The sequence below is a fragment of the Clinocottus analis genome, unplaced genomic scaffold (assembly GCF_023055335.1).
Source record: "Clinocottus analis isolate CAN_PGR_092001 unplaced genomic scaffold, fCliAna1.0.p SCAF_21, whole genome shotgun sequence".
Lineage (NCBI taxonomy): Eukaryota > Metazoa > Chordata > Actinopteri > Perciformes > Cottidae > Clinocottus > Clinocottus analis.
The window spans coordinates 11,482,439-11,583,777 of record NW_027175943.1 but is presented as its reverse complement, the minus strand read 5'-3'; the positions used below and the strand labels follow the sequence as shown (position 1 = coordinate 11,583,777).

Below are 101,339 nucleotides of genomic sequence, written 5' to 3'. Positions count from 1 at the left end.
ACAGTGCCTAATGTTTTTTTAAGCTCTAACTATAGAGGAAAAATAAGTGCAGTGAAGGAAAAAAGACACTACACTATTTCCCATTAAAGTATATACTATATATAAGTATAAAGTACCACAAAATAAAGGACATATATATTTATAAGGTGTGTGTGTGCACACACACACACACATATATATATATATATATATATATATATATATATATATATATATATATATATATATATATATATATATATGTGTGTGTGTGTGTGTGTGTGTGTTTGTTTGTGTGTGTGTGTGTGTGTGTGTGTGTGTGTGTGTGTGTGTGTAAATGGGTATATGTTTGTAAGTCAGAATCAGAACCGTTTAATTGCCAAGTTAGTACAAATGGGAAATTTGTCCTGGTGGAAGGTGCATCATAACAACAACAACAACAACAACAACAACAACAGCAGCAGCAGCAACAACAAAGAACATTTAAGTATACAAGTGAAAGTATAAAATTTTCGATAAAAACAAGTAATAAGTAAGGATGCAGTATATCCATATATGTGTGTACACAGTATGTACTGTTTATATACGTCCAGTATGTACCAGTATGTACTGTGTGTATATATATATATATATATATATATATATATATATATATATATATATATATATATATATATATATATATATATATATATATATATATATATTCAATTCAATTCAATTCAATTCAATTTCAATTCAATTCAATTCATTTTAAATAGCCCAAAAACACACATGACAAATGATCCTCAGAGGGCTTTACAATCTGTACACATACAACATTCTCTGTCCTGGGACCTCACATCGAATCAGAAAAAACTCCTTTCACAGGGAGAAAAAGGGAAGAACCCTTTGGGAGCAACGGAGGCGGATCCCTCTGGATGGATTGAAGTACAATAGATGTCATGTGACCAGAATGAACAACATAGCAGAGTTACAGCACACATAGCAGAGTTACAACACATTCAATGCATATGACAGAAATTATTCTTATAATGAGAGATGAAAAAGTTACAACAACCAAAAATAACAGCACCAGTGGATATAGTAGAATTGTGTGTCTGTATATATAGAGAGACACACACACACATATTTGATTAATACATAGATACATACAGATCAGAAATTTACATACATACATTATACATAATACATGTACACATTTTAACAACCCTTTGTCTATTAGAGAAAGTGAAATTTTCCTCTGTGACCTGAATGCTAGCAGGCGACATGAGACACACACACTTGGGGCTAATCCTACACCTGATATTATTTTATATGTCTTAACCATGTCTGAGTGAAAGGCATCTTTTTTTTAAATTATATATATATATATATATATATATATATATATATATATATATATATATATTCAGATTTTACAACTTTACAAGGCAGAACTTTCAGGATACAATACAAAAGAACAATGGAAATAGAAAACAACCACACAAAAGGAAAAAAATAATTTGCAAAATAAAATACAAAAACATAGACAACCAGAACAAATAATAAACACATTTGCACATCACCAGTCTGCGATAAGTACATCATGATACTAGACTTGGTCATTTCAAGTCAGCGTCGGTGCCAGTATTTTTAATCTGTCTGAGCAAAGTCATGTCCAGAAGGGTCCGACAAGACCGGTTTCCATGTCTTGACAAATCCCTTGATATTGTCATGGAGGGTGTGGGTCATTTTTTCCAGAGGAAGAACTTCCAAAATCCCCTTATACCAATCGTCCGTAGAAGGGGTATCTTTAGAAATACAGAATTTAAGAATAGTCAGTTTAGCGTTGCTGCTACTGATTGCACTGCTCACTTTAGCTGCCAAAACACATTAAGGAGGTGAAAGCTCCAGGTCATGTCCCATCAAAGAAAGCACTTCATCTTTTACTTCTCTCCAAAATGTTTGTATCTTTGTACAGTTCCAAAAACATGGGTAAGTATCAACTTCAGAGTTACATTTACTGCATGTAAGGGAACCTAAAGGCCAAGCTTTCCCCTCAGCAGTACTGTACATTGAAGTCGATGTAGTATTTTAAATTGTCTTTCTTTATCGGTGCTACAGCTCAGAATGTTAAGTGTGTTCTACACAATTGATGTCCATATATTTACCTCGATCTGACACTCCATGTCCATATGGCACTTTTTACAGATGTGGTCAGTGGAGTAATTAAGGTTGGGTTGTATAGACATGAGAAGTGAATATTTTTGGTATGGGTTGTGTAAGGATTTCTTACAAAAAGCATATGTTTGGAGCATGTATGATTTGGGGTAAATAGTGGCTTATTTGCAGATAGCGAAAAAAAAATGCTACTGTTGGAGAGAGTATTTGCTCTTTGGGCCCTCAAACGACTCCATTGTTTTTCCTTCATAGAGTTTCAACAGTTGGTCCAGACACTTCTCTGGAAGGCATCTTTAATAGGACATGATTGAAACCTCACATTCATCACGTGATATTAAAATAGTTTCGGCGTCATTTAGCTTGGCTGACATTCCTCGCTATATTCTTCTTTTGAGCCAAAGCAAAACCAGAGGATTTTATTTTGAAAGACGTGGCAGGAAGTGGCAGCGTGTGGGAGTGTCCCAGTGTGCCATAGTGAACGCCTTGTATGCGGCTTTCTCAGCGCTGAACCGCAGGCAACCGAGAAGAACTGAACGGTGACAGGCCCGCTGCTCTACCCGCTCTATTCTCACTTTATCCCGGCTGTTCGCGCGTGTGGAGACCGGAGCCATGGCTAGCCGCTCTGTGTGGTCGCTCTGCCTGCTGCTGGCGCTGCTGCTGCCGCTGGGAGGTAAGGCTTTGTCCCGCACACATGTTCCACCTTTTGTGCCGCACTTTGATTTCAGGCCGAGTAACGGTCCACCGGCCCGGAGGCAGACGTAAAAAGAGCCGCGTGCCCATTCAGATCATTACTCTTACTAGCTATACACGCGTTATAGCTTTTATTCAGCGAGCTGAAATCGGTTATTGTGTCTGCATTTGCTCCAGATATGAATTATGCTGATTAGCAGCGGTAATATATGCAGTAATTACACATGGTTGCATGACGTGGAATCATTCTATCGAATTTCTTCCAGTGGATCCAGTCGTTTTAGTAATCCATATACATAATTATGAGTTATTATAGATCAAAGCGATGTGGCACCACCCAGCATCCTTCCTGTCTGTCTGGGTTGCAGCGGCACGTGCCCCACTGACAATGATGTCACTCTCGGTGATGATGATGAATGTTAAAAAGTTGGTCACCTTAAAAGGTGAATGATTTGAAAGCAAATGGCTTTGTGCTGCATTACTGAGGCACATGTCCTCACACCCACTGATCAGCACCATGCAGACAGCAGCCAGGTGCAGACAGCAGCATGCAGCAAGCAGCATGCAGACAGCTAGGTGCAGAGAGCTAGGTGCAGACAGCAGCATGCAGACAGCACCTTGCAGGCAGCAGCGTGCAGGCAGCAGCATGCAGACAGGAGCGTCAGACAGCAGCATGCAGACAGGAGCGTCAGACAGTCAGGTGCAGACAGCAGCGTGCACACCAGGTGCATCGTGTTTGATTCTGCTATGTGAGGATTCTGGTTTTCAAAGGAATACGTGATGACCTATAGATGTTTATTACGAGGTTGGACTTAAAGTGGGTAAAATGATTTTCCCTCTTAGTTGTCGGCAAGTAACTGCAATGCTGTTATGCAAATGACATGCAAATTATGTGAATTCATTTTTGGCTCGCCAAGACTTAGGGGGTGTAGGTACACGATTAAAAATGCCTATCCCTGGCTAGCTAGCTTAGTGAGCGCTGCAACAAAATTGACATTGACAACTGTGATTAAAACAGTATACTTGTAACGCACCTATCCAAAAAAAAATGTACACCAGGCTCTTTATAGGGTCTTTTAGCGAGCTTAGCTAACACACCATGCAAGCTTAACTGAAGGATTTAGGGAGAGTGAACTCAAAGTGGCCACACCCTTAATTATGCATAACTCTAAGATTTCATATAATTTAAATGGTTGAGTTTTATAAAAGTAAAACACCCCTACAGTTGTAATGATGAGTGTATTAGCTATAGAGACACAAACCATGCTGCAAACATCTTTATTTTGGTTGTAAAGGTGGGTATTTTAACACTTTTATTTGGATTGGCGTTTCCCGTCCGTCCCTGCCTGCGACTAATGATCAAATATAGAGAAGCATAAAGCGGAGTAAACCAGGATTAGATGGAGAGTATTCATTTTATTGTTTCCCCTTTAATTTTCTTTTTGTTCATTAACACTGCAAAAGTCAATATAAATGTCAAACTCAAACAGTCCTTTGAAGAATGAAGCCATAATGTCCTCTCTTTCCAAAAAGTCCTGTCTTCAAAGGTGTAAATTGGTCCTCATGAAGATAGATATACAAGTACACACACACACACACACACACACACAAACACACACACACACACACACACACACACACACACACACACACACCATGTGTTTGTTTATGAGTGGCAGCCAATGAGGTTTGCTTCTGTTTGTTTGTCTCCGCTTTTGTGTCCAGTCTGGTAAATGATCTCCGTTCTGCAGTCAACAAATAGTGCGGATTAGTGCACCGAGGGCCCAGTGTGGCACCGGGGTCACGGTTTTGTATCTGTGTGTGACACAGTCGCACCAACAGGGACTTGAAAACTGATCCCTGACACGGTCCCACCAATACAACAAGTTGAAATCAAAGAGACCAGTGTGAATCATTTTTGCTAATAATGTATCAGATTTAGTGTAACGTGTCTGTTTCCTCTGTCTCTCTGGACTCAAGTCCTGTCTCAGGACTTCGAACTGTCCGACGCTCTGGATGATGGCAGTAAACCAAGTAAGGACAACATATCCCCATTCGTCTTGTACATTTCTCCAATGCCCGAAAACCCTTTTACATTGAAACCATGCGTGTGCGTGATGGAAAAGGAAGTGACGTTTTTAGGAAGCTTTAAACATTGAATTAAAACTGTCACCAACTTTAGAATGTGCCGTTGTTGCATGTTTGTTTGCCACAATCAGTGATTCCAACAGCAGACTTAGGTTTCTGCAGACTTCAGACCGAATCAGGAGAGTTTCCCAGCAACAGGTGTTTCGGTTCAACAAGGGACCGTGTTAACTTTTAGCCGATTGTGAATACACGCGTACGTAGGTCAGTTTACAGTAAAAGGGTCTATAGCCCCTTTCAGATAATGCAAGTCTGAATATCGAACGCAGTTACTTTATCATTGTGAGATATTCTCATGCTGAGACGATTGGAAACCAAAAGGTTGTCTGGAACAGAAAGAAAAATTCATACTGTGTGTAGCAAAAAGTACAGAAAAACATATACAGGATCTGTCTGTAATGACCACAAACGTACAATATCATATCCTCTATGAATAACACCTGGGAAAGTGAATTACTTTTGTATAACAATATAATTCTCTGTCAACAGCGACCCCAAAGCCAGCTGCACCGGCTGCACCGGCTGCACCGGCTGGAGGAACAGGAGGAGGTAGTACCCACACAGCAGCTACTGACACTGATCAGTTCATTCTATAGTCATTGTAGAAAATGATGTAATGCAACACCACCTTAACCAGGACAGGATTGTTTAGAAGTGTGGACCAATGGGAATCGTGGACCAACAGTTTTTTCTTAATGAGTAAAGCAAACGTATTGGAATTGAATTTCTGCATGGCCTCGTCTCGCAGCTGTCATCTCGCTGCCTGAAACATTTTACAGTGCACTTATCATCACTGAAGCCAGAGGTGCTACAGATTTGTGCTGTCCATGATCCTTGCAGACTTTGAACTGGATGACTTACTAGATGACATCACCACAACCACCACCAAAGCCCCGCCCAAGGTCGTGCCCAAAGTCCCCACAGGTACCAAGGCCCCAGTGAAGCCGAAACCCAAGCCAGGTGAGAGACTGTACCGCCCTCTGTGTATTGCCAGCTTTCCTCCTGAGGACACGCCTGCGCTACCGAGAGGATCGCCTCTTTATTAGAATGCATCTTAATTTTTCATTTCTGTTCTGTTTCTGCTTTAATTTGCTTTAAATCCAGATTTCTTTCCTTATTCCAGTACCGGTGTCACTCATTCAGTTCAGTCAGTTCCACATTATCAGGTGTTAAACTACAACGTCGTACAGACGTTTGAGAGAGCAGTGTGTGGGATTGAGCGGCTTCTAGTGGTGAGGTAGCAGATTGCGTCATGAGTTTGATTGGCTGTAGCTTAACAGTGACAAAGCAGAAGCAGTAGAAATGCACATTATCAAAATTATATTATATTAACAGCAAAATCATGTAGCTTAGCATGAATAGAGGGCGGAACTTACACTGTAAATGAGGTATCGGCTGAACACATGATATCATAATTTGGCTAGCTCGTTCACAGCTGGTTAGCTGCATATAAAGATGGACGACGCGGGCGAACGTCTCCCCGCTGTAGAAAAAAACCCAGACAGCTGTCAGTCATGATGTCACACTAATTCAAACAAACTTGTCAGGAAAATGAAACTTTGAACATACGTCAACGCGATGTATTTCACGTGTACTTTAGTTTGGCCCGTGTCCCATTCTCTGACAGGAAGGGGGCGGAGTTTGAGACCGAAATGGCCATCTTGGTATTTTGGCTCCACTCTTTGGAAGCCGTCATATCGTCCATCTTTATAAGGACTCTATAGGTCACACGTATATACAATAAATATATTACTTTCTCCTCCTTTACCTGAAGAGCCTCAAGGTCGTTTCATTTCTCTCCTCAGTTTATCTGTTGCAATGCGTTTCTTTAAGACTCCTGCTTTTGCCTTTGCTTTGCAAAAACATTGACCACCGACCTTTTGACCTCTACAGCTGCGGATGACTTTGACCTGAGTGATGCCTTGGACCCCAACAATGACATTGGTGGCAAGGATAAGAACAAGGGGCAGGGAGGTGGGTGGGAGTGTCTCCCAGCGGACTAGCATCATTTTAGAGGGATTGCGTGTGGATTAAAGCCACTATGTGTAGAATATGAACAACCTTTGACATCCGAATAAATTATTTGACGCTCCAATCACATAGAAGATGTACACATAGCGGCTTTAAGTAATACAAGTCATTCCCTGCAGTATATTTCGGGCATTTTCAATGAATTTGCTTGTGATCAGATTATAAATATACTGCAACATATCCACTCATTTGTTTCTTCATTCAAGATCACTGTGCTACCAGCATTGCAGTATTGGGAAAAAACTTTGGAAGAAGGATTTAAGCAGTAGATTCTCATCAGTTGTCCTGAAAAAAAACAAAAAACTTCCAACGCTCCAAACAGAATGTGAACTTCAGACAGTTTCCGAGGCTCTTTAGCACAATTGACCCCACAGTCTGCTTGAAGAGGCACTCTGTTGTTTAGAGCTGCAGAAGAACTACATAACACTCGACATGTCACGAGAGTGAGCTCATTGTTTTTCATCTGTTGTTTATCATCTCCCTCCTACTCTGCTGATGCCGCAACACTGTCGCTCACATATAAAACATTTTGTATATTTCATTCACCGTGCATTTGTTTCCTGTATTACTTTCATCAAATAATGTGTTTGTAGATTTGTGACGTGATCTTGATTCTATGAATGAAAGGCATCATTGTTATTCATGATGAAATGTACCATGATGTAAAATATGTCGTCATGTTTACATCTAATTAGACGGATAAATCCCTTTTTAAAAAGGTACAGGAAACATCATTTATAAGCGAACATGTAAATATATACAGCAACTTTCAATTTCACAATCCTTTGACGAGCTTAAAAGTAGCCGTCGACATCCTGAAGTTCTGCATCAGTGAAGCCTACTGCCGCCACTTCACAAAAATCCCCCACTGAAAACGTGGCACTCCTCCTTCCTCGTCCTGCTCGATCATCTGCTCTCGAATGTTTCTGCGAGCAGTTCACACTGGTCCTAAAATTGGCCACGTCTGACAGATAATATAAAAAGCCAAACAAACTAAATCAGATTTGAGAAACAAATCGAAGTCGAGCACAAAGGCTCGCAGGGCCTCAACGAGCAGGTTTCCTGTACCTTTACCTTCCGTCCATCACGTAGAGATGCTGTTCGTGTCCCTCGCTGATTGTCGGGTCTTTTTCAGGAGGATTTTCTGACGACGATCTGTTCGATGTCGGCAAGGACGAAACTTACAAACCTGACAAAGGCAAAGGTAATGTCTGCACCTCAATAGAAAGATCATGTTTAACCCAGCAGCTAAGGGAATGTAACCCTGCCGTCACTCTGTGGTTTCCACAGGTGGACGTCCCAGTGGTGAAAAAGATCATATAAACCAGTATGACGACAACACTGGTGGGTTTTCGCCGTCGCTAGAGTTGGTTCATAAATGCACGTCCGTCTCTTCGGTGGCTGGACTTCACTATATATCTTTATAATTATATGTGTGTGTGTTTGCAGAGACCACAGCGGAAGTGGGCACCATTGCAGGGATCGTTAGTGCAGTTGCTATGGCGCTAGTGGGCGCAATCAGCAGCTACATCTCCTACCAGAAGAAGAAGCTGTGCTTCGGTCTACAACGTAAGGCTTTGACACTACAGCTGTTTTGACCTGAGCACATTGACCTCACTAGAGTTTCACTACTGCTGCCAGTACGGCTAAACATGGCAATGAAGGGCTTCAATGAAGGCTAAGTGAAACATTTACTGAAACCCTCTCTGGAGATAAGAACTGTAACTATATAGCGCAATAATATGTCTATATAGTAAAAAATATGATGCTTATTCTAATGTAAGTGCTTACTAAAAGGAGTTGTACCCATCAAATTAAAGTTAAATATTCAGTCACAGTTTTTTAGCTAACTAAACCAAATGACAACACTAACGTTAGCATGCTAATATCTGACCTGTGAAGACTGAATAGACGTAATATGAAAAAATGTCTATATTGTATATCCGAACTGATTATTGCTGTTTAAAAATGATTTTTATCGTAAATATGTTTTCTTTATATATCTTTTGAACCCGTAATCTCTGGAAGTGATGCTAGCTTGTGACACTAGCTTGAAACTATCTTTTACGGTCAATTACTCTTGGTTGAACTGCCTAGCTTAAATGACAATGCTAACGTAATATGAAAACAAAATATTGTATATCTGCCCTGAAACATGATTGTTGCTGTTTGAAAGTTATGTTTGTCGTGAATATGTTTTCTTTATATATCTTTTGCGCCGCTAAGACTTTAATCTTTGGAAGTGATGCTAGCTTGTGACGCTAGCTTGAAACTACCTTCTATGATCGATTACTCTTGGTTGAACAGCCTAGCTTTTCCTAATTTATTAAGTCACTGGTGTGAAACTAGCTGGTTGTCACTAAGTACGTCAGAAGAACTAATCGACGTTTCCGACTTTTTATTTAATGAAAAGCTGCGGCTAGTAACCCGAGTAGCAGTATCTGTTGATGCTAACTACACATGTTGCTTTGTGACAGAGAGCCTGAACACTGACATGGTGAAAGCTGAGAACCCCGAGGCCGTGGTGGCTACAGAACCACAAAGTAAGCACTCCTCGACTGCACTCCTCTCACATCTCTGCATCACTATCACTTTAGAAGGCCCAAATATCAAACAATAGATCTGTGTTAATATAGCAAACATTTCCTTTCACCTGGTGCAGCCAGTCACTTAATAACTTCGTGGCCGGCAAAAAAAACTGTTTAAAATTTGCAGTTGAGTCAATAAATGTGTAACAACTTCCAATCGAGCCAAACACAAAACAAGATCAGGTAATTATTAAAAGGCACGAGGGAAACAGAAACATACTAGTGGTCCAGGTAGAGCAGAAGGGAGTGAAACAGGGAACATACAAGGAATCGAAGCAGACAAACCAACCCAGAGACAGGGGAACACAGGGTTAGAAAACACCGGGGAGGTGCAGGTGATTAGACACGGGAGGATTCAATCAGGGGCGGGGCAGGCAATTATAAAAAGGGGGAAAACATACAAAGGCAGGAAGTGAAGTGAACACAAGAGGCAGGGAAAACAAAAATAAAAACAAACTAACAAAATAAAAACCTAAGACCATGACAGGCAACACCGACTTTCTCTCGTTCTCCACGTCATTGGTTCTTAACTGTTCTAGCTTCGGCACCGTCCATCACCCCTAAAGACAAGCCGCGACCCAAATCCAGGAACATTCTCAACTTCTTAAATGTATTTAATGAAAAAATGGTGCAGTTTGAACCTGAGATAGTACACAATATGTATGCCAACACAGCAACACGTTTAATGATAAAAGAAAACGACCAGCTGCTAGCGATGCTAGAGAGGGAACTATTCCCTTTTACACTCAATGAGCTGCATTTTATTTAAAAACCAAAATCTGCATCTTCAGGACACGAGGTATTACAACATACACAACAATTCAGAACCTTCAGCCATTTTTAAACAGACTCAACAGCTTTCACAAACAAAAAAAGAGGAAGTAGTTTCAAAAAGACTCAAATGATCTAACTTGAACTGAGAATACACACTCACAATATCTATGAGAAACACTTTACTCTGGAAAAAGTCACTGTCTTAAGGAGCTTTGTCGAGAATTCTCGAAGCGACCCCTGAGTTTTTTCCTGTCATTAAAACCCAGAGTCTCCCCCATATGAGGATGGTTCAACCCAACCTGGCACACACTGCTGAAAACATGGACGGATAAGTGCAAAACAAGTTGAAACCAGAGCTGGCAAAAAAAAACGACACTCCGCTGCATAAAAAAAGCCCCTTCAAAATAAAACCACAGGATGAAAAAAAAGAAAAAGAAAAAGAAAAAAAATTCCCCAAGCAAAGGCCTCAAACCCACTGAAAACGGGTCCGCGACCCACTTTCATTCTCTACACCGGCGCTCTCTCGTCCTGCTGTCAATCAAACAGAAACAGGGACGCGCCACTCTGGCCGGTTTCAATAAAAAGCAGCATCTTTGATATTTTCGCTCGGACCATTTCTATTCATTTTAATTATAATAGACTATTAACAATACATTTAAAAAACACATCACACTGTATATTAAATAATAGAAATGATCTTTGTATAAACTACAGTCTTTTTTTTGTCTTTCCAGTCCAACAGACTCTCCTGGAGCCACCAAATGCTGAACCACCCACTGAAGAGAATGTCGTGTAACACACTTACACGCCACACAAGCCACACACACACACACACACACACACACACAAGCCACACACACACACACACACACACAGGTTACCCACTAACATTTTCTCTTTCCTAAACATTGCCCACCTAAGCCCCCCTGCACACACACACACACACATACACACAAACATGCTGCAGGATAGACTTTCTATTGTGTAGCATGTCCTGGTTGATTTTGCAGCTCTGTGCTGTAAACGTTGGGATTTGTAGTCCTTTTGCGCTGAATGTGAACATTGATTTTTTTTTAAAATTCTCAGCTGTAAATGGCCAACAGTGTATCGAACCTTGCCAAATGTACGTGTATATAGTTATTTATTGTCTACTGTTCGAACACAACTGACAATGTTGGTCTTCAGTAATCCAGCCTTCGGCATGTACTCAGATTTCTCTGCTGTGAGCAGAGTTGCTGCATTTCGGTGAGTTCCAGACATAGTGAAATTGAAATACTGGAAAAGAAAATGGTGATTAATCTTCTCAAAAGTTGGAGAAAGAAATTCTCGAGCTTCTCGGGTGCGTGTCGAGCTTCAGTCTGTGTTTAGTGAGCTGGATTTCGGGCGGTTAGTTTGTTGATTGATTGATTTGATTGAATTTTAAGACACTGATTTGTGACTTACAGCGAGACACCGCCCAGTCTTCTTTTCTTTTGGTTTCCAGAGTAATGAAAGTCGTGTTCCAGTTATCAGCAATATCTCATTTCCTGACTTTGAATGAAATTTAGCCGTTTCCCTCTTTTGACACGTAATAGATTTTTCGCGAGTCATAGATGTTACTTTCATTGATGCACAGTGACGGAAATCAATTCTGAACTGTGACAACACTGCACAGAATCACAGAAGAGTGAAATGAAGAACATTTGACAATATTCCCCAGATTTATATTCAAAGCCTTGTAGCAACGTTTTATGTAATAATTAATGAAATGTGGTGAGAAAATGTGTTAAATGGTCAGATTCGGTAGTCAACCTTTATCACAGTTTGTTCTTCATAGAGGGAAGTCACACGTTAAACTAATGGCAAAGCGTGGACTCATAGAACTCAGGTTACGTCGTGTAACTAAAAAAGGATTTGGAGAGACCTCTGCCTTGGCCGTTCCCATCAGAATTGCCTATTGAATATACAAAATTGCGTATATCGGCCCTGTGATTCAGATCCATAGTTTCTTCTCCAATGCGACACCCTTCCACCAAATTTCATGAAAATCAGGCCAGTAGTTTTTCTGTAATCCCGCTGACAAACTTGGCAGACTAATAATCTGAGTTTCTCTTATTCCTACATGTGACTTTATCATTTATTTTATTTTGTTTGACTATATATCATTATGAGGTCAAAATCTGTGATTAGGATGATAATGTTATCAATAATCATTATTAATTGAAGTTTTGCCAAGAGTTTTATTTAGATTTTGAACCGCTTGGAATATGTATACTGCCCTTAGGCGGGCTGCACTGTTAGCTGATGAAGTCCATTAGTGGGACATACCTCATGGAACTGGACTTACTGCAGGTAGCTACTGTTTACATCATTTACAGTTGCATCATTAGTTGCTATATGTACACCCTCCTCATGTTGTCTATCTTGATGTACAAAGTTGCCTTATTCAGATTTGGATCTTTTTGCAGTGGGGAAAAAAAAATAAGGCGTCTAAACATTTCTGTCTACTTACAACCTGTGACTTTTTATAGTGTAAATATCCTGTTTTTGTTTTTCCAAATGATAATGCCTAATAATGAAGAGAGCCTGGCTTGGTTTTCAAAAAGTGTTGATGTTGAAATAGTTGCAATTTGAGTAGTTAAGTCAACGAATAAAAAAACAAATTCAAAATCGAGAGAAAATGGGATTGAAGTTCAGGAAATTTGACGACACATCATACTTGTAGCATGTAGCATAGAAATAATGCTAGCAAAATCAGTTCCACTGCAGTTAGAGCTTAAAAATGCACAGCACGTCTTCTTGGTATCGGTTAATTTGAAAAGAGATTTTCGTCAGTGGGGAGCGATTTGAAAAAGAGAAAACCTAAACACTTTGCTTGGCAAAAGGTCGGCCGTGACGAAGCTCGTGGACAGGCAGATAAATGTGTGAAATGTGACTTTGTGTTAAAGATACAACTGCTACATTCAGAAGCTAATATTGTTTGTGCTATGTTTTATTGTGTTAGAACTGAAGTGCCAGTGTGTGTAGAAGAATTCTAAGTTGTGTTTTTATCCACGGTGGCCATTTTCCATATCCATAATTGTGATATAGGGAAGTAGCATTATGCTAAGATGTATAAAAGTAGCACAACACGTAACACAAAAGCGAAATAAGTTTTTCATTGTGGAGCCCAGACGGCTATTTGCCCGAGCATAAATTGCTAACAACAATTTAAAGGAATCCTGTGGAGTTTTCCAGTTAAGACATGTGTATGCTTGAGGTATAACATACATGATAAATGCATTTCCTTCCATGTAAAACATAAGCTAGCAAAGCTGGCACATTGCTACATTTCTTGACCACCAAACGTTGATTAATGGATTAGCACAAAGCCTTTAGCCGGAATGTGATACGCATATAAGATATACAAACAAAACGGGGACATGCTACTAAAAAGCATTGCTCCATAGCACAACAATAGTCAAAAACTCCACTGGATACCCTCTCTAGTTACTCTCTTAATGATAGGTAACTGTGTATCTCTTAAGACCTTTCACTAGGACAGTAACATTAGAAAAACTGGTTTGGAATCTGTAAAAATCATCACAAGTTTGCCCAATTTATTGAGATTATCAGTTCAGTATGCTTCAACCCAACTGGTTTGTAATGAGGTGTAAAGACAAAAGTGGTCATACCTGATGGCTGCATCCCATTGGCCAATCACTGCGTACAGTGGTAATGATCGACAATCACCCACTTCCTGATTACGCCGTCTGATAATAGGGGATAATAAAGGTTCAGACTCTCTTCAGGAGTGTTGAGACCGAATGCGGAGCAGATTTTCGTGTCATATTACTTGCGCGACTGCGGCCACTGTAGTGTTTTTTGGCGTATTTTGCAACTCACAAATAATTGTCCTGAACAGACAATTGGAGTTTTCCAAATTACCATTAAACTAGCATATTCATTCTTTGCATTGTCTTTGGAGGTAATCGTTCCGTGTGAGAAATCCACTTGACGTTCGGTCCGAACACACCTTTTGATGATCGGACAAACTCGTTTGTTTGAAGCATGCAGAAGCCTTTGGTGGACTTCAAAATGGCCACAATGGAACAATATTTGCAAGCGTGGTAAAGTGAGTCATTCGTGAAAAATGAAGTCAGAGAGGAATTTGAATCTGTTGGCACAAAAACGTAAAAAACTAGGAGTCTGCTTTAGCCGCGTAGATGAAGTTAGCAGCGGTAGTTAGCAGCAGTAGTTAGCTTTAGGATCTTTAATAGTGTCATGACGAGTGCTTTTGGAAAGTTGTTATGGTTGTACATATTACTGTGAGCATTTCTGTGTTTGTACTATTAGCAGTGTGTAAGAGAGCATATTTAAGCTCCATATTATACTCTTCAGTGTGTGTGTGTGTGTTTACACTCGCCTGCTCTTTTTACACTTTGTATCCGACTTTCCTAATATTGTAGCTTAACTTTTTGTAGATAGTTTTACTGCTTCCTTGTTCTGTACTGCCAACGCTTTGCTGTTTGCCTGAAGAGGTCTCGAGATCTGAAATCATTCACCGTTTTTCTATACTGTCTGATATTTAGTCTGTCGTTTTATAGCGCCGCTCAGAATATCTGGTGAGAATGATCAAACCCTAATTGGGTGCCATGAGGCATCCCACAATGCCTCATTAATCATTTCCACTGCGCGGTTGGGCTCGACTCTCTTTTTGTACCTCGTCCTCATATTTTGTCACGCCAGTGACGACTCTTCACAACCAATGAGTGGTCTGCAGTGCTTTAACTGGACCTCGACCGAGGTGGTCCCCAAAATAAGGTACCAGGGATCATTCCACAACTTGCCAATTGAAAACCAAAACAGAGCGAGTTGAGTAGAGACGTACCCTGCAGTGGAAATGCGACAATAGTGAAGAATGCTGCGTTCACGTCACAGGTGACGAAACTAGCTACGGGAAGGATTTACTAACTTGAGAACATTCACTGTTGGCAGCTGGTTGTTTGAGAGTCACAGCACTATCCAAGTCGTGTTTGTCTTGTTTTGACGGACTTTTGGCTGACGGAAGGCATCTTCCAAGTCGGATATTTCCAGACATCGGTTTCCCCGTCACAATTACGACTTGGGCGCTCTGCTTGGCTCTCCACAGTTGTGTAATTTCAGCATTGTGCTTGAACCCACCGCTCACGGTTCCTCGGGCTGTGATTGGCTGGTTGACGGCCGATGCGTTTCTGTAGACGTCCAAAACAAAGACGCCAGTAGGATCCCGTGTGTGACGTGAACTCGGCATTAGCAGTGATTGGCAATGATCTGAGTAGTGTCTGATAGAATAGTCTGTATCTACATGGAGGTGAATGCCTGATGGAATTTTTGCTGAGGCAGTATGTGTTGTATGAGCTGTGAACAGCGTTGGCGGTGTGTTCCGTGTCTGACAGGATGCAGCACAGTCCCGCATGAATACCACACCCCGGTCTCTTCCATGTTGCCTTGGAAAAGCAGCCGCTTTGCGTCACTCCTCTAAAAGTCCTTGCACACTGTTTGAAAAATAAATAACTAAAAAAATCCCACGCTGGGACTTGAAGTGGTCGGAGTACCAAACTGTGGTTTGGTCGTGCATGGATGCCCTGTCAACTGTAATTCAAATGGTGCTTCTCTCTCTGCCTTACACCCTGTACGGTCCCACAGGGACGCGCCACAGTGTTCATCCAACACCCCCCATCCTCCGTACCCGCACCCGAGCAACAGCGACGCCTGCCGTTCGGTCAAGCTCGGGCCCGCGGAGAGCCGACCTCCACGCGAAGCGCAACTCAATACAACAAACCTTTCCGTTTACTGAATGTATCGAGTGTCTGAATGTGACACGGAGAAAAAAAAACCCTTTCAGCTGTAGCAAAAACTGCAAATTCACCAAAGATGTTGCACGAATTGAGATTGGCTTTGCCTGAATGCATCGGGACTGAACGGGGGAAAAAAATAAGGTTTTGGAATAATCGTGAAGGAAAAGGATTGAATTGGTTTGTTGGGTAGACGAAGATTTGATAGATCAGAGTACGGCTGATGAATAATGTGTCCTGCTTCGTACACTGCTCACGTAGAAACACAACGTGTGAATGACTCAGTGACCATTGATACTGGATGTTGATGCTGCTTTAGGATTCAGTGTGGACATTGATGCCGTGGAACACGTCACCACGCTGCGGTTACCAGACTGTACAGGACACGACCAACATCTGTATGATCTATACAGATGTGCGTGGCGTCGTGCCCCCCCCCCCCCCCCCCTCCCTCCTGTAAATAGTCAGGTGTTTGGATAGCTGTGGACTGGTGAAGTGGGAAAACTAATAAGGTCTCGCGAAGCAGCGGCGTCACGAAATAACCGGTGGGTTTTTTACAAAGCGTGCTAAAAATGATCAAAGCTGAGATTTCAGCTCATTTCATCCCACAATTACCAATGGAGCCGCATGTTCAGGCAATCCATGGCAATTTCTGATAACGCATTATAATAATGTGAACATTGCATTATTGCGGCTGTCAAAAAAGAAATTCAAACTTTAGGAAATCCACACAAACAGATTGTATTTTCCTTCAGTGAAAAACAGGAAACGGACAAGCTGGCCACTGAAACGCAGCTATTCTCCAACTTATCGGAGTTAATGCCAACAATAAACGTTTCTCGCCATTGTCGGTCACTCTGTGGACACCGGCCTGGTTACATGCAATTTGTGAATGAATGAAACGTTTAACATCAACCCAACTGGTATTCCCGCCATGTTTCAACACAATGTGGTGTACCAACCGTCTCCTGAAATTGAGCCTGGGTTTTCACATTAGCTCGCTTTGTAAAGCGCCTGCGTGGCGTCACGTGACCGCCGTGTGTGTGTGCGTGCTCACGTGACGCTGACGTCTCCCAAAACGCCGCTGCTCCGCCCCGTCCTCCGTGTCCCGCGAAAACCGGGCCAACATCCTCGGGACCCTCACGCCACGACGAAGCCGTTTCTGCAGTGGCCCTCGGAGGGGCCCACCTGTCACATACAACACAGACGCACCTGCAGCACACTGCTCTCTCTTACACACACACAGACACACACACACTTTGATGCATGCTTTTCTCTACATACATTTTACTCTGTGCGTTTTCCTGACAACTGAATGTTGGACAGTCTTCATCGCTTGAAGTGTAACAGTAATCTGCTTTCTCTCTAATTCCGCTAGAAGTCTCTGGCAACGTCACAGGAACTTGTTACTAATATGAAGCGATTCAATAAAACATTTCAAAAGACAAGAAAGAGACTGGAGTTTGGAATTCTTCTTTTTCTTTATTTTATTTTTTTTTTCAAATGGAATGTCAGAAGTGATTATGGCTCATTCAGGAGGTTTAACTTCTCATATTTTTTAAACACATAACATACAAAACAAAAAGATTTGCATGATGCATGCCACAGGTAGACAGTGTGTTAATGTGTTAAATAGCATTAAAATCATTACGCTGCATTAAATAGACAAATACATAAGAGGTGTGCTTTTTTTCTAACTAGCGTGAGCCGCTCTGCACGTCTGGAGTTTGGCTCATTTGTGAGAAACACTGATTCGAAACAAATGATTGACAGTACAAGACAAAGTGGTTTGGAGGGACGGACCAGTGACACGTTGGCACATGGAAAGGCAACGTAAAGATTAAATTAAAAAAAAGAGGCTATTTTTAAATACAAATAAGGAAAACACGCAGCAGGTGAGGAAGGCGGTGCCAGGATCAATATTCTTTCTTCTGAGGTTTTTATATTTTCCTCCTTAAATGTTTCCGCCCGTGACAAAGCAAAGGGAGGAGGCGTGAGCGAGCCGGCAGGAGGCGGAGCTTCACTGGCAGCTTTCAGTCTGGTGAATACTGGTGAGCCCTGAGATGAAGAGGAGCACTTCTTCAAATACTCGGGAATCAACGGTGAGCGTCCCACTGCTGGTCTTTCAGAATTTTGGAGAATTGTTTTGCTTAAATATAAATAACGAGCAAAGGCTTCGTGTCAGGTTAGTTTCCATGAAGCCTCTAGTCTGTTTGAGTGACAGCTACAGTTGCTGGAACATAGAGATACAGGGCCCTGAATTTAATAAACTTAATGTTTATCAGACCACAAACAACCACAAAGCTAGCTAGCTAACGGTCGTCTCATGTGTGGTCTGATAAACGGATAAACACTACATCAGATTCAGTGCCTCATATTTAGAAGCTACTGCAGCTAGCATGGGGCAAAGTATGCTAACGGTTGACCCGTTTTACACACATTTATCTTTTTGGTTCCCCGTTGTCCTTTTTGGAATCCGTATGTTTTTAATACTTTCTTTAAAATACTTTTTTTCTTCCTTTTTTTGACTTTAACACAATCTCCAAGAGCTCTACTAAAAGTGTATTTAAGAATCTTATTATAAAATTTAAAAATCTTTGTAAAAGCCTCCTTCCCATTGTAAACATCAGGATTTGTAGAAACCGGGCTAAAACATGCATTCATGTGTGTGTGTGTACGAGTGTGTGTGTGTGTGTGTGTGTGTGTGTGTGTGTGTGTGTGTCAGACAGCAGAGTGCAGAGGAGTTCCCGCGGTGTGTGAGGGGGAGTGCTCGGAGAAGGAGGACGAGGACCGGGAGCTGGCCTCTCTCTGCAGGTCCTCCACCCTCCTCTGGAGGTCTGCTCGCAGGAACAGCAGCTCCTTTAGCGTCTGGTGCACCGGCACCTGGAACCGGAACAGACCGGTTAGAGGGGAACACCCATCCGGCACCAGATCCTTGTGTGTGTGTGTGTGTGTGTGTGTGTGTGTGTGTGTGTGTGTGTGTGTGTGTGTGTGTGTGTGTGTGTGTGTGTGTGTGAAGTTTTAATTGTATCAATTAATTGGCAACTATTTAGATTTTTGCTTTCAAATATTTTAATAAATAAAATTGAAATCACTGATTGCAGTAATTCAACTGAATACATGATGCGTCTTCTACGATAACAAGTTGAACATCTTTAAATTATAGACAAATCCTTTGAAGATTAAATATATATATATATATATATATATATATATATATATATATATATATATATATATATATATATATATATATTCTGACAGTTTATTATTGTTCAATGTATTACCAAAATAATCAACATATTAATAAATAATTGTTAAATTAAACAACTATTTCAAGAAATATAGTCTGATATTATGACTTAAGTTAGACTTTTACAAGAAATGGTTAATATCATGAATGAAATCAAACGCGGCAGCACCGCCCCCTAGTGGGCTCCAGGAGAGTAGCGTGCACTTTTCTTCATGGTCTGAGTGTAACATCCGTGCTCTGCGTACCTGCGGTCTCATGCGCGGGTTCCAGCGGGCGTAGTAGGCCGTCCACAGCTCCAGATGTCTGGAGGAAACCAGCGGACACAGGACGTGGTGCTCGTAGTCCACGTAGAAGGGGTTGGTGAAGTCCTCGGGCTGGCTGTAGTTATGGGGCGACATGGGAAAACAGTGAAGTCCGTGACTCCTCCCACTCTCACTGGTATAGAGGTGGCGAGTACGTTACCTGTTCACGTAGGACCACAGGGACACGGTGTCGCTCTGCACCTCCTTCGCCGCCCTCTCCTGCTCGCTGCTGTACAGGAAGGTGCCGAACAGACAGCTGTAGAGGTGGTCCAGCACCGTGATCAGGAACAGCTCGTTGAACTCAAAGGCTGCTGGGAACTGCAGTCGGAGGCACAGAAGCCATAATGAGCACGTTGGATATCGACATACAAGGGCGTGTTTTTCTTAACCTTTCACTTCCTTTCATAACTGCCTCGTCTCAGAGCAGACAGCATCTCACTTCCTTTCCCTAACTGCACCTCTGAGCGGATCTCTACCTTAACTTCCTGTGCCGTTTACCTGTCGGGTCATCTGCCAGACGCAGTCGATGAACTGGACGAAGAGAGGCGAGCGCTCAGAGTTGGCGTGGTTCTCGTCGCCGTGGCCCACGCGCTGCGGCAAAAAAAAGGACTCAACATAGACACGGCATCGGGGTTTCTGAAGCGTGGAACAAGAACTGCACATGGAGAACCGTGACGCGTGTCACACAATGTGGAACACAAGTTGTCTCTTTTCCGCCCCGTTGTAAATGCACACGTCTACGACGTTGACACCGGCTGTCAGCGTTGTTTTGATCCCTCTTTTTTTTTTTTGATTCAAGAGTCAATAACATTGGGATTTTGCGACATCATCTTGTGTACATTCTGGGCTTTTATCTGTAATTAATTATTAATAACTAATTAATTTATCTGTAAAGCAAGAAAACAACGTGTTTCCAGTTTGTCACGCCACAGGAAAATGTTGTTTTTTGATGAAAACACAATGTTCCTTACGGCGGCAAACCGGTGTCCAAAGCTGACCCACTCCTTCTCCACCAGGACCTGCAGACACACACACACACGCACACACACACACACACACAGAGGGTCATCACAATGCGGGGGAGGAAGACTCCTGGACTGATCACTGCGCGGCAGCGTCGGTGTTACCTGGAACCCTCGCAGCGTGCGGTAGTGGCTGTCCAGCATCAGCATGGCCAGAGAGGTGAGCTGAGTGGTTCGGTCCCAGCCGTCGCTGCAGTGCACCACCACCGACGTCTTCCCCGACTCCAGCTTGTCGGCTATCTTTGCTGCTCCTGCTAATAACAGCTAACACACACACACACACACACACACACACACACACACACACACACACGGTTGGTACATGCTCCCACAGCGATAAAGCAACACCTGCCTGTTGGCGACTTACCCGGATGTACTCCAGCCAGTGCGTCTGGTCGATGGCGGAGTGCCAGTGGGCTTCATCGATGGTGGGGTAAACCACGTCCTTCATCTTCCTCAGAGACTCCCTCATCACGTGGATGTTGGGGATCTCCAGGAAGTTGAGCTCCACGTTCGGGTAGAAGCTCTCGCTCTCGTAGCCGCCGTCTTTGGCCTTGTTGGTGACGGCCACGCTGCTCTGCCGGGCGTCGAAGATGGTGAGCTTGTGGGACTGGGCGTTGGCGTCCATGATGATCTGGAGGAAGCGCTCGTCCTCTTTGCAGCGGCGGTCCGACGGACCGACCAGTGGCTGGCTGCAGCGCACGATGGCGGCCTGGGTCTCCGGGTGGATCCAGGACAGGACCTGCAGGGGAGAGCAGGCGGGTCAGGACCGCGAGGACAACGCTGTTGCCACACAGACACACAAAAGCATCTCATGTGGATTCATCCGCCGCTGTAAATAGTCCCAAACTAATTCACCATTACCTCCTGTTTGAGTAACGCTTTCTAAAAACTGATCGGCAGGTTTTTTTTTAAAAGATAAAAGGTCAAAAGTAACTAAACAAAAAGTTAAATCTCCCTGATGTAGTGAAGTAGAAGAAAATGGAGCACTGTTTGTTGGGATTTCAATATCATTGTTATTATGCAGGTATTATAATTATGCATTCTATCTACCTCTTATTATTACACTTCATCTGTGCATTTGTTTTTATTATCTGATTCATCACTATTTTGATGTTCATTCTGGATCTATTGTTCTTCATGTTGAAGTCCTTTGTGCTGCATTTATTGTATGGAACGTGGTCTGCAAAAGAAGTGTAGTATTACTGTTATATAATAATAATAATAAAAATGATAATAATATTATGGGCTTTTCTGACGTACCGGTATGCGGTGCTTGGCTCTGAACACAGCCACCCGTCGGACGTCGTCCTCTGTGATGTGGGTGGGGATGACCAGGATGGAGGGATACGTGTCACACAGCTCGTAGCTGCTGTTCAGCTTACTGATGGTCCAGCTCTCGTTGGGGAGGCCCTGCCCGGCACACGGAGAACGCGGAGAACACGGAGGAACCCGTCAGACAGAGTACAGCGCTACCACGCAGGCTTTCCTGTGGAACGAGGCTTGGTGTGCGATACATTTATATCACTTGGAGCGACGGCGTAGCTTCATCGCTACACACAAACATTTCCTTCACAAAACATTCCCGCTTCCATTTTTGTAGTTTTTCCTTCAATGTCGGAGGATAGTTTGGATGTTTTAAAGCGAGGTTGAATGAGGTATATAGTATGTGTATTCAGAGAGTCACATAGTCTTTTGACGAGAAACTTATGTAGGATCTCAAAGCCACGAGACTCAAACAATTACACACAAACAAAATGTATGGCTACGTTTCACTTTAAGCTCAATCTCCTGTCGGAAAACCTAAACACAGCAGTACCCGGTACACTGGCACCCATCTGTTCGTCCAAACTCCACCTACTGTAGGAATACACGGGCTTGAAAAGTACTTCAGACCACCTGAACACTGCATTAAGCGATTGCCCATCAAACTCAACACTTTAAAAGTATTCCAGGTGGCTTAATCCCTGCCTCTTGTGGTAGGCTTAAATGTGAAAAGCTAGAAGGAAGTGTTGAGTTTCATTGAGCGTGACTAATTTGTCACGATAGATTGCTGATAGAAGCAAACTGTATAGAAAGTGAGGGATGTGACAGCCGGTGTGCAGTTACCAGGCGTCTGTACTCTGCCGTTGGGTCGTACACCTTCCAGCCGTCCACGGGGAACTGCTCCTCGTACAGGAAGGCGAACAGGCGCTGAAAGAGAGCGACGCCGGGCGTGGTTATTCATTATCAAGTCATTCAGGGATTATTCATTTCAAATGTAAACACTGCCAACTGTGTTTTGGTGAGACTGACCAGGCTGTGGGAGAGGGGGAAGGCGTGCTTGGCCAGCAGCTCCACCACGTCCGGGTGGCCCTCTTGGGCCTTGTAGGCGAACCTGGGACTCCTCATGTCCTTGCAGACCAGCTCCAGGCCTTTGGTGTTCTCGCCCTGGTTGGGCACACTGATGGTCTCCAGTCTGCTGATGACCCCCAGGTTCACGTCGAGGACAAACGGAGACTCCTGGGCGTGCACAGACTGACATTAACACACAGCCGCAAAGACACGCACACGCAAAAACACACACACACAGTACTGCGGAGACACACGAGTCCTGTGATAGTAAATTAAAAAGGTGTTGCATAATAAATGGGATGTGAAGTACCCGTTCCAAGCTGGTGAAGTAGAGCTTGTAGTCCGTGACGGTCAGCGTTCCATTAACCAGACCACTGAACGGGCAGATGTACATCACATCCTTGACTGCACGTCAGCACACAAGGAAACACACAAGGTATTTATGGGGAGGTAAGAAAAGAAATACAGATACATTGCACTACATGATGAATATGAACACACTACGGAAGCCCTGGGGAAAAAACATCTGGGGACTCATTTTCTTAGTCTGGAGTTTAATAGTTTTCCCGCCTGACTTACAAAGTGAAAAGACAAAAGTTCTTCTTGTTACGATAAACTTTGCATAAAATTAGGATTTGTTGCATCTGTGAAAAATATTGTCATGGAAAAACTTTTTTTTCCCCTCCACCTGTTCTCATTGGTGCTCAATGTAGAATTAAGAGCATTGACTCCACAAGGCTCTCAACATGGCGACGTCTTAGCCGGCAGCTAGCATTAATGCTCGGAATATAGAAATTAGCAGCTCTGAGTGCTTAAACAGAGAAAACTGTTGAGATCCGGCTTCACAAGCCTCTCGGCTTCTGTAACACCAGGATGATGGACGGGGGAGGAACTCACCTGTGGTCTGGACCGTCTCTCCTGGGAGCAGAGGAACCTGGTTCTGGAACATCGTGGCCTGCGACCCGTATCTCAAAGCTGGAAGGTTCTGCACAGAACACGGACCGGTCAGTCAGTGACACCACAACAGACTAGACCTGCACCACCGACACTGAACAGGCTCTTACTGAACGTGTAGCAAACGGCTAACAGGGCGGTTGTCTCGACGCGTCAAGACGCAAGCTAACCGAATGCTGAGATGTAGCAGGATGCTATTCACCGTTAGCGACTCGGACTCAGTGTATTTACTGATAAAAAAAATAAATCAAACTGCCTTCTTTAGGAAGAAGAAGGCAGTTTGCTGAAACGGTGATCTTAATTAGTGAAAATAAATACGTTAGAGTTATGAGCATGACCCTTTTTTTCACGAGATTAATGAAAACTAATATAAATGTGAATACAAATCACAAGACACAGACAACACTGATGACAGAGAAATGTGAATGAGATATTGCAAACATATTAAAAGGGATGTTAGAATTTATGCAACAGGGAAGGAAGTTCAAAATCAGTGAATAAACAAATTTGTTTTAACACTCAAAGAGATATCTTGACTTTTAGTTCCTCGTATGGGCCAAGCTCCAAAAGTCTTCAATCCTACATGTCCCACAATGCAAATCAACAGCTTCTTCCTCGAACTCTGCCGTCACTTCCTCAGGACAGCAGCGCTAAAGGGAGCTGAGACAGAAGGAGGCGACGAGGCATGCAGACGAGGACAGAGTGAGGATGGAAGAGGATGAGGGGCCGACAGAGAGACAGTGAGAGAAAGAGAGAGAGAGACTTGCCAGAGCATTGGAAGGATGCTCAGAATCACTATCTCCATGGTAACAAAGCCCATCATCATGTGAATCTTGCTGCCGGGGAGAGCCAGCATGGAGAAAGTGAGAGAGAGAGTGAGAAAGTGAGAGAGAGAGAGAGAGAGAGAGAGAGAGAGAGAGAGAGAGAGAGAGAGAGAGAGAGAGACATCACACAGTAAATAGACATAGTTCTACACGTCTGCATGTTATTACGTCCCTCCCCTCGCTCTGCTGAGCCGGCCGTGACCTCGTAGGGCGTGCCGAGCATAGAATCCACACACCAAAAATGTACAGAATTCTTCTGTATCCATGTAGTGATGTAATCCACATGAGCGGCCTGAAGTCCATCAGATGTGACTCGCTTCATGGTGCAGCACAGTGCACACTAGTCGGTCCTGTAGACGACGGGGCGAGACTCGGGTATCAGACGCGTTCTGAGAAATGTCAACCAATCACATTGGAGCGGGCCGAAAAGCAACCTGGGAACCTGCTGGATATCATCTGACTGATTTAGCTTTCAATTAGATCACTATATACACACACTCCCCAATTGAATATCAGTATATATTATATAGGTAAGAAAACATTGCAGTACAGAAATAGAGAAATACATCACAAGTGTTGGAAAAAGTCACTGAAACACTGATGAATAAACACCCTGAACTTGTGGTGTTATTGTGTACCCATAGAGGGATGGAGTGTGTAGGGGCGGAAGATGTATAAAAAGCATGAAGAAAGGTAAAGAGGAAGAGGAGGAGGCAGACTGAGCTGGATCTGGCCCAAGATGAAGTCTGAATCAGGAAGCGCCTCTGACCTCAGACCTCAAGACAACCTGACTGCAGCCACACGATCACTTCCTGTTTACGCTACATGAAACAGAACGTGCACACTCGGAAGATTATTCAACGCATCGTATGGTCTTCTCATCAGTAGAGAGAAGCGCATCGTTTATTTCCTCCCGTCTCTGTGTGAGTTTAACCCTCCGTTCAGCGAGAAGGAAACACCAGTTCAGCCTTAAACTACGCTCGGCTTTTGGGTGATTAGTGCGTCTGCGAAATGTACAGTATTCAAGAGAAGACGAGCTGATGGGACTACAACTCTTACCCTGGGAGTCAGCCTCTTGGACACCTGGAGACAGCAAGTACACACAAATGGAGTTCATGTGAAATGGTATCGACTGCATTCACTGTTCACAAACATTTACTGCGAGACAATGTGTTTCCTCTTTCTCTTTAAATCGTCAAACAGCAAAAGGAGGCCGTCCCGTGTCCGGTGCAAACGGCCAAAAGCAAACGCAACGAGCGGAAGCTGCTGCGAGGCAAGAGGCGAGGGGCGAGCTGCACAACGGCGGAACAAATGTATAACATGTTTAAAAATCCAACAAGCGACAGAAAAGCGCTGCATCTGACTTCATTCCATAGATGTGTCAACGCGAAAGGGCACTGATTTGTGAAACTTTGTTGTGTTTTTAAAAAAGAAGCATGAACAACACAAGCTATATTCTATTGACCTATATTGTATTGGGGTAGAGGCAGGAAGCTAAAGAGACTCCAAACCAGGCGGTTAACCTCAGATTCTGGAAGGTACAGCCATGAAGCTGCATTCTCTCTAATGGCCATTGGGGGGCGACTCCTCTGGTTACAAAAGTAACCATTTTAGGGGTTATTTAAGATAGATAACCAAAATATACCCAGGGTTTGTTAAACTAGCGGGCAGAGGACAAACTGCACAGCAGCTCAGCAGTCGCTGTGACGCAGTACATACATAGACACTTAAAGACAAAGCTGTGCACACACACACACTCACACGCACACACTTCAGCCAGCCTTACCATGAAATCTGGTCTTCTCCTAGCCTATCAAGTTACAAAACACACTGATGAGAAATACTGTCAGAAGAGTGAGAGAGTGAGTGTGCGCGTGTGTGTGTGTGTGTGTGTGTGTGTGTGTGTGTGTGTGTGTGCGCGTTTGAGTGTTTGTGTGTTAGCTACCTTGTTGTCCACTGGGACTGAAGATACCCCAATCTGACTGTTGATGGTGGCAGCTATCAGCTGTTTACACCACTCCACATGAGAACCTGTTGGACTGAAGCATTTGATTTATTGATGGCTGTAAAAGAGAATTACAACAAATTTAACAACCAAAAAAGATTACAATCCCTCGCTTTAATTCTACAGCACGGTCTCTTCTAGAAAATTAAATCATATTGAAATTCTTTGTTACTAAAATAAATATTAGCTCAGTCTCGGGTCTGTCTGTCCAGGGTAATACGTGCACTTTGGGGGTGCAGGCATGTCATGTATTACTATTAATATATGTTTATGATATTATGCTCACGAAAATATTATTCTGGGTCACAAAAATATGAGGGGACTGAACTAAACGGCTGGTCCAGACCTTTGTTTCCAAATCTCGCATTATTATTTTTTATAAAAATGACCACTTCATTAAAAAGCGATGGACACTTTCATAGTTTTTGGCCCAGTGGCTCCACTGTACACGGCATCTGCAGTGAGCGCGAGCGTCGCTTCGCCCGTTGGTGGTCTGCATTAGTGGCCCGCCGTGTTACTAGCTACGAGCTGTCTGCCTGCCTGCCTGTCTGCCTGCCTGCCTGCCTGTCTGTCTGTCTGCCGTATACTACAGTGTTGTTAAGCTGTCGCCCTTCTTCTCATGGGACTTTAGGGACACCTCTAGCCTGTAGCTACACTATCAAAGCTACTGTACTGTCAATTACCGTCACACCAAACTACGGTTAAAAATAGGCTAGTATTTTGTAGCTTTTGCTGATCAGAAAAAAACTGTTTTAAAAGTTAAAATAGTGAAATATTACGCATTGGAGCTCCGCCGAATCACAGACACGGTTATTTTGAAACGGAAATGTTTTGTTTAATATTTCACGGGGGATAACATATTGGAGAAAGGCACAAAAAAATAGATAAATGAAATAGACGACGCATGAAATATGCTTGTAATATCGAGCCACTCACCTGTCCAGGTTGTCACCGGCGGCTAGTCCGCCTGTCGGCGTGCTCCAGAGCTTTCTATTCGGCCCTGCTCCGTCCGCCGCCCCAGCAGCTCCGGCCTGCTTCTCCATCTGCCAGACAACTGTTTACTGTCAAGGCCACTACGTGAGGACGCGGGCGAGTCCCTCCGAGGCGAGGACGCGGAACAAATTACACCTCGGTTTAAATACAATGTCCGCCGTCAGCGCGCGCGCTTGTTTGGCTCAGTCAGGGCTCGAGACTCACCGTAGATGTGTCTGAGACTGCTTCCTGTCATTTGGTTGTTCGTGCTTCTTCCTGACAGCCTCTCATTGCATCTCTCTCTTCCTCGCGCCGAAGCTCCGCCTCTCACTGGCATCTCCTCTCTTCCTCGCGATGAAGCTCCGCCCCTTCACAACACTCGTCAAGCCAGAGATGCGCGGGTGAGCCGAGGCATTGTGGGAAAAATGTTCAACGGCAGGGCCAACAATTACATTTTAGCCAATGTGAAGGAAAATATATATGTATATTTTGTTTGCTGTAAAATATTACATTCATATTTAAAATTAAAAAATACATGTACACATGTGTTTCTATAGAAATAATATTCTTAGGATTATAGCAAGCCTCTTGCATTCAGACTGCCCCCATCAAGAAGACAATGAGCATCACTCTGTTGCATGCTGGGATGGGCCTTTAGTCATGGTGTAACATGTCGATGATGTAAGCAAGAAACACCTTGAAAAGCGAGAGGAATGAAAACAAAAAACACATGCAAGGAGAGTCAGAAATCCTTAAATTAATTTAATCAGTAATATTTACATAACAGGACCCATCCAACAAACTGTGGAGAGGATATAACATGATTAAAAGAAATACATTTGAAATGCATTCTGATTCTCGCCTTCCCTTATTGATGACAAAAAGATCCTGTGACACATTTCATGTGTATTTATTAAAAAAGCCGGCTATATTATGACACGAAACCCCTCAAACTACAACCCCCTACGTTAATGAAAGAGTACATTTGAAATGATCGGTGATAGAGTGCTTCTCGGGGTTCATCGCCGCAGAGACTCCGAAAGCTAGAGATCCACCAGAGAAGTGAGAGGGCGGCGTGGAGGTTTGTGACAAGCGACCAGCATCCAGAAGCTTCCGTCTTTCCATCCTGGGTTAGCGATTACAAACCAAAGAAATGCCCTCAAAATAAAACTAAACTAAAAGTTTGAACAAATGGAGCAGAAATCCACAATTTATACCAACAATTTCTGGACCAACATTACTTTCCTTTTTTTTTTAATAAAATTGTAAGATTTTACACTACATAAAATAATTGTATTTTTTACAACAATAGAACTTTAGACAGTAAAATAGGTTTTGATTGAGGTAATTACATCATGGTTCTTGTACAAAGTAAAAAATAATAAAAATAGATTTTTTTATCTTTTTCCCCCCCTAAAAACACAGCCACCCGAACACTTTTTATTTATGTTGCTGTCGCTTCTTATTTGTCTCCGTTGTTCAACCAACAAACCGTCACGAGATGAAACACTTTTCAAAAGCATCCATTTGGTAGAACCCGTTGAATCCCTTCTGTGAACATGGGAGAGTCCAGAGTCATGTTTGAGATGTGACATCTTGTGGTCCATTTTACTTTCAATGGGATCATAATTAACAAAATGAGTTCCACCCCATGGCTCCTGCGTAAGGAGGACGTGTTGGACCACATGGGTTTTGGGTGTGTAAAAGTGAGATGTTGATACTTCTGCTTGCAAGAGGTACAATGAATACAATTGTGAGTCTGAGTATGTTCTCCACACTATTTTGAGGTTCTGAAACTCAAGAGGGAACCCTGTGTGTCTTTGAATGGTTATGAAATGTACCCGGCCATTCTAGCTAGGCGTATGTGGCCCTTGTTGTTCTTGATACGGTGTGGTCTGCTCCAGGTACCGAGTCTGCACTCTGCAGCAAACGCATACTCTCTCTTTGCATCCGTCTTCCCAAACCACAGGACACAAGGCATTGCTCTTTTGGAACCCTGAACCACAGAGCGGTCCATCTCAAACATGAAGCTAGACAGCTAGAGTACGTTTCTCTGAAGAGGTGAAGGCGATTCTCACAAGAATCAAGGCACAAATCTGGACATGACCTCATGACTTATGACTTATTGCACCTCCTTCACAATTGAACCCTGTTAAACTGTACATAAAATGCATCATCTCAATGCATTGTTGCCTCCTTAACTTAGAGTTCTCTTTCACCAGGCAGGCTGCTTAACTCAAAATTCAAGGATGCTGTAGAGACGAAAAAATGGGAACATATTCAAATTCCTCTTTTAGTACATCGTACGAATTGGAGCCGACTACAACTCCAAAAAGAGCTTTGGTAAAAAAAATAATTTAAAAATCCAATTACCAGCATCTGACCTGTGTTCAAGAGGATCAACAGACGTGCCTTGAACCAGTCAGTCAGACAACCAATACACAAGAACCTCTCAGGGTATCGTAGCCAAATATTCATTTGTGAAGGAGGTTTTCATGAAATATTGAAAATAGAGTGTCAGGTGGACATGATCTACAGTGTTTTTATTGGATCACAATAATGGGAGAAGTTTCCCTTGGAGCCGGAGCCAGAGCACAGCTGACGGCTACCTGGAGCTCCTTTCAATAGCCATCCATCGGGTTTATTCTTGTTTTCAGGGATGGAAACCAAAACAACACGTCAACATTTGACAAGTTATTGAATTTCTCTAAAGGGATAATAATGTACTGGCCACACAAAGTATCGCACTCAAATCCTCAACCTGCAGTACTCCAGTAATCAAGCCCCAGTCAATACCGCCAAGGAGGTTATGCGTTCAGTTCATTTGGTTTGTTTGTCAGCAGGAATACGTAAAAACTACCAGCCAAATGTTTACGAAACTTAGTAAAAAGCGGTAGCATGGGACACCGAAGAGTCCAATAAACTTTGGAGCGAATCCGAATCAACAGGCAGATGCAAACATTATTTTTCACGAATGAGACCAGCCTTGGCGGATCTCTGCGCTCTCAGAGTGTCCTTCTAGTTTATGAAAGGGCCCGCGTTGGAACAAAGCACCAGGCCGAGCGCCAACACGGTGGCAAAAAACAGATTGGAGTTAACAGTCTGATCACCATCTCGACAGACAGAGCAGTACAGTACATACATTTGTGACGGACGTGTTTTCTCAGAGGTTGTTTTCAAACTAACTGAAACGGGAGCCCTTGGAGTTAGCAGCAAAAACCTCATATCAGGCAACTCGATTCTTTAAACCCTCAATTCCTTTTAACCCTAAACACACACAAACCCACGCACACACACAAACGCACACACTGTTGTCCATGTGAGGTCCTGAGTTTGACTCGGCACACCGCTCAGTGGACACCAGCTCCACGACAGCACCAGAACCCAAAGAGACAAACTACTGGAGAATGTGCTTTTCGGACAGGTTGGTTTCCATGAGTTTTATCTGGGAATTTACCATCAGAGTCAGGAAAAATAGTTAAATGAATAAATAGAGATATTTGGTCATAATTATGAGATATGTCACTTTTCAGTGGAAGACAAAAAAATCAGTACATTTTAAAGTCAGAAATGGGAGATACTATGTGATATTTTTATACAGTGAATCAAAAATAATGACAATTATAAGAAAATTATCTCATCAAAAATCTTCTCATGAAAATCACAACTTTGACTTTTGTCATAATTCAAACTTGGTACCCTATAATTTTGACAATATATATATATATATAGATATATATATATATACACATACATATATATATATATACACATACATATACATATATATATATATACACATACATATACATATATATATATATACACATACATATACATATATATATATATACACATACATATACATATATATATATACACATACATATACATATATATATATACACATACATATACATATATATATATACACATACATATACATATATATATACACACATACATATACATATATATATACACACATACATATACATATATATATACACATACATATATATATATACACATACATATACATATATATATATACACATACATATATATATATATATACACATACATATCTAGATATAGATATAGATCTATATCTATATATATATATATATATACAATTTATTTTTCCCATTCCTAAAAATGTACTTTTCTTTTAATTTTTTTGGGCGGATATTAACTTCCATAGTTTTCACATGTGAAAACACACATTTACATACACAATCAAGGATAATTCCCTATATTTTAGAAAATTGCCTTACTTTTTATAGCTTTCTCTATCTTTCCTATTAGTTTTGAGAACATGTTTTCCACCTACTTCCATACCGCTGTCTATCTAGCTGAAATCTAGAGACCAAAGAGGCCAAACCACGAGTCAGACGACCAAGCCACTAAAACATGTCCATCCCACAACCGAAACCCATGAGATAACTGGCTAAGAACATTTATTTTGCTCTCCTTTGTGAGTCAACACTGGGGGAAAAAAGGTTTGTGTAGAAAGCCAACACCTGTCCAAAAGGCACATGCGCCATGAGATCACATGCTTCGCACAAGACTCTGCAGAGGGGTGGAGAGAATAGGTAGAAACAGTCCAGTTGACAAAAAGTCTATTTATGAGGAAGTGAGAGCTAACCGGTTCCTATCTGCTCACTGGCTCTCAGCCCGTGTGCTGGTTCCCAAACACCTCGGCATGGAAAGGCCCTCATGGACCAGGGCGGCTTTCTCTACTCAGGAGACTGTTCACTGACGACATAGAAGCACAACAAGGGGTCCAGGATCAGAGGCCAGCACCACTTCATGTCCCTGGACTATCTTGAGCACCTGAAATATATATTCAAACCACAAAACTGCATTCATAAAAAGGTCAATAGCAGATTCATCACAACCAAACTCCACTAGTCGGCGAGAAGTGCGTTCTCTCTCTCGACGCCACAGCTTAGGAAGTGCTGGGAAATACTGCTGAGGTGAGCTTAGCTGCTAGTGGCCGCAAAACACGCAAAAACCGAGGCGGCCTTAGTTTTCATCCTCCTGATAAGCAACACACACACGCACACACATGCACACACACGCTCTAAGCCTCTGATTCGATGCCTCGTGTGGCGGGACAAAGGCAGAAGCATCACGTAGCAGAGCTATGAAATGTGTTGCGTTTCCAAGAAAATGTTTTGTCACGACATTCAATTTGAAAACCCCCTTTTTTTTCATGTAGTCTATTAAAATAGTTCGCCCAACTCTGCAGAACGCTTGTGAAAAAGCTAGAAAGCAGACCTTAAGTTAAGGTCCCAAAATATTTACTTTAAGGGTCAACTAGATAAGTCTGACAGTTCAAAGGTGGTTAGCTTAGCAAAAACAAATAAAAGAGATTTTTTTTCATCTGTGAAAACAGCTGAGAAACAAAAGTTTTGGCAGGTGAAGAAAAGGATAGTTTGTTGTTGTAACACTCATCTGGGCCACAAGAGGCTGATGTGGACCATGTGTTCTAAATAGGACTTGAAAGCGTTCATGTTTTCCTCCAGGTGAGTTTTAATGTCTCCAACACAAAGTACACATGCTGTGTGTTCGCAGGTTTTGCGAATCACGTCCCAAAACTCTTGTTTTCACAGATGGAAAAAAAACTTGATCCTAAAAAATTATCCCCGCAAAACATCTTTCCCCACCTGCTCAAACGTGATGAACACAGCAGAGAAAGCAACATTTTGATCAGATTCAGAAAATGGATAACCAGAATGTTTTTTTTCTCCTTCTGGCCTCTCGGGGCTTCCGTACTATTCAAGAGTGTGGCCACGCCCACGCACACCCAACGTGTGTTCGAGCCCTTGGACAGAAAGCCACTGAATGTCTTTAAGGCTTCCCTGTACGGTGTGTGTGTATGTGTGTATAGAAAAGTCTTGTGACAAGGCTGTACTGTGGCATATTGCATAAATCACCACTATGGTGTTAGAATTACCCATCAAATCTAAAATCGTATTAGCATTCTTTGTTATCAACAGTTAGGACTGCACAACACTAAGTCATTCCGTGCGCATGTGAGACGCTGACAGAATCAGAGTGAAGAGGGACATTAAGTGCAAGTCAACGGGTATATCTGAGTGTGTGTGACCCCGCCCTTAGAGGGGCGTTTGTAGCTGTGTGTATTGCTGTGGTGGCGAGGAGGAGGTGGAGGAGGTGTTGGGCGAGGGGATGTTCGCCAGACGGGAGGAGGGGGAGTCGGACAGCTGCAGCTCCTCCAGCTTCTTCAAGTACTCGTCTCTGAGGGCCAACAGCTCCTTGTAGCGCTGCTCCACCGGACTCTGCTGCTGCAACACACACAACACACACATTACTGACAAATGCATGGTTCCTGGTGCAGCCAGCAACTAAGCCAAAATAGAGGCTTTTTTTGTCACAAAGAGGAAAGAAATCAATATAAATGTCGCAAATGTGGGTTTCTGGAGCGCTCATCCTCGATTGATTACTCGCCAGATGAGCCTGTATATCACATGTACGGAAGAAATGGAGCGTTATGAGTCGATTAAACAACGTCCTACCTGTTGTCGTATGCGCGGGTTCCAGCGGATGTAGTACGTCACCCACAGCTCTAGGTGGCGCATGCTGGCGACGGGGTACAGGACCCTGCCGGACTCGGGGGTGTAGAAGGGGTTCAAATACATCTCCATCCTGCTGTTGACTAGAGACCACAGAGACACCGTCTTCGATCTCACTTCCTGCTCAACAGAAAGAGGGAGGGGTTAAGGGACGCCGCTAAAGGAAAAGTCAGAGCATTGTTTCGGGGCGCCGTTTCCACGTCTTACGTGCTGGTCTCGTGCACTCTCGCAGTTGAAGAGGAAGGTCCCAAAGCGGCAGCTGTAGAGGTGGTCCAGGATCGTCAGCAGGAGGCGCTCATTGAACTCAAAAGCTGTAGGAAACTGAGAGGGGAAGAGGCTCAAAAGTTACGAATTCTGTCTCAGAACGCCAACCATTTGTTTTTAAAGTTAAAACAATTCAGAACAAAATCTCAATAAAACGAATCCTTTGGATTTCACAGGGCAGATTTTTCTTTCTTTTTCAAATTCCTGTGACTTTCAGATGCCGATGAAAACAGGCCAACCAATAAAATGTTGACCTTCGCTCTTGCGATCAATAGATTTCCTTGGACGTCATTCACACAACAATATGGACATTGATCCATTTGATCCCGTAGCATAGTGTCCTCGTGATGGTCGAGTGGCCCACTAAAGAGGGACACATACTTTGATGAGAACCATTGGATACAATTATGCTCTGGACATTACACATGTGAGATATTAGATGTAGATCAACTAAGGTTTAGTAACAAATAACGATTGTTAATATTACCTGATCTGTTCTCCAATAGGCTGACCACTAAGCCTTGTAGTGAAGGCCTTGTTTCACATAAAAATAAACACTGCCATGCAAAGGTTTGGGTTGCTATTGTGATAGCAAGGTGAACACATGTTGACGCAAGGTAACGTGTCTATTCTTGGACTGATAAACAAATACAAAATCCAAAGGTATTTGGGGGAAAAACTTTTCTACTCCGTCTTGCACACTTGGAATAACGAGCCCATCTCCAGAGTGGAGCCGAGTGTGGGTTTATTAAAGGGCAAAAAGCGGTGAATAGACGATTGTGTGGCGGTTGAGCGATGCGATTGGCTGAGCGGGTATTAACTCATCACTGAAACCTCGGATTTACATATTTATAGACACTCGGTGCATCCACGACCTTCTTCTTTGCACTGGTTGCTGGGCTCATACGATTTAAATAGTCTTTTCAGGGGGCTTGTTTGTGACACAGGATTTAAAATTTGATTCAACCTGATTTGCTGCCTCGAGCAATAACTGTGAAGGAAAAAAACAACATCCAATCAAATCTGACAAATGGCAGAAGAGGCCTTTGAGGTTAACAGTCCCACATGAGAGCGGCTGGCTGAGTCAGATGTGGTAAACATACCTGTTTAGTCATCTGCCACACGCAGTCGATGAACTGAACGAAGATGGGTGATCGGTCCTGATCTGCATGGTTCTTGTCGCCGTGGCCTATCCTCTATACACACACACACACACACACACACACACACACACACACACACACACACACACACACACACACACACACACACCAAGTGATTAACGGAAACTGTTTCTAGCCGTCGCCTGAGCTGTTTGAATGTTGCAGTAAAATGATCTGAAAGTAGACTTGTAGTAAAAAAAAAAGGGTTAATTACTGAGGCAAACTTGTGCCCGAAGCTGATCCATTCCTTCTCAATCAGCACCTGAAACGACACCAAGCACTTTCTGTCCATTCAATCCATCACGGCTGACATCCAATTACGTGTAAGCACAGTAAAAAAAACACTACACTTGCGTTATTAACGCTCAATGTGCAGCCTGTGAATGTTTTTTTGGTGAGCCGGTTCATGGCGGCTACTGACCTGGAACCCTCGCAGCGTGCGGTAGTGGCTGTCCAGCATCAGCATGGCCAGAGAGGTGAGCTGAGCGGTCCGGTCCCAGCCGTCGCTGCAGTGCACCACCACTGAGTTCCCGTTGGAGACCTTGTCTGCTACCTGGATGGCTCCCGACAACACCAGCTGCACACGCACACACAAACACACACAGAGATGCTCTTTAGACAATGGGATATTAAAAAAAAAATCCCAGATGAAATGTGTACATTTGTTTCCCCTCACCTTGACGTGTTCGAGCCAGTGTGTCGACTCGAGACTGGACAGCCAATGAGATTCCTCCACGTTGGGGTAGACTATGTCTTTGAGTTTCTTCAGGGACTCCCTCATGACGTGGATGTTCTGGATGTCCAGGAAGATGAGCTCTGCGTTCTGGTACTCGTCGCCCTCGTAGCCTCCTCCCGTAGCCTGGGGGTAGCAACGTGGTTTAATTGTTTACTTGTTCTTACATCATAAACACATGGGAGAAAAAGTTTTGAGATTATTTTCCTCATTGGCCTTTTCTGGGCTTTCGTAGTTAATAGAGCACTATGACACTGAAATGACATTTCTGTGATGGTGACACTGGAGAAACAATCCTGATCATATTCTCATCTCGGACATTCTGCTCATGTTTGCATCCACTGCTGTGATGAGAACATTATTACGATGCCATAAACTACAGCAAGAGAAATGAAGCACTCAAAAGAGAAAAGTCAAAGCTCTAACAATAGAAAGCCGTGAGGTGAACATGATGGAAACATGACATTTCTGTTCATTTAATATTTTAATGCAAATATCGTTACAGCCCCACCGCTCCACAGGAGCAGTGATCGCTTCTGACGCTGATATTCTTTGTCTCTTCAGTAGAAACTTGAGTTACAATTTAAGTCACAGGCTTCACGTACACCACAATAATTTGTTTGCAAAGTCTGTTTCCATCACAGCTCGTCACATATGGATTTTTAATTCCCACATCTTGCACTCATATTCCACTTTGATACTTGGACATTATGTTTTTCTTAGGATTCGTTTTTTTCCTGCAAAAACTTTCAAATGTATTCAGATTCCGTTGCAAACTGAATATGTATGATTACACTAAACCAGACGCTTGAAGATGTCACCTCAGGCTCTGATAAATTGCGGCGGCAATTTCTACGGACCAACCAACATGAACGACTACTTTAAGAAAGAGTGCATGAATGAATTGTTAATGCAAATGATCAGCATTTGTCGCCCAGATTCTCACCCCTTTTAAAAAGGGAAATTCACAGATTGAGCACTGAGCCTTGTTTTAATGCTGATGATTTATTATTTTATATTTCTGACCTAGTGGAATCGATCACTATATTAATTGAAATCCTGAAGCAATTTGGGAAATTTAATTTCTCTAAAAGTAAATGGAAAACCACCCATGCTTCATTAAAAGGCATCAATAGTTAATTATATTAAGATGAATGTTTTACCACGTTTCTTTCACGGTTGGCTGCCGGTGTTCTTGCCCAAACTCTTTTAAACTACTTTGGATAAGCATATTACAGGTTTTTTTTTTAAGGGATGAGATAAGCAACCATGGATCAGAAAAGCGATGCTACAATGACATTGATCTCAAGGTGAACTTTCTTTTCAGAAGTTCAGATACAACTACTGGGCAGCAAATATACGGAACATAAAAGACCGGATAAAGCTCCCAATTTAGCTGGTGTCTAAAGGAAGCTAAATCGTGGCCATCTTCTTTTCTTGGAGCATTGGTAAAAGGGAAATCCTCATGGTGTAATATCTAAACCACATCACAACTACCAAATACAATGCTTAGCACAGGAAAAGTAAACATCTATCCCATCGCCTTACTGCTAACTACTATTCCAGAAGGTGACCTGCAGTAACCTCTGACCTTGTTGGCCACGGCGTTGACGCTAGGCCGAGCGTCGTAGATGGTGAGCTTGGCGGTGTCGTTGGCCTCCCTGATCACGTCCAGGTAGCGCTCGTCGTCCCTGTTCCTCTTCCCCGACATGCCGACCAGAGGCTGACTGCAGCGGACGATCACCGCCTGGTTCTCCCGGTGGATCCACGATAGAACCTGAGACACAGAGACCAGATCCCACGGGTCACGATCAATGTGAATGCTAAGTGACATATTGAAAGTAAACGAGTATCCTAACTAACACTTTGCAGTTTGAAATATTGTTCCACGTATATATGTAGAGTATGTTTGAGGTCGGGAGCACCAATTCATTCATTTTTTAGCACCCTGGATGTTTCTTTATCCATACTTTCTTCATTTTAATACTTAATAATCAACATTGTGAAGAGTAGTGAAATGAATAAACTATGCTCCATGATTAACAGAGGGCTTTACTCAGACCATGTGATCAGTATTGACCAATAAGCCTCCAGCTATTGGTAATCAGAGGATCCTAAAATCAATTTGGTTCAAGATGCAAGGGACAAGATTGGGAGCATTTTGATTGCCTCTCAAAGGTTCTCAACATGGCGGCGTTGAGCAGGGCTACCAACGCAAAATTTTAATTTCTTCTTCTACTACTACTACTACTACTACTACTACTACTACTACTACTACTACTACTGGGCACTCAATGGTTTGCTTCTATTTCAACATTCAGAATGTGAAACACAGCTCCTTTCAACTGAGGAAATGTCACATGATCAGTTCAAAAATTGTGCCGTAATAACAATAACTTTTCCAAACTGACTAACAGTTTGGCTCTTTCTCAGTTTGATGTCTACTCGGCATTATATTGGCTATTGTCATATTTAGCGTTCTATTATGTCTGTGATAGTTCAGGCTATCCAATACTACATAACAATACTGTCTGCGTATCCAAAGTGTGTATTTCTCTTATCCCAGAAATCTTGTAAATGACAATAAAATGAACTAAAACATTGTAACTCGTGCATAAACACATGCTTCAGTTAAACAGCTCGGTGCTCACCGGGATGCGTCCTCTTGACCTGAAGGCAGCCACTCTCTTGAGGTCCTCGTCTTTGCTTTTAAAGGGCACGGCCAGCACAGTGGGGTAGGTGTCACACAGCTCGTAGTTCTTATTGAACACAATACGCCACTTGCCGTTAGGTAATCCCTGTAAATGACAACCGTCGCCATCGTTGCAGGATTATTCAAACTGTTCCTGTAACTTCTAGGTCTGCTGACATCACGTACAGCATCAGCCAGGAGAGTACTGCAGAATAAATCACTCCTCACCTGCCGTCTGAACTCCTCCATGGGTTTGTAGATGTCCCAGCCGTCCTTCCCGTACTTCTCCTGAGTCACGTATGCAAACAGCGGCTGGATGGAGGGAGAGAAGGAGACTTTTCATTTACCCTGTAGTATAATATCAGCCGCTCGGTGACCCGGAGACACACAGGAGCCGCTCAAAGGGTCACTTTTTCAACCTGGACCCTATTCTCTCACATGTTTTTGTCATTTTCAAGTATTGAAGGAGATCGTTGCCGCCAATGAACTGGCAGTAATGTTGCTCAAGACTCCCCGACAGCTCAGACTGTTATAAGAGTCTTACAACATTATGGAAAAAACCACAAAGAGGAATCAAACCTTTTACTTTTGCTTGTTCCGGTCTGTTATTATGTAGACAACAAAACGTTGCTCATGGAGAAGTCTCCTTCGGAAATCACGTTGGTCATTTTCAGTCCCACGACTACTTTTCAAGGAACTATAAGGTTCCCTCTGCTCATTGTTGACTGTGCTTCCATTTTTTTATGTGTGAGGCAACATATTTTTTAACTTAAACATTGCTCTCCTAAGTTTGTGGCAAATAAGTACGTAAATTTTAATAACTGTGTATGATACCAGATCGGCTCATTGTCGCTGAAACACGATTCAAGCTATTAGGGTCAGCATCCGACTAATATCGGATATATCTACTCGTCTGGTTTCATCTCTTCTTTATTGATCCCCTCAACAGAGAAACAGAGCAGTCTCCTGAGGAGCAGAACAACCCTGCACATTCATGTTCTGACCATCAGTTTGATTTATTTGACCTTTAGTTTGGTGTGACAACTAAAGATTATTTTAGTTATGAATTCATCTGGAAACTTTTCCCCACCCATTCGTCTCCGCCGGTCCATCCCAGAGACAGAGGCCCCGTGAGGTTAGCAGATATATGTGGTGTGGTTGGCTAGCTGTGTGTCTTGGCGCACAAGGGGGCTGAATGTCTGCATTCGACATTGGCCTGAGTGTCAGGCATTAAATGATGGCTGAAAGACGAATATTGGGCAGATTGAAATGCTTCAAATGCTCTCAGTGGACTAATGGTCAAAGAGAGATACTGTGTCCGTTGTGCTGCAAGTTCAAAACCGTCTGAGAAAACGAGAATACGTCTGTGTCATCTTTTAAATAATTCCCTCGCTGGCCCGGCAGGTAACAAGGAGGCCCATCGGTAAGTCAGAAGGTGGAGGTGGAAGTGAGAAGATGAGGTGAAGGTAGAAGTGAGAAAATATCCTTACCAGACTGTGTGAGAGGGGGAAAGCGTGTTTGAAGAGGAGCTCGAAGATATCTCTTCTGCTGTGACCTTCCTGCTTCAAGGCAAACCTCAAGTTCCTCATGTCCTGAAAAGTTACAAACAAACAAACATGAGTCCACAACATCCGAAGCATCTCCTTCATAAATGATGTGTGATTGCTGTGTGCACTGATGTCTGGATGAAAGTCACTAAGTATCACACAGCTTGAACATTGCACGGCTATAACATTATATAATATTCATTCACATACAGTAACATATAGTAAAATTATTGAAATAGCCCTAGCGGTTACAGAGATAAACCCCCCACCACACAGCTACCTTGCAGGTGATGTCCAGGCCGTAGGAGTTTTCTCCTCTGCTTGATGCCCCGCCCATTTTCTCCACCCGACTAATGGCACCCAAAGGAACGTCCAGCGCCATCACCACATCCTACGACAGAGTCAGCAGGTGTTACACAAACGTACACATGCACACGCACGCAGACAAACACACACACACAACTTACGGCATCCGAGCTCTTGAAGTGGAGTCTGTATTTGGTGATCAACACTTTGCCTTTCACAGCTCCGTTGAATGGGCAGATGTAAATGATGTCTTTATCTGAAAACAGATGAATGCAGACGACGTTTGTGTTTTTTGCTCTCCCACTTTCTCTCTCGCTCTCTCCTGTCGGACGTCACACCGGCGTTACCGGCTCTTAACTCTGGTTCAGACGGTGTTATGTGTGAGGGACGACATCAGATGTACGCACATAGAAGAGGAAGCAGAAACAGACAAGAGTCTTGCAGCAGGTAGGCTATAAATACCATCTTTTTATGAGACTATAAAGACTCATCATTCAAATCACACATCAGCTGACTACAGGTCCAACTGGTCTCAGTGCAGCACTATTCTGCCTGTTGAACCGCAAAGTCCACAGAACGGTTCACCAGGAAATGACTGCAGCGGGAGTGGAAACTCATTTTACAATAAAACAACAACAACATTGCAGTCTGATGTCTCTAATGCATCAGTGTTTAATGATGTCTGACAGTGGCTATTATTCCGATCTGCAATAACAACTCGGCACTCACCTAAGTAATAAGTCAGATCCTGGAATAATCGCTACAACTAAGTGGAGGTAAGTCGATTACTTTCTTGCTGGAAGTTAGATAACGCAATCGCCATCTCGTATCAAATGTGGAGTTCAGAGACCGGAAGTGTTAGCTTAGTATGAAGACTGGGAGCAGCTAGCCTGGCTCGGACCAAAGATAAAGAGTACAGTACACCTTCCGACACTTCTAAAGCTCACTGATTGGCGTGCTGTACATGTAATTACTGGACGTCCTGCCATGGCCGCGTAAGCGTGGGGATTGGTTAAATGCGGCGGACGATCACCACCCCTAACGACCAACCAGCGAGACCTGTCGGACCAAACACCACCAACCTGCCAAAGGGAGGAAGCCCCAGATGGAAGCTAAGCTAACCCAGCTCGGACCTGAGGCTACTCCACTACCCAGCATGCTGCTGGCTCTCTAATGTCTGCGAGCGACTGTGACTGTGGCTCAGTAGTCAGCATTCCTGTCTTTCGATCAGAGGGTCGGTCGTTTGAACCCCGGCTCTGCTAATCCATGTCGATGTGTCCTTGATCAAGATACTTAACCCCGAATTGCGTCTAATAGTGTCTACGATGTATAGTAAAAAAAAAAAAAAAAGTAAGTCACATTGGATAAAAAGCGTCGGCTCAATGAAATGTAATTCAAGCGGCGGGAGATCGGCCCAGGTCTTCACAGAGACACGGATCAGTCTTTCATCCCGGATCGAGCGGCACTTGAGGAGCGGACAGCGGGAGGACTCCGTTTACACGATGGCGCTTGGTGCTCAAACACAGACAAAGTCGATGGACAATGTTTTTCCTCATGTCTAATTATTTATGTGAAGATGTCAGCCATATTGTCTGCTCAGACTTTTTTTTTTGTTAGTGTTGTTTACGTTCCTCATAATGCTAATTCAAAGAAGAACTGCACTTTGTTTGTTTGATATGTGCAAGAACAGAAATGTAAAAAAATAACACAATTTATGGTTTTAGGTGCTGGAATTATTTCTGCTGGGAGCACAGACTCTGGGAGGGGTCCACACTGGCCGAGCACCACTTATACTTACTGGTAAGAGGAAACACAGTATGTATAGTTTGGTTCCTTTAACACCAACAGTCATACAAGAACTGAGCCTGGAGGCGAAACAACAAATATCACAGCAGCAGCACCTTCACCAACACCTTCTCTGGCAGAGAATGCAATAACACACTCCCCATCTCTCCGAGCCGTCCTCTGTCCTCACGCACTCATTCTAACTGAACAACATGGCTCCAAGGAGGAACCGCGTCGGGCTCTGAGCGGCGCCGGCAGCTCGCCCGTCAGAGAGAGGGACTTACCAATGATTCTCTCCTCGCCCGGCAGAAGAGCCACGTCGGCTAACAGCTCCATCTTCAGAGACTCTCTGGACGACTGCAAACAAAAACACACAGATGGCAGAGAAACTAATCAATAGAGTAAATGGCAGGAACACGTTTTAGTTGAAGGGGCAGGTATAAAGCAGCGTCAATTTCACACGTCATGGAGTGCTTTTTTCTGTATTTTCAGCAGAAGAAGTTTGCTTCAACCGTCTCGGCTCAGACTCAGTGAGACGAGACACCAGTAACACGACACTTCTCCTTTTTAAGATGTTGAACTGCCGAGCTGTGACACGGAGGAATTAAGGAGCTTAGCAACTAAATTCACACTGCTGCTTCTTATCCTTATTTGGAATTTGAGTTTATTAATTTAATTATTTTCCATTCTATTGGTATTTGGGTTAGTTTATTCTTCGTCTGGCTCGTTCCATTCATTGAGCATTAGTCTTTTTTTTAAATCAAAGGTTTAAATAACAAGCACCACAAAGGATATATGTTTAAAGCTTTATTGTCTTATCATTGGCAGTGTTTATTGTATGTTATGAATACTAAATAAAAAGACTTGACTGGCTGGTTGAGGAAACCCTATAACTGAGTAGTCTTCATCAGGCCTGCTGGTGTTGTGATGTGTGGCTCGTAGGGCCGCATCCAGCATTAAAATTGTAATATTAATACCTCTTAAAATCTCTCAACCTAAACTAGCCGATACAGGTTCACGGTCCACACCGCAGGTATGCCGGACACAGCAGACAGATCCACTTACACTGGGGATGTGTGAGTCCAAGGGGTTGGAGTTGTAGACGGAGACTGGTGAGGCCATCGCTCAGGGAGGGGGGCTTCCACAGGCTGAGGAAGTGACACACACACACACACACACACACACACACACACACACACACACACACACACACACACACACACACACACACACACACACACACACACACACACACACACACACACACACACACAGAGTTTCATTCTCAAGCCGTGCTCGTTCTGTCACTCTAACACCAGACTGTCAGTAAAGATCCATCAGCAGAATGCACATAAGAGACACCAGAACATGTTCACAACAGCCTCGGGGCCCGGACACGTTAGTTACATCAGACGAGACAGAACTTGTCAGTAATAATGCCAGCAGACCCACATTCAGTGTGCACACATTTTAACAAACGCACATGGTGACAACACTGTATGAATATTACATAGGATGATGCCTATATCAGAGTTAAATAACGGGGTGTAATAGAAACAGAAAAGGCATTGCACTCATATAAATAATTCATGCTAATAGAGGTTACTGAGGATGACCCTGAAGCTTGGACAGTCGTCATGGCTATCAGTGTTCAAATCAGCAATGCTTTGTTTTGAGTAAATGTATTAGCCCGAGATCCTCTTGAAATAAGGAATAGTAATGGCACATTATGCATCAACATTAAACACAAAGAGTTATTCTCACAGCTGTCCTGAGCGCTGTCCCGGGTTCTGAATAGACAATCAGACCGTCTCCAATAGGCCAGGTGTTTATTGTATATGTTGGCAGAGGCTACAGTCCATCCGTGTGTTCATTTGTTTATAAACCCACATAGGAGAACATTAGTTTTGTTATGGGCCACCGCTGTGATTACTTTATTATTATTGTTGCACCTTCTGTAGCCGTTTTCTTTGTTTCCATAACAAGGAAAGATCCTTAAAGTCAGTCTCAGTCATGTCTCATTTGGACCAAACTTGACTTTAAGTGAACAGTAGAAAGACGGGCATACACCTCATGACCCCAGATATGGAAGCTGAACAGTCCAAAGCGGACTTTCAGTAAGCACTTCGATTTAGAAGTTATGACCGTATTGCCGTGTCACAGTCAAATCAGCGCTTATATTGGTCCAAAGCTGATTTACACCAAATCAGGGGGCCAAGCACAAACCCCAGCATGTCCACTGTGCTCAGAGCGAGGAACCATGGAGTTCATCATTCCATCAACGTGGTAGATATTTCCATTATCACCACGATAAGTCCACTGATGCTATTACCACCATATGTATCATCAATAATGAACCAACTAGCCCTTCTCTGATATCGCCTTACCGCGTCCAAGCACACATATAAAGGTAAGGGGGGGAACAGGTGTTCGGTCATATCCATGTGGCGCTGGATGCCAGCTGTCACTCAGCTGTAGTCATGGAAACAACTCTATCTAGACCAGAAGTCTAAAGAGGAACATTCTTTAGCAACTAGATAGATAGATAGATAGATAGATAGATAGATAGATAGAGAGATAGATAGAGAGAGAGAGAGAAAACTTTATTAATCCCCGTGGGGAAACTCATTGGTCAGCATAGACAACAACAGACTCATACAGACAACAACAGAAAAGGTTCACAGACAAAAAAAACACATGACAAGAAGAAAAACTAGAAAATGACATATGAAACAAGACAACCAGACACATAACCGACATAGAAAGATGCTAAATTTAAATCTAAAAACCACAACAAAAGGTGTCCATTAAAAAAATCGAATCTATGCCGGTACAAAAGACTTTCTCAGTCGAACACTTTGGCATCCTAAATTGCTCACTGAATGAACTTCTGAGTCCTTTGAAAACACAGTGTAGTGGATGGCTTTCAGAGGAAACAATCATTTTTAATTTGGCCCATGATCTCTTGGCTTTTGAGCAAGTTAGCGGGCTAACTTTAGACTTAACTCTGGCTTTCTTTTACAATGGAGCTGGCTCATATCTAACCGGGATACATGATGAGCTACACTTCCAGACGTCAATCCCCGGTTCTGTAGATTTAAGCCTCGGCCCTAAAACATACCTTGAGATCGACCGGTCACTACCACTGCGTTGTCCAGTCTGGGAGTCACCTGTGTTTTCTTTTCAACCCTTACAGTGCGTTCTCAGATCATGAAAGTTAACTGTAACGTTGTGGTTGCCTAAAAATGTTCAGTTGCACTGAGCTCCACCCTCTTGTGTCTCTTTTGGTTCCAAAAAAAACAAGACAAATGACTTTGTTAGCCATCAGACAGTTTGCCATATTGCTTGTCAGAAAGAAAAAAGAAAAGGCTAAAGCAGCAGATGATATTTATTCGGGCTTTTATTGGGTTTTTCCAGCGCCAGTCCCATCCGAGCCGTGACAACATGCGTTTCCACGACTGTCTCACAGGGCCACTGTGTTCCTGCTTGGACGTGATGGGTCTCCTCCCTGTAAGCGGTGCTATTCTCCAATAAAAACCGGTCAGACCAACCACATATGAACAAATTCTGCCTTATTTGGTCGGTGGATCGTTTTTTGAAAAAATAAATAAAATTAAACAAATTGCTGGGAGGAGTTGTATCAACTGTAACGGCCACAGTGATCAGAGTAGTGCTGCAGGCGACAGGCTTGCTGTAGTTCATCAAGGTGCACTTCTTTACCTCGCTGCAGTGGAAAAACCTTCACAACGCGGCTCTGACTCGGTGCATCTACCTCCCTACGGAAAACACCTGATTTGTCCCTATGGATCACGTTACAAAAAACATAGGGTCCTTCATTTCCCACAAAGCAACTCAATAACACATTTTCCTTCGACCCTCCCTGCTTGGCGAATGCTTTTTTTTTAACCCTACAGAGCACAACCGGTGGTTTGTTACGTGCCACTGAGAAACACCATCTGAATTAAGAATACTTCAAATATTTCAGTCGACAGAATATTGACAGAATTTTGAAAAGGTTAAATAATATTTTCATACGGTTTGACGAATGTGTTCAGAGCGTCCATCAGTTACAAATCTTTTAAAATGAAGGTTATAAACAAGTTTATTCATTCAATTAAATTGCAAAAATTGGTTTATTCTGCTCAGAGTGCTACACAATGAACTTGTGTGAACTTAAGGAGAGGGATGTTGGTGAGTCAGAGGGAGTTTTCACAGAGAGAGAAAGTGGGAGAGAAGTGAAACTGAAACATTATTTTGAAATCATGGCATGTGATTAGGAGATTTAATTCTGCCATCGCCACCAATTACAAATATAAAAGAGAGAAAACAAGAGTAACTAATAAAGCGCTGATCGAGTCAGATGATTAGACAAAGGGATGCTTTTGGTTTTGTCGCTCAGAGTGGAGGAAGCGGATTGATTTTCACAATCACTCTGGATGTTGAGCATCGGGCGACAGCAGACATGATGAGAGGGAGAGATGATCTGGTCTTGAGCTGTGCTTCATAGCTCACCTTAAGCGCGTGCAACTACACACAATGAATGTTTCCTCATTCTGGGAAAGCTTGTAGGGCAGCTGGGTGCAGTTTTAAAGAGTGAACTAATTATATGTTAAACTGAGGTTTCGGGGAAAACGAGAATAACTACTTCCTGTATCTTAGGGTTGGGCGGGGTATTGGTCATCAACACTGGACCTGTCTGCAGCTCTATGTATTGAAAACTGTTGAGGACAAAAATCACAAAACATTATTAACTTTTATTGTCTGGTCAAGTTATTACGTTTTTGTAATTCTTTGATCAGATCATTTCTGATTTATAAATTTCCAGAATCTTTGCAACCCAAGACAAGACTGAGCCGTCCTTCTTCCCTCCGCTCCACAACCACTCCATCCCCATGAAGAACCCTGTGGTGTCCCTAACCACGACTGAAAGGAACCAGGTTGTGACCCTGGACTTTACTGCGACAAACCGGCCCAAATGTCTGTTCCTCCCCCAGGAGGGCAGGTCCAGGCTCTTGTGCCGACACTGCTTGCATCTCGCTCCTGGCTGCCGAGGCGGCATTTGCCCATCCGACCTTTGTAGATCACTCAGAAAAAGGCAGGTTTGGAAGCAACCACCACCAGCCAAACGCTGATCAATATGAAAGTAGCTGCTAGATTTGCTCCACTCACCTGTCAAAACACAAGTTGAGTCGCAGCTAGAGTTTAGAATCCTCAACTTTGTGTAAGTCGCTTTGATAAAAGCATCAGCTACATGAATGGACTATGAAGTAACAACTACTCCGCAAACAAGTGAGTAATAATACCGCTAAAGTAAACAGTGCCTTGTGCACTGAGCACACAAAAAGGCAAGATCAACATCTGTAATCACGTTAACTAAACGTCAAATAATAAAGGACACTGAAACGTGTTTAGTTGCAGTTGACAACAAGCTGAGTAGTTTTTTTTTCCAAGACGAAAACTAAATCAGGCCTCACTATTATATTAACACATATACAGTAGAGCTCTCTCTCTCTCTCTCTCTCTCTCTCTCTCTCTCTCTCTCTCTCTATATATATATATATATATATATATATATATATATATATATATAAAACTTCCAATGCTAATGCATTGATCTGGCCCTCCATCCAGAAGCCAAGCCAGCAGCTGAGTCTGTGCATGCTCACACTAACCTTTCAAGCCCAGCTCGGACCCTCGCCCCTCAAATACACTGGGTCAAGCCCCCATACTGGATTTGTTTAACCCGCTTTCAGCCCTGGAGCTGCTTCTGACCTGGTGACCCGTCCACCAGAAGCTGGGCGACTAATGACACAAACACACACACGTTCACTTCTGCAACACAGATAGACCTGTACAAACTTGATTTTCTCTGTGAAGATTTCTAAATTGATAATATCGCGATATGACGAGCGGAGGGGTTGAAGTTCGATACGCTTGTTTTGCTTAAAAGGGGACAAAAGGCGCGTGGTGGCGCGTAAATACAGGGGTTACACGGTCAGCTCGCGCTGTCCACGGGCTCGCGAGCCCTGACAGCAGCGGGCGGTTCGCGATGTGAATACCCAGCTCCAAGGCAGGGACACACAGCCGAAGGTGGGCTTTACAGGGGTTTCCACTCTCGAGACCGCGCTCAGCGCCAGAACCGGGTCGCGCTCGAGGCTTCACTCGAGCTCACAGAACAGTTAACAAGCCGAGTGGACAAGAACAAAGCTCCACCAAAACCCCTGAACTGAACTTTTCCAACTTAGCCATTCCAATAGACACAGCTGTGGAGTTGCACCAGGAAATAGCGGAGGCCTCGACGCTACGACAGCTTGTTCCGTCCGAGATTCGGGCGATTTCGGACCTGCAGTGCGCAGAAACCTCAGGCAAACCCCTCCGAAGGACACTCAACAGGGACTCGAGTGGCCTCGTTGCAGCCAAATGTCTTAACTTACCCGCAAAGTGCGATTCTCCTGTGCCTGAATGTCGGATCTGTTTCCCTCAAGCCACAGCAGGAACTTGCCCTACGTCACGTGCCGGGCTGTCATGGCGCGGATTGGCTGGTTGTCAAACTGGATCTCGCGGGGAATGCAGGGAAAAGTAGTTTTCGGAATGGGTTGCCATATTCCTTCTTTTTTTGTCCATCTGTTTGAAGTGACGGTTTTGTCTATTGCGTGTATGACCTGCAGTTATAAATAAAATGAAACAAAGATGGAGAACTGTATGTGATTGCAGAACATAATTCAGTCCACGCAGCTTGGACATCCGAGAGGACAGATGGCGTTACAGCAATATGTTCACGTGCGCTGCAAGAGAGATAATTATGTAACATTTCTAAAAAAGGTCGGGAAAAAAATACCGTTGATGGTGTTTGATACTCAAGAAGTCTCCATTTATTTTTTAAGGACTATATGCCAAGCTTGTAATTAAAAATAATATTAATTATCCCTGTAGTTTCTAGTGTCAAAACAAAGTAAATCATATTCATCACTAAATCCTGCCATATTTTCTCTACTGTATACAACATATTCTGGAATTATATAAATTATTAATTAAATAATTTATTGTTATCACTATTATTGATATTTTATTGTAAGTGAATTGCAAAGTATGAAAGCAATTATCAAACAAAGAATATTAAATGTATCTCAACCTCCTGATTTTCTCTCTCTCACATTTTAATTTAAATCCAATAACACAATCAGCGTCCATCAGCTTCCCTCTATTTACTATTCTATCTATATATTCTAGTCTATTTCTGCAACGTCGTAATTTTCATTTGAAAAGTTGAAAGTTTAAATACATTTGACTATTTGGCTCCAAGATCACTGTCAACCAAATTTCAAAGATAAATCGACATGTGCAAACTCTTTTTGTAGAGTTTGCTTTGAGTCTGAGAAGAGTCCATGCTGCCCCTCGTCTCACAGGTGTGTATGTTGTTGCAGCTGTAGAGGACCAACAGAGATCACATGCAGGACGTTCAACCCTGACCTGAATGAGCCTATAAAACTGCTCGGATCCAATAAAGATAAATCAGGGCCAGAACCGAGCAGCAGCCAAGCACTCCTTAAATTAATGTATAATGCTTTTTTGTGTGCTTTTTTGTGTGCTGTTTTAAAAGTCTATTCTATGGAAGCCCATAGTGGACCTTATAAAATTAGAATGTAATTATGATGTAAATATAATGTAATTTTCCACATGTGTGTGTGTGTCATTTGTGTAAAAATGGAAATGAAAATGCAATAATGCAATTTTAATGTTCACACACATGTCTATGGGTCGTCTATGACCATGTTAAAATTAAAGTGCAAAAGCTGTTTGAAATTTTATTTTTAAAGGTCAAACACAAATTGCATTGAATATTGTTTGAAAATCAAACTTCAAATATGTGGATTTTATTTTCAAATTGTTAGAAAATTGCATTTCTATCTTAACTGACATGCTGCTTAAATATTGCTTGCAGAAATGGAAAATTAGGCTACATGTTGATTAATTTTCCCTTTTTTTTGTGTTTTCCACTGACGGTTGAGGTTTGACTTTAAAAATAAAATGTCAACCAGCTCTCTTTTCTTTTTAATGTATGCAGAGAACACATCATATACAGAACATAAACATGTAAATTACACAGTCTTCAGTTGCATCTGTAGTGTCCTTATAGCTTATAGTATGCTTGTATGCAATATTAAAAGTGTGATTCATGTATCTGTTCATTGGGTTAAGAGTTTTTGTACAGCAGCTTCAGATTTTGAGGTAAAGTTGTGTCAGTGAGGTTCAGTGTCACAGTTTTATAATAGAAAGGAGATAGGAAGCATTCTGTCTCTTATGAGTTTTTCAAGCGGCTTTATATATATATATATATATATATATATATATATATATATATATATATATATATATATATATATATAAACAATGTAACACTGCCCCGCGACCCCAATGAGGATAAGCGGTTAAGATAATGATTGGATGGAATGTTACACTGTCAGAAGTTTGGGTTGTCTCGTGACTAATACTCCATATTATGTGACTCCGTCATACAAAAATGTCCACAATGAATAATATGCAACAAAGCATTAAAAGAGTTTGGAAACGGTGCACGGCACATGTTCTGTTTTCGACCCAGGAAGTAACAGCTGTCCTAAAAAAATTTCATTTTTTTAATCAATGTGACTGTCCCATCATCAGCAGGGACGCTGTGCCGAAACAGCGGTTCCATTGATGGGAACATGTCTCCAATACGTGACCTCCCAAAGGGGCCCCTGGTGGATGCTCTGCGATCAGCTGTTAGAGGAACTGAGGGATCGGAGAGGGAGGTGTTCCTCTTTCAGGCGATTTCACGCCTTCACTTGCTAAAAAAGACCCTCACGCTCAATATGTCATACAAGGGGCCATTATATCTCCGGTCTCCGGCAACGCTCACGCGTGAATCTTAAAACAACTCTTGCATCTTAAATAAATGCGTAGAAGAAAGAAAAAACTTTTTGCCTGAGTTCTTAGCCGTTCATATCAGTCGATTTCCTACCGAAAGAAGAGGAACTCCATTGTGCACGGACGGATTACAAAACAATGGACCCCTGGGTACTGACACATAAAGGCCCCCCTTGAAACTATTTTTCCTCTTTTTTTTCTTCTTCCAGAAGGGCCTTCGTAGGTCACCGTAAACTGGTAACTTAACACCCCCTGAAACTCTTGTTTTTCGCTGCGTGGCCTTCAGTATTTCAGTTTTTCATCTCCTCCCCCCCTGCAGTGGAATTCCAGGAGCCAGGACACCGCTGTTGCTAACAGGTGCATTTCGTAAAAAGACATCTAAAAATATCCGGGGCTGAGAATCTGTTTTATTTCCTTGTTTTAAATTAGTTTGTTTAGAAGTTAAAGTAATTTTTAAAAAGAGGTTGTTTTTTCACCGTTTAAAGACTCCTCAATTTTCACATTAAGATGGAAGGTTTGTCTACTGTCAGCAAAGAACTTGACTGCTGCATGCTGGGTATGCTTACTTTTTTTTCCGTTTCTCAGGTTCTCGGCAGTCCTCCTTGAGGGGGGCCAACAAACCGACACCTTTTATGAACGGGTACACACCAGGTCGGCCCCCCCGCGCAAGTGGACCTCAAATTGACCTAAAAAACAGTGGGCCAAGAATAGATCCTTGTGGCACCTCAGGAACAAATGGCTTTCCCTTGACATATCACCTGAGAACAACATCCCAGATTCCATGTCTTTGAAGCTTAGTAGCTTGCTGTGCTAGCAACATCAGCACCAGGTGATTTTTGAGGGTCCACAAATACACCAAGTAAAAAATGTTAGTTCTTTTTTAGTGAGTGAGATCAGAGAAAGCGCCATTCTTTTGCTTTGTTTTGTGTAATATTTATATTGTGTATTATCCCTCAGTTTAGTGTAGTAGGTCTGATGGCATTTTTTGTCGTTCTAACGCAAAATTACAGGGAAAAAAGAGGCAGAAATGAGATGCAATCGCTCATGCTCCTTGGAAGTCTCTGCACGTCCCTTTGATACTGACACACACAAACACGCACACACGCGCACACACACACACACACACACACACACACACACAGACACGCACACACACACACACACACACACACACACACACACACACACATGCATACATGCACACACACGGATAGGGGAGGGGGAGGGCTGCGGTGATGAGCCGCTCCAGTGAGTCCAGTACGGAGGGCTTGACGTAGGGAACTGGGAGGGGCGGGGCTTGTGGGTTTCGCGTCGAGTCGCCCCTCCAGAGCCGGTCTGCCCCGTCTTTCATTCATCACCGGAACTGTGCAAGCTCGTGCATCCAGCCCCGCGGTACCACCTGCCATCCTGTCTCCTCCGACCGCCGACACCAAGGACACCGCCGCCGGCCACCATCCGCGGTAAGACCCGCCAGAGCAGACGGCTGGGGGAGAAGCGGCTGCCGGTTAGATAACGGGCGGCGTCGGCGCCGTCCCGTATGGTTTGCGTGAAGGAAAATTACCAGACCTACCAGCATCCCTATGCGGGGGCTATGGAGCGCGTGCGGTGCCTAGCAGGCCCGCGGGGTACATTGTGACGTACCGGATTCTGATGGTATTGTTTGATGCTCGGTCTCCGGTGGCGTTATATAATCTCCCTTAAAAAACGCGTTTGCGGGCTCCTCGCCGGTGACAGCGCGGTGACCTTGTGGGATTATTTTGGGCAGATAAACTGCTGGTGCTTCGGTTCCTCGCGGCGGCATCCCTCGCGAGCACGCGCGCCGCTGCCCAACGCGTGGAGCTGCGAACCGTGCGCGGCTCCTCCAGCATCGTTCTGTTTCACTACGGGGCTTTTTTGTTTGTTTGTTTGTTGTTTTCCTCCCGAGGCGGCCAGGCGAACACACGGCCGAACGCAACACGATGCTCGGTGACATTAAGGTCGCTATGTGGTCCCGTTTGGTCCCATTCATCCATCCTATCCGCTGCTGCTGTACCACACACACACACACACACACACACACACACACACACACACACACGCATGCACGCACGCACACACATGCAAGCACACACACGTACACACACACGCACGCAAACACACACACACACATGCGAACACACATACGCATTCAAACACACATACACACCACACACATCACACACTCGCACACACTTACATGCACGCACGCACGCACACACATTCATACGCACACAGGCACGCAAACACACACACATGCGAACACACATCCGCATTCAAACACACATGCACACACGCACACACACACACAAACACACACACACACACACACACACATAATGAATAATGATAGATGTGCACACATTCAAACTTCTCATCATGATTACTATTTGCTATCTGTGTGTGTGTGTGTGTGTGTGTGTGTGTGTGTGTGTGTGTGTGTGTGTGTAGTATTGGACAACGTGTTCCTAAATAACAGAAACACAGCAGTGTGTGTGCGGTGAGGATGCAGTCTGCAGCTCTCTGTGATCAGGAACATGTCGGGTGGGAAACTCATCGGCCGATCGATCCATTTCGGTCAGTTCACATTTCAGCAGTGTTATTAATTAGCGTCGTCCCGTTTATGTCTCTTCTCGAGCGGGAAATGTCAAACACCAGATTGATTTTGATCCTGTTTAATATCACTGCAAACTAAATACCTCTGGACCGTTGGCCCCTTTTTTCCTTAATGTTTGGATGTTTTATGGACTAATAAATAAGGCAGATTCACAGATGCCGGAGACATTTTAATCCTCAACTGAAGCCAGAGAATAATCTGATGACTGCGGTTGTGATTAAGAGGAGACATCTCAGGTGAATCAGAAATATCTGAAACTTCCCCAGTGGATTCCTGACAGTAAGACAATTGTTTTTTGGAGATAACAAGATTTCTGAAATGCATTATATCTTATTAAATATGTGCCATCTGTTCATACATTTGCAGAACATGAATGTGAACGTTGGATAAAAGAGTCAAACGTTTGGAACGGAGGGATTATTTTTCTGAAAATACTATTAACAGCCATACAAATAAAAATAGTTCTACCATTTATTTATTTTTAAATGAAATGCCGTATAAATCCGGCTATGAATAATATATGAACAGAAGTGTGTGAAAACCTTCAGGATCCAGAGAGGAAGGAAGGTGGAAACTTTGCTGGATGTCGGAGCGGCTGAAGTAAAGATTTCTGGCTCAAAGTCTGAGAAAAAACTCATGAATTGTAAAACTCTATATCAGGTAAATATGGTAAAAAAAAAGAAGAACTAATCCATATCACCATTATCTAGCTGATCACTGACATCAAGACAATTCTCTTTTGTGTTACAAGTTTACTAACGTGTTATCACTAATATATATGCAAGTGAGGCTTTATCTAATGCTCATGTTCTTTTCGTGATTTGAGGAGAAACCTACAGAAGCAAACAGAGAAAGTAATAAAATAAACACCGCAACGTGTAAGTTGGATGTTTTTCTTTCCACTGGTCTGAAAGAAGTCGTGTTATGGAAGCAAAACAGCCCGAAATCTCAAAAATGACCACTGCATGAAAAACAAGGTTCTATAAATTGTTTCGAAAACTGTGAGAAAAGCCAGGAAACTCAAAGATATTCAGTTTACAGTGATGTCAAACGGAGGAAGGTTCAGCATCTTATTTCCTGTATATGACTCCAAGTTGTCATTTCATCTTCTGTTGAATCGCATCACTGATTGATTAAGCGTGAGAGCTCTAAAACACACGCGCAAAACACATGCGATGTAATAATCGTTGAATGTGGTCTCAGAGGGTTATGATGGGATGTGTAACTCCTGCTTTAACCTCACGGAGCTCCCTGTTACGTGTTGGAGGATATTGATCTGTGGGATGATTTCCAAACCAGTCAGACACACTGGGACCGAGTCCCATTGATTGAGCGGGTGATTGGATAAAAAACCCAATTAACCGTGAATAAACAGACAAAAGATGAAGATGGCGGAACAATGAATTGGTTTCCTTTTTTCCCCCTCGGGGTAAACATGGGACAAGAGGAACATTTCCTGCTTGTGCAGATTCATGACATTTACACTAATGGTCATCACGCCATCTTCCCAGTCGCTTCCTCTCATCCAACATCAGCGTAGTGTTGAGCCACATTCGGGTCATTCGGCCTCGAGCTGTCATCACGAGCATGAGGTTCTGATTCTTGATGGCTGTCACCCGGCGGAAAAGCAACGACGAAAAGCTCAACCAGCCGGCGCTGAAACGGCTGCAGAGCGGCCCACTGGGCCTACAATCCAATCCAACGCGTTCCAATCTGCTGCGAAAATCTGAAGCTAAAGCTGAAAGCATTTTTGTTTCAGCTTTAAGTAATCAGAGAACAATCAGGAATAATGTCAGTGGAATAATATCATAAAAAAAAGAGATTGTGAAGCATTTTCGCTACTTTGTATTTAAAATGGCGTGGAGACGAGCAGCACGTCGTACCGTCACAACGTTTCCTATACCTTCTGTTCTCCATGTGCACTAGCATGCTATGCTAGCACTAGCCTGCTACGTTATGATCGTGTTTGGCATGCAACTCTTCGGGTTTTTCTCAATCTCGTTCTCGTCTTTGTGTTCTCGTGGACTTGTGAAACGTCAGAAGTACTGTTCCAATCCTAAAGTCCGCTACTCGCCAAGCACGGTCCAAATGATGTGACTTACTCCGCCCATTTTACCGGGGATGCATCGAAGGTGACTTGTCCGTACTTGGGACTGCCAAATATCCCAGAATGCAACAAGGAACAATGGCGGAGGAGAAAACCCGTTTTCATAAGTACTGCTGATTTTTTCAGACAAGAAGCATCAAATCTGTGGTCAAGCATCAGCCTCCCGAAAAATGAACTTGACCTTGGCGGGATTTTTTGAAATGATCCGCTGGCTCTGATGTGTCTGTAGCGGTTAAACATTTGATGTAATTTGGTTGGAAAGATTTAACAAGCAAATCTTTACTTTCACAGTTTATTATTTGTTTCCAGGCAAGGTTAAGATTCATAACTTTATGTATTAATTTAACTTTAATGTTAAGCTAGAGTGCTGTCTTTTTACTTTTGAGCGAAGTGTTTGTATTTGAATGTATACACACATATATATATATATATATATATATATATATATATATATATATATATATATATATATATATACTCATACACACAATATATAAACAATTATATCTATATATAAACAAGTATATGTTTGTATATGTACATACAAATATTTTTTTTTATAATTAAAAAAAATGAAACCGTGAAAAGCGGGGTTGTCATATTTAATTTCATTTTCATATTTGGTTTGATTCAAATTTCAATACAAATTATTGATTTGTATTAACATTACTTAAATTTACTTGAAGTAAACTCATTAGCAACAACAGCTGTATGGTGACATCATCCAGTAAGCAGAATGTCCTCCCGTCGCTGGAGTCTGGACCCCCAAGTCCACAAGTCCGTACTTGGCGTACTTGGTATAGAAAAAGGGCGTTGCTCTGCTAGCGAGCTAACGGATGTACAATGTAATGATGTATATTAATGTATCAGTTGTCCAATTGACAAACTCAATAAATGAATTTGCTTTTTTACCACATTCATGTTTGCATGCAAAATCTAGCAAAATAGCTTTAGACGTACTTCACAAGACACGGCCACATGCTAAAGCTAGCATGCTAGCAGGCTCACTTATCAAAGTGAGGGCTCACAAACGTTTCTGCGAGAGGAGAATCCAGACGCCGCGCAGCTTTTCCAGTTGCGCTCGAAACGTAAGTAGATCTAGTCTCATGTGAAAGCAACACCTCTTCCATTTCTCCTCCTGTAACACTATCACTCGTCTCACAGTGCTCGTCTTCATCGGGTAATGGCCCTGTGGAATGGAGCTACGAGTGGGGGGAGGGGCAGTTACAGTAATGGACAACAGAAACCACTGAAGGTATGACGAGGCTGTGCTCCAGCTCATCCATGACATTCTTCTCTTGACTCAATGTAACACTGGTCATCATGAAGATTGAGGAACGAACAGAAATCAAAATAGCCCGTCTGATTGACGTTTCTGCCAATAGGGAAAAACTTTAAAGCTCCATTTTGACCCTTTCTTTGCAATGCACTCTGGGAAAAAAAAATCCTCTCTCACACAATTTGACTATGCATGTGGAAAGGCTCCATTTGGCGGACCATCTGGACTCTAGATCTCCTCTACCCCTTCATCCCGAACAGAAACGAGACACACAAAATGGAGGGGCGATACCAGGACTGCTTATAGATGCTTCTGAATGAGACGCGATGCAACATTATTGCACAGGTATTATTTGTTGCATGAATGTTTGCCTTTGAGGCATTGCCACTATGTTGAGAGGCAGTCTGTCAGTATTCACGCACACATTCTGGAGACGTGAAGTTGCATTCATTCAATATTTGGCCAGTTGGGCCAAATGTAAACTATATATAATTATTTGTCAACTGGGGCTGTACATGAATGTCATCTATTAAGGTTTTCAACTAAAGATTTTAATGTGTGTCGTCATCTTTTATGACGTTTTCGATTTAAAGAAAGTGGCTTAAATTAGTTAGTCTTTTTTATTTTCTATCAACTCAACTTTCCCTAATGGATAAGTCTCGTCAGTGCAAACAGTTTTTTGACAGCAGTGAAAACAAATAGGGATTGAAGTAGAGTATTTCGTTAGATTTAAAAAGTTTTTTGTGGATTTATTAGAAATGTTTGGCTCACACGAGTCAGACCTGGAATCAAACTCGACATATAATATAATAATAATGAACCCGGATCTTTCTCTCACAAAGGCCGGGTTCAAACACAATACATAGACGTCAAAACCAAAAAGAAACGTTGTGCCGCATTCAAATGTCGATTTCAAAATGTAAACGTCAATGTTATGAATGAAGATTTGCACTTTTTGGTACAACCCCACTACCTCGCAGACACACAATCACATGAGTCATTCGTCATGGGGACTTGAAGCTCACTTCTAAAATGTATTCTAAAGCTAAATTGATCATTCTTTGTGAGTTTGTCTCTCTGAGTGACTTTCACACGACACACATCCTATAATCCATTGTTATTAGAGCTGCCACTGAATCATTTCTCACTGTTAATTAATCTGCCGATTATTTGGGATTGTTGTTTGGGATGTAAAATGTCAGAAAATGGGTAAAAAAAAAAAGGCGATCAGTGCGTTCCAAAGCCAAAGGGGACGTCCTCGAATGTCTTGTTTTGTCCTCAACTCAGAAACCGTTTGCGATTCATTTCATAACCAATGGTTATTAAAAACTATTGATGAGTGCAGCTTTAAACGGCGATGGGACAGGTGTGTTGTTTTTCATGCCATACTCCCCTATTCTCATCATCCTCATCCTCATCATCAACATACTCACTTTTATCCCCTCTTTTGCACCGGCACTCACAATTGAAATACTTCCTGTTGTCATGCAGGCTTGCACAGCTGCTGGAGGGAGAATGAGGGGGAGAGAGAGAGAGAGAGAGAGAGAGAGAGAGAGAGAGAGAGAGAGAGAGAGAGAGAGAGAGAGGACGTGATCTGATGTCTTTTGACAGTTTGGTATTTGGAATTGAAAGAGTAGAGGCATTATTGTATTAATCATGGAAGGGAGAGAATAAGTAGGAAAGCACAACATGGACGTCCCATTCTTTCCACTTTTGTCAACACATGGGCTCTCGCGGCCCGGCCTCTCGGTCTCCCCGTGCAAACAGGGCCGGGATAACCGGCGGTGGCGCTCCTGCATTCCACGCAGGCTTTCCGTTTGTTATGTGTGTTGTCACGCCAGATCTAAAGGCCGGCGCTTTGAGCCCGGCGTTATCACGACAATCTGACTGCCGCTTCCACGTCCGTCCCCGCCGCCGGTGTGCGTTTGAGGTCATGTGACGTCTACCACGGCTCCTGTGAGGGCTCGGGTTCCCGCTGCCTGCCTCCGTGTGTGTGTCACATGACTGATGCTGAGCTGAGATGTTGCTGAAGATGCTGATGGCCTGCGGGAACATTTGCACTTAGATGCTGGATGTAATACGTTCCTATTAATCTAACGTTACCTATTTTGTTTTTTCCCAATGTTTTCATTTTAAGGGTACTTAATGGTAGAATTTTGATTTGAGAAGTTGTTTTAGATTTTCACGGATCTATTGTTATGTATTTATTCACTTCTTCTGCTCTCTAATGTCTGATGAATGCAGCTATTTTCCCCTCACTTGATTTTCATTTTGTGAAAACTAGATTTGGAACTTCTCCAGAAAAACATGATAAAGTATTGATAGTATCATGAGTATAAATATACAACTGGATAGAGAAAGAAGCACAACAGGAAGTAGACTCGTCCCTTGAAGGCCACATTTGTGAAAGCATGGAGATGTTGAGAACACACTTTAATGTCTTAAAGTGCCTGATTATTTGAGGTTGTGTCTCTCATGTGTTACCGTGAAGTCACGAATGAGATAAGATTTTAGCGTATTCACAAAATGTCCTGATGCAAACATAGCTAAATGTCCTTTTTTACAAACTTAAATATAGACATTATAATTATTATTCATCAGCTGCACACTACTAACCCTGTGTGGGTGTGCAATGTTTGCCATCATTTAGTTTTGGTCTGAGTTAACTATTATTTTATTTTGAATGCTTTTTTTCACGCTGAATTACTTATTTATGAGAAACATTTGACCAAATCTCACCATTTCCTGCGCTGGGGGACAGTTTTCAAGCTGATTTCAAAACAATAAAAATCAAACCACCCTCAGACGATAGCCGACGTGTTCCGTCTCTTCTGCGCTTCAAACGGACTGTTTACTTACATTCTGCCAAAGCCTGCTTGAACATCACTGCTACTCGGACTACATTACCAAAAGGCTTGCTGGATCGGTACTGAGCATGTGCAACTCTCAACAGAAACAACATAGAAGCTAGGTGGCTAACCAATGGCTACCGGTGGCTACTCATACCATCAAGTTGGGCAGGAGGCGCCAATATCGTTTCTGCTGAGTGAAGCCGATGAGAAAGCATCATAAAAACTTGCGTTCTCTCTGCTGACCACCAGGGGCCAACTCCTCGGGTTGTATAGAAGTCTATGCGTTATGTATTAAAGCTGCATTCTCTCTCCTGACCACTAGGGGCTGATTCTTCTGGTTGTATAGAAGTCTATGCTTCATGTGTTAAAGCTGCATTCTCTCTCCTGACCACCAGGGGGCAACTTTCTCTGGTTGTATAGAAGTCTACGCTTCCTGTGTTAAAGCTGCATTCTCTCTCCTGACCACCAGGGGGCAACTTTCTCTGGTTGTAAAGAAGTCTATGCTTCATGTGTTAAAGCTGCATTCTCTCTCCTGACCACCAGGGGGCAACTTTCTCTGGTTGTATAGAAGTCTACGCTTCCTGTGTTAAAGCTGCATTCTCTCTACTGACCACCAGGGGCTGACTCTTCTGGTTGTATAGAAGTCTATGCTTCATATGTTAAAGCTGCATTTTCTCTACTGACCACCAGGGGCCTACTCCGCTGGTTGTATAGAAGTCTATGTGTTAAAGCTGCATTCTCTCTCCCGACCACCAAGGGGCAACTTTCTCTGGTTGTATAGAAGTCTATGCTTCCTGTATTGAAGCCGCGTTCTCTCTCCTGACCATTGATGTATTCACTCAGTAAACATTGTAAACATGAGTTTAAGTCTCAATCTCTAGTTTCAAGTCTTCCTCAATACAGCATGATGTTCATTTAGTAAATTATGGTTATTTGAAGTCAAACAGACCATAAAGCAAAGTATTTTTTAGGCTTACTATGATTGACGTGTTGTATATGGCGTCCCTAAGTCACTCCTCCACATTCCAAATATGGTGACTTCCGTTCATCGCTGGTGAAAAAAACAACACTCCAAGATGGTGGCGGCGAACTCGCAACTTCAAAGCAGCGGGCCACAAACCATCTCTATCTTGAGCTGCACGTGCTCAGTATCGATCCAGCAGGATGTGCGCATCTGGTAGCGAGTGACATCTGTTGTTGTACTCGAGTGGGGTATAGGAGCTGATAAATGATGCGATAACAAGGTAGCGGATCGGCGCTCAAACCCACACACTCGCCGACACCTTAAGGCGATACTGGTATCAGCATCAGAACCACAACATCTTGTAAAAAAATCACCCTAGAAAAAGCGGGAGTCATAAATATTCTAATAGACATTTACTACTTCCAAACAGTGGATATCCTTTTTGAGGTGTTGCATTGTGGGTTGTCTGTGGCCTAATATAATGACATCTGGCTTGTGAATTTCTTAAAATCTGTCTGTTCACTGTTTGGTCTTTTCCACTGAGCCCAGTGCAACGTGATCGTGATCATGAACAGCCAGAAAAAAATCCCAATCGGACCGCTTTAAGAGCCCGTCGGAGGAGGAGAGTGTTACCGAAAGACAAGTGACAAGTGATGGATTGACTGGAAAAAGGAAGAGAAGAGGCTCCGACCAATCTCACGTCTCGGAGAAACGTCGGTCCAATTTGCCGACGCGTTTGCAAGCTGTAAAACGCACGGCTTTTAATCAGAGACGCAATATTTTGGTGGGACGAGCAACTTGGGAAATAATGCAATTCTTTTTATTCATTTTTTTGTGTGCAGAATGACATCACGCGCAACCTTTGCCGGGACGAGCATATAAATCTGCCTCTAATAGCACATGTGACCTTACAGGGAGTGTTAAGTGTGTGCCGCACGCACACACACACACACACACACACACACACACACATACATTGTGTGTCGCACTACGGGGACCTTGGAGATTAATGACTGTATAGGTGCTGCAGTGCAGAGTGGAGGCCAGGGGAGAAGGACAAGAGGAGGGGGGGATAGATTTAGGAGGGGGGATGGGAGGATGGGAAGAGAAGGAAGCGGGTGGTGGGGATGGGGGGGGGGGTGAGGAGGAGCCGGCGAGCAGGCTGAATGAAGTGTGAATAGGGCTAGAAGAAAGTGAGGAGGTGTGGAGTGTTGGGGCTAAAAAGGGCAAAGGAGAGGAGAGAGGCCGAGAGGAGGCGAGGAGGAAGTGGAGGAGTCCAGAAGAAGACCAGGAGGAGGTTGTTGCAGCTTTATTGTTCCAGATAGGCCTGACTTGTGATGAACCGCTGCAAAGTCACAGCGGGCTTTGCCGATCGTTTGAGACGCATTCACTGTCCTTCCCTGAAATCGGACAGAGCAGTCACGAGGAAAAAAAACAAACACAAAGCCCTCGTTTCTCTCCCCCTCCCCTGTTTCATCATATTTATTACACCCGCAGCTGTCCGTGGGTATAATGACACGCACGTAATCCCCGCCCATCCTTCCCTCCCTCCCCCCGCACCCTCCTCCCAGTGACCCTCATTTTACTGGGCGAGTGCCATTCATTCATTCACAAGCATTTGTGTCCCACGTCAGAATCCAGGTTTCTGAGGCGTCACATGGACCAGAACCCGGGTTTTTCTTAAACCCGGGTGCTGGTCCGTGTGAGACCTTATGCGTTACGATTGGCTACGTTCGCGCGGCTATTTATGCTATTCAAGTTATTTTTAGAGGGTATGTTTTGAAGCGCTCGTGTACGATAACGACTGGGGACAAATAACAGCAGGATGAAAAAGGATCAATCGACGCTCGGAAGCAGTGTGTTGTCGTACCCAAAAATAATTCAGTCCAAAGTCTGACACGGGAGCTAAAGCTAACTCAAATTAAAATGCAAGGATGCTGATATTTTAAATTGTGAGCAAATCCCATGTGCAGAGAGCGCGTCATGGAGCTCCGAGCGATTAAAGTGCAAAAATGAGCAGCCGTGTCTCCTAAAAAAAATACATAATCATAAAACTAAACTGCATTCTCAATGTATTTCGAGGGGAAACATATTTTCTGTGAAACAGACACTGAACCGCCACCCAAGAAAGAAGGTTTTTATTCATATAACAACTGCAACCGTCACTCAGGAGAAAATATGTTTTAGTTGGATGAGAATGTGTAGAAGACATAGTTTGAGCCCCATCATTGCAGCACTGTCCCGCTGCCCATAATTCTCACCAGAGCGCTAAATTTGTATTAATCCGCAGCTGGAAATATTCCCCAATAAGTGCCCTTTTGCAAGAGGACCAATGTTTTTTTCAGGTTTTGAAAATGAGTTTGGATAATCGTGTGCCGGTGTTGTTTTATATATATCACCCTGTTACTTTGTCTTTAGATGGACATTTTATTTATATTTATATTTATTATTATTTTTATATTCTGTTGTATGCAGACAACACAAGAGTTTTTTTGGGGATGGGATTTGTGGCTTTGTTTTAAGAAATTTCGAAACTTTTAAAACAAATATAAAAGCCTACCAATTATTAACTGTGGATGGCCAATACCAATTTTAATATTTCAAAGTTTAAAAAGTAAAATACTTATATATCGCATTATATTTACTACTCTACACAAACATGTTTTTTTAAAATATAAGGATCACTTATATTTTTTTGTATTTGTGAGCAAAATACAGTATGTAGAGTTTGGGGACATTTTATTCCTTTTTTTAATTTCACAGTACATTGGCATGGACAACATTGTTATGTATTTCTTAAAGATGGATACCAGTGTCCTTGGTTTGCTAAATTAGAAACTGGAGCCAGTAGCTGGTACGCTGAGCATACACAGAAAGGTCACAGCTCCTCACCAAGAAGCAGTCGGAGACATAACCTTCTGTAAAAAAGCAAGTTAAAATGTGTTAATAAGGGAACTCAACTAGTACTGATATGCAGATCGTTTCATCTTTGGACCATTTATGATGACTTATCATCAGATTTATGATCTGCTACTGTTTGTTCAATACGATCAAATGGGCTTAGGGTGTTCCCTGGACACGGTTTTCACTGTAAATGTATGAAACACAAAATGATAAAGACCCCCAACATGCAACAGAAGCATTTTTTTTTGCCAAAGATATGTGAATATGATTATGTATTTCTATATTCTACTCTTAGTTTCTTGGCCCATGACCCATTTCTTTTCTGGCAGAGCTGGGCCAACTCCCCGCCCACATGAATGAACATATGTTTTAGCTCCTCTGAATTAGATTTGTAAGGCGAAAAGTATTTTTGGAACCATGTCATAGTTTTAATTCTTAACGATTCAAGAATATGGGAGGAGTGACATTGGTATGTTCATGCCTTATTATATGTGAAAAATTTGCACAAGCCTGATTTCCTTCAGTGATCTGATACACATGCTGCACCACCAATGATTCTACAGCAGCCCAGAGTGGACAAACCAAACACTGGCTCCAGATAGGATCGTTTTTTTTTTGCCGCCAAAGTTCTCTTACACTCTTGTCACAGGGAGAAGTTTCAATTGGTTAAATTTGCAACCTCGACTCTCGAAGCAGTCAAATCCAACACGCTGGCCTTTAAGCCAGCTGAATAGGCCCCTAGTGTTCACATGTTCACCTTTCGACCTCCCAGTCAAGCTGAACACCTGTCCACTGCATGGTACGGCACAGCTCTACTCAACTCCAAAAGTTATGGACAGTACTTGATACCTGTTTAGTTTTTTTGGGATCAACCCTGTTGAAACACTGTAAGCCACTGATTGGTTGGATCCCAACACGGGACATTCTGCACAAACACGCAAGAAATATGCTGCATAAAGCATGCTTCCTCATACACATCAAGTATAAGGACAGCTTAGTTCTCATCATCTCACTATTTCTGCTCTCATTGTAGTGGTTTTCCACACATGGTGCTGAGGGGCGGCAACGGGTTTACTGCGTCTTCAAGGGGTGGGATCACAGACCAGCCAAGTGGAGAGCAGGGACCCCGCCACAGTTCCCACTAACTTGTAAAGTGATGGCCCCGCTGGCGATCCAGGATCAGCTTTTGGTTGCCATTCTTAGTCACTGATTCTCACCAAAGGGTCATTGTCCCTCAGCATTGAGGTCTTGGATTGTGGATCCCTTTACATGACACCAACATCAGCTAGTCCACCTCCATCTTTACTTTGAGAGATGACCTCCAGTCTGTCTACCTTGATTCTGCTGAGTCAGCTAAATCTCCTCTCACATTTAGGAGAAGAGAAAGGTTGGACGAATTACTGTTTGCTCTCCCCCTTTTTTTTTTTTTTACATGTTTAAAGGTTGCCACTGATGGTAACTGAAGGCCAAGAATTGGTTCCCAATTTATCAAAATGGTTGCCAATGGCACCCTGGCAAACCCTCCAGCTGAGCCATGACAACAGGGATCAGCCACAGGTCAGCTTTGGCCCAATCAACAGCCCAGCAGGCAATTTTAGATCCCAAACTTTGTTGTGGACTTTTGTTGTCAAAGCCACATTTAACTTGATGATTTGCTGTGTTTTGTAATGAAGAAGGAAAGGGAATCACAGAAAAAATGGAAAGAAATCGTAAAAAAAAAAAATATTGCTAGCTTTACTGCTGTAGTTTGCACAAATATTTCGTCAAAAAAATGATCAGCTGATTGCATCTGACAAGAACGCGACTGCAGCCACTGGTAAGCCTATCCTGACCCGTTCTGAATTATGCATAATGCCTCAGATAACGCATTATTCATGACCGATGCTACGTTTAACAGGTGGAGGTCTTAAACCATTAAGCACATTTGCTGAAGCGGTTCAGTGAATGCTTGGAGAAAGCAATGCTTCAAGTAGTGGGGTAATGCTTCCTCTGGGGCTGGTTGACGGACTCTAAGAGTTCTCGCCAAGGTAAGGGCATCATGAATAAATTGTGGGTTTTTAACCTCTTCTTTTCATTTGGTAGTTAATTACACACTAATGACAAAATTCATATCTTCCCTATCTTTATCTCCAGGAAAAACACCCCTTCCCCATCTACTGGGTTCCTGGCAGGTCTGGTACAAAGGCACAGAAGAATGGACCCAGGGGGACATGGATGAACTGTGAATTAACTGGGCATTAAAATTGTGTAGATTAAAGAGCAACACTATGCTCTCTAGATTAAAAATACTGTAAATACTAAATGTTTTTTGACTCTTATTTGCTGTTCTCTCGGAAAACTATCTTCCTTAATGTCGGTATCATCGTCCGGGGGATTTGCACGTATTCATCACAGTACACGGTAATTATCTTGTCGCATTTCTTCATGGAGAACATAGAACACGTGCTCCTCTGCATAGTTCTGTGGAAGAGTATGCTCGGCTACAAAATGCCCCCCGCTACGTTGTAAGTCGCTCCCTATAAATTCAGTTGTGGTCCCGGGAGTTGTGGAAGAGGCCATTGCAATTGGGGAGATCAACTGTTACCGAGGAGATGGCCCCTTAGGGTTCCTCTTACACAACTGCATTGAGGCCTGGTCACGCTAGCTGTTAAAACTAGAAAAGTTCATTCACATGGAACAGCCACAATCAGTGGATTCAATTCTGGGCATAAAATGTGTAAAATATGAACTTAATGTGAGCTTTGGTGAATTTCGACCTGCGTAATTGAATCGTTGACCGACAGCAAGTCATACTCAATAACTTTACGGAGGTAAACTGCGCTGTGCAGAGAACATTTTGGGACGCCGGCAGCTTTCGTTGAGGATCTGCGAGTTGTGGTTGGATTCAGATCATCCAGCTCACGCAGCATTTGACACTCTGCATCAAACCCCGCTTGCCTGTTCCTCTGTGATATCTTTTGAGGTTCACCGAAGCTTTCTCGTCGCTTGAAGTTGTGATACCGGCGTTTGGCATGGGGAAACATGTCGTAGAATTTTAGATTTCCTCCCCTGATGACTTGGAGGCATTTTTAATTCAACAAACCAACAGTTGACTACAATACGTGGACTCACTTCTGCACCCCTGCAGCAGCCATTTAAAGCTGGGACCGGACCACGCCACGCCTTTCCCTCCGCTCCGTGACAATGGGCCTACCGAGTCAGACCAATATTACCCCACCGTCTTTTACAGCCTACGTGATGTACCACAAATCAACTTCTGGGATCGGGAATATCAACTACCATGGGGCGACATGGAACTCAACGTGTACATTGTCAAACTAGAGAAGAGGAAATATTTGGACATGGTGTCCTAAATGCGGAATCAATTGTCATCCACGAAGACCCAACTGTCAAATAGTTTTCTTTAGTAGTCTGATCCAAATGGACGACTACTAACCAACTCATTTGATTGGATTCCTAATATTTGTCTGTGTGTGTGTGTGTGTGTGTGTGTGTGTGTTTGTGGAACGTGGTGGGGTTGATGAAGCGGGTAGTGGCTATCTGTTTGAGAGCGGCGTTGTAGTCAGGACCACCTTAACCTAGATCAAGACAAGACCAGAGCGTATAGGGACTAAGACAAGGTCAAGACTTTGCAGAATTGAGACCAAATCAAGAACAAGACCGGCCCAGTCGAGTCCATGTGATACTGTGTGTGTTCTTTTGGACCCTTTTTTGCAAAATAACTCTTTGTGGTTGAAGAAGCCAAATTCTACAACCAAAGAATTGGTAATTTTCTTGGTGTGCATGTTGAGGGGGGTGCAGGACCAAGTCAAAATGCTTTTGATTTGGACAAGACCTTTCAAAAGGGATTTCGAGACCAAGGCCGATCTTTAGTACTACAACCTACAACACTGCTTGAGAGTAGCCTACTACCACATAGCGCCAATGTTATATGAATGTTTTATTTAAATTAAACATATATTTCAGTCAAAAGAAGTATGTAACAAGAAATTTAATGAGCAAAAGATGAAAGATTGTTCATTTTATGTTTAAGTCAAGCTCCCCCCCCCCCCAAAAATAATAACTTTAGCAGTTTCACAAACGCAATCTCAGTTTTCCTGCCCAAGTAAACAAAGCTACTAATGCAGTGTAAGTGATTATAGACTTCATTTTATCACCCAGGACTCTCAGCACTGACCTATTAAACAGCCTGCTGCAGAATGAGACCCAGTATCGGTTCGCATGCCTCTCTCAAAATGGAAGCTATTGATTTTTAGATGGTACATTGAGGTCATCTTCATTGGAATTTAAATGAACTACATTTTGTTGCATCAACACTGGGTTTTATTAATTCATTATTGGGAAAAAGAAAAGAAAAATGATTTTTGTGGAAGGGCCGCTGGCCATTTATGATCCCTTGTTTAGGGATTTACAAATATTGCTGAGTATGCCTATGCATGAATAGTGTATTGATAAATTATTAACAACTAACATCTAATTAGGCAATTTGTTTCATGCTATTTTATTAAATTAAATAAGCTTCCCTTTTTGTAGAAATCTGTTAGCAATAGCGGTCACCTCTAGGAGAGGATGGGACTCTTTAAATGGCAATAAATCGAAAGGTTGCCATGAACCGTGACCTCCGTCTTCATAATGTCCCGCTATGAAGTCATCTGTTCCGCCATAATGGATGGCCATAGATCATTCCACAAGGTCCTTTTTAAGAGATATATCCTGGATCACATGTTACATATATATATATATATATATATATATATATATATATATATATATATATATATATATATATATATATCGTCACATGCTAAGATAACAGGATGCGTGGTTCTGCGAGTCAGTATAATATTCAATTATCTTTCAGTCTCAGGCCATTTACATTTTTTTTTAAATGTAATCCCCAGAAACATTTAATATAAATGATATATACTATATGCGAGCGTTGTGATGGTAATTCCATCACATCTTACAAATTCACACGACACAACTTTCTCTCTTGTAATCGGGAGTTTGAAGTTGTTGCGTTTTTCACACCACGTGACGGATTGGCGACAGATATTTCATCACCAGGAACCCCCGACGAGTACGTCTACTCTCCAAACACCCATTTTGTCCCGAAAATACATGGAAAAAGTGACATGAAAAGACATAATACCGTGCGCGAGAAAGTTTTTTTTTTTTAACCTTCTTTGTCGCCATTCTTGTTGATGTTGTCTTTGGTACACATGTTCACAAACTAGCTTGTTTTCGCACCCATTTTTCTATCCCCCTTTCCTCTAGGTGCAACAGCAACTTTGGTCCATGCAAACGCAACACATACAGTGTTAGTTACCATTGTTACCCGTGTCATGCGTTCTCATTTGCTGGAACTCCCCGACAAGTCCAGATATATATCCTGCTAGATATCTGGTCTCTGTCTGCGATGCATCAGCGGGCCTCTTGGCTCTCGTCTTTGAACGGTTCGCACATTTGCGAGCGCCGAGGCCAACGCCGATTTGACTTCGATCTCGGGCTTTTGTTGTTGGAGCTCTATAAACTGTCCGAGAGCGGAAAATTAGGTTGTATCATGCGAACTAGACATTACTGGACACCTACGTTAGAAGTCTTTGGTCTCTTGTCGAAGTTACTGATTATAGCATGTGTGACGTATATAAAAAATATACTCCAAGTAACTATTTAACTTGTCTTGTGTGCCATCGATTGGCACCCTGTTATTACCTCAGTTATCACCAGAGCGGAATACATTGTAAAAGATCAAGACAGTACAGTAGTGTTTTAGATTTTACGTAACTCAAATCCACACTTACAAGATGTGTAGTAACAGGTAGATTTGCTTTGCATTTTCAGAAAACGTGACTTATCCTACACAGAACCAACCAGTGTAGTTGACAATGTGGAAGTATATCGCACAGCTGTCTCATTTTCATGGCAACAAGCACAGAGTGATGATCGACAGATTTCCCCAACTAATCCTTTTCTGGTGCCTGTGTGTCAATGGTTTGTTTCATGTATAGGCGGGGCTGCGTGGGAAAAATGACATGGAGCCTGCTATCGCGCAACAGAGCGGTTTGCTTATGTGTTTGTGTCAACATGGAGCCTACTGGCATGAAGCACTGGAGCCAAGGATCTGCCCAGGAGACATGAATGATTTTGGTGTCCATGTTCTCGTCACACCAGCAGGATAATCTACCGAAGACATGGTGTGTTCCTTTGAGTTTTGTATTATTGAGGTGCTCAAGATACATGTTCTGTAACCATTGGAATGTTTCTGTTTTGTGTGGGAAGACGTAGAGGACAATTGGCAGCGTACTCCAATTAAATAAAATCTGGTTAGTTGAAAAAGGCAAAATGGCAATTTCACAAGGAACGTGTGCCACAGTTGATCGCCATTGTGTACTGGCTTAGCGTGCTGAGTTTTGCTCTTAACGGTAAACCATGAGATGAGTAATCTCTTATGAGTTATATCATAATTCCTATAATGCTACCTCTTGGGATTTGATTTTTTCAGGCTCTGCTGAAACTCAATCATCAATTGTAGATTGAAGATAACAATTGGTAGATCCCGAGAAGCTGAATTCACTGTGTGCCGAGTGTAAAGGCATGTTGCTCGATTCGCCAACAAAATTACCAGAAGGAATTTGCTCATTTGTGTGCATCCTTTGAAAACCAGATCTCTTCAACTCACGGTGTCTTTTTCACACCAAAATTCCAAAGCTCCTCCATCTGGCACGGGCATCACCAAATGACCGGACCCCAATCTGCGGTGAGCATACTGGCGATTGCCCGCAGTGGCAGATTTGATGGCAGTTCAACAGCCTTTTTGCAAATGTGCCAAATTCCATTTTGTTTGGAGTACACTGTCAGCCAAAGAGAGGGATGAAGCGAGAGCACGAGAGAGTGAATAGGAGAAGAGGGAATCGATGAGTGTGAGAGCGAGCGGGAGAGGGAAACACAAAAACAAAACAGCATCGCTCTCATTGGCAGGACCAGACTATCCAGCCAGGCCTGACACCCCATCTCAAAGCATCAAAGCATGATGGAAAAATACCAGTGTGCACAGTGTGTACGTGTGTGTCTGCTGGAACCAGACAGTGTTTTCACTACAAATGCCCTCACAGCTCACATGGCCCATTGATAGATTATTTGAACATGTCTAGCATTTCTATTTTAGCCACTACAAACCAACAACTCCCCTAAGGGGCCGACTCCAATCTCCTCTATCAAAAGACAGTGCTGAAACACACACAATACGAACAGGTTATGAAAAAGGGCCTTAAATAATCAAGTACTGTGCAGCCACAATAACAAAGTAACAATACAGTATGATGTTTTAGAGGTTGTTTTAAAGAAATGTGTACTCACTCTTTACACAGTTGAACCATTTGTTTATCTAGGAATTCAAAGTACAGATGAATAACTCAGCATTTCTGTACTTTCCAGTATCCCTTTTAAGTCAGACGGATACATCCTGTTTACACCAGAAACACATTCTCACTCTTTCAAATACCAACGCTTGGTCAGTGGTCCCACGATTCAAACTGTGACACCCTAGGTGCCTCTCTCTTTGCAAAATCAACTTCCATTTTCACAGGAAACAAATCGGTTAAGTTGAGGAAAAGATCAGGGTTAGAATTTCGCACTCAGTAGTTTTCCGTAACGTAGTTGAGGGGCTACGTTACGGAAGTGATAGGTTTGAGTAATGTTACGTTAAAATGAGTTGTGGTTTCACACTGGTCATGCTAGCCGGTCTCATGAGTGAAAGTTCTGTTTCCTGTGAAAGTCATGTGCAACAAAACAGCTTGGTTAGGTTAAGAAAAGATCATGGTTCGGGTAAAAATAATGTTGTTAAGGCTATGTTACTTTTACACAATGTGGTTAAATTATGTAACATAGTCAAGTGGGCTACGTTGTGCCAATGATGTAATAAAGTTAGGTAACTCTAAATAAGTCAACATCCTGGGTAAAAGTCGTGTTGTGTGGCATACCTGTACAACAAAACAGCTTGGTTTGGTTTAGAAAAAGATCCTGGTTTGGGTTTAAATAAGTATGTTTGTTACGTAGGCTAATTTACTTGTCCATGATGTATTAAAGTTACATAACCTATGTTACATAGGGAAGTAGGTTACGTTATGCAAGTGATGTGGTAATGCTGCTTATTGTTACGTAACTTAAATGAAGTCAATGTTGACTTTTGGTTTCGTAGGTGAAAGTGCTCGGATTTTAGTTGAAAGTTCTGTTTTTTGGACATAACCATCCACAACAACCCCATCCATCTTTACACAACGGGACTTGCCTTCCTCCTTTACTCCTGCCATAACGTTGTAGCACGTGGGGTCACAGACCAAGCTGCTGTATTTGACACAAGTTGGGAGTGAAAACGGCTGACACCAGACAAAATCCTGTTGAAATATTAAGTTGTCTTTCTCACAAATGTTGCTATCTACGATTGCTGAATACTGGTATACCCTTTAGTGGCAGGTATAGACTGCCATATTTAATAAATGTTTAAACATTAACAGACGGCAGACAAATTACAAAAACCGTGTCCGGTGTCCGCTGTGGAACTGCCTGTGATTGTTATCAGCATTGCATCAGCGGTGCTGTTTTAGTATGCTATTATTATTTATCTTACTAGCATGACTTGTCCCATGTATTTACAAATACAAAGTAAAACCTATTTTCTAAAATATTAGGATGCTAGATCTGCAAATACATTAAAATTTTAAAAACCTTTCAGAATTTTGTCCATTTTTTGGACAAACTGGTATCATTAAATAAGTAGGATTTTACTAAAGGCCCGTAACATATCCTCTCTCATGACCCTTCTACAAGTTCCCTTTTTGGCATTTCAGTGCTACATTGCTCTCGCATTTTCAACATGATTTCTTTTCTACTTGATGATTTCTTCAGCTTGGCCATGCTGTGTGTGCACTTTCGGTCCTCCCAGGCTGCTGGACTTTGTTTCTTGTTGTCTGGTGTTAAGAGCCTGCGCTTCATTTAGAGTGACTTGGTAAAAAAAACTCCTCCAGTGTTCGTAAACTTTATCATCTGCCAATGGAACACCTTAAACACGTTTTTAACTTGCTCTTCCATAGCATCTACCACTGCTCTACTCTGGGTTCATCCTTCAAAGGGACCATTTACATGTACTCATAAGTGGTTCTGAGGACACTCGCCTTGATCGTGGTCTTGCTATCTCCTTCTTTTTCCAGGGGTTGCACGATCTCCCTTGGAATACTTCCTTCTTGCTTTGTGAGAAGCTTCCATAACTTGATGTTTGGAGTTCTCGCACCTTACTAAACAGAATGAATATACAATGACTGGCATGTCTGGCTTGAATCTACATCTTTCTATTGATGTGGCACTTCACTACAGTCCAACTCTTTCTATGTCTTCCTTGCTTCATGGCCCCATTTTGATGCTTTAGGATAAAGCAGCCCTGCGTATATGTGGCCATCTGTTAGTTCAAGCCATTCAGTCCTAGTAATCCTCTCTTTCATTTCAACCACAATTGGGCACATGTGGTCCATGGAGGCTAATAGTGGTCCTATTCTTGAACCTGTAATCATAATCACTACTGAAAATAACCAACTGGGAAGGTTGACGCTAATGCAGAAGACGATAGGGCACCCCCTCAGTATATGCCACATTTGTTGGTACCTTTGTTCTTTACATTTCTTGAGGCTTCAGATAGAGAGACTAACATCTCTATTTCCACAGTATGCACATGGTATCCTGTATCTGTGTCTGATTGGGAATAGCATAAATTGTTGGAGGAGGCGGTGACGATAGTCATGTTTTATTATGATGATGACTGTAGTGTTGAGATTCAGACAAGAACACGTTCAAAGTCACTTTCATGTATGAACTCTGGACAACTTTGGACGTCTGCATTCTGACATACAGCTCCTTCTGTATAGTACTAGTGTTGCAGTGCTCTATTGACGACCAGCTACCCAAGAATGTTGCACCAAATTAAAAGCTTAATTATTGCCAATTCAGGCACTCAAGACGGATGTGCTTGGTCCTACTGTTTTTAGGTTTAGGTTTCCTCCATGTATTGACAAATTCAATAGTTTGACAGTTGGATGCCTTTGCCATCGTCTTTTATGACATGCAGACACTGCATCTATGTTCTGTCATTTTGGTCTTGCTTGCAGGTGGAAACCCCCGTTTTCCAGTCTCAATTGTGTCAGTTGAGCTAGCTTACTGAACTTTGTGTTGGACTTCCAGTACAATTTGCAGTCTCCTGCTTCTTATACTTGTATTGACATGTCTGGGTACTATTGGAAAATGTTCATCATTATCAGTGCCAATGCAAAAACTCAGTGTCGCAGACACTAAAACATTACTGTCTCTGTTTATGTGCTTTTGTGGCACAGGGGAGAAGTTCCTGTCTAAAGACATGTGGTGCCATTCTGAGTAGCAGTAATGACAGCTTGGTCTTTTGTTGCAATGAACAAAGGTTTCTATATTCACGGATGTCCATGGCAATGCCCTCCTTCTGGCCGGTTGGGGCACCTGCACACTGGAGGTCAGAATTGGAGGGGGATAATGATTTTTTCCACACTTTATTCCCCCCAATAAAATGCACAATTGGCAGGCGAAAAAATACTAAGAAGAAACGGAATCACACTGAATCATGTTAACCTACAAGTTAAACTTTAACAACACTTCACTTTCAAATTTGCTCAAAATTTTAAAACTATTGAGGCATCATACCCATTCCTACCTATATGTTATTGTATGTTTTCAAATTTTGTTGTATATTATCATATTGTATCAATTCTCTTCTTTGTATAGCTTCTTATGTTATGTTGCATGTTTCCTTTTGGCACAAGCTTGTTTTATTTGATCTGATCACACTGTACTGCATCATGTGTTAATGCATTGTACCTAAACTTAATTAAATGCAAAGATCCTCATGAGAGCAAGCATCTTGTTTTTGTTTTCCTCGGTGCAGAGCACTAACACCTGGCACCTCTAGACTCTTGTTTAACAGTATTCAGTATTAGTTTGTTTGGGAAAAGGTCACTTACACCAGCGGCATTTTGTCCACCTGCTCTAGTGATCCTGACCCTATCTGAGTACCAATCAAATTTCAGGGCCAATCCCGGCTCCCAGGGCATATGAAACAAATGTGTTCATGTTCTCCCTTTTATCTTGTCTATTTCATTTTGTGAATTCTTTCACCAAATTCCAGACAAATGCCAGTATTTGTAATGTGGAGTGGGTATCAGAGGGTATTATTGTATTAATGATGAGACTGAGGGTATAGATTTACAAGATGTATAGGTAAAGACATACGGATCAAGCTAGGTGCCAGTCTCTTTCTATCTGTTTCTGTCTCCTCAGCCTCACTCACTTAGTTTGTTTCCTTCTGTCTTGCATTTATTTTGCTCTGCTGGTTCATTCATCCAACCTCCTTTGCATACATCTCTATGCTTAGCTTTTCTTTAGGGCGCTATCACAAGCCAAAATCTGTTTGGCTAATCTGAATGCGAGTAAAATCAATGCTATTGGTTTGTTTTCTATGTAATCTGGTTCAGTTTCACAAATTAAAGTGGACCAAATCACAAGCAATGCCTCTTTAATGCAGGGAATCGCAGACTTAGAAATATTGCTATCAAAGTTCTTTCACTTTGATGAATCTACTTTGCACACAAATTCCTCCAGTTTGGCTCAAATAAGACTTCATCTAGCATATTCTGTATGTTCTCTTTGGCCGAGATGGTAAGCAAACATTGGACTTCTGCAGGAGTCCAAGTCAGTCCTCGCCAACTCATGTTGTTTATCTGTATCCATCTTAACAAAATGTCAGAGGCCTACGTTTTGGTTCCCTTCCTGCAAATTGGTCGGTCTTGGAGCGGTTATCTTGGCACCAGAGTGAGATAACTGTGTTCACAACTGACCAAACAAATCGGACCAGAGTTACATTAAAATGTGCTTGATGTTGACTTGGGAAAGCGCCCTTAATCTAATTAATGTACATTCAGTCTCTCTCCTGGCAATCATCTGTGATCAACTCCCCTTTGGTCAGTCCTTTGGGATTGATTCAAAAGGTGGTAGTCTGTTCTTGTGTTTATGGTAACGTTTTACTAGTGTTTTTCTCCTCCTGTCCTGCTAGCTATTAATTCCTGCACCAATCTCATCCCTTTTACTCCTATTTCCTTTTCAGTTCTAATTACAATTGGCAATCTTTTATGACTTGATATATTATAAGTTAATCATTAGGCTTTTGTATTGGATACCTCTATTTTGTCATTTGTGTGAAAGTCTTGTTATGCCTTACCACTGCATTGCTTTCACCAACTGCTTACAGTATGTTTCATTCTCGTTGTGTAATTCATATGAACACAAGGGATTATGCATCCAATTATGCTACTTTGATACTGAAGTATTGTCCTTTGTGCCTAGAGACACTAATATGCTTGTTGGTGTGATTATATGATAAACAAAAACAGCTGCTATCCAGGCTGACATTTCTCTAAAGAAGCTTGTTTATTGCTATGAATCAAAAGATGTCCACTCTGTGTTTCCTCACCACCCATAATTGGCCTCCTGTAAGGAATTCCTTGGTTAGAACAGTTCTTGAACTCTCTTAAGTCCTGGTTTATGAAAAATAAATACAATCTACAATAACTTCTCCCCCACTTTGTATCTCATCAGTTATTTCAAGATGAAGATCGATACCAGCCTGACTATGCTCCAGCTCCCAGAGGCCCTGTCCCAGGCAGGCCTTCAGTTCTCGGTGGCCACGGAGGAGGATTTCGATGAGATCATGGCCATGAGCCAGGACATCTATGGTGGCCTTGATTACCTGCCCACTCGATACACCGACTGGCTACAGGAGACCAACCGCACAGTAATACTGGCTCGCAAACAGGGAAAAGTGGTAAGTGCATTAAATAGCATATTTGCGTGTGTTTTTGTGTTTCAGAAAAGGCAGAATTTTTATATTCCAGAAGTCCGAGGAAGTATAATATTTTTATGACTTGAATTGTCTCAATGCGATTATATGGAATTTCATGACATCCGGTTTGAAGGTCTACATGCAAGTAAGAACATTTAGTGGATGCGTGAACAGGGCATATGTCTCGTTGGGTAGCCCAAATGTTCCGTTTGTCTTGAAGTATCCAAAAGTATTCCAAGCCCGGATGGCAAATTCAATCCCTCCAGCCTGTTCTGAGTTTCCCTGGGTTCTCCTTCAAGTTGAAAATAACCAGAATACAGCCAAAGGAAGGTGTCAAAGAAACATCCCTATCAGATGCTTGAAATCTTTGAATTTTTTGACACAAAGAAGCAGTGGTTCTTCTCTGAGCGCCTTACCCAAGGGTGGGCCCAGATGATGTGGTTCTTAAGGTATGTTGCTTCATCTGCTGTCACATATAGACACAGGGAATAGGATTGTGTTCCATGCTTCAATATATATGTTATTGCCTCCTAAGTTGCATAAACAGGTCATGCAGCACTGCCCCAGCTACTGGAATGATGCAAAGTTCTAAAAAGGACACGTCAATGTGATTCTTGAGTCCACCTTTTTGAGTCCACCTTCTTCTGTGATACTCGACAGATTGCTCTGGAGTCCGTATGTGTGATTGATGATGGAGAAACTATGCTGGTGGAAGGTCTACGTGTTGCCCCCCAGGAAAGGGGAAAAGGCGTGGCAGGAGTTCTGCTACGCTTTTGCTGCGAGCTGGTCAAATCCAAGTACCCTGATGTCAAAGTAAGCCGCTTGACTCGTGATGATCAGCTTGGACCCAAGGACTTCCAAAAGTATCGTCTCATAACCAAGCAGGTACAACAACAAAAGAAGACTTTCTGTGTTGGTCTGTGCCTATGTTTAATAAATGTTGTGGATCAACATGCAAAAAGCCTCACTTTTAGTCTGTGTGTTAACTTTTCTAGTACTTTGTCAGCTCATATGTTCATTGTCTTTCTTCTCGCAGAGTATTCTGTTGGTACGTTTTAGAGCTGAAGATCTCAAGCTCCGTCTGTCTGAGCTAGGTCTGGGTGGAGGGATCCAATCCTCTCTGTCTACCTCCTCCAACCTTCCTCCGGTGCGTCTTGACCATACAGCTGTCCAGCGGCTGTATCTGGCCACTGACCTGATGCGGGGGGTCCTTCCTAATTCCACCATAATTCAAGACTGGCAGCCATTCAAGCCTCTGCCCAGTAACATGGCCATCCTACTAAAGAAGGACATTGACTGGATGGTGGATGATGTGTCCAACCCTACTGTGGTCAGCCTCTGTACCTTCCCTTTCAGGGTGCCCATTGGAGACGACTGGTAATTTTATTTTTTAATAATCGTATTCTTAACTGTCCAGAGGCCTAGCCCGCCATAGCCTGTAGTAGTAGTAGTAGTACAGTACCATGGGGTGCCCAAGTTAATTTATTAGATACTACACATAATGGAATTAGGATACTTATAGCTTATAACATTAATAGTTATTGAAAATAAGACTTTTTCAATGTAACACTCTCGTTTACCCAGGTATTACCTGAACATTGACATGTTCGGTAAAGACCTGGACCTGGTTCGGCAGCAGTTCTTGTGCCACCTGCAGCGCCACACCGCCACCCTGAAGGGTCACGTGATGTGCCAGATGTTCCTGGACCCACCACTCTGGAAGACCATGGCTGAATTCTGCCACAACACCTTGAGCGTGGAACTGGTGAAGGAGTACACCGAGCAATGCGTGGTGGAGTCAGACGTCGTCTAGTTACAGAGGGTGGATGGAAATGAGTAGAAGATGAAGGAGCCAGAAAGTAATGAAGACAAGGGTTTAGACAACAAGGAATGGACACAACTCAATTACACTTAACAGAAAAACACAACCCTCTGTACTGAGGAGATAGAAACCAAGCAAACTAAATGTAGTTTCTACAAAACAACTTCCAAGAGTGCAGTAAGATTTAATAATACACAAATAAACAGGGAGTGGACATAAAACTATGAAAACATCATGTAATCAACTACAATAGGTCTGTTACAAAACATTTGTAAAAAATATATATAAATGCAATTGGTTTTAGAGGTGTTGATACAACTTTATAGTTATTTTGAAGTACCAATTTTATACTGTAATTTTAAGGCGTACATCATATTTTGTACCCTCAATGTACTTAAAGAATGGGAACTAAATAACATAAACATTCTTTAGTAGAGGTCTTCACAGGTCAGATCCAATCTGAAAGAGCCTCCGAGAGCAGTCAGACACAATTTTAATAGAAAATGGATAATTGTTTTTGGACCAGTCCAATGCAACACTACTACAAACTATGACCTGGAAAGGGACTATTGACTTTAATCATCACCATATTAGTTAATCTTAAGTTTTATTACAATGATTACATGGTTCTTTCTTATCATGTCCACCCTCTGTATGTCTCATGACAAGGGAAGGTGTAATACGAGTGATGAGCTTGGGGAGGCTTTCTCACACCGGTAGCAGTGATGTAACCTAAAACCTAAAAACAGTCAACATGCAAATGCTATTCTTTCAAGAAAAAAATGTAAGTACCCTGAGGGCATCTCAAACCTTTCACCTCTGTTCTTTCTGTAAATATGAACCTTCTAAATATGTACACGAGCTGAGTTGGGTTACTAAATCTGCACAACTCTGAAGGCACTTTATTAAAATTACACAGACAGGTTGTGTCAGCGTTAGAATGAAAAGGAATAGTTCAGGATCAAATAAGGGTAATTTACAGATCCCATCCTTATAATGTTGATGGGTGCATCTATTAACTAGTATTTCCTTAGGAACATCAACAACAAATCTCTGCAAAAACAACAAACAAAGCCTGTTATTGAAATGAACATTCTCAGTCACAAAATGGCTGACAATTTATCCTTTGTTATGGTCAAGCTTATGTCTTAGCTTTTGTCTTTTTATTGTTTCAAATCTTTTACTGTATATATATATGTTACTAATTTAATATTTTCACTTAAATGCTGCAATAAGATTTTAACAGAAATTATTAACTTCTGAAACTGTAGGTGAGATCTAGGCTTACTTTGGTAGATTGCTAGCATAATGCCAAACAAGATGCTAATGCTTGAAAATGTTTAACAGACTACTGTGCAGTTTACTGCTGGCTTCAGCAAACACAGGGAGAAGAAGTAGAAGGAAAAAAAACTGTGTTTAAATTAACTGAAATATACTTGTTTTAACCAACACTAATATTACTTGACAACGGCTTTTGAAAATAGTCTCCCCTTTGATTATACAAGACCAGTGTTAAGAGAAGCTTTGGCCATGTTAGAGCAAACTAATCTCTAGTTTATTGTCCAGACCTAAACAGAATATTGTGGATTATACCATGGCCAACTGGCAAGTGTCCATTAAAAATTAACTGGATGGCTGCAACTGCCGGTTAGTGTAATGGTCCACCACTTTTTTCTAGAACAAAGTACTATTGGATGTATTGCCATGAAATGTGGTACCGACATAAACAGAATCCTAATGACTCTGTTAACCCCCTGACTTTTCTCAACACTACTAGAAATACAACAACATATATGAATTGGAATAGCTTACAATTTAGTCCCAAATTTAGTACACACCAACATGTACCCCTCAGGAGAAAATGTAATGCCTTTGGTGATCTTCTGACTTTTCATCTAGCGCCATCATCAGGTCTACATTTCCATTTCTTAAAAATTTATTTTAGTTTATGACCAAATACCTGCAAAACTAATGACCTTCCCATTTGCCTTAGCTCTAATTTTATTGAGTAAATGCTAATTCAGCATGCTAATATGCAAAAGTAAGATGTCAAACATGCTAAACATTAAACTTTCTTGTCTTTGTGAGCATGTTAACGTTCTCACAATGACACATTAGCATTAAGCTCAAAGCATCACTGTTGCTACTACAGCCTCACAAAGGTGCTAGCATGGCTGCAGAGTACTTTTTTTGCTAAGTGGCCATGCTATAAGCACAATACCAGATACTGATATGTCTTGATTTACAAAATAATGAATTTGGTGAAAGAAACATTACTTTACTCCATGCTCTTTGGTCTCCACGTTCATGTAGTCCATTACCATCTCCATATTAACCTCCACTAGAGGCACCATAACTACGTCTGTGTACTGGTACTTCATACCTTTAAAGTATGTACTGAAATAACCGAGAACCAATTAGTATCAACAATGAGCCAGACTGGCAAATAATACTAAATCTATGGTTTTGCTTGCAGCCAATCACCGAAAGCGTTCTTTAATTTAATGCAAGCTGTTATTGGCCCATTACTGCAGCAGATACAATCCATACAGCCAGGATTTCCTGCCTGCACACAACTCTGAACACAAAGTTGTCTGAGTCGGCAGCAAGCAGCTCACGGTTCTAACAGTGCTAACAACGGCAACAGTGCTGACAGAGCTAACGGTAACGTTAGAGCTAACAATAACCTTGGGTTACCGTGGGTCAGAGGACGGCATTATCAGCGGTAACCGCTGTATCAGTGCTGTGCAGGCCTAAACATGTCTTAAACCATTTTTTATCGTGATTAATTGCTTATTTGGCATTAACATCACACCATGTTGAGCATACTTGGCACTTCACACACACCAATTACATTCTCTAAACCTCCCTTTAAATGCCCATGTAGAGGGTGTGACACAAGACCATTTGTCTGAGCCAGAAAGAAATATCTTATTGGAAAAACATCTCAGTTTGTACAAAACTATTTAACCTCCCCGTTGCCTTGACCAGCTTGTATCTTGACTTTGACCCCCTTCTTCTCTGGGTATGCAATTTTCTAGGTGTGAGGATGACCAGGTCTATTTTCTGAAGAAAGCTAAATGATGAGGTAAATCCTTTAAAGGTTTAAGATAAAGGAACTGAATGATTAAAGGGATTCAACTTGTTTTTAAAAGTATAAATACTTTAGAAAGGACTTATTACAGTGGTCATAATCCTCAACATTTTCCACGGAGCATAACAAAATAGGATGTCAACTATCTTTTCACCCTATTGTTTGTAACCAAAGAAAGTCACCACTCATCTACACTGATGCCCTATCATTTGCTGCCAGGAGTGAATTGAAGACAAATAGATTAGAAGGCAATTGGGTGTAATTATTTTTACAGTTAGTTTTTTCATGATCGCAGAATATATTTTGTAATCTATTTATAAAAAATCTCTTGTTTTATTGTGATCAAAAATCATTATCTTTGCATAACGTAACCAGAACTGCGTTCTCATGATTCTGATTCGGATATGATTTGTGAAATCAAGGGCTGCCACAAACTTTTGGTATTAGCAGATAGCACAATTTGTTATTAGTGCACTCATTGCAGGGTTTACCTACGTGGAGACCCTGGGCCTAAAATATGCAGCGGAGCCCCTACTGGCCCTCTGTTCCTTTCACTTGACTACTCCTCCACTCTGGAGTAAGACAAGGCTCTACTTTTGGTGTGGCAATTTGATTTAGAACACATATATTGTCTGGCTCAACAATACCAGGTGAAAGTACAAAAGGTCTAACTGTATTTTAGGGGTTGCACTTCAAGACAGAACTTGAAGATTAGACAAACTGTCAGATCGTGTCTACTGATATTCTGCTTTCATAGCTCATGTTCTTGAGTTCCCAACAAAAGATGCAATCATCTAAATTGCCCCTACAATATCTTCTCCATTATTTTCTTGAAGATATTTGTTTATTTATGGTGTACCATGATCATGAATAAGTGGTTTCATTAAGCTTTCTCTCTTATAATATTCCTAATAGTATTATTAGTGGGAAAGATAGTTTTCCAGTGGTAGTAAACAGTTTACAGTATCATGAAATTGTGTCAGCTGACAGATCATTCCTATCCATTGTCAGCTAGCTAAGCAAGGTAGCCCGAACATACTTCCATTAGCAAAATCTCCCAGATAGTCCTGGGGAATCCCAAGATATGTCCGAGTCTGGTGGGTTATGTATTCCCATCAGCATCTTCTTTGATAGCCCTGGAATCTCCTCCCAGTTGGACATGCCTGATATCCTCTAAAAGAAAGGTGTCCAAGAGGCATCCAGATCACATTGCCAGAACAAGGTCAACTGGCTTCTTTTAATGTGAACGAGCAGTGCCTCCGCTCCAAGTTCTTTGCAGACATCTGAATTCCTCACCCTTTCTTTTCGGTTGAGGACAGAAACCCTGTGAAGGAAATTTGAGTTGGCCACTTAAATCAGCGATCTCATTCTTTGGGTCATTGCCGATAACTGAAGGTTTGGAAGAAGATCATTTGGTAAATGAAGAGCTTTGCCCAAAACCATGACAGTCCGGAACAGTGTTGACATCACAGTTGATAAGTACTGATTTGTATTTGGATCTCGACTTCCATCTTATCCTCACTTAAGCAAGTCAAGATAATTCCTTGACTAAGTACAGTTCAACACTTTCAAGCCAAAGTGACCCATAACCATCATGACAGTTAAGAGGGAGGCTGGAATGTAGATGAACCGTTAAAACCAGTGCTTGGCTTTCACAGGCTCATGTCCTCAGTTTGCTAAATTCATCCATCACTTGCTTTAAAACCAGACGCTAAGATACCTTTTTTTTTCTTGTTGGCATCATTCCCAATCCAGAGTGAGAAATACCCCATTTTCCATTCACTGGACTAGATTGGACTTGGAGGTGCTAATCACAGTTGAATTGCCACACATGCATTTCCCCCATTTTTTTCTTCGAAATGATCATGAGAAGTCAGTTTTGTAGGTTTTGTGAATTTTTTTGTAACGGAAAAAAAAAGCTTGTTCATTTTGATCCGTTTCTTGTCATTTCAAGAAACAAAACAACTATCACCTTAAACCATGTGCGCTACTGCCTTCTGTATGAAGATGGAGAAATGTACATATGCAGCCCATCTCCAAACCCGAACACACACACAGTCATGTTTTCATGACTTTTGAGGACATTTCACTGACTTATAATAATTTACTGGAAACGACTCCTGACTATAGCCACCACCAGCTTAATCCTAACCCATATCTTAACTGTTAACTAAACCTTACTTTTGCCTAACCTTTAACCAAGTCTTCACCCGAACATGTAATGATTTATGTTACAGTGACATGCATTTGAAGACGGGTCCCCACAATATGTGACTTTGTAAAAAGACTTATGTCCCCACAAGACCCCCCTCCCACACACACACACACACACACACACACACACACACACACACACTTCCAGTTAGTATAGTTAACTCTATCAAACTGCGTAATCTTTGAAACATTCTGTAAAATTAGCTAGATACCTTCCTCACAATCAAATACACCCTCTGTTAAGTTGCACATAACCCTAACATAGCAAGTAGAAGAATCTTTCGAAACATTACGATAAATTGACTCATTAAATTATTTTTTGCTGTCTTGTCATAATAATATGTAATACTTGTAAATATTGTAACTCTTGCTAGAAAGCCACTGGAGCTTGTAAGATGCCAGAATGAAGACTTATTGTTAACACTGGAATGGGCAAAAAGGGTACGCTGGCCTCATTCACAGGAAACAAACAGTGGCTAGTCGTGATTTTATCTCTGAGAACCTGTCGACCCATCAAATTATCACCTCACTTTTTATATAAATGAAACGTTCTATTTTCAATGTTCACTCAGTGAACTCTGCTGCAACTTCACAATGAACAGCATTTCAGCATTCTGTACTTTCGAGTCCTGCTATTATCAGCCTCACAGCGGGAAAAAGACATTAGAGATCTACCATTTGAACACTATTCTGGTAAATGGTGAATTCACTCTTAAGATTTCTGGCCTTTTTCTTTGTAATTTAGTGATTAGGGGAGGGTAATTGTTTCTGGCTTCCTTCCCCATCTACAAATCAACAATGCCTTGTAAAGTTTTCATCCATCTAAAGGCCTCAGTATGCTTCAAAGAAAGTAGGTTGTACTAGACAAATGTTTTTAGCTTTTACCACCTTAAGGCGGGGCCAAAAAGCCTGCCATCATAGCATCGCTTTTCAGTAGTTCTGTCTCTTTTGCTTGTTTTTGTAGTCTGGAAGTAATGAATCATTTACAAAGCTATACATTTAACCCACTGGTCAGAAAAGGGCTTCCTGACACTTAGAAAAGTAATTTCTTTAAAGCATACTGAGGCCTTTAAGTTCAGTTGACTTGTAAATCCATTAACTTTTTTGTGTACCAAACACACTTCTTTTTACCCCTCGAGTTGCTCGGGTCATGGCAATCTCAATAAATTGGCCTGGCCAGTTTCAATCAATTTGTGCTGCCATTTTGAGTTTTGTCATTTTTGAATTTTAGTACTCAATATAGATCCATTGTTGTTCTCATTTTTCCAGCAGTTGACTCAATTTTCATCACATTTGAAAGAAAGCATCTTTTGGATGCTTTTATTATAGCTTACCAAGAGCATTGCCCCACTCCAAATAATTTAAAATGAATCTGGCAGAAGCTGTAAATATCGTTTCTGTGTTTCTTTGCCTTCTCCCATTTATTGCAAATTGTTCATTGTTGTCTACAAGTCCTCAATGCACATGCTTACATAATTCCCTCTAACACCAGAGCCAAAGGTGACGAGACTCCTTCAAACTTCTGAGGTCTTTAACTCGAAGTGCTTCACATATTGAAACAGGTTTTTTGCCACTGAGTTCTGCAGATTGAGATCAATCCAACAGATGTGGTTTGTTGAATTTCATTGAATGGAATTTTAAACACTTTAAACACATAGAAAGATGAGCTCATTCAACCCAAGGCTTTGGATTTCATGCAGAATTGTAGTCAATAATTTGTACTTGGCCTAATGCACTTCTGCTTAGCCCCCAGATTTTGACTCGAGATTTGGAATTGGACTCAACTGCAGGGTTGTTTTTGTATGACTGAACAACACATAGGCCAACAGAGGTCTTGGATTAATCCTTTTTAAAAATATTTTTTTTAAAGTCATACTTTGTAAACAACATTTAAACTAATAGTTGTATTAATGTTAATAATAATTAAGTTATTTATTCATGCTTCAAAGGTCAGTTTTAAAGACAACATTTGGGCTAAAAGATTGTGAAAAAAACCTATTGGTGTTCATCCTCCAACATAATATATTCTGTATTTTTTAATTAGCTCTTTAGCCCTCCAATTATCTTCTGGTGCTGCATAGTATTACATCTCAATGTATTAGCAACTTGATTAGACCTGATGGTTTTATTAGAAGGAGAGGGCTGAAACACACGCCTGTGGGCTTTGGTTGTCAGACTGATTTTGGGTATGTTAACGTGTTTTACCTTTCCATTTCAGAAGCGGTGGTGCTTTAATCTGCTTAAATCTGCAGAAATCAATGGTGTTTGGTTACATTGAGGTACAGAGACTACATGGTTAGGGTGAAAATATGTATATAATATTGGGTTACTTCGTCAAAGTGCGAAACGTTTTTCAAAACAAAGAAAACTTGGCTTTAAGAATTAAACATTAAGTTTTGGTAGAAAATGGGAAATGAACAGCGGCCACTTGTGTCAAAGCCGCACACTTTGTTTCCCACCCTCTACTACGACCTCCACCCATCCAGGTTTCAAAATCCGTACAATTATTGAAGCTACCGCTGCCATTGCTCCCATAGCGAAGTCATAATTTGCATGGTCAATTGATGTTGTATGAGGCATTTGAACAATTTATCCAGCCGTTTTTACTGTGACGACAGTTTAAAGGGATTTTTCACAACACGATAATCCAAACGTTCTTTGTAAAAATGTTTTATTGCTGCTTTATAAAGCATGTATGAATTAATTATTAACCATTAACAAAGCCATTAATGATAACTTATACAACTGGGCACCACTGTCGAATAGAGTACCATTGATAATGGGTTTATGCTACTATACAGCTAGCGGGGGCACGCATCACCAGCAGGTACAAGTGAGAGATTCTAACACTGTAGATGTATTTGATGATGAGGAAAATAAGACCCCCAGTAGCACGACCAAATCCCATTAATCAGGGAAAGTATCTTCAGCCATGAAGTCTCAGAGGTGTTTCCAGAGTGCTGGATGCGTATGCTTACTTCTATATATTGACAATATAGCGCACAAATATACAATATGTTCAGTTGATACACTGGATTTTATGCATAATATTTCTTCACTGGATGTGGATGCAATGTGTGCTTGAGGGAAGCTCAAAGAAGTGCCAAATTTCATGACTGCTAAACTTCCATGTTTGTCAATTAGCTAACGAATATTTACGAAAAAGCAGCAAATTTCGAGAGTTTTTATTTGCAACATCAGCTTTAGTTGAAAAGTTAAGTTAAATGTTTGTCTTTTTTTTGTAGCCCCATAGTACACAGACAAAAATCAAAGGTAATATAACCAGTGGTTGAATGTGACGCTGAATTACATTTTTGAGTTTTTTGGGTTACTTATAGCACTTTGTTGGAAAAATGTGATCATTGTATACATTGTATACAAGTGAATAAAATGCTAACACATTGTGCTGCAGACCCTATACGTATTATAGGGTGAAGTGTTATATTAATATATGTTTTATGACTTACTGTACAAGCCATTAAGTTAGTGGGTAAAGCAGCATGCACTTTAGTTGTCTTTGGCAATAATAGATATAGCTCCCATCTCCTGTAAAGTAGCATTGACTTCAGTGAAAAAACCCATGTTCTTGTCGCACATCTTGATGTCCAGAAACAATCATCCAGTGTCATGTGGGATAAGCTTTCTCTGTCGGTTTGACAATGTTTCTCCAAAGCTGAACCATTTGACAAATGACATGTAAGAGAGTTTGTACATCAGTATACCGTGGCATTGAAAATAAGACTATATTTTAACAACTATAAGAATAACACAATAAGAGGTTGAAATGGCTGTGCTCTGAGGGAGTAATGCAGGTTTTGGGTTAGTTAAGCCAAGAGATAAAAACAAAAAAAAGTAACAAAGTACGTTTAGTATACTAGTTTTTAAGTACTTTCTGTGAGTAATTCCATTTTGTGAAACCTTATACTTTTACATTTCAGAGGGAATTATTGTCCTTTTTACTCCACTACATTAACCCAACTGCTGTAGTAACTAGTTACTTTAAAGACTAACGTTGTTACATGCAAAATATAAATAAGATGCACTGCTAGAGATTAAGCTAGCCAGTGTGATGATAGTAATGTGTAGGCTTCAAAGACTTTATTTTAATATGCACTCGGTGATGCAAATCCTTATCTCTGTACATTTAATCTTTCTCTGTGCTTGATTTGTAGTGATTGCTTTATCATGGCTTGATTGGTAATGCATTGGACCTCCAGAAGGAGGAACATGAACAAACCTTCCTCATTTGTTGTATTTTAAGTAAAGACAAGTGACGAGTCTGTGTTTTCTTTCACGTTATTTTCCTCCTTTTATAGGAATTGTTCAACATTTTTTGGAAATACTCTTATTTACTTTCTAGTCGTGAGTTCACTTAGAATGTATAGGCCTATTGGTATCACGTCTGTGCCTTTAAAAAATAGTTCAATTCTTATTTGCTTTCTTTCAGAGAGTTAAAATAGAAAATGGATATCAGTATCAGTCTTTGTGTTGAGGTGGAGCTGGGTTTAGGGAGTTGTTATCGTAGCTTAGCATAAAGACTGGAGGCAGGAGGAAACTGCTAGCCTGGTTCTGTCCAAATGTTAATCAGTGAGCTTTAGCGGTGTTGGTTGGCTTAATTGTAGTTTAGAATTTTGGACTGAGGCAGGCACCACGTACTCCTCCTTCCTTGTGCTAAGCTAGGCTAACAACGTATTGTCCCCAGCTCTGTGCTTGACACACAGACATGCAGCTTGCCTGGTTCTGACCAAAAATTAGACGAGTCCCACAAAAATGTTGAACTATTCCTTGAAGGGTTTGACACCAGCAATACGTGGAGAAATGAGACATTTACAATAACAGGTTAGTCCTAATGCAACAGTAATATAATAATGTAAAAACACTGATGAGGATTTTACTACATCTGATACTTTTTACTTGCATAAACTTCTGAATGCAGTATTCCATTGTGGTACAGATAGCTTTACTTAAATAAAGGATCGAAGTCCTTTTTTCCACTACTGTTTATTCATTCTGTGGCTGCCTAACATAGTTTTCATGACTATAGTTTGATATGAAAGTATTTTTGTAGCACAACACTTGGATTGTTGTGCAGTGACATTTGTATTTATAGAAAATATTCTCCCAAGCATATCAATAAATTTGAAGTCACAGAGAAAACTGTTCCTATCCTGTACTATACAGCACAAATGCAATTCTCATTCTCATTCTCTGCATATACACTTCACCTTAAAGTGGTGAGAACCATAATAGGAGGCAGCATTACTCAGACTGGGACAACGGGATGCCTTTGGACGAAGAGACATTTCTCAATTCGTTTTGGTTAGTATTTGTGGATAGGAAGACAAATTTGTAAAGACCACAAAGGATATATATATATAGTTGCTAACCACGCTAGCAGATCACTGAACATTAATGTTACTCCGATATTCCGTGTTTTTTCCCATGACTCTCATCTAGTACCAGCACCAAGTCTGAATTTGACCTAACCAACGACATTCCCATCAGCCTCAGCTACACTTTGTGTTTATTTGTTAATAAGCAAATGTTAGGATGCTAACACATTCGACAAAGATGGTAAACAGTACACCTGCTAAACATCAGAATGTTAGCATTTTAGTTGTGAGTATGTTAGCATGGTGACATTAGCATCCATCTCAAAGCAGTTTTGGGCCTAAGTACAGCCTCACAGAGCTGCCAGCATGGCTGTAAACTGTTGACACTACGAGCAACAACAGGCTACGAGTCCTTTTTAATGGAAGCTAGTGATGGAAAGCTACAAAACTGACCCCCAAACCTTTTTTTGGACAGATTTAATGCTCGTAGTGTAACCATAACATGAGTCTAGTTTATTTTATTGACTCACATTGAATTATTCACTCACTAGTATTGGAACTAATTTGTTTTGATATATTCACTACACATCTTCTAGCAGCGTACATTACCAGGCAGCAACCTCTGGATCTGAAAAATGGAGCCAATGTGTAAGTGCCTTTAAATTGCATTCTTACTAATGGCCAGCGGGGGGAGACTTCTCAGTTGGCAAAAAAAGTCCAATTGAAGTCCAAAAGAAAATATCCATACTCCTCACTCGATTCATTACCTCACTAAACATTGTAAACATGAGTATGGTCTCAATGGCGAGTTTCAAGGTGTCCTCAATGCAGCACAATGGTCCTTTGGTAAATTATGATTCCATTGAAAGTAAAATAAATGATAAAGCAGGGTCTGGTTCAGAATGTGGCGACAGAGGATGGATCCCCGACTTTGTTTAGCAATGCACCTCAGACACTAAGTTACATCGGCTACTCCTGCCGCCAAATGTCAGGCACACCCAAAAATAAAATTTGGTCTCTCACCTGTTGCTAAAAAGAAGCCACTGATTGGGCTTCGGTAACAACTACGGTAATGCAAAGTCTCCAGCTAGTTTTATTGGTGTTCTCAGTTGCATAATGATAATGACTTGATGGACAGATACTTTCTTGTAGCTATGTCTACTAGACTTGGAAGACTAGCAATGGAGAGGCCTCAAATAGGCCAATTCTTTATTTATCTCTTTCGCCAACAACGCAGAAACCATTTCTGGCTCTTCAAGGTGGACTGTAGATTACCACGTAAGTAATGGTTGGGGAAGTGAGGACCCAAACACAAAATCCATGTGAAAAACCAATTAGAAGATGATTTACAAACAAAAATGAGAGTGAGAAAACAGTTTGAATGAAAAAGATGCTAAACCAAATTGGTTCTTTTGCCAGGATGGGATACTGGACGGGGGCAGACGGCCTGGGAGTGATTGGCATATGATTGTCGGCCTTGCCTGTTAGTGGCAAGGGAAAGAAGCTGTGGGTGAGGCAGATTAAGGCCAGGTTGGTGGAGGCTGTAACAATAGTAGACTAGACAGCAACCTTTAGTTCTGCAGAGTGAAACTGTGCAAAGTGTCTTAAAACTTGCATTCTCTCTACTAACCAGCACGGGAAGACTCATCCCTGTGCGAAAGAAGTCTGATTGTATGGAAGTCTATGAGGAAATTACCCTACTTCTCACTTGATTTGGTTGATGGAAAAGTCATCGAACATAAGGCTTCTCAACGGCAGTCTATGAACTAATCGGTTATGTCGTGATTTCTACTTTCACTTCGTATATACAGTTTTTATTCGAGTCAAAGAGGAGAAGTGTGACCTAAATTACCAGAGGTGTTGCGGGAAATGGGTTCAGCTCTAACTAGTTATTTGGTGTCCAAAAACAACCAGTTCAGTTGAGTGAGTAAAAGTTAGAAAAATGTGTGGCATGAGCAGAAAATAATCCTTTATATATTTCTGCTTTAGCTTGACAATTAGTGCCAAATAAGTAGCAAATCTGTCTACTCCTGGATTTACACAATAGATTATGTCATGTAGATACCAAAGGGTTCAAGAAACGTTTTGATGGATAAGTCCCTGTTTAACTGGGGATCTGAAGAATGATCTTTTTTGCTAGATGAAACTCAATAATTTCTGTCTTAACTTTGCAGACTTTTTTTACACAGAGGGGCAGATATATTTGCTGCTTGAGGATATTGGTCTTCCTACCGGTGGGGTAGGTAATCGGTATGGATGTGGAGGCCTGATTGAAAACGAAAACTGGCTACAACATGGAAGACATATGCGATGGTCACTGTGATGATGAAGTCTCCTCTTCGGCCAAGGAGCTCGGGATCAACCTGATTCATTGTCTCTTTTGCTGCTACTAGCAGGAGCTGAGAAGGACCAAATTAAGCAGATGTGTCTAGGAAGTAGCGAATACTGAAGAGGATCAAATGGCTGCTTGATCCGCCAACTCATGGAGACAGAAAAAAATCTGTGATGACTGTCGGGGAGCTGCCACGCAAACTGCTCCTGCTCTTTCTATTTCTATTGTCACTGTTACTGTTACTATTATGGTATCACAGCCCATTTATGGCGCCCAAACACATCTCATAAAGTCTGTCTGTCTGTGTTCTCTTTGCATATCTCGAGATCCTCTCATTCATATGTATTGCAATTGGTGCACTTTGAATGCCACTGTTTCAATATTAAGAAACTTTTAGTAAACAAGCACACAGCGCTCTGTGCAGCAGCGTGGGCGGAGCTTCGGGGCTCTGCAGTCAAGCATGTGGTCTGCAGCGGTTGACCCCGGCTTATTGACTGAAGTTTACTTAATTTCAAAGAAGTCAACAAGGACGAGCGGATAGCCTCAAAGGAATAGCGCCACTAAATGATCAAATTCTTAACAAAGTCTGAGCACGGGGCCCCCTGCAACAGCTGCACATGGTACTGCTGCTACCTTTCTGCCTAAGTTTACTTACAAGTTGAGCCAAGATGGCAGCGCTGCGTCACACCTCAGAATGACACGTCATAGTGGTGGAGTAAGTGTGGATGATAGATTGTTGTGCATTCGCGGCTGCAGGGTTCAGAAAAGCCATTTGGTGGCATCACAACAGTAAGCAACGGGGATTGAAGGCGAATCCTGACCAAGGCGCCCTATGGTTATGACACTTAGATAGTAAAAAGATGCTGGAAGCGCTCCTAGCTGCAGAGGAATGTTGAGATTTTTCATCTTTACCAAAAAAAGGAGGATCACTAAGGCTGCTGGAGAACAACAGAGCGAAGCACCAAATTCCATCTGGACATTCCTGTGATTGTAGAGGCGGGTAATTTTGCTGTTGAGCTGAGCGAACCACTCACTCTATGTGGTGAAAGACTCAAGGATATCGTTCGTTGGGTACATGAAGACATCCAGATCAACATTGCCGAGCGCAAGTGGCTATTTGAGCTCACCATACTGTGCTCGACCAACTCTGACATGGACGTGGTCAATGATTACATGACAAAGATCTTTCCAGGAAAGAAGTATGTTTTAAAAGAAGGAATGACAATCATGCTACTTTGAAACTTCAACCAGCACAATGGAAGCTTCAATGGATCAAGGTATAATATCGATCAGATCTTGCCTCTTGTCTTGGTTGCAGTATCTTGGTATCTTTCCATTCACTCTGCAGCAAAAGCAGTTTCTGGTGAATAGCTGCTTTGCCACATTGAATAAATCTTAGTGCCAGTTGACATATGTTGTCAGGGTCTTTTGCACAACAGACTTCTTTCAGCATAATCAGTTGAATGTGGCAGCGTTGGCAGGTCAAGCAGGCTTTGCATTCTTGCTCAATGAAGAGAGAAAAAAGAAGCGCTTAGCAATGTTGTTTATGAAGAGGTACTGACGAAATGAAAGCAAAGACTTATTGAGAGTAAAAAATGTATTGTGGTTTGATTGACATGCATCATCATTGACAAAAGAAACCTGGACTCAACTAACCCTCCTAAAGTCCAAATCTTACTGGGTTTTTTTTTTCATTAAATGATTATTTTTTTATTGCAAAAATATAACATTTTGTTCAACTGTGGCATGAAAATGTCTTCGAGAGTCTTTAATGATATAGCTGCTTCCTGCACACACCCTGTTAGATGAAGCCTTTTAAGCCCATGTGTAAATAGTTCCGTATGTTGTTTAGGCTAATATAATTAAGTGTTTTATTGTTGTATTTGTGTTCGAAAAAAACAATAAAAACCAACTCTTGTGGTGTAATAGTAACACATCCATCCATTGGGTGGAAGATTCCAGGTGCAAGACCTGGCAAGAGTGTGTTGGTTGTTTGCCAGATCACAAATATATATGGTGTAATCACTAAACTTGATGTTTGACTTGTCATTTGCATTATGTTGTTTGATTTGTCTCCTCCTCAATCCAGTATGCGTTGGTCCTTTTCTCTTTTCAAGTCTTTTGCTGATGCACTTGTGTACTTGCAGGATGGTCGGTTATTTATATATAATATATCTCCACATTCTCCGGGGAACTTTACAACCATAACTCACCCTATTGAGGCATATTAAATCTGGAGCTTATCCCTAATATTGAATCACGTTCATTTCATAAATTACGGTCAAGTTTAAAGAAAAAAGACCATAAGGTCGCTGCCATTGCCAGAGCTGTATATGGCGTCTCTTCACCGCTCCTCCACATTCCATATTTCGTCACTTCTGTTGATTGTTTGCCAAAAAACTACATGGCGACGGTCATTATCCAAGATGGTGACGGCAAAATTGCTGAACTTGAGAAAGGGAGTGGTTCCCACACTTCCATAATTAAGTAGGCTTTTCCTTAATGTGTTGTGATGGTGTCAAAAACAGATTATGTACATAACTTGACTTAAACATTTGTGCAACTCACAATGCTCTGGTGTTAACATTGCTCTAAATCATATGGTTAGTTGCACAACTTATATTTCTAGGCAAGGCTACTTTCTTACGCAGATGAGACGAGAAGTAATCCTGATTGTGAGGAAACTGGATCCAAAATGTGATAAACGATGCTCCTGTTTGTGGTAAAGTGTATTCACCTCAGACCTTCAGATTAAAAGCAGAAACTTTTTAAGAGGTTTAAAAGTAGGGCACAGGGATTATATGTTTAATTCGGTGTGGAGGAGAACATGTGGATTGGTGCTGCTACTGTGGAGGGAAACAGCGCTGCATAGCTTAGGGTTGTGAGGCGGAAGTACAAGGAATACGAGTGAAGGGAAAAGTATCTTATGCAGATGCAGTTTGGTTGGTGAGGCAGGAGAAGCAGTCAGAGGAGCTCAGGAGCAAAGGTCAAGTAAAAGTAGAGGCAGCAAGGAATGATAGAATCAGGGTATGGGCAGAGAAGAAGAAGCTAGTGGCTTTTACAGTAGTGGTGATGAACGCAACTTCTGAGGATAAATCAGAAACTGAGAGGATCCAAATAATCTCTAAAGCAGCGGGCTATTGTTTTGATGGGATAGGATTGAAATAGGATTAAGTAAGAGACAATCTAATGTTCACAGGCGAGCCGGGAATCATATTCATCAATGGTTGATGATAATAACAATTGTCCCTAATACTTAAACTGGAATGCAAGATGTGTGGATTGTGATTGAACAGGAGTTGAAGAAATGTAAAGAGCGGGATGGAGAAAACCATACAAGACACAAGAATCATGGTTAAAACTAAATTTTGGCTGCGTAATGTATGGATATGAAACAATTAGACGAGGTAGGAAAGAAGGACAAGGAGGTTTTTTGTTAAATTTGTAAAACAAGGGTTCCCCTGGCCTATTGAGTACTGGGTACGAGGAAAGAAATGCATGTACCAAATTAGTATGTGGAAGAGGGAGTGTGGGTTGAAAGGACATAATTGATGGTGGGGAATTACTATAATCCATGTTTGAGAATAGAATTAAACAATTTGGAGAAATAGGGCAAGCATCGTATGGTGTGCGCACATAACACACCATAGGGGAGTGTAAACACTGACAGCAAGGGTCAAAGTCACAAAATAACTGAAAGATTAAAGGAATTTAGTCTGCAGAAATGATGGAAGTCAAACAAGGACAAAGGAAAGGAGTCCGTACTTGACTGGTTTCTCATTTCATTAATGGGAGCAATGGGGAAGGTTTAGTACGGAGGACAACAAAAGGAACCGACTGAAACCGGAAGAGGGCAGTAATGCAACCAATAGAATGCAAGCTGCCGTTAAAACTTCATCGAAGAAGAAAAAAGAGCAGAAGAAGAAAAAAGAAAAAGAAGAGCCACCTCTGGTGCTCAAAGGTTTACGAAACACATACATGTTTTGACAGCTGTCGAAGAAGAGACACGGAGATATTAACTGGGACAGTTGACACAGAACCAGAAGGTAAGACTCAACGGAAATGTCTTTTCTTCGTCCGCACACTTTTTTTTTTTAACTGACAGTTCAACCCACTTTAACTGCTGCCACCGCGTAACGTGAACGCGTTCAGTGAACTTAAAGCTGAAACGTAACTCAATAGCTAACTCGCTGTATACGAAGACATCAATTCTCCTTCCGCCGGAATTTTAGCGCTTTAACTAGCGTTGCGTTCAGATGAACAGTGCGCACCGTGAGGTAAAGAGCCGTGGAGGTCGTCACGTTCGTGAACCCATTAAGACACACGGTGTGTTGACGGACTAGCGGCGGTCGCTCCATCTCCCGGTGGAACAGACCGTGGTGCGCATGCGCAATTAACTCTGCACAGAGGTGCAATCCAGAGCAGGATGCGACCCTTACCCTCAGTCCTCTATTGATCCCCGCTTAACTTAGTGTGTTTGTGTCAGTGAGTTAGGAACAATGTCTCACTACCTGGGCACTTACAACCACCTGTCTGACTTTACATTTTTCACCCAGAGTGCCTGCGTCTTAACTTAAACACATTTATATTACTGAAGGTCTTGCATCTAAATGTTGTCACAGAGACTCCTTTTACATACAGTGCAAAAGCTCCACATTCTCAAACTAAATTAAAGTTAGTGAAAACCAATTACTCCTTTGATAACTTGTGTTGTACGGGTATTGAGCTAAGAGATCGGATTTTTCTTTCCACCGCTGCCATTACATGATTTCTTCTCTTGTATCTTTCCAGGGAGAAGGCCATGGATAACGTCGTGGCAGACCTCCCCCATGGTCCGCTGGACATTTACAGGAAAAAAGCTTCCTTCAACTGGAAGGACATGCTCCTCTTCATAGAGGGAGCGGACATCCTGGCATTCAAGGTAGCCGTCGGCATCAAATGCTCTTTGCGTTTTTTTTCTCATGAAGTTGAATAGTTATACACATTTGCTTCAGGCGATTTATTTTTTAAGGGGCATTTACAAACCCACGGTTATGTGGCAATACGCTGTCGCGAAGGCGCTCCTGCTTCTGGTTTGAGTGTAGTGCATTAGAGGCCTACAAGGCCTTTTTAAAACAAACAAAACGACACTGCAACGGGTTATCTTTCAATACGCGATGAATGAATTGAAACAGAACAAGTTGTTTAAGTCGTGGAAACAAAAATACTTTGTTCAGTTCAGGAAAAGATCAACGTCTAGGTTTAGCGCGTTTGTTACGTACGTAAACAGCGTGCTGTTGCCGACAAGCACCATGACAAGAGTACATTTCTGGTGCTCGAAGTCCTCTGAATGTTCCTCCACATATCTTACCCTGTCCATGTCTCACCTTCTCTGTGCTACAGCAACACGTGTCCAATGCACTTGAGGGCGACCCTCTGTTTGCGCGTCAGCCCGGGGAAGACATCCCTCTCGCGAAAATGAGGGAGCTGACCTTCCTCAGGTATCGACATACAGTAACATTTTACCACCAACAACATCCTCAGTTATAACTATCGCATCTTTTTCTGTATAATATACAGAGGAAAAATAAAGCGTCTGATTCCACATCTGCAGGGTGAAGCAGCTCTTTCGCTACGACTTCCTCAAAAGAGAAGAGGTGATGGCGAACCCCTGGAAGACTATTGCTCTCAGCGATAGTCTGGGCATGTATGACTGGGCCATGTTGGCCAAGTACATGCTCAACAGAGGGGTGAGTGTGCATTTTTGCTGAGACTATAAACCTTTTGCAATGTCTACTGAGAGGAGTCTCCCCCTGATGGCCGGTAGAGAGAATGCAAGTTACTCGTCAGAACCGGAGGTCACCGTCTGACTTAAACATGAACCAACCCGTATCCCTAATCCATCGCCGAGGGCAGCGCTATCATTTTAACAGAAGGGAAACACCATTTGACGGATGATGGGGATACAATTTTAGTAGACGGGGGGAGATGCCAACTCATCTTTGTTAAAATCTGCATAGCTATAGCGGATGTTCACGTGAGGTTCATCATTATACATTCATACTCTGTTCAGTAAAAATGGGTTTTGGAAAATAAAGTTGTTTGACGATGTTTTCACAGCAAATCCAAAACCATCTTTTAAGCTACTTAACCATTTTAATTTGACCCACTCTAGTTTATTCGTGTGTAAAGAGCATTACAGGCATCACGGTACTGCTAGCATCGTCGTAGACTTCCCAGTCAAAGATGCTAAAAACAACTTCTGATTCAGATGTTCGGAGCGACTGTTGCCAACACAGGATCGAAAAGACACAGCAAGTTTGTCGAAAATACAGAAAACATGACGGTAAGAGTTCGGCACAGCTTCACTCGGCCATTAGCTCCACCTAATGTTACTCAGGTGATATTCCTCACCATCATCATCATCATCATCATCACCACCACGTATGTCTTCGCAGACCTTCGGTTGTTTTGCACTGACTGAGCTAAGCCACGGCAGCAACACTAGAGCCATGAGGACCACGGCAACGTATGACCCCGCAACCCAGGTCAACAAACACACACACACACACACACACACACACACACACACACTCTTCTAAATGGCTAGCTATATCCAACTTTCTCCTGCGCAGGAGTTTGTGATCAACTCTCCGGACTTTGAGGCCGCCAAGTTCTGGGTGGGGAACCTGGGCAAGACCGCAACCCACGCCGTGTTGTTCGCTCAGCTCTACACACCGGACAAGGTGTGCCACGGCCTACACTCCTTCATTGTGCAGGTGAGACTCTGACCTTTGACCTCCTTTACCAATTTATAGCTGGCCATATCATAATTGTACCTGATGTGACGCCACACATCAGATGCATATGACCGCATATCAGAAGACTCGCTGTTGCCAAAGTTTACGAGTGCAGAGCAGTGTGACGATGATAAAATTCAAAGTCCGTCAGAAGTTGTCCAGGGAAGTTGATCATCTGTGAACTCGTTAGATAAAGGAATAACTGAAAGCAGGTGAAGTGTTTCAAAGTATTGAAGTGAAAGAAGTTGAAATAACTTTTGAGGGAATAACACGTTTTAAGCTGTTACTGATATAGTTTGAGAGCTATTGTGATACTAAGAGCTGGCTAAAAAGACCATTTTGTTGCTTTTTTGTTTTGTGTTACGAATTTTAAGTTGACGGATTCTCAGCTGCCAGAAGTCCCATTGGGACGTACATCACCGCTCCATACACCTAATGAGGTCCACCTTTGCTTATGTTTTCTCTGGTAATGTGATTCATTCCTGATAATGATCTAAACCTGCCAACTAAACCTACCGCAACAACACGTTCCTGTTGGTACATGCTGTGCAACACAAGGACAATACCTCCCCTTCCCTCCCCTTCTAACTCAGAAGGCGGCACAGGTTCTCGTCCAGACTCTGATCGCGCCTTGACTACTGTAACTCCCTCCTGGCAGTTCTACCTGCTAGAGCCATCCGACCTCTGCAGCTCATCCAGAATGCAGCAGCATCGACTGGTCTTTAACCTAAATTAACCCACATTACTCCTTCACTGGTAACCGGTGGCTGCAGCATCCGCTTCAAAACATTGGTACTTATTTACTTACGTAAATCGGGTCCACTTCAGGACATGGTAGAACAGGACACCCCCAGCTCATTCACTCCTCTCGGCTTGTGCCAATCGGCTTGTAGCTAAACTGCGAGCTAAACACTCAAAAACGTCACAAGAAGATATACAAATTAGCACTTTAGTAGCACTTAAATGGCACTTACTGAGAGCACTTTGTAGTTTAACTTTCTTGAGGAAATTGTACTCTCTTGATTCTTGTTATTCTGAGTTTGTGTTCATCGTTGAATGCACTTAATGTAAGTCGCTTTGGAGAAAAGCGTCAGCTAGATGAAATGTAATGTAATAAAACGCACTTTAGCATCCTCTCTCCCCGAGGATATGCATGATTTATACTTCGTAAGAGTGGTATTCAAATATAAATAGAGGTGCGCTCATTGTATCTCCCTAAAGTGCAATTTATTAGCTCATTCCCTATTAACGTTGCAGGCTAATGCTGTTCTAGAGACACATGCATTCAACTATCCCAGAAGAATTTAAAGGCTCGTAATGCGTCCCGTAGGCTTACAGAGAACCCTTCAAAATCCCTTCATTCAAAAAAAGGGGTCTTCAGAAGCAAATGCTTCTGGATAGACTCTCAGCCGTTTCGGAAGAACACATGGAACCATTATTTTAAAGTGTAGTTATTGTCCTCAAATCGTTTCCTCGTTCTCTTCAGATGGATGAGGTGCAAAGCATGGTGACATACTAAAAGTAGGGCTGAGCTGCCGGGACAGTGATGAATGCAAACATAGATCCCACTGTTCTGATATACATGAAAGAAAAACTTCACTTTTTAAGTGACGGTATGTACCCAAGCTAGAGTTTAATTATGGAAAGCAATTTACGTTCCTCAAGAACATTATGGCCTTCTTGAGGTTTAATCCCTCTGCACAAAACACGACAATGTGGACTCTCATAAAACTGCCACATTTGAACAATGATGTCTTTTTTAAGTAAGTAATAGTCAACAAGTGTTAAATGTGGACCAGAGATGATGCACATTGGCCAACTTAAAATAATTTACTTGGTGTTGTTTTTGTGCTGCAGGTGAGAGATACCGAGACGCTGCTCGCTCTGCCCGGTGTGCTGGTTGGAGACATGGGCAAGAAGCTGGGACAGAACGGACTGGACAACGGGTAGGTGGCAGCCGAGAGAGACATCGGGGGCTCACGCAGGAACCACCGGCAGGAACGCAGTCCTTAAGGGGTTTAAGTTAACTTGTACAGGGGATATTGAACCTGCTTGACGCTATCGTCTCTCTATAGCCTGACATATAGTGGCTGTCTGTTTACTGTAGCCCATATGATATGTCTAAGAAGTAACATGACACATGTACCCAAAACCTTTGAAAAAATGAAAAGGGACTCCATAAGTAACGTTGAACATCCATTGACGAAAAGATAATTTTCAGTAATAAACCAACTACAATCACCGAAGTGGAAGCGAAAGAGGTCAGGTTGGCCAGAAGAATAAACAAAAC

General features: G+C 42.0%; 5 protein-coding genes across 14 annotated transcripts in view; 3 read left to right on the top strand and 2 right to left on the bottom strand.

Moving 5' to 3' along the window:
- The first annotated feature begins 2,582 nt into the window (after positions 1 to 2,582).
- Positions 2,583 to 16,107, top strand: cd99l2 (CD99 molecule-like 2). 2 transcript variants are annotated; one of them, XM_068588140.1, is made up of 10 exons: positions 2,583 to 2,812; positions 4,813 to 4,866; positions 5,467 to 5,526; positions 5,818 to 5,937; positions 6,871 to 6,951; positions 8,144 to 8,212; positions 8,299 to 8,352; positions 8,458 to 8,577; positions 9,486 to 9,551; positions 11,105 to 16,107. In XM_068588140.1, the coding sequence occupies exons 1-10, from the start codon at positions 2,752 to 2,754 to the stop codon at positions 11,164 to 11,166; spliced, it is 747 nt and encodes a 248-aa protein (XP_068444241.1). In that variant the 5' UTR covers positions 2,583 to 2,751; the 3' UTR covers positions 11,167 to 16,107. The 2 variants fall into 2 exon arrangements, with proteins under 2 accessions (XP_068444241.1, XP_068444242.1); XM_068588141.1 differs by lacking the exon at positions 6,871 to 6,951.
- Positions 16,108 to 17,656: 1,549 nt separating this feature from the next.
- On the bottom strand, positions 17,657 to 28,174 carry mtmr1a (myotubularin related protein 1a). 6 transcript variants are annotated; one of them, XM_068588139.1, is made up of 17 exons: positions 27,796 to 28,152; positions 26,800 to 26,893; positions 26,641 to 26,664; positions 25,914 to 25,937; positions 24,798 to 24,866; positions 23,974 to 24,061; positions 23,387 to 23,481; positions 23,038 to 23,244; positions 22,852 to 22,935; positions 22,006 to 22,155; positions 21,110 to 21,484; positions 20,848 to 21,006; positions 20,692 to 20,739; positions 20,219 to 20,311; positions 19,881 to 20,038; positions 19,664 to 19,796; positions 17,657 to 19,048 (listed from the first exon to the last, which is right to left on the bottom strand). In XM_068588139.1, the coding sequence occupies exons 1-17, from the start codon at positions 27,900 to 27,902 to the stop codon at positions 18,887 to 18,889; spliced, it is 2,070 nt and encodes a 689-aa protein (XP_068444240.1). In that variant the 5' UTR covers positions 27,903 to 28,152; the 3' UTR covers positions 17,657 to 18,886. The 6 variants fall into 6 exon arrangements, with proteins under 6 accessions (XP_068444240.1, XP_068444234.1, XP_068444236.1 ...); XM_068588133.1 differs by lacking the exons at positions 25,914 to 25,937; positions 26,641 to 26,664 and having other exon boundaries at positions 27,796 to 27,902; positions 28,057 to 28,174; XM_068588135.1 differs by lacking the exon at positions 24,798 to 24,866.
- Positions 28,175 to 31,982: 3,808 nt separating this feature from the next.
- mtm1 (myotubularin 1) lies at positions 31,983 to 49,439 on the bottom strand. The gene is made up of 16 exons (XM_068587883.1): positions 49,355 to 49,439; positions 43,986 to 44,068; positions 43,205 to 43,277; positions 41,297 to 41,391; positions 41,110 to 41,220; positions 40,773 to 40,874; positions 39,511 to 39,594; positions 39,242 to 39,388; positions 38,182 to 38,367; positions 36,534 to 36,716; positions 36,279 to 36,434; positions 36,072 to 36,119; positions 35,798 to 35,890; positions 34,638 to 34,751; positions 34,374 to 34,550; positions 31,983 to 34,142 (listed from the first exon to the last, which is right to left on the bottom strand). Exons 2-16 carry the CDS (start codon positions 44,040 to 44,042, stop codon positions 33,954 to 33,956), a joined length of 1,815 nt encoding a protein of 604 aa, XP_068443984.1. The 5' UTR covers positions 44,043 to 44,068; positions 49,355 to 49,439; the 3' UTR covers positions 31,983 to 33,953.
- A 3,683-nt stretch (positions 49,440 to 53,122) lies between these two features.
- nat16 (N-acetyltransferase 16) lies at positions 53,123 to 88,882 on the top strand. Of its 2 annotated transcripts, XM_068587313.1 has the most exons (6): positions 53,123 to 53,287; positions 70,577 to 70,762; positions 77,232 to 77,457; positions 78,136 to 78,360; positions 78,512 to 78,852; positions 79,060 to 88,882. In XM_068587313.1, the coding sequence occupies exons 2-6, from the start codon at positions 70,707 to 70,709 to the stop codon at positions 79,286 to 79,288; spliced, it is 1,077 nt and encodes a 358-aa protein (XP_068443414.1). In that variant the 5' UTR covers positions 53,123 to 53,287; positions 70,577 to 70,706; the 3' UTR covers positions 79,289 to 88,882. The 2 variants fall into 2 exon arrangements, with proteins under 2 accessions (XP_068443414.1, XP_068443415.1); XM_068587314.1 differs by lacking the exon at positions 70,577 to 70,762.
- Positions 88,883 to 96,200: 7,318 nt separating this feature from the next.
- Positions 96,201 to 101,339, top strand: part of acox3 (acyl-CoA oxidase 3, pristanoyl) — an 18,516-nt gene continuing 13,377 nt past the window's right edge. For all 3 annotated transcript variants that reach the window (XM_068587651.1, XM_068587652.1, XM_068587654.1), the window contains exons 1-8: positions 96,201 to 96,316; positions 97,062 to 97,191; positions 97,653 to 97,750; positions 97,864 to 97,999; positions 98,521 to 98,595; positions 98,708 to 98,797; positions 98,885 to 99,028; positions 100,907 to 100,995. In XM_068587651.1, the coding sequence (XP_068443752.1) occupies positions 97,072 to 97,191; positions 97,653 to 97,750; positions 97,864 to 97,999; positions 98,521 to 98,595; positions 98,708 to 98,797; positions 98,885 to 99,028; positions 100,907 to 100,995 (752 nt within the window). In that variant the 5' untranslated portion in view covers positions 96,201 to 96,316; positions 97,062 to 97,071. The remainder of the gene's footprint in view (positions 96,317 to 97,061; positions 97,192 to 97,652; positions 97,751 to 97,863; positions 98,000 to 98,520; positions 98,596 to 98,707; positions 98,798 to 98,884; positions 99,029 to 100,906; positions 100,996 to 101,339) is intronic.

Coding starts and splice junctions, on each gene's coding strand:
- cd99l2 (XM_068588140.1), top strand. CDS start 2,752: ATGGCTAGCCGCTCTGTGTGGTCGCTCTGCCTGCTGCTGGCGCTGCTG. Junction 8,213..8,298: donor CAAACCTGACAAAGGCAAAG/GTAATGTCTGCA, acceptor TGGTTTCCACAG/GTGGACGTCCCAGTGGTGAA. Junction 9,552..11,104: donor GGTGGCTACAGAACCACAAA/GTAAGCACTCCT, acceptor TTGTCTTTCCAG/TCCAACAGACTCTCCTGGAG.
- mtmr1a (XM_068588139.1), bottom strand. CDS start 27,902: ATGGAGAAGCAGGCCGGAGCTGCTGGGGCGGCGGACGGAGCAGGGCCG. Junction 26,894..27,795: donor GCCGGTGACAACCTGGACAG/GTGAGTGGCTCG, acceptor CAAATGCTTCAG/TCCAACAGGTTCTCATGTGG. Junction 21,485..22,005: donor GAGCCAAGCACCGCATACCG/GTACGTCAGAAA, acceptor TCTCCCCTGCAG/GTCCTGTCCTGGATCCACCC.
- mtm1 (XM_068587883.1), bottom strand. CDS start 44,042: ATGGCCTCACCAGTCTCCGTCTACAACTCCAACCCCTTGGACTCACAC. Junction 40,875..41,109: donor GCCTGGACATCACCTGCAAG/GTAGCTGTGTGG, acceptor GTAACTTTTCAG/GACATGAGGAACTTGAGGTT. Junction 34,752..35,797: donor TGTGGCAGATGACTAAACAG/GTATGTTTACCA, acceptor TTCCCCTCTCAG/TTTCCTACAGCTTTTGAGTT.
- nat16 (XM_068587313.1), top strand. CDS start 70,707: ATGATTTTGGTGTCCATGTTCTCGTCACACCAGCAGGATAATCTACCG. Junction 70,763..77,231: donor GATAATCTACCGAAGACATG/GTGTGTTCCTTT, acceptor GTATCTCATCAG/TTATTTCAAGATGAAGATCG. Junction 78,853..79,059: donor GTGCCCATTGGAGACGACTG/GTAATTTTATTT, acceptor TCGTTTACCCAG/GTATTACCTGAACATTGACA.